This window comes from Colias eurytheme, chromosome 10, assembly GCF_061535395.1.
Source record: "Colias eurytheme isolate Ceu_HAF_F1 chromosome 10, ilColEury1 Martin Lab GWU primary, whole genome shotgun sequence".
Taxonomy (NCBI): domain Eukaryota; kingdom Metazoa; phylum Arthropoda; class Insecta; order Lepidoptera; family Pieridae; genus Colias; species Colias eurytheme.
The window spans coordinates 10,458,098-10,602,276 of record NC_142989.1 but is presented as its reverse complement, the minus strand read 5'-3'; the positions used below and the strand labels follow the sequence as shown (position 1 = coordinate 10,602,276).

At 34.1% G+C, this 144,179-nt stretch overlaps 6 protein-coding genes and 1 long non-coding RNA gene across 7 annotated transcripts in view; 5 read left to right on the top strand and 2 right to left on the bottom strand.

The window, feature by feature from the left end:
* The window catches only part of nAChRalpha4 (nicotinic acetylcholine receptor alpha4), a 63,327-nt gene extending 12,427 nt beyond the window's left edge, over positions 1 to 50,900 (top strand). Inside the window, exons 2-10 of the mRNA XM_090106705.1 lie at positions 4,247 to 4,401; positions 14,467 to 14,647; positions 19,673 to 19,788; positions 32,596 to 32,764; positions 33,760 to 33,896; positions 39,769 to 39,915; positions 48,150 to 48,344; positions 50,003 to 50,225; positions 50,664 to 50,900. Coding sequence (XP_089962831.1) covers positions 4,247 to 4,401; positions 14,467 to 14,647; positions 19,673 to 19,788; positions 32,596 to 32,764; positions 33,760 to 33,896; positions 39,769 to 39,915; positions 48,150 to 48,344; positions 50,003 to 50,225; positions 50,664 to 50,858 — 1,518 coding nt within the window. The 3' untranslated portion in view covers positions 50,859 to 50,900. The remainder of the gene's footprint in view (positions 1 to 4,246; positions 4,402 to 14,466; positions 14,648 to 19,672; positions 19,789 to 32,595; positions 32,765 to 33,759; positions 33,897 to 39,768; positions 39,916 to 48,149; positions 48,345 to 50,002; positions 50,226 to 50,663) is intronic.
* A 2,663-nt stretch (positions 50,901 to 53,563) lies between these two features.
* Positions 53,564 to 54,971, bottom strand: LOC149905440 (uncharacterized). Its single transcript, XM_090106062.1, has 2 exons — positions 54,913 to 54,971; positions 53,564 to 54,570 (listed from the first exon to the last, which is right to left on the bottom strand). Exons 1-2 carry the CDS (start codon positions 54,952 to 54,954, stop codon positions 53,575 to 53,577), a joined length of 1,038 nt encoding a protein of 345 aa, XP_089962188.1. The 5' UTR covers positions 54,955 to 54,971; the 3' UTR covers positions 53,564 to 53,574.
* Positions 54,972 to 59,997: 5,026 nt separating this feature from the next.
* drpr (multiple EGF like domains draper) lies at positions 59,998 to 104,558 on the bottom strand. Its single transcript, XM_090106754.1, has 21 exons — positions 104,258 to 104,558; positions 83,777 to 83,945; positions 75,353 to 75,518; positions 74,673 to 74,802; positions 72,816 to 73,059; positions 72,400 to 72,531; positions 71,829 to 71,946; positions 70,749 to 70,960; positions 70,233 to 70,378; positions 69,296 to 69,446; positions 68,509 to 68,615; positions 67,808 to 67,969; positions 67,584 to 67,607; positions 66,982 to 67,188; positions 66,250 to 66,405; positions 65,086 to 65,262; positions 63,951 to 64,853; positions 63,107 to 63,265; positions 62,223 to 62,393; positions 61,288 to 61,413; positions 59,998 to 60,929 (listed from the first exon to the last, which is right to left on the bottom strand). Exons 2-21 carry the CDS (start codon positions 83,866 to 83,868, stop codon positions 60,655 to 60,657), a joined length of 3,858 nt encoding a protein of 1,285 aa, XP_089962880.1. The 5' UTR covers positions 83,869 to 83,945; positions 104,258 to 104,558; the 3' UTR covers positions 59,998 to 60,654.
* Positions 104,559 to 104,897: 339 nt separating this feature from the next.
* Positions 104,898 to 106,354, top strand: LOC149905438 (complex III assembly factor LYRM7). The gene is made up of 4 exons (XM_090106685.1): positions 104,898 to 105,048; positions 105,125 to 105,268; positions 105,596 to 105,677; positions 106,114 to 106,354. The coding sequence occupies exons 1-4, from the start codon at positions 105,028 to 105,030 to the stop codon at positions 106,236 to 106,238; spliced, it is 372 nt and encodes a 123-aa protein (XP_089962811.1). The 5' UTR covers positions 104,898 to 105,027; the 3' UTR covers positions 106,239 to 106,354.
* Positions 106,355 to 107,140: 786 nt separating this feature from the next.
* LOC149905437 (NADH dehydrogenase [ubiquinone] 1 beta subcomplex subunit 2, mitochondrial-like) lies at positions 107,141 to 108,335 on the top strand. The gene is made up of 3 exons (XM_090106494.1): positions 107,141 to 107,345; positions 107,505 to 107,631; positions 108,195 to 108,335. Exons 1-3 carry the CDS (start codon positions 107,251 to 107,253, stop codon positions 108,279 to 108,281), a joined length of 309 nt encoding a protein of 102 aa, XP_089962620.1. The 5' UTR covers positions 107,141 to 107,250; the 3' UTR covers positions 108,282 to 108,335.
* A 697-nt stretch (positions 108,336 to 109,032) lies between these two features.
* Positions 109,033 to 143,275, top strand: cindr (CIN85 and CD2AP related). Its single transcript, XM_090106674.1, has 15 exons — positions 109,033 to 109,183; positions 110,257 to 110,440; positions 113,497 to 113,602; positions 114,246 to 114,477; positions 117,015 to 117,197; positions 124,882 to 125,011; positions 127,781 to 127,904; positions 128,803 to 128,909; positions 129,784 to 129,933; positions 130,503 to 130,588; positions 130,902 to 131,178; positions 136,427 to 136,544; positions 136,953 to 137,040; positions 137,382 to 137,677; positions 139,712 to 143,275. Exons 1-15 carry the CDS (start codon positions 109,159 to 109,161, stop codon positions 139,862 to 139,864), a joined length of 2,259 nt encoding a protein of 752 aa, XP_089962800.1. The 5' UTR covers positions 109,033 to 109,158; the 3' UTR covers positions 139,865 to 143,275.
* Positions 131,217 to 135,645, top strand: LOC149905436 (uncharacterized). Its single transcript, XR_016457183.1, has 2 exons — positions 131,217 to 134,686; positions 135,293 to 135,645. It is a non-coding gene; the product is annotated as an uncharacterized LOC149905436 (long non-coding RNA).
* Positions 143,276 to 144,179: the final 904 nt, after the last annotated feature.

Genomic DNA, 144,179 nt, shown 5'->3' with positions numbered 1-144,179 from the left:
CATATTATGAAAGGTAAGATTAAAATTATAAAATGACACACAGATAATAATATCCATTCCACAATAATCCAGTTTCAGAAAAGGTTCTTTGTAAGCGATAAGCCACCAGTAACGTTATTACGGTGGCTCAATGCAATAAAAATATCGTCGGGCTCCAATAAATTACGTTGTAATTTCTTTCTGAATAAATTTACAGTCGTTTATACCTCCCTGGCGTAGAGTGATGTTGTTTGAAGTGGAAATAAGAAATAGGTCGGTTTTGGTGTTTTGTTTCTATATCTCAGAAATATTACCTACTGTTTTAGGGGCCGTCTTAAGACATTTTACAGAATATTTTCGAACGCATTTAGAACAACGAAAGAATGCTCTACGCCTTACACTAAAATAATTTGACTATAGTCGAGTTAGAATGAGCATTCGCTCGTTTGATTAAATGCACCGTTATATTTAGCCAATTTCGAACAATTTAATTCAAAGAATAATTGACAAAAACAATTACCTACAAATTGTAATAGTGTGTAATATATGTGAGAAACGTAGTAGGTATTATAATACCTACAATCATGTGAATTTTTTAAAAACAAATAAAGTATCTTGATTCGCACTTATAGATATCGTTTGATTTGAGTCAATGTAAACATTAGAATATATTGAAAATTCCATTGCTTCATAATAATATAATTTAATTATAAAATAATCAGTGTGCCATAGGTAATTAATTACAAAAAGGGTCGTCCTTTTATCCCTCAATAAGTATCTAATAAAAATAATCATTTAATTTTACATCAAATTACTCGATTTCTATGTGCGAATATACCTTTCGATATTTTAAAACCTTTGGATGAAAGAATGAAGGATGAACGTTAGTGTTGTCAGAAAATAGGTCATTCGTACGCGAGCAAAATTTTAAGAGATTGCGAATAGAATACAGGGTCAAACATATTTATATTATAACAATTCACGAAAAATCGTGATAAAAATTGAAGATATATAGTTTTCACTAAAATAATTATATTAAAACATCATTTAAGTAACACAATACCTATAAGCTTTCTTCCTATTATTCTCCAATCGTCGAGATATAACTTATATAAAAATATTGTACGCATAAAGAATGTAAACACGAAGAAAAACTTTAAGAAAATAATCTCTTATTTATAATGACAAAGACTGTATTTTGACACCACCGCATAAAATCGATTGCAATTTCCTTTCAAACGTCCGACATCGCTATTAAAAAGGTAATAATAAAAAAGAGAACTGTTGAAACGTTTTAATAAATAACTCGGTGCTAAACATTAATTTCGAGTAAACAAAAACGGGTCGTTTATTTACGAACCCCTTTACTATTCTTGACAGTTTGCGTCGGTCCTTGGTCGGCCATCTTAAATATTAAATAGGATTTGTTTTCACTATATTACCTTAAAGCTGTTTCGGTATGCGGTTGAGGCTTTGATGCGAATGAAAATAGTTTTAATGCAAATGGCGATATTATGACTCTTATCTACTACTAGCTGCGCTCCGCGGATTCACTCGCGTTTCGCTTCTGTTGGTCTTAGCGTGATGATATATTAAAGCCTAATAGCCTTCCTCGATGAATGGGCTATCTAACACCGAAAGAATTTTACAAATCGGACCTGTAATTTCTGAGATTAGCGCGTTCAAACAAACAAACTCTTCAGCTTTATATAGTATCTAGATTAGTATACGTCAGACACTAAACTATATTTTTATTACATAAACACAGAATATATAATAGTAGCTAAACGCTACAGAACGGACACTCTCCGCCTCCCGCCAAAATTAAACACTTACCTCACCCCCGCACGATCAGTCTAAAAATGGTCCATATTTTTCTACAGGGACGATACGCAACGAAGATTGACAACATTAATCAAATTGACTTAAAGTAATTTTATTATTTTGGATTTGTGATTATCGTTTTTCGTAGAAAATGATTAGATATTGTGCTGTTTACGGATGTATTTCATCAGAAAAACGCGATTTTTTTACGCTAGTCAAAAATGTGCCAACCATAAAGCGTTAACACACACATTTGCAGTCTCTACAATGTGACTGTCAAAACGATAATTTTGTATGGAGTGTCCGGGGTGTGACATAAACTTAAAGTTTACAAAGTGTGTTTTTAATTACTAAGACAAACAATTGCTTTTTCTTTTTTTGCAAATATGGGAATAAAGCCCTGCAAAATGTTTTATAAAGATTATCATATAGAGATATGAGATGTTTGAAGGATTTAAATTCATACGTAACTGAGGACTAATTCGTATTATTCATAGTTATTTCAAATGCGTGATTCAGATAATATTCTACAAGGGAGTCTCTACAATTCACACCCGGATTACGTATCATGAATTATGTCTTTTATTGCGTTTAAATTCAAGATACTTATAAATTTTGTTATAAAAACTTTAAATTATCTCTATAACATTTAAAATATGTATAATATGTACCTACCTTCATAATATACCCATGTACATGTTGTAACGTCTTATTTTTCTATATATTCGAGGTATACTAGTTATAATAATGTTATTAGGTACATATTTTAAAATACAAATAAAAATACGTTGAAACATAATAAAATTTAAATATAGAAATGGAAATATTTTACTAAAATGCATTCCATGTGCCATTCGCTTCGCTCGTAGCGAGATATTTCGAGAATTCTTAATATGTAATATTTCGATAAATGTAAAAATGTTTTATTTAAATTTTATATATAAAATAGCTAACGATCTAGCGTAAAATAATATATTTTTGTCATCCAAATGAACGGTTGATGGAACAGTCCTGTGTACTTTTTTTAAATATGTTTTTTTGATTGAAAGTGCTTGTCGAGTTGATAAGGCTGTCTTTTTTTGTGTTACAAATCGATTGACTTCCGTAATTTATTCGACGAGTTCGAATAACGCCCACGCGACTAGTCCTCCGGTACCAGCGTTCTGACCATCATTTTTTTTTGTCATTGCGTACTAAGACTCCTGTTGAGACTCCTGTAGAACCGCCATCCTGTTACAAATGACCCGAAATTTTGTCAGTATCTTCCGGCCTAGCCAAGCGGCGATAAATACAACAAATCATTTAAATTCGTTGGACTTCTAACTGGTATTCATGCTGGTATAAAATAAAATTTCTTTGTGAAAAAAAGGAACGTTCAATAAACAAAAGTCGACAAAGTGCAAAGTCAGGTAAAAGGACATTTAACGTGAAGCATTGCACTCAAAGGAGTGAAATACGTCTGCTATATAACCTGCTTGGAAACAAAAACTTCTTAAAAGCCTTTGTTTCTGCGACGAGTACGGCGCCTTAAAATTGAGTTTCCTTTGCGGTGAACGTAAATTGGAAATCAATGAAAGACATCTAAAATTTGGTATTGTTGTAAACGTTTAGTGAGGTAATGTTTATAAATAGTTTTTTGTTAATGTACTTAATATAGAGATAGGCAAGGAGAAGAACTCGATAATTACAATCTTTGAATTAATTGACTGTTTAACGATGACTATATCTAATTATATAAACCTGCCTTAGAGTTCTAACAGACGAACGGCAAGTTGTGAACGGCAGAGGCTACTTCAGCCGTCGCCACATGTCGACGGCAGTCGGCGGCACGTCGACGGCAGCAGTCAGTCGCTACCGTTCACAACTTGCCGTTCGTGTGTTATAATATAACCCTAAGATATCATTTTTGGATGGGTTACAATTGAGCTTTTTCAATTTTAAGTAACTAACATAGTTTTTTCTTTATAAATTCTGTTATCCTACTTCCGAATTAAGCTCCAAAGGTCATTTTACAGTTCCAGGTAATTCTGTTTGTATTCTAGGAAATTAAGGTCCTAGAACGATAAGAGTAAACGGATGAATAGTTATTCGTTATTTCTCTTAATTTAATAAAGGCTATTTTCACGGTACTGGGTACAAGATCAGTACCTAATGAAACCAATAGTCTTGTACGGTACAACCGTACAGAGCGCAACATCATCATTTTTTGCATGTCATATCATTTTCAATTTTTATAAAGTTCACGTAAAACCGTCGCGTGCCGCGTACGTATTAACTCGTAGGCCGTAGCACTAAAGCATAGCATAGCAATATGAAAGCATAATATTATCTTAGCAGCTTAGTTTTATTCTAGCAGCAGCATCCCCTGGTGTACGAACCGTACAAGTCTAACAATAAAACTATACCAAAAGTCCACATATTTCAAATCCTTACTTATCCACAGAACCTCAAGAACCAGATAATGACCACGAACCTCTGGGTGGAGCAGTCCTGGTACGACTACAAGCTGCGCTGGGAGCCCAAGGAGTATGGCGGGGTGCACATGCTGCATGTACCATCAGACCACATCTGGCGGCCAGACATCGTGCTGTATAACAAGTGAGATTGAAGCTTTTTGTATGGCTTTTTCATCCTTTTGTTATATATGTATTTTTGTGCTTTTAATATTTATGATGATACATACTTTGCGTAGGTACAGACCAATATATGTGTTTCTTATGAATGTAATATTAATAAAAATAAAGTTAAATATTATTATTTTTATAATGTCTTTAAGTGTTTAAGTTTTATAATGTAGTTGAGGTGAAATTGAAAAAGACCACAATCTCTTAGAGATGACTCAATTTGGTCATGCGCTTTAAAAGTAAATGATCCAATATTTAAATTTTTAGTTTTATAGCGTTAAAATTTATATTAATATTAGAAAATATTATTAAAAAAATAATCGCCAAAAATTAGTCACAAGAAAATACTCAATTTCTATAATTTTCAGCTTTAAATGTGTCTTCATAACACAAGATCCTTGACACAGATAAACTAAAATAATCAAGGAAAGGGAAATTCAAAATCCTCTCCAGTCACATATTTTATACTAGCTTTCCTCCTCACTTTCATCGCACGTTATCACGACAGGCGTTCCCCTGGATACAAATTTTCGACCCTCTTCAAGATTTGTTTTTCGCGATTTTGTCTATTTCCCTTTCCAAAAGGCATGTTTGATTTCTATTTTTACTTTCATAAAAAACACGAGTGAAAAATGAATTATTTCTGTTTTTTATTATTTCCAAACAGCAAACAGGCTAAATATCTAATCATTTAGAGTACTGTTCTTCTCGTAACCCATGAATTTTTAATTTTCGTATCCACTATTAAAAATATACTATACTAATCACCTGAATTCAAGGATCATAGTTAGATCATATAATTAATTTCATTTATGCCATAAAAAATAACGTTTTAATACTAAGAGCAGTTGTCCAATTTCTTTTTTACAAACATACTTCGTATTCATAAGAATTTATACACACATTATAAACAGAGTTATATTTTTTTTATATTATATGTACTTTATTATACAATTATATATTATACTATTATAAAGGCGAAAGTTTGTATGGATGTATGGATGTTTGTTACTCTTTCACGTAAAAACTACTGAACCGATTACAATGAAATTTAGCACACATATAGAGGGTAACTTGGATTAACACATAGGATAGTTTTTATCCCGGAAATCCTACGGGAATGAGAACTATGCGGGTTTTCCCTTGGCAAACGCGGGCGAAGCCGCGGGCGGAAATCTAGTACAATATACTTTATTCTTATATTCCAAAACAATACAAAAACAGACATGAAACCTTCCCTTAATACCTTTAAAAATGAAACATGATTTGTGTTCCATTTAATCCCGACGCGTATAATCCTACGTTAATTTGATCCTTGCGCGGTAATAAATAATAATTAATATCTATTAAAAACGTTCAGGCTATTTCGCTTATCATTTATTTTTAACGCAATTGTGGATTATCATTTAGTTACTTATATGTGAAATAGAATGAACTGTACGATTTTATGTATCTTTGTTTTAATATGTAATTACTAGATTTCCGCCCGCGGCTTCGCCCGCGTTTTCAAAGGAAAACCCGCATAGTTCCCGTTCCCGTGGGATTTCCGGGATAAAACCTATCCTATGTGTTAATCCAAGTTACCCTCTATATGTGTGCTAAATTTCATTGTAATCGGTTCAGTAGTTTTTACGTGAAAGAGTAACAAACATCCATACATCCATACATCCATACATCCATACAAACTTTCGCCTTTATAATAGTATTAAGAAGATTAAGATAAGATTAAGATTTACTGTGGTTTTCTATGGTATTATAGGATAATTTAATTTTGATTACAATCATGTTATACTTAAAAATGTGTATTGAGTTTTAGGAAATAAGGTATGTGTGTTCTCATTGAAAATGTATTTCATGTTATTTCTGTAGATATTATGATGAGCTTTCATAATGTTCAAAATTCAAAATTCAAATTCAAAATTCAAAATTTCTTTATTTGCAGAATGTAGATTTACAAAGATGTTAGGTAGATACATAATATTACATAGGCTCTTAAACATTCTGGCTCTTAATTGAGCATGCAAATATATTATAAATTACAATAAACAATTTTATATTACACAACACTAGATCCCATTAACATTATATATATATTAAATTATAGCAGCTATTATAAATTTTTACAAACAAATTTTTCGGTCGAATATTCGGTTCGGAAATTAGTTTTTTTTACATAATATTATTATAATAAATAAAGATACAAAAGTCAATACAATATTTAAGCCTAAGCCAAGTCCTCGTTCATCTTACATGTCAGAAATTCATTCACCGTATAAAAGCATTTTTGTTTCAGAAATGAAGTAATCCTCCATTTAAATTTATTAAGATTACAACTCCTTATATTTGGGGGAAAGTGATTATAGATTTTTATAGCCATTCCTTGACAATGACAATGTTTGAAATATACATTAGTCATTTTATATTTATGATACATACAATATTAATGTGTGGACATTTTTGGTTTTTAACCGACTTCAAAAAAAGGAGGAGGTTATCAGTTCGGCCGGTATATTTTTTATTGATTTATGTTAAAATCGATCTTAACTCTACACATTTTTGTTAATACAAAATTATACTTTCATTATTCTTGCTCATAAAAATAACACCAAACCACAAAGCGGTAACATACAATCTTAAATCATATACGAAGTTAAATTTCCAACCTGTGTTTATTTGATAAACAATGTTATTTATTAATTTACGCGTACGGAACTTATTTATTTCTAAACAAACACCACAACACCACTCGCAAATAAAATATAATATTTTTCCTCCATAAAGCTAATGGATGACGTGTACAAACTATGTAATGGTCCCTATTCACAATGTTCAGCGATGGACCAGTAGAGGTAATCACGATAGTGTAGAGAACCTAATCGGTCGTCATTGTAGATATTTTTTCTTAATCGCCGTAATGACGGCAAACTTGCACCATCATTTGTTGGGCCAACCCTCTCAGTTGTGTAGAGCGCCCATAACGCATGATATATGCTGAGAATGACAACTTTTGCTGGATGAAAGTTAGGCGCGGGACATATACAAGCGGCGCGGCGCGCCGCGGGCGCGCTATTGGCATTTTGTATGAAATAATTTTGGAAAGGCGGCGCAACCTTGGCACAACCGTGGCGTGCCGTCTCGACGCCTGTCCAAAATTCTTTCATAAAAATGTATAAGAAGGACGTGGTGCAAAACAGATTCAAGAGGTGCGCTTATGGCACGCCCGCGCCCGCGCCGCTTGTGTTTGACCCGCGCCTTATCCAATTAGTTTTGCTTCCAATTCCATTTGTTTTTAATTAACACGTTTTTAATTGATGCAACAGTAAATAAAGTTTATGTTAGTGCAAATTGGAATATGCAATTAATTGTATAATATTCTAAGGTTATATAAAATAGATTTTTTATAGTGCAAGCAAGAATTAGTAAGTTATGTGCCTTTAAAAGATCTGCATTGTTCTTTCAATATAATAGATTAATTATATTATTTCGCAGGAAAAAGATATAATATAATAGACATGAATTTTTCAGCACTAACGGATATATCTAATATCCATAAACACAACTAAATTGAATCAGTTAGGGAAGGTAAACGTTGCCTCAATTATAGATTAGAGCGAGACACAATAATTGTGAACAATCTTTATCTAAAAGTGACATTATTTTAAGAATTTCTTGAGCACGAACTGGGTCAAGACTGAAGTTATTATGCCGTAAAAATGTCGTTATACTGAATTATATACTACTTTTGGTCAATGAGCTATTAAGTGTTTAAATGAATGTCAATTTAGTCTCTGTATGCGGTAATATTTTGATGATTTAAGTGTAAAAAACATCTCCTAATCTTATGTTGAAATTTTATACATAACTAGCTATTTTCCGCAGCATCGCCTGCATGTAAAAGATATTATTTTAATGGTAGGTACTAACTTTCATCCCCTATTTAATCCCCTTGGGGGTAGAATTTCCTTCAATTCTTTCTTATCGAATGCTTGCATTCTAACTTCTACCTGCATGCGAAATTTCAGCCCGATCCGTTCAGTGGTATCGGCTGTGCGTTGATAAATCACTATGTCAGTCAGTCAGTCAATCAATCAACTTAGTTTTATATATTTAGATACATAATGATTACTTTCGTAGGGACAATATGTAAACGAGTTATTATTTCTGAAGTAAAGTTCCATGGGAAGTCCCTTATACCTATTTCTAAAGTCCCTTCCGGGAACCAAATTTTCCATATGGGTTTAATATGCTTTGAATTGTTATAGCCGACCTTTCAGATTTCCTTTTGGGTGACACGTGTAGAAGGAACGTAGGAAGAGGCCTTTCTATGAAATACTAAATTGGAAGCTTATTATTACGCCCATTTAATTTTCATATGATATTTTTATTTAATTTCAGAAAAGATAGATTTATCCATGATAGAGTCGATGAAAATATTTAACCTTTTGTATAGCCATAACCTATTGTTAATAATAATTTTTGTAAACTGTGGTTGTTATTTATTGTTATTCTATAAAGCCTAACAAGCTCAAGTCATGAGTCCTTACAGCATTCCGAAATGACTGTATTGAGTTATTATTATGGATTATGATCCTTTATAAATGAACTAGCTGTGCCGCGCGGTTTCACCCGCTCCTGTTGGTTTTAGCGTGATGATTGGTTTTAGCCTATAACCTTCCTCGATAAATAGGCTATCTTACACTGAAAGAATTTATCAAATCGGACCAGTATTTCCCGAGATTAGCGCGTTCAAACAAACAAACAAACTCTTCAGCTTTATAATATTATTAGTATAGATAAACGGTAACCAAGTAAATGCCGTACAAATCCTCAAATCTTCATTGCACTAGAAACATCAAAAATGTAATATCAACTGAGGAGAGTGTGATATCGAATACGCAAAGATTTACGTTGAATACCGCCTGTGGGCTTTTATTGCGTTGATAGAGCGTGTATCACTTTTATTTTCTTCTATATTTCTGGAGAACAGTATTGGTGCAGTTATTACGTCATTTTTTAACGTTATTTTTTAATCAAAATTGGTTGAGGAGTCGAGACTGGACGAGCATGGAAAAATTACATAGATTTTTTTAATTTTGTGCATATTCAATTTGCACAAAAGCTCATTGAAAGCATCCATCAATATGTGTCAGCTAATAGTGGTATTATAACCTATGCTTTTTATAGGACCTTTTACAAAACTAAAATAGCACGATGACGGTCATCATGATCAAAAGATTTTGCTTAAAATAAAGTAACAAATAATGTTGGAATTTTAAACAGTAGGTTACAGTCAATTCTCTGCTCTGTAATCGATCTCAGGCTATACTCGATCATAATTATTATTACGAGTAAATGATTGATTGATGATTATGCAGCATTTACCGAAAATGTAGTGTCATAGTAAAACATATCTTATATCACAAATATTACAGACTCATGTTCCTCTTTCTGCCTGCCCTTCGATACCTATCTATTCATACATGAGTGTACTCTAACAACAAAAGATTTCATTCAAGAACTAGTGGCCATTATACTACGTCTTGTATCATCCCCGGTTTTCTAAACGCTATTAATTCTGCTAAATGTGGTAATTTACTCCCTTGTTATATAGATCCATATGATTACGTGAATGCGCTAAACGATTCCTCTTACTCTTGTTCTATTCATGACGTCACACTAGCTTACCGCCCGCGGCTTCGCCCGCGTTTTCAAAGAAAAACCCGTTCCCGTAGGATTTCCGGGTAAAACCTATCCTATGTCCTTTCTCGGGTATCAAAATATCTCTATACCAAATTTCATGCAAATTGGTTCAGTAGTTAAGGCGTGATTGAGTAACAGACAGACAGACAGAGTTACTTTCGCATTTATAATATTATTAAGTATGGATTTGTCTTTATGGACCTGCGAAATATTGGAAACTACGAAATTTTGTTCCGGTGTTGTCAATTTTTATTTTTTTGTCTATATCTGAAATTGAAAGGACCAATAAATTGACTATCATAAAATATATGAGTGCTTCGTGAGTGGTTTTATCTTTGATATTATCATATTTGTAACGTATCAGTATATTTGTTATACTATATTTATGAAGAAAGTGAGTATTTCTAAAGTAAATTATAAGGTATATATTTACTTATTTTTGCTCTCAATTATCCAGAATTAAACAAAAGTTCTTGATAGAATATTAAGCGTTATATAATCTGAGCGTAAAATCGTATCGTATTCATGACATTACATTCACCTTAAGATTATAATAAGTTAATATAATACGCAAACATTGTATTCTTATACCTAATTACGCATTTAACTGCTTATGACGACATATCAACCAATTAAATATTTGTTACTATAATATGAAAATTAATTTGGGAGCCATTGTTTCAGTCATAATTGGATTTCATTGAGAGTGCTCGTTATATTTACGTAGAAATGAAAGTGATATTTTGGGCTTTGCTTTTAATACTTTTATTGCAAATGGTAACTGTTGTGTTTTATAGTCGTTTATATTGTGTTTTATGTTAAATATATACTTATGTCATTGTATTTAAATTAATTTATCTTTAGTTCAGTTAATTATAAATTTAAACAATAAAGTAACTGAACTTCAGATTTTTTTATCGGAAAAAACATTTCTGTTTTCTGATAAGAAATCGCATTATATAAGTAGATAATATATTATATTTGTTTATTGGTATCCCAATGGTATTCTTATTTACAATTTTCGAGAATCAAGTCACTACTTAGCTGTTTTTATTTATTTGTGTTAGATATAAATAAAACCAGCTAAGACAACTTACAAGAAATATCCACGTTCGATGCATACCTAATTATTATTTTTTAAATTTTCTTTTGTTTTTTTTTTTAGGTGGCAGGATTCCCCGCCATAATTGGCTTCGGCATGGTTGTCGATAGAATGAAGTCTGGCTTTCACAGACTCATTACAGATGTTAAGAATGATTTGGAAATAGTTTTTGTATCTACAATGAAAGCGGTAAATGTTCTATTGCGCGGGAGAGAAAAAAATTCTAATATCATTGAAGGAAAGGTGCCGCAAGCATAGGAATAATAGCTATTGAATAAAGTGTTAAAAACCATTTACTTTTAGGCAGAGAGAGCGGATACTTTTATAATATTTTTAACAACTATTGTTTTAAGAAATTGTTATTAAGTGAATATCCGCCTTTTGTATTTTTTAAGATAATAATAAGTAGAGTTAAGATGTGTTCATTATTATATGTCGATTTTTTATTATAAATCATGATTGCCAATAGAAATAAATAGTACAAAATATCATTTGAGTTTAGTTTTAGTTTTATATACACAAATACTTAGGTTAACAATTATTCAGTTATTTCATTTATGTCTTGAGGAGATGAATGAAAGTCATCAAGCCTCCCAATATTATACTTTTTTATGCAAAATAATGATAAGATTTCCACTGTGTACAATTTCATTGCTAAGTAAAATAAATACATGAGTAAATTATCTTTCTTTATCGACTTATGGCAATTGAGTTGTCCTTTAAAGAAATGTTGCCATAAACCTATTTATTAATTCCGTCCCTTCCTCCATCCGTAAGACACCTTTGATTAATGTAGCCAAACAATCTTCGCTCATTTCCGACCCTACCTGACCCTTACCAATAATGTGCACTTTTCTATTCAATCTCCATAAAAGCCTCCTAAAGATCCCTGAAATTTTTTCCCATTCCGATTTATTTTTTATTACTTAGAAGAAACTTTGGCTTCGGTCATTCGAATTCTCGGATTGATTACGTTTGTATTAAAATTGACGGACGTTTTTTATTGATGAATGGATAAAAAAAAGAAGTAGACTGTAATCCTTGATTGCTAGTTGTTATGTAATTAATATAAAATGGATTTATCGGATATAAAGGGATTATTGTTGTATACTTTAGCCTTACTACTAATAGCCTTGCTAATGGGTTTAGTTAAAATAATGCTCGGCCTCGATATAAAGTAGTGCAAATACCTTTTATAAAAAAACACAAAAAACATATCTAAAGATTGAATAAATATTTCACTTAAATATAACTGTTTAATAAACTGGTAAGCATTTGATTGTATTCATTCGTAAACTACTTACCTACGTAATGAATGATCTTGGATTTCTTTTATATTCTTTCGTGATTATCATAACAATACATATTATATTGTTTAAATTACGTTATTAGTTATCGTGGTGTATAGAACCCAATCGCGATCGTCTCTGAAACAACAATCTCCACGGTAACCTGTCTGGTTAATTGTATGTATTCGATTAAATCTAGGGGAGACCGGGTACAAAAGTAACACTTTGTACTTGTACCTTGATTTCTGACTGGGTGTTACTGTTATCATTAAATTAATATAACCATATATAAATTTAGTTTATATTCTTTACACTAGCACCTCAATTTATTATATTATGTAGTGTTTTATATTAATAAAGTCAGCTTAAAAAAAAATCGTCAGTTGTTACTTTCGACCCCGTAAGCAGGTCGAAAGTAACACGTCGTGGGTCGAAAGTAACAAGACAAAGGGGTTGGTAATTAATACAATATTATGATGGTAAATCAACAAATTATTTGTTTAAAGACTTTGTATTAATAACACATATCAACTCTTGTATTTTAAATATAATACTTACAATTAATATAATACAAAACAATCGATAAAAAATATTCAAAGTTCAAGTAATGAGATTAATTAAGGGAATCTTTCTTTTATAATTAAAAATTCTGCATCCTGCATCCATCCACTAGCATTCCCAGCTCCAGCACAACCAACAGGACCCTCGGCAATACGAAAAAAGCGGAATGTGTTCTCCTAGCTAGCATTAATGGCAACAGCAACAGTTACTAATTTTCCAGGCTCTGCTATGGTTATGGCACCTACTTGTTTAATCCCTTATTAATCTAAAATTTTGCTAGATTTTTGGACAGTGGTCACCCCTGTCTCGTCCATATTCAAAATATCTTTTGGCTCAAATTGGTACCTTTCCCAATACCTCAGCAAGGTTATCAAAAAAATTATTCACATTATGCTCGTTGATGGAGATAACTGAAAATAAACTGCAGAGCACTCGATTAAATAGTCGCGTAGATTACTTTACTTGTTATTAGTAAATCTCGATCGACGCAAGGTAGCTGCACTAGTATTACCGGCTTTTATTTTTTTTACAAATCTATACATATAATGTTACATGGCAAATATTATATTTTTGCAAGGCCTCTAATTGTTGCACCATCTTTCAAAATGCTCTTCAGCCGTGTCGGTAATTCCTCGATCAGTAGCTTCTAATGCGTTGTCGCGGCATTCTTATGAAGTAAAGATGTACATAAAAATATACATAATCATAATAAGACAAAAATAACATGTTACTTTTGTACCCATAGGGCTATGTTACTTTTGTACCCGTCTATATTTTTGCCAAGACGTGCAACATAACTTTAAAACGGAACGTGCTACATAAAAATGATTATGAGCAATGTAGAATTACTCTAATCAAGAATGGATATGCAAACATTCAGATTTCTATCATCCTTTTAAGACTACGTAAACGTTTAATAAAAAAATGTCGAAAATCTTACTTTTGATTCGTGAAAACACTTAGCGTCCTGTCACACAGCCTAACAGCGCGTGGCGCACGCGGCGAATGAATACAATTAAGGGGGGCGCTCTCGGCTATCGCCTGACAGAGGCTAAGCGGTGTTCGCCCATTGGATAAATCTAGAGAGCATTTGTTACTTTCAACCCACCGTTACTTTTGTACCCGGTCTCCCACTTGTGCAAACAACGAAGCAGTCAGGCATTATCATACAAGATCAATAGACAATAACTACGCTTATGACGTCATAAACTCACAGTTCTAGAATTAAAACTACGTTCTGCCTAATCATTATGAACCTTATTCACCGTAACCTACGATACAATTTTCTTTTCGCAAATAATATTCGGGGCACGCAAAAAATTTACGCGCTATAAACACAAATTGCGCCAAAACCCAAGCGGCATATAAACTTGCCTTACCATTGCAGTGCCGACGGCAACTTCGAGGTAACGTTGGCGACGAAGGCGACCATCTACCACCAGGGGCTGGTCGAATGGAAACCCCCCGCCATTTACAAGTCCTCCTGCGAAATAGACGTCGAATATTTTCCGTTCGACGAGCAAACGTGCGTCCTAAAGTTCGGTAGCTGGACGTACGACGGATTCAAGGTAATTCCCGCTCTTCACCGCTCGCCCTGACCGCTCTCTTTGTCCGCAGCGCCGACGGAAACTACGAAGTGACGCTGATGACCAAAGCCACGGTCTACTACAACGGCATGGTGGTGTGGCAGCCGCCCGCCGTGTATAAGTCCTCCTGCTCGATCGACGTCGAGTTCTTTCCTTACGACGTGCAAACCTGTGTGCTTAAGTTAGGAAGCTGGACGTATGATGGCTTCAAGGTGACGCCCCGCTGTACGCCGCTTGCCGAGCGGGCCGTAGCCCTAGGGCCCCCCGGCCGATGTCAGTAGCTTGTCGCTCGAACGTAATCGTCGTTACCTTGTCTTTGTGATATATCATCATAACAGCTTGCTTGGCGAAAAGCGTGCGCCCCACGCTCTCCGCTCTAGCCTAGCTCTATTTGCAAGTTTGTGTTTCAAATGAGTTGATTGTTAAAGTATGTGGAGTAGCGGTTGAATCTGCGCGCGAGTCCTCGAACGGTCGGCCTCGTTGGTCTACCCGATCGGCGTTCCTCGCTCGACACGGAAAGGTATAAAATTTGACGCCAGGTGATATGGGATGCAACTTCACTATTCAATCCTTTCCGACATGTCCCGCCGGAGCGAGCCGTTTCACGCGTCATAAATTGTTAATTCGACCGCGAACGTTTCATGTGACTATATTTTGGCCATTTGGCGTGGAGCGGCTTCAACCGTGACAGACCCTTTCCCGGCTGGCTCCGCCCGCGTCACACACACACACACACCGGTCACACGAATGCTTGTTGCATGCCTCACTCTACATCAGTCACTGCATGACGGCTTCTGTCCAAACCGATTGCATTCCCGATCACAGCGGCCCCCACCTGCCGCCGATACACTACATGACACGCGAACACAGCACGTTGAACGCTGACGTCCCGGTACACACTGAACAGTCATCAAAAGCATATTTTATACCTTTCCCTTAGTTATCTTAGTAGCTGTTTGAATCGATGTCGCCCATTGCATGATATAAAAGACGAAACAATGACATCAAGACACATTTGTGTGGATAGCATAACGGTTCCTAAAATCGATCCGATTTTACGAAACGTGCGTTGCATGCCTTACACTCAAAGAGTTTGCGCCTAGTCTGAGAGAGGCGGCGTAAGAGTCGCAAAGATTAGTCGCAAAGTCGTAGTCGCGCGATGTCGCGTCCAGTCGCTGCGACTGACACTAGCGTGGCGGAGCCGGTGCTTACGACGACTTTTAAATTAAATGAAAAATATCGCCGACTCCATGATAAAGTTAAAATAATTTAGGAGTTGTATCACGTGCGTTACTTGGCATGTTGTTGTGTCATCTTTGGCGTTGTGTTCGAGATGTGTGTGTTCCTTAAACTATAGGTACATGATACTTTGCACACTTTGTGGTAAGTAAATTAACGTGACATTTTTCCACAGTTTAATTCAATGGGTTTGTATAAGCAATATTCTAGGTCCTACATCGTGTGTCAGGGTGCATGTATCCAATTTAAAACAACAAATAAATAAAGTGATTAAATAAATTGATAACAATTTACGTCGCAACAAAATTGCACAGTTATTTTATTCCGATCGAGGTTATATTTTGTTTGGCGTAAATTCTGTAGTGTGTTTTTGCTTTTAAACAAAATTTAAACTAAAGGGTTTATTAAAAACATTCTTCTTAAACAAAATGAATAAAAATAATTTGTGTATTTTAAGTGTGATTTATAGAATATTGTGTAGAGTTACGGACGGACAGAGGAATGAGAGATGATTAATTAATGAACGAACGAATGAATGATTGAAATATAATTTTTCAGAGTTATCATGCTCTCTTTGAAACAATAGCAAGTTTTGTCTCTCGAGACTTTCCAATGGCTTTAAATTTCTTAATTAAAACGAATAAAGAAGAATGAGCATTTTACGGAGAATTGTTATTTTATTCAATAGCCAACCTAGTGTTTAAATTTAGCACGAAGGGCGAATCTCAATCTGAAGAGAAATGAAAGATTTTTGGAATGTGTTAGTAATGGCCGTGGGATAAACTCCATCTGTTACTTATATTATCGAAGATTATAGCTCAAATAAGAAGATATATTAAAGCTTTATTTTATCGTTTCATTGGCCAATAATGTCACCACGATTTATATATATGTTTTCTATACATATATTATGTTGATTTATGTCCCGTTTGAAAATTTTGCAAAATATTATAACAATTTTATATATAAAAAGTATGAATTGTTGAAAGGCATTTTATACTTTCTTAAATGTATAATACTCGCGCAAATCAAACACAAAGAAATACCTACTAAAAACTATGAGATGAAACCTAGTTATTTCAAGGCGATAGAAATTTATGTAGCGAATGACGATCAAGCGATAACGCCAAGATTAGATTCAAAGTGCTTTTGAAAGAAGCTTAATTTAATGAAGAAGTTCAAATTATGTTTGAGTTGGGTTGAGTTTAGAGTTGAGAAAAGATAACTAAATTATATTAGAATTAAGGCACAATTTCCTTCGAGTCTCTGAAACCAATTTGCTTAAATTAATATGTAATTTAATTATAATAATAATATAACATAAAGTAGGCAACACTGACAAAAGTATAGATAGAACTATCTCGATTTTAGCACGGCAAAATGAAAGTATGAACGAAAGAGGGTGTGAATAGAATACATAGATGCAACATCGTTGAAACAACAAGACAATATCGCACTCAAATCATATTACAGTCGTTAGTCCATTGAATAAAAAGTTCTAGAGTGCGTGAGTTAGTAACGTAAGATGTTTCTTCGGAAACATGTCAAGAGTCCCTAGGTAATAAACATACTAAAACCCCGGGCCACTAGGAGGAGCCCCGGAGTGGGGGGAGGGGGAAAATGGGTCCATTTTTTCATTTTTCGCTTAAATCTCAAAAACGGTACATGTTAGAGAAAAACTTTCAAGGAAAAGTTGAAAGGCCATAAAATTATCTACAAGTTGTACCTGAATCATTTTTTCCTATATCCTACCGTTTCTGAGTTATACGCAGTAAAACATGATTTTGGCTCAAACAATTTCCACATCAATCGATCAAAAAATATTTCTTTCTTCCAAAACACTCAAAAGTGCAACTTGTGACCGGTACTGATAGATTGCTCTTAATTAGGTCTATAATTGGTAAAATAAACACATTCCTCCATGGAAGCCTTTAGGAGGAATCGATTGTCAAAATATTATATTATGGTAGTTTGAGTTACTGAACTTGATCTTTTTATTTTTTTCTTCCAAAAAACTCATAAGTGCAACTTGTGACCGGTACAGATAGATTGCTCATAATTGGGTCTATCATTGATAAAAATACCAGATTCCAACACGGAGGCGTTTACGGGGAATTGAATTTTATTAGGGTAGTTACGATACTTGAACTTTTTATTTTTTTTCTCCAAAAAAACTCAAAAGTGCAACTTGTGACCAATACTGATAGATTGCTCTTAATTAGGTCTATAATTAGTAAAATAAACACATTCCTCCATGGAAGCCTTTAGGAGGAATCGATTTTCAAAATACTATATTAGGGTAGTTTGAGTTACTGAACTTGATCTTTTTATTTTTTTCTTCCAAAAAACTCAACAGTGCAACTTGTGACTGGTACTGTTAGATTGCTCTTAATTAGGTCTATAATTGGTAAAATAAACACATTCCTCCATGGAAGCCTTTAGGAGGAATCGATTGTCAAAATACTATATTAGGGTAGTTTGAGTTACTAAACTTGATCTTTTTATTTTTTTCTTCCAAAAAACTCAAAAGTGCAACTTGTGACCGGTACAGATAGATTGCTCATAATTAGGTCTATCATTGATAAAAATACTAGATTCCACCATGGAGGCGTTTACGGGGAATTGAATTTTATTAGGGTAGATACGATACTTGAACTTTTTTTTTTTTTTCTTCCAAAAAAACTCAAAAGTAACTACCCTGATAAAATTCAATTCCCCGTAAACGCCTCCGTGGTGGAATCTGGTATTTTTAGCAATGATAGACCTTATTATGAGCAATCTATCTGTACCGGTCACAAGTTGCACTTTTGAGTTTTTTGGAAGAAAAAAATAAAAAGATCAAGTTCAGTAACTCAAACTGCCCTAATATAATTTTTTGACAATCGATTCCTCCTAAAGTCTTCCATGGAGGAATGTGTTTATTTTACCAATTATAGAACTAATTAAGAGCAATCTATCAGTACTGGTCACAAGTTGCACATTTGAGTTTTTTGGAAGAAAGAAATATTTTTTGATCGATTGATGTTGAAATTGTTTGAGCCAAAATCATGTTTTACTGCGTATAACTCAGAAACGGTAGGATATAGGAAAAAATGATTCAGGTACAACTTGAAGATAATTTTATGGCCTTTCAATTTTTCCTTGAAAGTTTTTCTCTAACATGTACCGATTTTGAGATTTAAGCGAAAAATGAAAAAATGGACCCATTTCCCCCCTCCCCCCACTCCGGGGCTCTTCCTAGTGGCCCGGGGTTTTAGTATGTTTATTACCTAGGGACTCTTGACATGTTTCGGAAGAAACATCTTACGTTACTAACTCACGCACTCTAGACCCCCCTTGGAGGGACTCATTCAATGGACTACGTGTACAGAAAATGGAATCATAATCTTTTAAAATATGTTCTAGAAATTCTAATTTGAAATCCTTCTAGAACACTGCGCGTGTTGCATGTGTGTGTGTGTGTGTGTGATTGAGACAATGATATTATAAAAAAAGTGTAGATAGGTTAGGACACAACGTTCGATTTTCAAAAACGGCACATTTTCGCACACATGATTAGACGTTAAAGCGAGATAGCAGGATTCAACTATAGTGAGTGCAAAAGAGACTGAAATAAAATGTCTAATAAGCTAGATTTCGGAGTACTCTAGAGCTCTAATATCCTATCTACACCTTTTTGCTTATAATATCATCGGATTGAGTTCGCCCAATGCTCATTCTTCTTTATATGTGTGTGTTAATGAGATGATACGATGAGTTGGTACACAGGTGGACTTGCGACACATGGACGAACAAGCGGGCAGTAATATTGTGTCCGTGGGCGTGGACCTGTCCGAGTTCTATATGTCCGTCGAGTGGGACATACTTGAAGTGCCTGCAGTTCGGTGAGTGTCAATTTATGATTACTTATGTTATAAATGTTGGTATGTTTCTCTTTCTGTTACTTCCAAAAAATCGATTTTTATGAAATTAGTTTATGTCTGGGGATAGGTGTCTAGAGAATGACATAGGTGATCGCTATTAGAATTTCCTTTCAATACGCGGTCTAAGCCGCGTCTTGTAGGCTAGTTAGTCGAACAACTAATTGGACACCTATTTTTATATCTAATTATTTATCATGTGATGTTCTTCATTTAGTCCTTAAATAATTAATTATAAATCATTTATTCACCATGATACACCATCATTCCACGGTTAAGACTGTAGGCAGTATTTTTCAAGCACACAAGCCTTAGAAAACGAAAACATATACAAAAAAAACAGCGCTTCAACTTATGTTAATTCATATTTATTATTTGTGTCTAAAAACCGCAATTTCCTTCACTCAGCGGACTCATCATAAATTGATTACAGGGAACATTCCGCTTCTAGTTTCACTCAAGGCTCTTAGCGACGATGCTCGTGGCTTTTGTTATTAGCGCTTACAAGTTTCTGTTGTATTTATTTTAATTATTTATTGTTTTTATGATAATCTAAACTAGTTATTAAGAAATCATTTTGTTATTCTATGTATGTGTGTAATGTTAAAACACAAAAACAATTGCACTGATTTCAAAAATTCATTAGCAGATAGCTTCATTTTTCTTGATTCACATAGGCATTTTATTTCGTTTTTCCAAATTAACATTATATCAGTAACTTTATCAGCTGTGTTTATGTGTGTCCTTATCTACACATTCACTATTAAACAGTTTGTACGAATACATTCTATCATTTTAACTGACGTATAAGTTAAACAGAACATAACCAAAAGTTTTGAAATCTTTAAAAATCTTAAACTGACTTTTGTAGATGGTTTTCTAGTTCCTTGTTAAAATACAGTCAAAGTTTTGTATAGTTTAAAACAACTATTCAACTCAATCTTAAACTAAAAATAAGTCCAGAAAATTCGATAGTTCTAAAAGGCAACAAATATCTGGTAAAACTTGAATAATTGTGAATTATTTGATATTAATGAGCTTTTGATAGTTTGGATGGAGAGGTTGGATGTTCGTTACTCAATCACGCCAAAACTTGGAAACGGAATTTGATATAATTTAGCACAGATGTAGATTAATCTGGAAAGCACAAATAGTAATTACTAACTGAAGAAATTTCCTCTTTGTCTCTTTTTGTTTATTTATAAGTCTATCTGTGTTCATGTATGTTCTTTTGTTATTTTCTTCTGTTTAATAGTAAAAAATGAATGAATCTGAAGAATTAATGTTTTGAACTTTCAGAACGCATTTGCTTGAATGAATGTCTCCCTTTTTACGTGTACGTGCAAAAAAGTACTGAACCTTCATTACTTTGTCACTCCAAGTGGAAACGGCGCATAGAATTATACTTTCAAACGACAAAGCATTCCTAAAATATCCTTGTTAAATGCGTCTCGTATAGAAGTGATTTAAATGAGATTTCGCTGCAAATGAAGAAGTTTTGCGAAATATCTCGAAGTTGTATCAAGTGAGAGCTTTCACAAAAATCTTGTTAAGCAAGTTCGCTTTAGGTATCTCAGATTAACAAGAAGATATTTTGCCTTTACCTTTCAAATACTTTTTATTTTAATATATTGAGAAGTTCTTTGATATGCAAATTCCACGAATTAAGCCCATCTCCTAACCGTTTGAGATCCAATTAATATTTTTTTCTACTGCTTTTTAGAAGACTATCTTGATATGGTAAATTAAAAAATACGTAACAGATAATTAATTTTGATCCCGTAAATAAATTCATATATCATTAATTTAACTAGAGTCCTTCAAAAAGTTTTTTGACTGTAAAAATTCATAACTTTTAAGTAAAGTTTATGTTACGATCGTATTACGAACTGCAAAATTTATATACCACTAAATTACCTTCGACCACATTCCACAAGCCGTTACATGAAAAATTAATTTTATCATCGTAAAGCCAACCATTTTATCTAGATGAAATCTAGATTCCAACGGTTTAAGACTGATAAATCGACCTAAATGGGAAACCGGCTTGAACGTTCCAAACTCTAGTCATTTTGAGAATTACATCGAGCGAACGAATTTCAAGATCTAACTTTAGCAAAATAGCGAATTTATTTGTGAAGGAAAATTAATGCTGAATGTAAATTAATGAGGGATTAGAAAAGCATTTCGAGTTTGAATATTTGAGTTCTGTTTTATCTTTTTCTGTCGAAATATTTGGTTTCTTAATGCCTTTTTTTCACATTATGCAAATTTTGAAACTTGCCAATCCATCCGAATGAATTTTTGTTAATAATTTTGTAATAACGTTTTTTATATTTTATAATATTTTGGACAGTGCTAGTCGTCCGCTAAACGGATGAATAAAATATAAATTAGTCGTCCGATTACCGGATGAATAAAATAATTTAATCGTCCGATAACATCTATTTATCTATACAGTTAGGTTATCGGGGTTTCTTTAGAGAACTGCCGCACGTATTATAGGTTTTTTGTGGGGGGAGGAGAGGGGGGAGGAGGGGGGGACCCTCCCACCAAAAGGGGAAAGTTAGGAAACCAATAGTTTGATTTTTTATTTGATTTTTTTTTTGCGCGTTGACGGAGCCCCGCTTCGCGGGGCTCCCATTTCTGTGTAGTTTTTTTTTAAGAAACCTAACCTAACCTAACCTAACGGCTAACCTAACCTAAACTTGATTTTTTTTGCGCGTCGACGGAGCCCCGCGAAGCGGGGCTCCTATTTCTGTGTAGTTTTTTTTTTAAGAAACCTAACCTAACCTAACCTAACGGCTAACCTAACCTAAATTTGATTTTTTTTTGCGTGTCGACGGAGCCCCGCTTCGCGGGGCTCCTATTTCTGTGTAGTTTTTTTTTTAAGAAACCTAACCTAACCTAACCTAACGGCTAACCTAACCTAACGGCTAACCTAACCTAAACAAGAGGCAGATTATCTTATTAAGTTGAGCAATGAGAATATGGATCGTTTTGAGTCGCTGACCAATAAATATGTATGTCAGTGTTCAAACAATGACAATGAGCAACCGTCGCCCCATAAGCCTGACTACACAGACATACATAGTGTTAAACCCACTACCACAATTACAACCAGTAATACTAAATACCTTTCAAAGCAGGAAATAATTGTGTTGTCAGATAATATTGGTCAGGGATTTGGCGCTATGCTCAACAACTTAGGGCTTAAAGTTACTAATGTTTGTACGCCTAACAGTTCATTTAAATATATAATCAAATCACTGGATAATTTCAGCTTTAATAAGAATAATATTGTAATTATATTATATGGGGACAGTTTAAATATAAATAATAAGGATATTGATGTAGGATTAAAAAAAATGTTAGATATTAGTAGTAAGACTAAATGTAAATTTATGTTGTGTACCTTGCCATACCTACCTGGTTTAACACAAGAACAAAATAGATTAATTCATTATATGAATTTAAAATTGTATAACCTAACAAATCATCATCGTGATGCATTTATTTACTTTGACATTAACTCATGTATTAAATCTTTTACTTTGACAAAGAATACAGTGTATCTGCCATATAGATATAAGCGTGAACTTGCTATGTTAATAGCATATAATATTAACCAGTCTGGTACATGTTCGGTATCAGACCATCAATCTACTATAATTTTATGTAGTAGTAATTTTATACATCAACCTAGATTAAGTGTAGACAGACAATCTAGCCCTAAGCTAGATTTAAACTAGTATATAAGACAACAGCTAAGCAGTCTTTTTCCATTGTGCATCAAAATATTCAAGGCTTGGCTAGCAAATTGTTAGAAATAGAATTGTTTCTGAATGATAACAATATTAAAATATTTTGTGTAACAGAACATTGGCTTAAACAATGTCAGTCGTTAGTAAATATTGAAAATTACAAATTAAAAAGTATATACTTTAGGACACAGGCTATTCACGGAGGTTCTGTTATTTTTGTACATGATAGTGTAAAATGTAAAGAACGAACTGACATTGTTAGTCTTTCTGTAGAACGGACCATTGAACTGTCCTGTGTGGAGCTGGAGCGTTATATTATTGTTTGCGTTTATAGACCCCCTTCCAGTGACTATAATATGTTTGAGACAGTCATGGAAGAAATATTAAAGCGTCTAAGCAGGAGTAAAAAAAAAGTTATAGTATGTGGTGATTTTAATATTGATTTACTTTTACAAACACAAACGGCTACACGAATTGTTAATTTGTTTCAGTCATTTAATCTATATAAACTTTTTAACGAACCCACACGAATTACACCTACTTCTGCAACTTGTATTGATAATATATACTGTGACTGCATCTGTTTAGAGAAAAATATTCTCAATACATTGACTTCGGATCACTGTGGCCAGAAAGTAGTTTTTGAATGGGATTGCATACCTACATTTAAAAGGATTAATGTTAGGCCTATAACTAAAAAAGGCATTAATAAATTTAGGAATAATATTAATAAAAACCTGCCCGTACTAAATGTTCAATCCTATCCTAATAGTCCTTGTGAAATGTTTAAAAATCTTTTTAATTTAGTACATAAAGAATTTGAAAAAATATTTAAAGTTAAATCTTTAAATATTACCAAGGATTTACCATTTAGTAAATGGGCGACAGCTAGTATACATAGGTGCAGGAACATTCTTTATGAATTATATGGTATGAAGCAATATAATAAAGACCCATCTTTTCTTAGTTATGTTAGAAATTACTCAAAAATTTTTAAAAAAGTTTGTTTCACTGCAAAGCGTTTGTATATCAAAGAAAAAATACGCGACTCTGATAATAAAGTTAAAACAGTTTGGTCAATTATTAATGGTGAAATGGGTAAAAGCAAATCAAGTAATACCATAAAACTTGTAAATAATGACAGGGTTATTGACAAAAGTGCTGATGTTGCGCTTGCTTTTGAAGAATTCTTCAGTAGTGTCCCTGCTACTATTACTAATAGTTTAAATTCGTCTTCAGCACTTGCAGAGACCTTTTTGAGGGACCATGTTGCGGAGTGCAGTACATTATTTGAATTACGACACGTAACTGCTAATGATATTGTTACTGCCTTTAAGACGCTTAATCTTAAAAATACTTGTGATCTTTGGGGAATGTCCGTAAATTTAGTTAATAATATAATAGAAAATATTGCGAAAAATTTAGCTTCCATATTTAATAAGTGTTGTGACTATGGTACATTTCCTAATTTACTAAAGCTTAGTAAAGTTATACCTTTATTTAAGAAGGGCGATCAAGAAGACTGTAACAATTATAGACCTATCTCTATTTTACCAACATTAAGTAAGGTATTCGAGAAGTTAATATTAAATCAATTGAGTAGTCATTTTGCATCTAATAATTTACTGCACACCAAACAGTTTGGTTTCACAAAGGGGCGCTCAACCACAGATGCTGGAGTTGCACTTCTAACACATATATATAAGGCATGGGAAAACTCAAAAAATGCTCTAGGGATATTTTGTGACCTCTCCAAGGCATTTGACTGCGTTGAACATTGTACTTTGTTACGTAAACTTAATCACTATGGAATTAAAGGAAAAGCCCAGAACCTCATAGCGTCATACCTGCATGATAGGATACAGACTGTAGTTGTTAATGGAGAACGTTCTAGCGGTGCGTCAATTAACATTGGTGTTCCACAGGGGTCAATTTTAGGTCCCTTCTTGTTCTTGGTATATATCAATGATCTTCCCTATTATTTGCAGGATAGGTGTGAAATAGTTCTGTTTGCAGATGATACCTCATTAATTTTTAATGTGGATAGGCATGACCCAAATGTTGACGAAGTGAACAGTGCTCTTTTACACATATCTGAATGGTTTACTGCCAATAATTTATTATTAAATGCCAAAAAAACCACTTGTGTTGAATTTTTACTTCCTAATGTAAAAAAGTTGAACAGAGATATTACCTTGAACGGGGAGGTATTGCATCCTACTGAGTCTACTGTATTTCTAGGGTTAACATTGGACGAGAAACTACAGTGGGGAGCCCATGTCAACACCGCTGCAGGTAAGCTCAGTTCTGCTGCATATGCAGTCCGAAAAATAAGGTATCTCACCGATGAAGATACGGCTAGATTGGTTTATTTCAGCTACTTTCATAGCATTATGTCCTATGGAATTCTACTGTGGGGCAGGGCTGCAGATATAGAAACTATATTTATCTTACAGAAAAGAGCCATTCGCTCTATATATAATTTACGTGCTCGGGACTCACTAAGAGATCATTTTAAGAATACTGGTATCCTTACTGTACCATCACAGTATATATTTAATAATATTTTGCATGTACACAAAAGCTCTGACTTACACACAAGAGTAGGAGATAGACACGATTATGGCACAAGGAACAAGAATAGAATTGAAATGCCATTTTTCCGATTAGCTAAAGTTAAAAATTCATTTATGGGTCAAGGTATACGCTTATACAATAGAATTCCTCACAATATTAAAGAGTTTAGTAGTTCTAAATTTAAAACTTACATAAAAAATGTACTAGTTCAGAGAGCGTACTACAGTATTCAGGAATATATGGACGATAAAGACCCATGGAGGGTTGTCGCGTAAAAACCACAGGACAGTTCTTTGGCATATTATGTAGTTAGGTAGATATAAGTTACATATTATGTAAATTTATTGACATTATTTAAAAGAGCAACTATGGAGTTTCTTGCCGATTCTTCTCCATAGATACTGCTTTCCGAATCGGTGGTAAATGTTAAAAATACTATGTAATGACGATTCGAAAGTGCTACTAAATAGTAGTCTAATTGAATAAATGAATGTTTGAGTTAAACTTGATTTTTTTTTGCGCGTCGACGGAGCCCCGCTTCGCGGGGCTCCTATTTCTGTGTAGTTTTTTTTTAAGAAACCTAACCTAACCTAACTTAAAGGCTAACCTAACCTAACCTAACGAATTGAGGGCGAATATCTCGGCCATTTTTTATTTTAGAGAAAAGTTGTTCCTATAAAACATGCTTATATATATTAGCGTAATTTTTACGATAAAACAATAATAAATAGGTGTTATAATGACACCAACTCCATCAAAAACTTTCTAAGTCCTGCGCCCCCTTTGCTTTAGTCCAACCCAACTAGCTTAAGTGTTAAAAGGTTATCTAGTAATCCGAATAATCGGACGATTAAATTATTTTATTCATCCGGTAATCGGACGATTAAATTATTTTATTCATCCGGTAATCGGACGACTAATTTATTTTATTCATCCGTTTAGCGGACGACTAGACACTTCGTAATATTTTTTACACAGACATATTTCTTTTTTACTTGTTGTTGTTTGTTGTTTGTATTCTGTACGCATAGTTTTATAGTAAGTAAATGTTTGGCAACCATATAACGTGTAGACTTCGAAACGTGTGTGTTTAATACAAGTTGTATGAATATTATTACTTTCATTCATTTCGTGGTCATACTGGTCATACAGTCTTGAGATATAGAATTTTTGAGCATCTTAACATCCTTAAAAGGCTGTATGTCTCGTTGTATGTAACAAAGGAGTCCATTTAGCTGTTTTGTATCGGAAGCCACAGTCGGACTGTGGCTTCCGATACCGAGATTACCAAGTCCGGAGGTAAGGTCTCAACGTAACTAACAAAACGAGCCCAAACTCGGCATACCTAGCTCTACTCGTCTATTAGTTCCAGTAGCCGTCTTCGAAGTACACCTTCAGGTCACTCCATCAAGTCCGGAGGTAAGGTCTCAACGTAACTAACAAAACGAGCCCAAACTCGGCATACCTAGCTCTACTCGTCTATTAGTTCCAGTAGCCGTCTTCGAAGTACACCTGCAGGTCACTCCATCAAGTCTGGAGGTAAGGTCTCAACATAACTAACAAAATGAGCCTAAACTCGGCATACCTAGCTCTACTCGTCTATTAGTTCCAGTAGCCGTCTTCGAAGTACACCTTCAGGTCACTCCATCAAGTCCGGAGGTAAGGTCTCAACGTAACTAACAAAACGAGCCCAAACTCGGCATACCTAGCTCTACTCGTCTATTAGTTCCAGTAGCCGTCTTCGAAGTACACCTTCAGGTCACTCCATCAAGTCCGGAGGTAAGGTCTCAACATAACTAACAAAATGAGCCCAAACTTGGTACACGTAGCTCTAATCATCTATTAGTTCCAGTAGCCGTCTTCGAAGTACACTTTGGCAAGTACTTGTTTACCAATAAATCACTGTCCAATGAAATTAGGTAAATGGTATCTACTTTTGTGACCATTCAACGTTACAAACAAATCAAAGTAAATTAAAAAAAAAACGGCAATAAAAATAAGTTCAATTATCAAGTCGTGTCAGTTTAGTCATAATTTCGTCGTTTCTCGCATTTCGCTGTGTGTGTGAGCCGTGCACGTGTAGTAGTAAGACTCAAAACGTAAAATTGATGCGCGTCAATTTGTATATTATGCGTCCTTAAGGTTTCAACACAAATTGAATAGGGTGTACACATCTTACGTATGTATCGGGAATAGGGTGACAATTTAACATGTTTTTATTTATGGTCTGCAACAAATTATTATAATAAAATATAAAAAGTATTTTAATAAAGTAGTTACTTATGTTTAGTATCATTAAATTTTAAAATAAGACGTCATTCGAGGTTTAGTTTGTAAAAATTACTGAAAACTAAAAAATTAAATGTGGAACTAAGTTTGCACATTTCATTTAAAATGATTCAGTGTTTTAGGCTAAACCTCAAAGCGTAAAAATGAAACAGATATATTTATAAAAAATAGTATGCGTGTACTAGAGTTACACACGTAAGAAGTGAAACTTCTTTATGACCTTAAAAATGTCACTAGTATGGCGTAACGCAAAAATGTCACGCGTACGGCGTAACGCAAAAATGTCACGCGTACGGCGTAACGCAAAAATGTTACACTAAATTTTTGTCCAACCCCGATAAAGAAGTTTCACTTCAAAAATGATAGATTTACTGAATTTCTCTAGGTAGAGTCAAGTTCTATAATTACGCAAAAAACTTCCAAAGCCTCACAAACCTACAATTTTATATATTACATACAGAACTCTCATTGCAAAAATTTTCAACCAACAATGCATACAACCTAAAAATTCCAAACAAAATTAATATGCAACATTGTATACCCCTCCACAGTCGGTTTATAAATTTAAACATGATATAGCTCTTACTACTACTGAAAAGCAAGTCAGCATTGAGTCAGCAGATTCAATATTTCCCAATGAAATACGAATTTGTCCATGTTTTCCTTCTATTAATGTTACGTATCTAAGAACTGTTTATATAACATAGAAAGATGAGTTTAGTTCGTTAATGGTAAAAAAGCAAGCCGAAATAGTTCGAGTATTTGTTTTATATTAGGAAAAGTCACTGGTTTCTGTTGATTCGCTTTTTGTAGTTTTTGAAGGTCTATTGTGGTATTGCTCGGGTGAAACAAATACTTATCACTACAAATTACAATTTTGCTATTTATTAACTAGGACAATGCATAAAGCATCTCTATAAAAATCCAAATCTTTCAAAAAATTCAAATCAAATCATTAAAAAAGATGCATTATAATATTTATTAATAAGAGATCACACTTAATTTCATAAAGTATCCCAGACAACAAAACGAAAGAAAAATTTAAAAGCGTCTGTATTTCTTGTTACATAGATATCTTTAACGCTTTAATTTACACGTACCTATAGATTTTCAAGAACTCATATTTCAACTTGTCAAAGATAAGCATACCTAAAATTTCAAGCTGAAATACAAAAAAGAAATAGCAACCTTGTGGCAGCCCTACATTAGCCCACTTATGAGGTCGATACATGCCTCTCTACTCACATCCGCTCAGCTAAGCCTGCCCTTACACTTATCTCGATACACAAGACGCAACTTAACACACATAAACATATCATTTACATACACGTATAATCTTTATAGGGCTGTCGACGGTCACAAAAAGCTTAAATGACCTTAAAGGATCTCATAGCAATGCTTTGGTGAGAATGTTTTACATATGAAACGTTTCGACGTTTATGGAATACACGATTAACAACTGAACGCGTTCTAATTAAATTTTGACTAAACTGACAAATCATATAAAGCATTGTATTGCGCAAGCAACTGCTGATATTTTATAAAAAGCTGATCTGATATTTAAATAAATAAAAAAAAAATAAAAAAAGACGTGTGGCACTCGGGGTCTGCCGCGGTAAAGCTATTGCATAGCATGCCTTCAAGCCACACCTCCGAGCCCGTCGGAGAAGGGAGCGTGTGGTTTTTTCGTTACGGAATTTCTCGATTCGGTCCCCGCGCTCAAGGCCGGCGATAGAAGCTATGCCATAGCTTAATAAATCTGAATAGAAAGGTATATTCACAAATCAAACTCAAACGCACACATTTATTTATTCAATTAGACTTCTTATAAAAGCACTTTTGAATCGCTCTGTAGTTTATGATAGATATTTTATGTGCAAGACGAAAATGCAAAAAACAAATAAAACAAAACGTGTCTAAATATCATTACAAATACGTTGAATTATCTCAAATAACGGTTACAATTCTATTTCACAAGCTCACTTAAACTCAAAAAGCACGATTCTAGAGACCTCTAGGTTACAATAAAAATAAATTGGGGATAACACAATAACAGAAGGTCGTGTGAAAAGGCTAATCGTTTGAGATAAAGTGAAGATTCCTATCACGGATCGGTCTTGGCCGTAAATGTTGTTAAGACAAGACGGTCGAAACCTTAAAATAAGATAACTTTTTGAAAAGGCGGCAAACTTTGTTAGTAAAAATAGAATTCTTTAAGTATTAATAAGACGTCTCAAAGTCTATTTATAAAGAATGAATGGAAAAGTCTGTTTTATACTAACAAAACTTTTTATTAAGTAGATGTATGTAAAAGTTGATATTAAGTGTACGGTGTTTTAATGCCTATGACCTTCTCTATGTAAAGCTATGTCTACCTACGTATATCTCTATAATGAATTAATTCTACAGAGATTTCTACATAAGATAAAAGGTCCATTTATACCTATGTCCTGACCGCCTCCTTGGTACAGTGGTTGACGAGTGAGCGTAGCACCGAGGGGTCCTGGGTTTGATTCCCGGTGGAGACGAAGAAAAAAAAATATCTCGATCTGGTAGGACACAGAAGGCTGATTACCTACTGGTCCCTCAAGAAAATCGATCATTGATACAGATGTACCTATAATAATGCATCTGTCCCTTACCCCACTAGGGGACATGGACTTCACATACCTATGTACATCGATACAAGAACAACTAGATGATGATGAATGATGATATATAGATACATTTTTGTAGATATATCATCTTTAAATAAATAAATAAATAATATTATAGGACATTATTACACAAATCGACCTAGTCCTACAGTAAGCTCAATTAAGGCTTGTGTTGTGGGTACTAGGCGACGATAAATATAATATTTAATAAATACATATATAGATAATAACACCCAGACCCAAGAACAAATAATTGAGTTCATCACACAAATATTTGCCCTGACCGGGGATCGAACCCGGGACCGTCGGCTCAGTAGGCAGTTACTTTACCACTGCGCCAACCGCGTCGTCAACTATTTTGAGTATTTGATGCTACATTTATTTTGAAAACCAAGACATAAATTCTGAAATAGTAGAGCAATCTTCATATTTCCGTCCCAACTCCCAACCTTGTCCCTATAAATTGCTAGACCTATTTACATCACTTCAAGTGCCACCACTTAGACTAAAGTGTTATTTTTATTTCTACTCGATTCTTTTCTTGAGGGTATGGTCATCGTTACTCGAGCGTGAGTGGGAGCTTTATATTCGATTAAAAAATTATTATACACTTTAAAATGTTTAATTTATATCAAACACTAAGTATAATTAATATTCTTAAATATATTAATACGTCAAACATTCTGAATAAACTTTTCATTTTTATTTGTTTGCAAAATAAAGCAAACATACAAAAAAAGAATGCTTTCAGAAAAGACATACACAAGAATAATGATCAAATGTGAAATGATTGAAAAACGAAAAACTTCAAACAAAAATAAGGCACACATCTGGCATATAATAAAGCTCTGCATTGAAACACAGACAGTACATTTATTTTCTCTGCATAGTTGCTTTTATATAGTGAAACTATGAGTTGTGAAATATTTTATAAACTTAGCCATTGTCATATGAACTCGAGGGTAGCGGAATAAATGCCATACATTTCTCATACGCACTCCTCAATCCTCATATTGCGGTTTCGTCGTTTATTTTATTTTTTCATTCAGTCTTGGGTGCCAGGTTTTATAAAGTTTGATGTCGGTGCATAAAAGTTACCTATACAATTTTTTTAAAGGCAGGTTACATAATTTCTATAGAGATACCTTATATTATATATTTTTTTTACTTTTTTATAGCAGTTAAGTCGTTTTGCGCACCTACATATAAATTTTAATTTTGAAATTTTTTATTGTGACATTTACACACTTATTGATTGAAAATTCTGGAGTAAAAATCTTTTAATTTCTTTATCGTGAAAAACCAACTAAATATGTCAAAAGACTTTGTATAAAAAACGGGATGAATCGATTTATATCTTACATTCTTAATATATTATTAGAAATCTATGTTATAATATTCAGCATTTAGCGTCATCAATCACCTCCCACAATATTCCCTTCCGTCGATAAATCTATCACGTCTTATACATACAAAATTCACAGGAACGAAAAGTTCTACACGTGCTGCGACGAGCCCTACCTAGATATAACGTTCAACATCACCATGAGGCGGAAGACGCTCTTCTACACGGTGAACATCATCATACCATGCATGGGGATCTCGTTCCTGACCGTCCTTACCTTCTACTTGCCTTCGGATAGCGGGGAGAAGGTATTTTTTTTTTTATAATGTGACAGATTGTTTTTTTTTTTTTCATGATAAAGAATTATAGCAACATAACAAGCTGTCAACTTTCTGAGGCAAAGGATGATTATAGCACAGTTTATTAAAATTATTTAGTGTTTCAGAAAAATGTAAATTAACTTGATATTGGTATAAAATAAATGACTGTCATAAAAATACAACGTTGCAATTGTAGATAGTCATTTATACTAAGCAAAAAATATGGAGGAAAAGAATCGTAAAATGAAATGTTCGCCAACAATCCCGTACTAAACTATTAATATATTCTCCCAATGATTGAAGGGTCTTCAGAGAATTACGGCGTCGTTTGACTTCGCCAGTAATGACATCGAAGTGAAAAAATTGCTCCAATTTATCTCCAGCTTTATTCTTTGAATCCATGATTCAAGGTAGTTTTTAGAATTTTTCTTTATATAAAAATTATATTTTTTTCAAATACAACACTTTACTACTAAAAAAAAAGAAAACAGATTTAAAAAAAGTTTTCAGTTTCGCGCGCTTTTTATAGAATGCTACATTTTACATCTGTGTGTTTTTCGTTTGGCGTTCGCAATTCAAATTCTATTGCACAACGCCATTCTGTGTACAAACGTTCCAAAAAGAGCATTGAATTGTAACTATTTACTGCAAGCTGTTAACTATTGTATTTCGTTTTGTGTAAAAGTGAACAACGGTATTTTGTGTGTTTCTTAATTTTAATATCGTTTTTGTTTGAATGAATAAATGTTAGAGATAAAATTAATTGACTTTCGTGCATTCAGAATTCATTATTTTAACAAGAAAATTTTATATTTTAAATGATTCTTATTACCTACTTAGTGAATTTTTCATTATAATGGCGTCCTACTTATTATAATTTAAATACGTTTAAATTTTTAACATATTGTTTAAACATTTCCATAAACATAACATAACAACATTTTTTATAGAAAACAAAATATTAATTATCTTTACATTTACAGGTGACATTATCAATATCGATACTAATTAGCCTCCACGTGTTCTTCCTTCTGGTGGTAGAGATTATACCACCCACGTCCTTGGTGGTACCGCTGCTGGGGAAATATCTCATTTTCGCCATGATTCTTGTATCAATAAGGTAAGTTTATAAGTTTAATGAAAATAAATTATGCATAATTATATACAGTGGTGGACGTTTAATTAGAAACAGGTAACACGATGAAGTAGTCATCAAGTTTATTTAACATTTGTGTATTAAAGTATTAGAGATTAAGCATTATTTCATATGTAATAGAACACCCGTTTATCTAGTTTTATAATAAATTACTTAATTTTAATCAAACGTTAGCTTTAATAGAATTGGAACCTTTAAATGGATCTATCTTTGCGAAAAGAATAATTTACCTATACTCGCGAGCAGTAGTTTTTCATGGTCAAGCTTTTCTAGGCACTTAATCAGAAGTACCATGCTCTTTGAAATAAACTATAGCATTGAATATCTTTTTATCGAACACTCTAAATGATTTGCAATTTTCCTGTAACTCCAGTTTTTGTCAAAATGTAAACTTAAAATTATTTTTCTTGTTGATGGGTCACGAATCTTACTTTTACCCATTTTTGCTGCAAAGTAAATTAATTTTCAGAAACTTTTAGATAGAATGTTTAAAAAACGGTGCAAATATTTATAGATGAAAAAAATATTGACGGCATTTTAATAGGTTTTGACTTTAGAACACTCGAAACATGCTGTTTCTAATTTGTTGTCCAGACTGAAAATACGCGGAAATCAGACTTCACCTAAAGTTGTTTGATTTTATTAATTTAAGCTAACGTTTGATTAAAATTAAGCAATTTATTATAAAACTAGATAAACGGGTGTTCTATTACATATGAAATAATGCTTAATCTCTAACAGCCGTACAAATAAACGAGTTATAACATTTTATGCAAAGAATTAACTAAGAATAAGGAAAAATCATACAAATAAACACGAAATAAATGTGTCCTAGTATAACTTCGTAATAAGTATTCATACTAATGCTATTCCGTCCTTATTACGGCTACCACCCTAGTATAAGTCTGACATAACCGAGTTATAACATATCTTTTAGTACATTGTGCTGTGTTTTACAAGTTTTAGAAGCAATTTTCAATCTAAATTTGAGATACTTAATAGCAATGAGAGTAATACGAGAAGTAGAAAAAGTTGAGCAAATTAATAATTTCATTACGTACCTATTGAAATGGAAAATTTTGTATGAAATGTCAAAATATACCAAATTATGAAAAACCCTTTTGATATTTATAATGATTTATTTATTTGCAACATGCGCCATACATAAAACTTATTTCTAAACTTATCACAATAATATACACTTTCGTTGAAAATATAAATCTTCTAAGCCTGGAGTTGTATGTTTTGAGTACCAGTTATTTGGCAACTCTCTATCTCAAGGTGGGTTTATCTTCTGTTCTCCAGATATTGGATAGCGTTATCTATCATTTGCTTGCATATTTAATGATATATTTAAATTATTTCCAATAAATATTTAAAAAATAAATAAACCGAACATCGTATGATGAAACTTCACAACAAATTCGACGAAGTCAAACGAGCGTCAGCAAAATGACAGCACCAAGGCTTAACCGTAGACAATTTCAATGTTTTTCATAATTTTGTGAATGAATTGCGACGTTGCCGCTTCGCGCCTATTGCATAGCGTGAGCATTGTTACATCGACGTTATTCCAAATTTATTTGTAAGAAATTATGACATCCTTATTCTTTATTTATTCTTATCATATCTATGCATTGCATAAGGTTTGAATAAGCAAGTTTTTATTTGTACGGCTGTAATACTTTAATACACAAATGTTAAATAAACTTGATGACTACTTCATCGTGTTACCTGTTTCTAATTAAACGTCCGCCACTGTATATCACTAGTATATAAATTTCTCGTGTCACAATTTTACCGAAACGGCTGGACCGATAGTCGTGAAATTTTGCCTATTGGCTAGATATGAGAATAGTCCCAACATCTATTTTTTATACCCCTAAAATGATAAGAGACAAGAGTAAGGATGAAAAATGTTTGCAGGGACAAAATATTAAGATTGTTTAAAAAAAATCGTGGGTTGCAACTAGTTTAAAAATAAATCATGCTAGCTTCTTAGGGTCCTAAAGAATCAGAGAAAGCTTTGACACTTTGTTACCTAAATCCTTTGAAAGCTGTGATTTCTCTTCTGGGAACACGTGTAGCGGTTTTCAACTCTGAGAAAAGGTTTAACTTCAAAAGTATCTTTTTCTTTTCAAATTACAATTGGAATCAAATTGAAATAATGTTAAATTATAGTTATAATTTTGTATGTTGAAAACCATAACTTATTAGTTATTTATACCTTTGCTATTTGCTCGATATAAGTATATAATTACATAAATACTACGTATAATATTAAATTTCTATAGAATAAAAATACGTCTCAACCGACTTCAAAAAGAAAAAGATTAAGAAGAAAAATAATTCAACATAACAATTACAAATAGATATTTAAATAATGAATCTCAACCAAACCGTTTAACTGCAAACATAAGTTTCAGTATTTAATCCCGGGTCACGATAACATTCCACAATTTACATATAAATTAAAATCCACTTCCAAAACAAGATATTTGATTGCGTAACTTTGAACAAAGGAAGGGATAAAGCGTTTATGCCAAAAATGAGGGTACATTCCTGTGGAAATATTTTGATTCGGGTTTATTATACGGTGTGAATTAATGAAGATAAAAATAATATTGTCACCAACGTTTAGTTCAGAAGTTAGCAAATGGAGAAAAAAAAAGTTTTCATCATCATTATAAGCAGACGAAAAATGTTTAAATTACATATTTTATATGTGTAGAAATGGAGAGCAAAAGAAACATACCTAATATTAAACTAAATAACATAGTAGTATCAGACATCAGTTTTCTCTCCATAAGAACCGTCCCTGTGGCTTTACAAGAACTTGATCAAGCATTTCTAAAGTTTTACGCTTAGCAACACATTTGGTGTTTCATTTTTATTTATGTATATAGATAATGTTTACTACAAAAAATATTCATTCATTCATTCACAAAACACTACATAAACCAGGTTATAAACTCATTGAAAATTACAATTTTACACGTTTCATTTCGCGTCTGACCTGACCTGACCGTTGCCTGCGGCGCCATTCGATAAACCAAAGTGAAAAGAAAAAAACACCTACAGAATGAAAATCCTTTTACTGAAGGGAGAGTGTTGCAGCGAGAAATGCAACGATTTTTCGTATGAATCGGTATATTTAATGAACATCAATTTACCTTTTAACTTTTTCAATTTCTTAGTAAAATGGTTTATATTGAGATTTAAAATAGAGTATCTAGAATTCGAAGTCTCGAGAATATAAAAAAGCGCCTGACATTACACACGAGGTAGATTAAACTTGAACCTTTCTCTAAAGCCTTTAAAAATATTGGAATAAAAAGGCGTAATCAAATTCAGATTCTTGTAACGCAAAAAAATAACACCTGCACCGGGAAGCTTTCTGATATACATAATAATATAATTGCTAAATTTAGTGCAAAACCTTCGCTTAACTTAGAGCAAAGCATCTTTTCCCTGATATAATATCTTTAGAGTATTGTCGAAATAACACAAATTATCTCCACACTGATACACTAAACACAATTGTACTACCTAAACACTAAAATATAGCATTTACAATTACAATTTGGGAGCAAAACAAAAGGTAAACTACAAACAGAGGCATACAATAAAAACGTTAAAGTTTACGTAGCAGCCGAGGGTCCTCCTGGCACTCGAGTCACAACGCTGTTAGTTGACAGCTCCTTATTCCGCCTTCCTCCTCTTCCTCCTTATCCGACTTGTATTTTCGTCCCTTTCACACTGCCTTACTTTTGTATCCGACGGCATTGTAGGGTTGAAAATCATTTCATGTTTCATGGTTTTATGAAGGTTTCGAAGTGTTGTTTACAAGTTTCAGAACGAGTCATAATGAGGAACTACATAAACAGATATACCTATTTAATTTTCACACTTCATTTCTCATAGTAGTAATAATAATGTCAGTATGCTTTAACAACAGCAGATGATGAGTAAAACACCTTAACAAATAACTGCTTAGTTACCTGCTGGTACTGGTAGGTATATGCGTAGAAATGGTAGAAAGTTAGAACATTTCGTCCATTTGTCCTTACTTAAAGTAAGCGACAGTAACGTAAAATTGTATATGTTACGGCTAAAGGTAGGTGAGAACATAAACTTAAGATTAGCCGGCTAAACTTAGGTTTATTTTCGACGAGGTGTTAATGTTAGTTTGTTCTATCTTTAGCCGGCTAAACTTAAGTGTAACCGCAGGCCCGTGGCTAAAAATGTCGGGGTGGGTAGATTTGGTTACTATAATACATGTAAGGAACAGGGCGAGTGTTTTCTGGCACTTCGCCGGCTGCTGCCGCAGCACGCTCGCTGCGCTCGCTCGGCTCGTGCGGGTCTTAAGAGTTCTAACCTAACCTAACCTAGCCACCAGCTTTCTGCCCTGAGTCGGGGTGGGTAGATTTGGTTACTATAATACATGTAAGGAACAGGGCGAGTGTTTTCTGGCACTGTGCGGGCCCCTCAAGCCCTCCACCGGCCCGGCGCTAACCAAATCTACCCACCCCGACATTTTTAGCCACGGGCCTGCGGTTACACTTAAGTTTAGCCGGCTAAAGATAGAACAAACTAACATTAACACCTCGTCGAAAATAAACCTAAGTTTAGCCGGCTAATCTTAAGTTTATGTTCTCACCTACCTTTAGCCGTGACATATACACTGTTATGTTATGAGGACAACTTTTGTATCGCTACGTGGTGTTAAAATACGCTATTTTATAATTTTTCATTATAAAAATTACACTATTATAATAATACCTAACAAAAATCCTAACATAAAAGTTTCTCTTACACAATATTAGCTTAATTAACAACTTATATTATCGCAGGCTAACGCAATTTACCGCTTCGCATAAAAAGTAATAGCGGCCCAAAGATCGCCTGCAACCACCCCGCTGATTAACTACATATATCTTGATTAGCTGAGACGCGCATGCGAACTCGATCCCGAAGTTATTCAATATTCTTCGAGATTTCGGTTAGGAATCCAATTGTCAAGGCCCTTTCTCCATAATGTGTGTAGGGAACATCTTTTATATCTATTGTTGTTCGAATGTTTTGATAGTACCTTTCCTACCAGTTTGGATTTCGAGATATCGTTTAAATGCAAGAAGATAAGAAATATATTGTACTATATGCATAGAAATGCATACAATTTTTTACTGTAATGCAATCTAAAAATATCATATGCTAGCTGAAACTATGCCAAAATCATCATCAGCCGATCTGCTACAGTGCACAGACCTATGTTGTACACAAGCCCATGGGGATTCAAACCATGATCCATCATGTTGGCTAATTGCGGGATGGCAGATTTCCCATGTAGTTGAACTTTCAAGGATATGCGGTTTCTTTACGATATTATCTTTCACCGAAGCAATGTATAAACTATAAAGTAAACTGCCCAGTAAAGGTTATTCTGCTATGTCTTCTTTATCAGCTAGGGGTATAAATATTAGTTGAACTATCTCCAAAGTTCTTGAGGAATTTGGTTAAGATACTATGATTTGAAAAGAATTTTATACATATACTAGCTGTCTCGGCAAACGTAGTGAAGTATGAGGTAGACAGGCTTGGAGTTCAAATGAAACAACCGTTCGGTTATAAGTTGTATTCCAGATTGTCTTACAAACAGGTACACACAGCTACATATACTTCATATTATACTTCATATAGGTACTTCACATACTTCATATAGGTACTTCAGTTGGTAACTAACATTGTGACACGAGAATTTTATATATTGTATAGAGAAGAGATTCTATTAAATTACTATATCTACATCTTGGATTATAATCTCCATTTCTTGCAGTATATGCGTGACGGTGGTGGTACTGAATGTACACTTCAGGTCACCACAGACCCATCGCATGGCGCCCTGGGTGAAGCGAGTGTTCATACACATTCTACCAAGACTGCTGTTCATGAAACGACCGCAGTATAAATTTGATACTACGAGGTATGTGATTTTGTTTTTGTGTATATGCCCTTTTATGCTGCTTCATAGAAAATAATCACCATCATGTTGCAAACGTGTTTTTTTATCTAGTAATGATTTTTGATATATGTATTTCAATAAGTGGTTTTGAAGTGGAACTTCTTTAGGCGCGTTGAGACAATGCCGTCACGTCATGAAGTAAGACAACGATTTTGATCTTTGAATCTTCCCAAAGAAGTTTCAGTTCTGACACGTGTGCTCGGCACCCACGCTCTTTTTTTTTGTTAAAGAGGATCGTTTTAAATTTTCTATCATTAATTAATATGTATTTGAAAATCATTACATACTTATTTAAGCTGTTAAATAGGCATGTCATCATTTTGTAATTGTAAAATTCATAAATTAAGGCTGTCACAAAAATCGTATTTACTAATATTGCTTTAAAGACACTATTAAAATTTTATAAAGGTATTGCAGTGAAATATTACTACGCGCAATTAGATTTCTATCAAAAATCGATCAGTGAAACTGGCAATCCCATTAGAGTCGCGAGACATCATTCATATGCATTTCAATATTTGAATGCCATTGCTGAAATACTATATAATATGGTATAATATGACTACTTAATTATCGTAATCGGAAAACAGTCTAAGTTTTATTTGACTCTACAAAACACTGCACTGATTTTTAGTGGTGTATCAATCAATTTAATTTTTCTGTTTCAACTATATAATGTTTTAGTATGTGTTATAAATTTAAATGTTCATGTACAGTTAACAAAGATTTTTATTTTGCTACATTGATATTAAGTTTACTATTTTAAGAGATATAAATATGTATCAATCGATTCAGGAATATTAAGTAATGGTTACAATAGCCTACTTGTTAATTAAGTTTGGCTAACAAGTGTAAATTAATTATAACTTTCATAATCGCCTTCTTTAAGTACTGATGACAAATAAATCTTTGTCCAGTTTTGAAACTTTACTGAAAAAAACAATGGCAATTAGGATAAGAATTGATAAAAATTTACCTTACATTACATTACATTACATTATATATTTGTATGACCTCTATAAAAGACGATTAAAAAAAACGTGGATGAAGTTAACGTTAATCGTTAAGATTATAATTTCTGGTACCTACTAGACCTAACATGGACTATGAATAAAGAAAATGGAAAATCTCTACACTTAATCTAATTTTTTATTTGATTTAACATTTAATCAATGTATATATGTTACGGCTAAAGGTAGGTGAGAACATAAACTTAAGATTAGCCGGCTAAACTTAGGTTTATTTTCGACGAGGTGTTAATGTTAGTTTGTTCTATCTTTAGCCGGCTAAACTTAAGTGTAACCGCAGGCCCGTGGCTAAAAATGTCGGGGTGGGTAGATTTGGTTACTATAATACATGTAAGGAACAGGGCGAGTGTTTTCTGGCACTTCGCCGGCTGCTGCCGCAGCACGCTCGCTGCGCTCGCTCGGCTCGTGCGGGTCTTAAGAGTTCTAACCTAACCTAACCTAGCCACCAGCTTTCTGCCCTGAGTCGGGGTGGGTAGATTTGGTTACTATAATACATGTAAGGAACAGGGCGAGTGTTTTCTGGCACTGTGCGGGCCCTTCAAGCCCTCCACCGGCCCGGCGCTAACCAAATCTACCCACCCCGACATTTTTAGCCACGGGCCTGCGGTTACACTTAAGTTTAGCCGGCTAAAGATAGAACAAACTAACATTAACACCTCGTCGAAAATAAACCTAAGTTTAGCCGGCTAATCGTTTATGTTCTCACCTACCTTTAGGGCGCGGGCACACGATACGTTGCGGCGCCGCACCGCAAAGATTTCACCGTGTCAGTGGGCACACGAGTGGTGCGGCGCCGCAACGTTGTTATGTCGCAGCGGCGTCGTAGCAGCGATGCACAGCGTGTCCTTCCTTGTGACGCAAAACAACTGAGCGGTGCCGCTCCGACGTCGCACCGCATTCACCCCTCCCCGCCTCGTCTTGGTGGTTACAAGTCCGGTGCGGCGCCGGAGCGCATCGTGTGACATGCCACAGATATTTCTATGTAAGACGACGCAGCGACACCGCTCCGGCGCCGCACCGCCGCCGCAACGCATCGTGTGCCCCCGCTCTTAGCCGTGACATATATACATAGATATTTAATATTACATTTAGTTTCTGAAAAATACGTATTGATTACATAATACATTACAACACTCAGAAAGTGTAACATTCATCACGAAATATTTTCCCCATCAAAATCACACATAATCCTTCGCACAATATTAAGGGTTATTCACTCAACCGAGGATATTAAATGTCAAATAGGCTTTAATTGCCCCACGTATGTACGATATTATTGCCTTCAACACAATATAATAAAAGGAAAAAGATTCGATCACAAGGCGGGGATTCAAACCCACGTATTAAACCTCGTGATCAATTTTTTCTGTTATTTTGTAATTTCTCATTTGACTGCTCTAAAACTAAATATTACCTTCATATTTTTCAAGTAACAGTATCATTATTTTTGAATCAGGGTCAATCTATACTAATATTATAAAGGTGAAGAGTTTGTTTATTTGAAAGCGCTAATCTCAGACACGACAGGTCCGATTTGAATAATTCTTTCTGTGTGAGATAGCCCACTCATCGAGGAAGGCTTAGAGGCTATATATCATCACACTAGGACCTGTTGATGTATGTTTTTAATAATATATACAATTTAATAATAATACCTTCAATATGATGATAGATTACCAAGCTAAACTTTTCTAAGAGTATAATATCCACACTTGCGAGGGCGCGACATAATTTGCTTCAAGGCAAGCATTACTCCCACGTAAAAAGCTATTAAAAAAGAAATGTCTAGAATCTAGAATATCGGAAAGCGTTTGAATCTATTGATGCTATGTTACAAAAAAAATGTGAGTTTAACAAAGTCTCTTATAAGTCACCTCTTATCAGTAAATCACACTATCATTGATCGCTTTTTCATTAATAGCTTAAGGACCTGCTGATAAAGTCACTGATAGTCTATTAAGCATATTTCGACATATTTTCACACATTGTTACTCATTTTATCTGACAGATAAGCTAAACCGGAACATTAAGACGTTTTCTCGGTAACATGAATAACGTATCCTGAAACCAAAGCACTGAATGAGTGTATCATAAAATTATACTTAAATGCTACGTAATTCCACGAATTACGGTTTTTGCTTACGCTACAAGTCGAAGAATTCCCACTAATATATTAACATTCCCCTCTGGCGTGTTAATCACGTTAGCTGCGAGATATACAGCTTTAAACAAATTCAATTTTCTTCCCGACGTCGGCTTTTGAAATTTTATCCATTTACGAAACGGGATGTATTAAATTTTTATTGAAGAGAGAATATCTGATATTTGAATCTATTGAATCGGCTTTCTATTGTAATTAACTGGTTGGTTAATTAAGCGTAAAGTGAGTCGCTTTAGCATCTAAATGTTGTACATCAGTCTCTGTTATTGTCATTTCTTTGTTCACTAATAAAGGCTATGTTTCCAAACCAATGTTATCTGATGCTTCTTAATATCACTACATAGTATAAAACAAAGTCGCTTTCTCTTTCCCTATTTCCCTATGTCCCTTTGTATGCTTAAATCTTTAAAACTACGCAACGGATTTTGATGTGTTTTTTTTAATAGATAGAGTGATCAAGAGGAAGGTTTTAGTATATAATTTATTAGGTTTTAGACAAAGCGGGCGAAGCCGCGGGCGGTAAGCTAGTATTATTAGTATTCATATAAGAATGATATTATATGTATTAGTATTCATATAATTAGTATTCATATAAGAATGATATTTACTCATGTATTTTGGATATTATAAATATTATTTTCACGTATACTCACATTCCTGTTTTGTGTAAACCTTGAGTAAACACGATTCAGTTTGTAAATCATAAATGTACCAACTAAATCATATTTACAACATGAATATAGTTTGCTACCAGATGAAACTGTAGATAAATAGTTAAACTTCACTTGGCTGACGTTAATGAGACCGCACATTTGCCTCCAGTCGGTTTCAGGAATCAAATAATCTATGATATTTCCCGCTTGCCACTGAAGGATTCTGATTCATTTTACTTGATTATACTCAATAGAGCGTATTCATGAAACGCTTTTCATTCAAATATTTCCTATTAAAGCTGACGTCCGCGTTTTGATGGAACCCTCTTTAATTCTTTTTCCGCAATAAGTTTCAAAGATGGTCCAATTTTAGTCCCTATAAAATCAGATATCTGCTCGTTTAATTGTATAGATATATTAACGTAAAGTTAACGCGCCACATGGTTTCCTTTCTTTATTTTCATAAAATTAAATCTTAAATCTATAGTAGTTGTAAGATTTCATTATAAGCCTAGGCCAATAGTCTAGCCTAGCTAATAGCACTACCCGCAGCATTCATTTTCTAGTCATCCACTATATTACTATCTAAAAACCTAATAACTGAACACAAAACAAAACACATAAATGATCCTAATTGCTTCACCACTTCTGTAATTAGAGATCCTGCCTACATGCCGATACGGCCGAAGTGAATTATTAAATCTATATACTAATATTATAAAGCTGAAGAGTTTGTTTGTTTGTCTCAGGAACTACTGGTCCGATTTGAAAAATTCTTTCGGTGTAAGATAGCCCATTTATCGAGGAAGACTATAGGCTATGTATCATCTCGCTAAGATCAGCAGGAGCGGAGCACTGCGGATAAAACCGCGGAGCTCAGCTAGTTTAATATGTTTGTACACACGTACCGTAATTATTTGTTACAGAACGTGAGGTTTGGTGTTCTGTGGGTATTTCTGTATCTATTTTGTTTGTTGTTGTTTTGTTATTTCGTATGAGGGAAGTTTATAAGAGGGTAGGCGTTAGAGTGGAATCTCTCGAATAACATACATTAATTTTATCTCTTAAATATATATTCGCTTCCGTTTATAGCAATTTCCCGGAGAAAAAGCTTTATTTTTTGTAATTTTCTTGACATTATTTACAAATCCCTAAATCAATTGACGTACTGTTATCGTATTTCAACATGTGCAATCAATTTTCCCACTACACATATAAAACCTAATTAATCAGATCACATCGACAAGGGGCGGTAATGGATGGCCCTCTCCCTTACAAATTATAGACAGTGTTCTATCTTAGTTTTGCCAACTACGACTTTACCTTAAAGATGTTTTCTTTTGTTTTACTACAAAACATACTAATACTAATCCATACTAATATTATAAATGCGAAAGTAACTCTGTCTGTCTGTCTGTTACTCAATCACGCCTAAACTACTGAACCAATTTGCATGAAATTTGGTATGGAGATATTTTGATACCCGAGAAAGGACATAGGCTACCTTTTATTGCGAAATATGTACCACGAGCGAATCCGGGGCGGACCTCTAGTATAATATAAAGCTGAGGAGTTTGAACGCTTTATTTTCAGGATCTACTGATCCGATTTGAACAATTATTTCGATGTTCTAACAGCCCATAGGTAGCCCATTTGGCTATAATAGGCTATAATATCCTTACGCTAAGACCAACAGGAGCGGAGCAATGCGAGTAAAACCGCAGGACACAGCTAGTCGACTATAAAACTCAATACATAGGTTAGTATTGCATGTTTACTCGTTCCTGAATACACCACAGATTGAAGATAAAATAATCTGTTAAGTTTCATAATTATGTTAGTCGTTTATTGTATCTATATTTAATAATCTAATTCCGTTTGAAAACGCGATGATTGGAGACCATTATTCAAGTAGTTACGCCGTGCTTGCGGTTTCGATGCTCTGATGCTTATCTAAATAGCTCTCAGAGTGCCCAGATTGGAGATAGATTATTGCCAACCGCAATTAATATACCATTTATCTGCACTAGTTTGGTTTGATTGAATAACTGACACTGCGTAGTTAATTAAAAGTGTATGGATGACTGGTTAGCTCGATTTTACATTATTTCATTTACCTGTATTAAATTTTCACTAATCTTTCTGAATATTTCCCACCAATTTTTTACATTTAATTATTGTTTAATTGCAGCAAATCACCAAGACATCATGTTCATTTTAGTAAGGTCGTCATTAACGTCAATCATATTACTAACTTACTAGGCATTTGATAATACCACCCGGCAACCAATGCATGACTTAATTACTAACCAACAAATGTTCTAATTAAACAAGGCGGTATTTGCATCAGCTCTATCTTGTCTTTATAAAATATAATTAAGCGTCGCTGTCAATTTAGTTAACGGACGTTTTGGGGTAGATAAATGGATGTAGATAAGTGCCATCTCGGTTCGTTCCTTCTCACTGATTAGGCTTGTCACCAGGCCCCGTGGCCAATGCTGTTGACGAATATCTTTTGCATTTGTTGTTGTTTGTAGTAACTACAAACACCACGCTAACAAAGACAACAACTAACAAACACCACGCAATAACATTTTATACAGACGCAAGGATTCTCACTCCCTGCACGTTTGGATGACCTCAAATAAAATCTAGCGCGTTGTATTGTTTTTTGTGCAAATGTTTTGCGTGTGAATGTGTTTACAAACGCAATCTGGGCATTGCAATTAAGGTCGATATTTAAAAGCTGATCGTATGAAAACTTGTGTAGCATTGTCGCGTAGCACTTCTACAATTCGTAGAACAAGCTCTACGCGGGCAAAGCTCTTGGCCTCCGACACGAGTTTGCTATTATTTGCTATCTAAAATTATAACCACAAGCACACTTTATGCTTCACTCTAGTGTGATAACATCGGGTCTTAGTGAGATATAGCTGAAGGCTATATATGATATAGGACATAACTCTGACCTTTCTCGCTGCAATCGTGTACAAATCCTTAATCTCTTAAGATGTGTATTTATGTTGGAGCTTATAGTATTAGGAGAACGTCTTATATATTAATATGTATAATAGTATAGTTCTATTTACAAGATGTTTTGTGATTCTATCGGTAAATCAGAACATAATAATATGTGGTACAAACTAAATCACTCGCCACATATATTTCTATCCTGCAGTGTGCGTTCAACAAATCTGAACTTCGTAAAATCGATATATCGGGAGTAAAATTCCCGAAAAGGGGAATACCCCTTTATCGTATAAAACGATTCATTTTAAATAGTAAGCAGTTACTACGATGTAATACGTGTTTTGCTGTTAGGTCCTATACTTTTATAATGAAATTTAATTTATTATATTTTTTAGACAAGCGTTTTGGTAAGGCTTCAGTTTATTGTGAAAAAAGTCATAAGTAGTTAAATCTAAATTTTGATAATATAATTGAAGAATATCAATGTTGTCGTTTTTGTTTTTCGAGAGAATAACTTCGAAAAAGACGAGTATCCAATATATTTATTTCATCATATTTTATATATTTTTTCCACTCCTAATTATCTCAAATTGAGTTATCCCTAAGCACGCAGCCTTATCACAAGTGTTCTTACTGTGTCAAGTGCTATGAAAGATATACCTCCTTTGGATATCATCGTAAGTCTTGCGTAAATAAGGATACCTCGATCCATAATGTATTATATTTGTGACTTGAGCCTTATAATTTATACTATATTACGAACATGTTTTGGGATGTTTTCTAAGAGGTATAGGCAATGTTATGATGTTTACCTACTTGCATGCATACAAAATTTATTAAAACCTGAAACAATAAATAATTACTTAGGCTTTTATTTGTTTGTTTATTGTATGTATAAGTATGTAATTATAATATATAGGACATGTATTTTTATCTTATTCCATAGTATAGGTTCGTTGCACTATTACGTTATGTGTGTGCAAGTTAGTGCATGATGTGTCATAAAATAATCTGTGGTATAATTATTGTTTGATACGCCTTAATCGTTACATAACAGCGAATACCTATAATTACAATAATACTAATAGTTAATACCTAAATAGAATACATATACATAGATACATAAGTACTAGGAATCAACCCCTTACAGCGTAAGAAAAGATAAGGGCCACGCGATAGAAAGAGACAAAACTTGTAGGTGAATAAAATTATTGTTACATAATTTTGTGCAAGCTAAATACCACTGTATCGCGTAGTAGTTAGGCTCGCATTTATTAAATCTTCTTGCCGAGTAATTCTTCTGTACCTGTACCACATTATTACAATATTATTTAGGAAATATTGTAATACTGTGCCTGTACTATTAACTATTCTGTGACACAGATCGCGTTTCACAACATGCGGGGTAGTGGTCCGGTGCGGGGGCACAGCCCGCCCGCTGTACCCGTACCGGCTCGCAGCGGCGGACGACGACTGCTGCGCGCCGGGCGCGTGGCCGCCGCCCGCCGCGCCGCTGCGCCCGCTCACACGCACGCCCAGCAAGGAGGACCTCACGCACACCACATATGTGCACTCGGGGTGAGATTTAGTAGATAAAATGCACAATATATACGTAAAAATGTATAATGTTGCAGAAATTGCATTTTTTAACTTTACCTACTTGCGAATAATGTACATAATAATGTACATAAAAATGTACGTAATGTTAAACAGAAATTCCTATTTTATTTTAACTTATTTATGTATTATATGTATTGCTAAAGCTATGTAAATTCGTACACTATAAATATATTTATGAAAGTTTGTTTTCAGCAGAATATACAGTACGAAACTAGAGTTATGTAATGGGAAATAAACTTCATGAAAATTGAAACTTGTAACTCTGTACTTGTAAAACTAATGTTGTTAAAAATTAAAAGTTCGTAATGTTAAATAGCCTATAAGGTTTCTAGGAGCTAAAAAAGTGTGTCATAGTTTTACAGACAATTCTACCGATTTTCAGGCAATTTTCTTGTAAAAATTAAACTTGAATTTCCAAAGTAAAACTTTTTACAGTATATCTCGTATTATTACTTTCTAAGTTTCAGCAACGCCATTCATAACATTCATAAATATCAATATAAAAATGAAATATGTACCTACATTACCCCGTTACATTCTATGTGCTAGCCATATATTTTGAAGTTTGTCGTGTCATGTATGAACTTTATGACCTGGCGTAGAGTGCTCTTGTTTATCATATCGTGCTTGCTTACTTGTCTTACATAACAAACTCTTGAATATACATGCTTTTATTTTAAGAAAGTTCTTTTTGTATAGATATAATCAATAGGATGATAATTTATCTCTAATAAAGACAAACTTAAAGTGTGAAATGCTATTTGAGAAAGGCTCTCGTTATGTGTGCAAATTTTACCTAGAATAAAACTCAAAATAAAATAATAAGAGCAGAGATTTAAGTTATTTTAAATTACCTCAAGTTGTCGTACTGATTATTATTATCTAAGTTAGCACAAACGTTTTGAACTAACGTCATAATATTTCCCATAATATTATTAGAGCAAATGTTTTACTTGTTACCAGTCAAAGTATTTCCAATTCTCTACGAATTACTGCAAATACTAGTTCGACGCCGATCGTGTCAAATGGGTTTTCAATTAAAGGCGCTTGGAACGGCTTGTCACATAAATTGGACATGCGACGGACGTTGAATTATGTATTGACTCACAATTGCAATTCTTTTAAGAAGTTTCTTGAAATATTGGCTTGGCTTTCTTAATTTGTTATGGGTTCACTTATTTGTTTCTTAAAATGCTCTTACCTAGGTTATAGACATAGGTTATAGACGATAGAGATTCAACAATTTGATGCAATGTAAGATAATTTTACATGATCAATTTTCTTAGTAATAATTTCAAATGACTTTTAAATTCTACATAATTTCGACATTGTCCATAAACATTTTAAGCAAAATATAATAGTTTAATTACAACATCATAATTACTGATATTTATTACAAACAGTTACGATATAAAGCACTTCAATAGTCATATTAATTATCTCTGCAAAACGAGATATTCTGAATCTCCCTCTGAATTATTAACTCCATATCAACCACTAAATAAACACACATTTCAATGATCAAAATGCATTTATTTCTTATATAATTCACTAAATCGTAATATAATCACACATAATTTATTCAACTCCACTAAATCGTAACATTATTACAACAGCATAAGCGACAGCAACCGTTTCGGCGGTAGCTGCGTAGTGCACGGGTCCACTGAGGGCGGAGCCCTAGGGCCGCAGATCGGCTCGCCCGACGATGAGGCGCTCAGCCCTGTGCCTGACCCACCTGGGTTCAGTCACTCTGCTTGCCCGCCTGAAGTACATAAGACGTGCTTCTGTGTGCGGTTTATAGCAGATCATACCAGGATGCTGGAGGATTCTACTAAGGTGCGTATTGTGGGGGAGTAGACATAGGTTTTTGATAAATAAGTCTTTGAAATTAACGAATGTATGTATGTAATAATGTATTTCTATGTTCAGTTTTTTGGGATAGACTTGTCAAAATATACCTTGCAGAAAGAAAGCTGGAAACTTATAAGCGCTTACCGGCGCTTGTCAGCGCTGGTAACCCGCGCAGGAAAATATATGAACATGCGCCGATAAGCGCTGACCGGCGCCGACAAGTTCCGACAAGCTTCAAAACACGCTAATTTGTCTTGGTCTGTTTCAACCTGCTTCCTTTGTGTAGAAGGAACCAGCGCTGGCAAGCGCCGGCAAGCGCTTATATGTTTCCAGCTTTCTCTTTCTAAATACGGCCTAATATTATTTTCACAGAAACTACATAACTTACATCTACCTCCATACTTTAATTACAATCCTGTACAGGTAAAAGAAGACTGGAAGTACGTAGCCATGGTGCTAGACCGTCTATTCCTATGGATATTCACACTAGCAGTACTAGTTGGTACGGCTGGTATAATTTTACAAGCGCCAACTCTATACGATGACCGCGTGCCCATAGACAAACACTTCAACCAGATCGCCACATCCACGCTTGTGAGATGCCCACCGCCGAATTAGTCACGACCATAGACAACCGACTATAGACTATAGACCAGGAACTATGGAATATAGGCTATATTCCGGACAGGACTTTTCAACGGTCTTTGACAACAGACCACAGACTATAGACCAGAGACGATTGGAGAGATGGAGAAGGATTTACGTAATATTGCGTCATGAGTGTTCCATATTCAATAAAAATAATGTCACCATTAACAGGAGAATTTTGAATGTTAAACCTTTGTATGTAATCAAACTTAATGAAACAAGATAATTTTCTCCAATTTATGTGTCTGTTTCTTTCTAATCGAAAATTTTAATGCAAAACATTGATCAACATACTAGTATGATTTGCATGATATGATGAAGTACCGTAGGTTTTGTCCACCAACGAATATTATTATTCGTTCGCATTTAAAAATATTGTGTTTTATTTATTAAAAAATAATTTTTAGCAATAAAACAAATATTACAATTTTTATTTCTTAACACTAGCTGATATTTTTTAATCTGTGTAACTATTTCATATAAAAAGTTATGGCCATGTTTAAAAAAATACAAGAGGCCACATTTGAAAAAAGAAAAAAAAGTAATTTTCGTCATTAGCGCGCGCCCGTCCCTTCACAACGTGTTCTATTCCACGACATTCTCGAACCTTCTAGAATTATCTTATTGTCTATTCTGCACTTGGCTAGATGGTAGTTAATAGGTTTTACTGTATAAAATAAATTTTCTAAATAAAATGAATGTTGGTTTATTTACTCGAGACTTTTAATAGTTTATTTAAAAGACCGTTTATGGGCTGGACTTTTAAACATTATCTGAGTAGAAGGTTCTGCTAAACGTTACAATTTTTTACGTTTTTATTTGAAAAGTCATTTCATATCTGTCATGTTTTACTCATTTAAATGTAACTTAGATTCAGGGTTTAGTTTATTTGAGTTTTCTTCATTACTTTCTAAACAAAATCTCTCTAAACTAAGATTAAACTTATGTAACAAAAAATCGAGTAATCTTCGTTATAAAATAAACTTACTATAATTAATACTTAAGTCTAGTCTTTTCTATCTTTCTAACAATATAGACAACTTATATTGAAGTATCCTAGTTAATTCTTCGTAATCCTAAACTTAATTAGCTATAACTATTTCTATTACAAATTTCAATTAGTAGATCTCTTCTATTATATCTATAAATCTGTCGCAGAATAGAACATGTGAAACGATTTTATTATGAAATAAGAGTAACTTCATTATTGTCCCCTTTCTATAATGTATAAGGAAGAGCTATCCGTAGTTGTTTTGTTTTTGGTGACAAATATCAAAATACAACAATTAGTAAAACTTTTACACTATAGAAAAGGGACGAAGCGACCATAAAGATCAAAAGATCTTGTAACAAAACGAATAATGCTTATGATTATAAGTACAATATACATAAGTGATGATTGCTCAATTTTGAACAACGAGTCTAGTTAATATCCACTAGGCTCATGTTATTGTTGTAACAGAATCGATTTTGTTAATATAAAACGCTTATAAATTTTGAAAATGTCTTCGCTGTAAAGTTTCTGAAAGTCGTTATGTAATTGGTAAATTTAGAAAATAAATATTGAAATTTGAATATCTCAAAGTAGATGTAAAGAAAAAATAAAACATTAAAAAATCTAAAGATACTTTACGTTGCCATATCGGACTGATTTAAGTGCCAAAAATAGCGAAGACATTTTCAAGATTTTTTACATTGTAAATAATTTGTATAAAATATACAAATATTTAAGTTAAATAAAACGCGAATTAAATATCTGAATAAATATAATATGTACAAAATATTAAACCGAACGAATAACAACGCATACTAAACGCTTTTTGTGTTTGAATGTGTATAATTTTAAAATGCACGCGTAGTGTATATTTAGGTATAGAATAATTATACATAGTTAGGTAATTATATTGGTGCATAGCTTAGAGTCCGATGGGTGCTTGAATATTAATGAAAGAATATTAAATACACGCAAAATTTGATATAAAAATTAAATGTTATTACAACCCATCCATGTAAAAAATTTCTCTGCAAATGTTTGAAAAATTGCAATACATTATTCAATACTTAAATATGAAATTCTTAGTAAAATGTATCAATTGTAATTTATACAGTTCGTATGTTTTGTGAAAATGTTACAATTAATTATTATTGTGTTATTGTAAGGCTGGGATCTGTCATTATTATACAAGCAACAAAGGAAGGGATATTGTATTCAGAAGCACGTTGGACTGCCGACAGTAGAATAGTAGCTCAATTGTAGACAATTTGTAATGTACCCGATTTATATTGTTAATAAAACCGTTATAACATAGATTTGTGGCTCTTATTTATTATTCCCGCTGAAACACCCATTGTTCATAAAATTATGTTTTTATCTATCACATATCAATTACTAGTCCTAGTATCAAACTATAGTAGATATTGCTTAGAATAAATACAATAGATAATAATTACATGAGTGTGACCCAAGGTGTGACCTAGAGTGTGACATTCTCATGGGAAGATCTAATATAGTGTGTATTTGTAAATTCCGATAGATGGCGCTTATTTTTCCAAAACACGCGAGCGAAGTAGGGGGCTGGAAGCTAGTAATATTATATACAATAAATACTCCAAACATTAAAAACATATATTATAATCTTTGGTTTTATTGTTTATAGTTACCCGTTCTAATTATTGTGCAACAAATTCAGAAATTGAATATTTTGGGGTTCATATCAAATATATCGGATGTTCCGTGAGATTCCTTGAAAAATGTATCCATTAATTGTTCGTTTCTTTGGCTGTCTTTTATTATACTCATTGCTTGATCTATAGTCTGTTTGTGGCTCTCTTTACCGCTGGTTCCTGGATCAAAAAATGGTGAAAATTGATCGAAATTATCGTTATCAATACTAAAAAGTGCTCCCGATGCTATCTGTTTCGGTTTAGTATCTTCATAACTTTTGTCTCGAATATTCCTTGCTATGTCTCTAAAATTCGTAGGAAAATCATTGAAAGCAGTTTGCTGGTCTCTTATATGCTCAAATTGTTCTTTAGCTTCATTATATGTGTCGTGTGTCTCATTTTCTGTTTTCTTTTCGTTATTTTCTTCGTGTTTTTCATGGCCAAGGACTGTTTGTATTGGTATTTCAATATTAGGTTCAGGATTTTTACTTTCCGCCTCTCTTTCTGTCCATAAGGTTGGTTCCAAATTATTCAATTCAGCGTTAACGTTTTTTGAAATGCTGTTCAATTCTTGCCGCAATATGTTGCTTACCTTGGTCAATTGCGCAGTTTCATCCTTTAAGACTTTCGATATGCTATCCATTTTCCGTTGACTAACTTGATTGTCAAGAACGTGTGACAATGTTTTATTTACTCTGTCTATTGACGAATGTAGCAGATTTGGTGCTTCTCCGAATGTTTGTTCCTCGAGTGCATCCCTTGTTCTCAGGAAATTTTCTAAGGGGTCATCGTCTCTAGTTTCTATCGGGGGCAGAGGCCCATCTCTACATCTGTGACCATACACGGACTTGGTTTTTATCAAGCCATTGAGCGTAAGCACATGTTCTACGGCAGATATGGTACAATGTACTGTGTCTGTGACGTCGTACACTACGTCACTGAGTAACTTTCCGAAGCCGTGTTGGACGGAACTCATCGCGCCTTGGAGCTCGTCGTAGAATGAACATGATACCTGAAACTTTTCGTAAAGCCCGATTAGGGTTAGCTCTTCAAATATAAGAGAAAAGCAACTTTTACTTCTGGACAATCTTATATGCATAAAGTATCATTATCAATAAAAGTTATTTATAGAAATTCTGGTTTCCTAACGTTAACTACTGTAACAGTAGGGTAGTAGATTGGTCTTAGTAGATTTAAATAAAATACCATATCAAACCATTAATTTCCAATGGGAATCGAACCCAGTAAGAACTAAAATAATACTTTTTTACCACTACTTTACTTCCAGGCGGTTATATGGCAGAAAATTAAATATGGAGCAGAGATAAATTAATAATAGTAATTTTTAAATAACACTCACCGGTACAAAAGTGAAAATAACTACGATACAAATAACTTTCATGTTGAAATATATTTTTAATTACGTACTCTATCTTTGGCAACTAAATAAGAATTAAACAGTAATTATTCCATGAAATTACAATACTACATCAGAGCACACGCGTTACGGGCCACCTGCACAAATATTATCACACTACGCCACTCAAAGCTAAGTAAATTAAACGCTAAAATTCATGGGTAAATAAAATAAAACCACTTAATAGCAAAATTCATTTATTCAAACCCAATATCGTATCACAAATATAAAACTATTCTAAGACGTATTAAACATGAAAATATAAACATTTGTTGTAATCACGTTAATAGACTCTTTACGGTTAATAAACTTAGTCTAAAAATAATCCGAAATTGCGACAAAATATTTCTATAGCGTAAATAATATTACACGTTTTAACCTTACATTTTGTACCTTATTGCAATTTAAATAAGAGCGCAATTTGTAGCAGCTTTCAAAATTCAATCTATTATTTTGAAACATATATCTTTTTAAAATCAATACCTAACTATAAGTTAAACACTTTTTTACAAATAGGTACCAGTACAATATACAGGGTTACTTGTAAAACACCGGCAATCTCGCAGGACAAGATAGCTAACATCATAAGTAACAACATTTGTTCTACGACTTTTGATAAATTCGCGACATAATTTGCGTTATGCCAAAAGTCGTAGAACAAATGTTGTTACTTATGATGTTAGCTATCTTGTCCTGCGAGGTTGCTGGTGTTTTACAAGTAACCCTGTATAATATTTATATCTTTTAAACGATTTTTGGAACATTTAAATTTTAAAAGCGGCCAATTCAGGGCTTAATTTGATTTAACTTACATAAGAAAAAGCATAGCAAGAAATGACATACAATTGATTCAATTTATGAAGATTAGATTTTAATCGAAGGGCAACTTATACACTGAATAATCATTTTGGAATAAATTTTTGTCACAAAGAGTTTCCACTTTAGTTTTTCAGCTAATGTTAGTAACAATTTGACACTTCAGCTAGTGCAAACGCAGCTTTACATTTCAAGGAGTATGAAGTTTAATAATTTCATTTAAAATTTGACGCAAACGAACATTCACTCATTTCTTATCATTTTCAAATACAAACTTAGTAATTATTGACCTAGAATTTTAAACATTTGTATAATTATTGTCCAATCATGATCCGTGAAGTTCTAATAATATCAAAATATATTGCTATATGTACAATTTTTTGTACACGAATAATTTACTGTTTTAGTTCACATTTTTTATTAAAATTTTGTCTTAAATTTTCATTTGGCTTTTGTTTAAAATTAAAAAGTCACTTCTACCTTCTACCGAATATTCTTAGTGGTTAGTTACATAATAGATCGATGCAAATCGTATTTAGCTGCAAATTCTTATAAATAACATTCAATAAAGTAAATAAAATATAAAAAAATCATCTTTTCAAATTAGATTTTATATCTTTACAAGAACGAATAAAATATAAGTATATTGTATACATTTAAAATAAACGAAAAATATTGACACACGGAATAAGGTGACATTTATTTCCGCTTACTCAGCTGCCGCTTCCAGAAAATTCCATAAAATTTGGCACTGTTTGAGCATCGTATATTTTCGATTACAACCTTATTATTCATTTTAATTGAGTTTATATTTAAAATCTACATACGGCTTAATATTTACACTCGTTTTCAAATATAAAAAATCGAAAGCAAGTGTAACTATAGATAATAACATAAAATTATTTATAGTAAAGTTATTTACAAATATAATATAATTTGCATCGTAATAAATCTAAAACTCGTCACTAAAAGCGTGTTTGACTTTAAAACATAAATTACAAAATATATTTTTCACATTAAAGGCAACATAGCTAAAAATTAGGGATGTAACGATACCGATACTGATACCGATATATCGGCCGATATATCGGCAAGCCGATATATCGGTATCGCCGATAATAAATCAACCGATACCGATATTTTTTTATTAAATTCTTTCTTTTCTTTTATTTTTTTGCATTGTATTCATTCATATTGTTTTATTTCTGTTTCTGTAATAGTGTTAAGGAAGAGCGGAACCTCCTGACACAAGCATTTTATTTGCTTACTAGGAGTGTTCCAATCACAAATTTGTTTATGTAAAGGAAAGAAATAAATAATTTTGAATTTTTTTAATTTTTAACGTGATAACGTTTTTAAAATCGTTTTAGTCGGGTGACATGTTCATAAACTTGTGTCACACCAAAACCTCACGAGCGCGATCGCAGGTATAACGAGAGAGAGACGGACCGATCTCCCGTTTCATCTCGAGCGCTGCCACTGCATTATGTTATCACGTAAACATCTCGATCGTAAACCTTTTTTCAACTTTACAAACAACCAATTTTTTTGATATCAAATAATTCAAAAATCCGCGCCCAATGAACGATGCGGGAGGCCGCCCGCGCGTGCGCACTTTGTTTTCTGAAAAAACTCTACCAATATAGTAAACTTTTATTAGGTACTGATTGTATGTGTATTACTTAAAGTTTAACTGACTTCGTAAAATAATAATACTAAAATAAATGGTTTTGTTGTTTTTTGATTTGGCATTTTTATTTAAAAGAATACGATTAACAGTTGTCTCTGTTAAATGTTGGTAACTTTTTATGCATAATTCACTATTTATTTTTCTACCAAGCCATCGATATCGGTATCGGTATCGGTATCGCCGATACATTACTACAAATATCGGTATCGGTATCGTATCGGCAAAATCACGTATCGTTACATCCCTACTAAAAATATAACTGTGTTACCACAAAAAACTTTAGACAGGGTTTAACTTTAAGCGCAGGTTCTCTTTAATCTGGTGTTGTCGTATTTCACATAGACAACTATTAAAGTGACTGATCCCTGGTTTAAAGTTAGACTGTGTTTAAATTGTTTTGTGGTAAGACCATAAAAATTTAAGTGGAATGTAACAAGTGCAATCCACGTCTTAAATGTGTTGTATAATAATATTTTAATAATGATTAAATAATATATTTTCAAGAGTATAAAAAATGAATACATTGAACGAATAATATTACAATTAATTCATGGTATGACAATATACCATTTTATAACAAACTTCATGTTTGTACTAACAATATCACGCTTTTTAATTTTAAAAATATTGTTTATGAAAATCAAAAAGTAGGGCCTCTTTCGAAAATATAAAAGTAATTAGCAGCAACAAATACAAAGTTCATAATCCAATAATTTTATGATTTACTTCATTAATAAAAATAAATAATTTATTACATAAAAATACACTACGAAATCATTTCAAAAATTATCCAAATCATATTTCATTCGAGGCGTAATTTTTTTTTCTCTAAATTATGTATTGCTTAAAGTTTAAATTTTAAGAACCTACGAATAATACTTCGATAAAATTTATATTAGATGTATCTATATTTCATTACAATATACATATATGATACATACAATGATATGTTGAACTTATAATATATTTAAAATTGAAAATTAATTGATTTAATAAGTGTATAATACAGTAATATAATATGGAGGTGATACTGCTATCGTAGGCTAGGATATGGCGATATACATACATGTCAAATAATTATTTATATAAATTTGCGAACATACATTCTTTATTTGTATGAAATTAATAAATTTTCATATACTTTTGTGGCAAATAGTAGTTAATTAATGGGTAAAAAGTAACTTTTAAGGGAAAATTTCTTTATAAATTGAAAATAGTATAGATTTTTAGTAAAAGCGGCGTAATATTTGTGCGTTAAAACGAGAATAGAAAGATGGAAAATTCATTTAAAATGTGAGTAGGAAATGAAAGGTTTGAAAAAATGGAGAAAAAAATATTGTACATTCTGTTTGTAAACACTAATCTCAAAAGGTACTGGTTCGAACTTCGAATCGAAAAAATATTTTCGTATTAGTCAATTTATAAAGAAGGGCAGAAGAGCGGAGCATCAATAATAATTGTTCACTAAAATACATACACAATACATTTTGGGAGCAGACAAAGTCAGAAAACTAATAATTATGTATCTATATTATATATAATAAATCTGTAGAAGGGTCAATTCTGTACATTGAATATATTGAAAAAATAAATAGCAGGGGGTGTTACTGGATCGATACCAAACCCAAATATGTGATTAAAAAAATTTTTGTCTGTCTGTCTGTCTGTCTGTATGTTCAGGCATCACGTGAAAACTAACGGTTCGATTTCGATGAAACTTGGTATAATTATACCTTAGTATCCTGGGCATAAAATGCGATACTTTTTATCCTGGAAAAATACGTAGAAAAAATAAATCTTAATTTTTCTTAATTTTATATAAAATATAAATAAAAAACATTTGACACGTATTGTAATCGCCAAAAACACATTATCCTTAATAATAATTGAGAGATCTTAAATTATTTAAAACCTACACGAAGTCTACATGACAAAACTTTTATCAAAATATCGATGATGTTAAAAATTTTCCATAAAATAAATTACTCTTCACTCCGATTAGGCACTACTTTAAATATGATACTTTTAATAATATTATTTTGATATTTTGAGTTCATATTCAGGTAACCTTTTAGGTGTAAGGTTTTGCTGTATCTTTAATAATGTTGATTCTTGAATATATTAAGAGGAGGCTCCCTAAATTTTATGTGAATTTGCATTAATATTCTGAAACAGTCACACATACAATCAAAATGGAACTTTAGTATATGATTTATTGGGTCTTTTTACATACAAGACAGTTACGTAATTGTAACATTTTCACTCGATTCATTTTTTATTCAAAAATTATGCCTTTTTTAAGAATTATTACATTTTTTTTAAGATTTACTTAGACTTTATGTCTAAAATAAATGTTAACAGTAAGAAAATATAGCTTACTATCCAATCCCAAGATATTTTTTCTCTAGATCAATTATTACTTTAGTTATAAACGAAATAAGAGAATTGAGACACGAGATTTGTTTCGAGCTCGAACGCGATCAAAGAGCGCACGCGATATTCAACTTTATTACATCTGTGTTAGCGTCTAGTACCGTAGCAGTCTAACCGGTCTCTCAGTGCCAGAAATTATGTTAGGGAGCCTCCCTTTAAAGGCCTTTTAATACTATGACTATATACGTCAGAATATTATAAATCAATTGGAGACCTTATTGTTAAAAAGGGACAGAACTATAATGTTTTCATCCCTGTCACTCTTTACTTTATGTTTTTTTTTTTTCTATAGACTATGGGTGTTATTTTTTCATAGTACTTAAATCTTAATAAACATTGAATTGTAATACCTAGCTTTTATTGCCCTTTATTTTTAAAATTAATACATACGCTTAGTTTTTTAGTGAATATCATCACTGTATATTCGCTTTTCGATGAGTTTTTTTACACTATTTTTTGTAAAATATGACTTTTTGCCATTTTACATAGTGATGATGTTCATCATCGTACATTTTCATTTCACCAATATAAGCTTCACTATTTTGATGAACTATCAACGAATTTCATCATACAATATTTTTCATCACCAAAACTATCTTATCATATACCTTTTCGATGACTTTTATATACGCTTATTTCTACAGATGATCAATACATTTCATCACCTAGCTAGCTAGTGGCATCATCATCACTGTATACTTATACACTTTTATTTTCATTTTTGCTTTTACTTTTACACGTAACTTTTACTTTACATAATTTTCATCACCTAGCCTAGTGGTATCATCATCATCACCACTGCACTCCCTTTGGGGCGGTATTGGTACATCATCCCGCGGTATGGGAGTTATGTGCACTTTGGGCAGTGGCGGTATGGGCGGTATGGTTGATGTGCTCGGTACGTCTGTATGTGTGGATGTCTGTATGTTGTGAATGGATGGTAGCGTGTCGTTCATTCGCTGGTAGTGCGCTTTCCACGTGTTCGCTGGCGGCGTGTAGTTTAAGTGGTCGTACTCCATTTCTGTAATTGTTAATAATAATTTTATCTAAAGTGAGTAAAAAAATGGATTTTTCTTTGTGGAAACCAAAAATCTAGACAAGACAAAACAGTTAATTTGTATATTTGCTTCTTATAAAGTCAGTAAACATAGAATAGAAGAATTTTCTATTTCAGTGAAAAATTATGTGTTATGAAGAATCTAAATTACAAAGCAGAGTTATTTGAGCTGAATGCTCATATATTTTATATTTTTTGTACAACTGTATATAATCAGAGTCTATAGTTTAGCATCAAACATAGGAAATTTTTACTGTGTCAATACTTAATCTTTTTACAGAAAAATAGAAGAATCTATTATAATTGGATACTAAATACATACCATATCCTTCTTTATGTTTAATTTCGTCGTAAACATGGTCCAACTTGTTATCGTCATCGATGCAATGATACAAATTGGGGTTTGTCGCGTCTGCGTCTTTATTCTTTAGAGACATCGGGTCGTATGCTGTAATAAGAAATTCAGTATAGTTTTTGGCACTTTTTGTTTATTTTTGGTAGGAAATATTTGTGGTTGTTTAACTAATGGATATAAATAAAATATATGCAGACGATCATGTTTAAGCGCGAATTATGACGTATATATTATTTGTAGGTATACCGTTTTTTTAATGAAAAACTAAGAATATCAGTTAAACTCCAAAAAGTATCATCTTTTACAACAAACACTTAGATATGTACATAAGGGCCGATTTTTCAATGCTTGGATAAAACTTATCCGTCCAATAAAGTATTACACGATAATATTAAAATGTCACGTAAACTGTCAAATACGGGCATTTATAATACGTTTTTAAAATGGTAATTTTATATATTATTCGACGAATAAGTTTTGAAAAATCAGCCCTAAGAAAGTTATAATAAATTATTAGAATAAGTCATAAGGGCCGGTGCCTACTGGCGGCTTGGTACGGCGTGTCATTGCAAAGGATTTTATTACTAACTAATCAATTTATTTTGAATCTTATTTCCATAATTTTAGAATTCATGTTACTTTGCTAAAAAATGGTTAATCTATACGATTATTATAAAGCTGAAGAGTTTGTTTGTTTGTATGGACGCGGTAATCTCGGGAAATACTTGTCCGATTTGAAAAATTCTTTCGGTGTTAGATAGCCCATTCATCGAGGAAGGCTATAGGCTATATATCATCACGCTAAGAACAACAGAAGCGGAGCAATGCGGGTGAAACCGCGGGGCGCAGCTAGTACAACATTGAACCTGTTGATTAAAAAGATAAGTACTGGATATACTAACATCCGTTAGAGCTTGTAGCTGTCATCCGTAACTTTTCCATAGCTGTATTCGACAATTTGGGCGTGGCCAAGTTATTTATAATCTGTGGCGCGTTATTAAGTAACGTTGTAGAGTCGTCACTTCGGTTCGAACTTTGGAACGAATACACCGGGTTGTCGAAGTGTTGCTGGTCTGAAAGATAAATTTGTATATAAGAGAAATTAACAAAAGTATGTATAGGAAGTTAAGTATCAAAATGTGGGCTCGTGTTTTATAGAAATTTCATTTTTCTATTTTTGTAAGATATAACTATAACTATTAATATATAGATTGGAATTAGCCGAATTGATAATTTTTTTTTAAGCTATTGCATAGCTTCTATCGCGGGCCTTGAGCGCGGGGACCGAATCCAGAAATTACGTAACGAAAAACCTCACGCTCCCCACTCCGACGGGCGCGGAGGTGTGGCTTGAAGGCATAGCATGCAATAGCTTTACCGCGGCAGTCCCCGAGTGCCACACGTCTTTTTTTTGTTTTATTTAAATCTGTTTTTAATATTGCTAAAAGGAATCATATAATGGAAATTGGAAGGCAATGTAAACTTATAAAAAACAATGAGATTTTTGAAGTGAAATTTATAAGGGGCGTTGAGAGTAAAATTTTAAGGTCCCGTCATGATGAGCGACGGTTTTTATTTATTTACACTTTATTGCTCTAAGATAACTTAAATATGAATTAATTATAAATTAAAGCAAATGGCGGTATATTTGAATCTTGATAACGAAGTTTCACTTGTGACACGTGTGCTCGGCACAAACGCTCTTTTTGTATATTTTCCTATCTTTTACCGGGTTGGTTATGATAACTATTTATTAGATGAAATTTAATAATTCTTTTTCTCTTACCGGGTTGTACAGCCGGATCCGCGGAATAGTGAACATGTGCTATCTCTCTCTTGAGCAAACGCACACGTTTGCGGTAGTGTATTAGTACTAACGCGGCGACGCATGCGCATGCTGCCGATACCACCACCATGGCTGCTATGGCTCCACGGTTCGTGCCTTCTGCGGGTAGATAGAGATATATTAAATAACTATTAATTATGTTAATATTGTAATAATGTAAATATGTATTCGCGTACATTATTGCAGGCTCTGTTCACCTCTAAAAGGTCTAGCACCTATTACTTGTGATGTATCATAGAATAACCATATCTATTTTTGTAGTGCTATGTCCAGTTTTTTGGACCTATTTATAAAAAAAAATAAAGATAGATAAATGAAACGTTATTTATTCTGTGGCAATAATAAAACTTAAATAGCGTTATCGTTGGCGGGGGATTGCTTTTAAAAATAATACAAATATTGTTTCACAAAATTATAATCGAAGTAGCTGTGTTCCAGCGTGATAACACGTACCTTTGCGCACACGCATTAACGTGTGAATGTGTTTGTGTTGGCTTGCGTTCACATGTATGTATGCAATGCGTATATATATATGTGGAAGTCAGTTTGAGTGTGTATTTACACATATTCAAGCTTACAACACAAGTTGTACAAACACATAACACACTTAACGATGTGTTTGTACAAGTTTGCGTGAATCTACAATCACGTTGGCACGTGTTTACACGTGTAGTGTGTGTGTGTGTGTGTATATGGGTGTGTACACGTTTGCTTGTATTCAGGTCTGCGCACACGCAGCCGCGCACCGGGTGCACGTGCAGTGTGTGTGTGTGTGCGCACATACCGGTCTGTGCGACGGTGATGGCGTCGCTGGCGTGCAGCTGGCAGGCGTCCCCGATGTAGCCGCGCGCGCACACGCAGCCGCGCACCGGGTGCACGTGCAGTGTGTGTGTGTGTGCGCACATACCGGTCTGTGCGACGGTGATGGCGTCGCTGGCGTGCAGCTGGCAGGCGTCCCCGATGTAGCCGCGCGCGCACACGCAGCCGCGCACCGGGTGCACGTGCAGTGTGTGTGTGTGTGCGCACATACCGGTCTGTGCGACGGTGATGGCGTCGCTGGCGTGCAGCTGGCAGGCGTCCCCGATGTAGCCGCGCGCGCACACGCAGCCGCGCACCGGGTGCACGTGCAGTGTGTGTGTGTGTGCGCACATACCGGTCTGTGCGACGGTGATGGCGTCGCTGGCGTGCAGCTGGCAGGCGTCCCCGATGTAGCCGCGCGCGCACACGCAGCCGCGCACCGGGTGCACGTGCAGTGTGTGTGTGTGTGCGCACATACCGGTCTGTGCGACGGTGATGGCGTCGCTGGCGTGCAGCTGGCAGGCGTCCCCGATGTAGCCGCGCGCGCACACGCAGCCGCGCACCGGGTGCACGTGCAGTGTGTGTGTGTGTGCGCACATACCGGTCTGTGCGACGGTGATGGCGTCGCTGGCGTGCAGCTGGCAGGCGTCCCCGATGTAGCCGCGCGCGCACACGCAGCCGCGCACCGGGTGCACGTGCAGTGTGTGTGTGTGTGCGCACATACCGGTCTGTGCGACGGTGATGGCGTCGCTGGCGTGCAGCTGGCAGGCGTCCCCGATGTAGCCGCGCGCGCACACGCAGCCGCGCACCGGGTCGCACGTCCAGTGCCCGCTGCTCGAGCAGTTGCACGCCTCCATGCAGTGGTCGCCGAAGTAGCCCTCGGGGCAGACTGCACACATACATACAACGTACGTAAGTATCCAGAATTGAACAAAAAAAATTCACTCGAGCATAAAAAAATAGGAACAAAATCGAGACACAGCTTTAACTACTACATTAATTATAAGTATGTACAATTTTACACTTTAAATTTCTTAGTGACAACTGAACACACATATGAAAATGTAAGTGCACTTACACATACACTTAGTATAATTAAAAATACACAAGTAAATACTCACACTGTGTACAATAAGTGCCAGTGAACCCCGGGGGGCACCGGCAGTACCCGTCGTTGGGCCGGCACGCGGCCCCCCTTGCGCAGCGGCACGGCTGCGAGCAGCCCGCGCCCCACTGCCCCGCGCCGCACGCCGCGGAGCAGCGCGGGCCCTGCCAGCCCGGCAGGCATTGGCACTCGCCTGGGAATCATACACAAGCTTAAAAAAATGACGGGTTGCACTCCGGGAGTGCCGGCAGAAGTGAAAACTTGATTATTAACGTTGAGCATGTCCATCCGTCTTACGCTTTTTCGATCAAGTCACGTGTCCTGACGCGAGTTTAAGATTTTATACCCAACGCCGCTAAAGAAGCTTTCACTTCAAAAAGGTAAAAAAACAGTGAGGTATTATTATAGAGAGGACACCACGAACAAAATCTGTGCGAGGCGCGCGGCGGCGCGGGGCGGCTAGTGAGTCATACACTTTGTAGATATTCTGCCTCTTATTACTTAAAAATTAAAACCAATCAATGTAACAAATAAATATTGTTTATCTTATTAAAAAAATATGAATAAACTTATCAATTAAAACCATTTTTTTCAAAAAAAATAGTTTGAGACGATTGACTCTAACTAGTGTTACAAATAGTGTAGTAGCGATGGCCTCTCTAGTACATAGTACATATTAGTAACTCAATGGTGAAAAAATATTTTTTATACACAATAAATATATATTTTTCATACATAATAAATTTTGTATAATGTGAACTTAACGCAACGTGAGAGGAAAACACACCCACACGCTTCGCGTTGTGGGCGTGCAAAATAGTTTAAATAACACTAAAACACGTTTAATAAGATAATCTCATGACAAATGCATCCGTTCAAAGTGTGTCAAAATCAAGTTTACATGAGTCGTTTACAAACATACAAAGATGAACATGAAAATAACAATATTATGTCAAAAAGACTAACAAGGATACTATTGGTTACTGATTTAACAAAAATGTAGATTTTTTTATTACAAGTAAGTCAACAGTAAATTTTATGCATTTATAGGAGGTAATTAAGCATTGAGCAATAAACTGGTTTTGAAAATTCTTTTACCAAATGTATTTTTTTAAACCTAAATAAAATTTAGCCCGTCACGGGGTCGTTACTGCCTATGACCTGTATACAGTACACATACCGGTGACGTGGTGACAATCGGCACCGTTGCGGCAGTCGCAGCGCCCGGCACAGTCGGGCCCGAACGTGCCGAGCGGGCACGGGTACTCGCAGCGCACGCCCGTGTACCCGCTGGGGCACACGGACTTGCCCGTTACGGGGTCGCACGTTGTGTTGCCTGTGAAAATTAAAAAAAAAATGGTTGTCTGTAAAGTCGGTTTACTGACGATAGTTGAACGTGACAACGTCTGATTGTGCTTCTTTGTCGCTCGTTCCGCGCTCTCGCTTGCACTTCAAGCCTTACATGGAACGCCTCAGAGCGAGGTAACGCCGCATGAGTCATGTTTTTTCGTGCGTGCAGCCGGCTCTATCGAATTATAAGACGTTGTCACGTCAAAAAAAATAACCACACACATTTTGTACTAGACAAACGAGACCACAACAACCAGGCATAAAAAATTTAATTATCATCTTCATCACCAGCTTCATTTTCATTTCACAGAAAATAAAGCTATCTATATTAACGATTAGCGATTCGCCCAGGCTTCGCCCGTGGTACCTACATGTTTAAACAATCCTATCTCTCAAGTTGGATCGAACTGCACATGGTGTGCGAATTTTATTATAATCGGTTAAGTGGTTTAGGAGTCCATTGAGGACAAACATTGTGACACGAGATTTATATATATTAAGATTTCAACAATCTCTCTTTACAAAACTCTTCAGCTTTATAATATTAGTATAGATAACTCACCATTAAGTTGCGTGGGGCACTCCTGAGCACACCCCACCCCATACCACCCGGGCGGGCAGGGCTCATCACACGCCTCCCCCCTCCAGCCGGCCGCACACACGCACTGCCCACTAGACGCCTCGCACGACGAGTTGTTTGCGCACACGCATGACGAGCCGCAACCCTCGCCGTATAGACCAGGAGGGCATTGGGTCTCGCAGCGCACGCCTGTACATACGTAATTTAAATAATTTAGTCGTAGTAGGCAAAAATCTTATTTAAATAATTTAGTCGTAATGTACTTATGATGCAAATTTCAATATTTCTTATGTTTATATTAAACAATTGACGTTAAATTTAATTGTTATTATTATGACTGCTTTTTAATAATATCTAATATTAGAATAGATTAGATAATATAATATTAAAAACTGCAATTAGGATTTTATCAGACCTATAGAAAGAATCCATTTCTACTGAGGCTAATAAATATAATAATGCTTGTATGAGTACAGTTAATATAACTGAGTACATAGTTTTATGAATAATGATATTTTGATCAGGAACAAGGAAAATTCTAACGAACATGAAACATACTTAAATTCATTAAACGTAATACATACCCATTCCCATTTTCCTAGCTAGACCTGAGTTAAGAATGAAATGTCTTTAATGATATGTCTAGTATGTTCTAGCTTTATAACTATCGAAAATTGCAAAGTTGACATGTGTTGGTGAACATGTTGATATTTTTTTACCTTATATTACAAAACGGATTTTTAGAAATTTTGGTGATGATGATGATAATGATGTTTACACTTAGACATAAAGCCGGTGCCACACTCACCCCGCCAGCTAGTGTCGCACAGGCAGCGGCCGGTGACGTGGTGGCAGCCGAGCGCACGCGCCGCACACGAGCACGCGAGCGAGCAGTTCGCGCCGTACGTGCCGGCGGGGCAGCGGGACGAGCAGCGCGGGCCCGTGTAGCCCGGCCCGCACACACACTCGCCTGGGGAATGTACACAATTTAGGGCTGATTTTTCAATCCTTGGTTAAAACTTATTCATCGAATAACGTATTAAAACTACCATTTCAAAAATGTATTGTAATTATCCGTATTTGACAGTTTACAGGTGACATTTTAATATGTTCGTGTAATACTTTATTGGACGGATAAATTTTAACCAAGGATTGAAAAATCGGCTCTTAAAGATTTATTCGTTCGTAAATACACTCGCATTAATAAACACACAATTAAAGATTTATTCGTTTGTGAACACACACCCATTCTAGTGGCAAGTGGGAAAGTGGCAAATATGATGTTATTTAACACGTTTGATGTGGGTGAACGCACACGCATTATAATGGCGGGTGAGAATGCATTTTTTTAACGCTCTGTTATGAACGCACACGCACTCGCATGATGAATGACACAAGCAACATTTTTATACACAAAACAACTGATAAAAAAAGCAATATAATGAACACAAAGCATATATATTTTAATTTTTTTTATGTTTTTGTAAAATACCACAAAAAATAACTTACCGTTAACAGGATTACATGGTGCGTCATTTTCACAGTCGCAGGGTTGCCGACAGCCTAGTCCGTATGTCTTTCCATCACAGGGACGATCGCACTTTAAACCGTCGTAACTATTAAAAAGAAAGAGAGAAAAATAATATATTATAGAAAAAAATGTATTTAATCAGTCATTAAAATTGCATTTAATTCGTTATTCGAAATTCAATAACCTATAAGTAAGGGCCGACGCAGATATGGCAAAGCGAAACGCAGCGCATTTTTTATTGTCAAACTATTATTGACATTGCCCTCATTGAAATAACATTCAAAAAAGCGATGCGCGCTACTTTGCACGTGTGACGCTTCGATGCTCCCCGAAATATACTGTTTTTTGATCTTGAATTTTATTTTAATGAAAACAATGTCGATAATAGTTTGACAATCAAAAATGCGCTTCGCCATTCGCCACCTACGCGTAGCACCTACGCAGTACTATCATCACATATCACCTACGCGAAGCAAACCACGCTATCACCTACGCGTAGCAAACCGCGCTAACACCTACGCGTAGCACCCACGCGGTACCACCATCACATGTCACCTACGCGTAGCACTCTTGCGTAGCACGCACCGTAGCACCTACACGTAGCACCAACGCGTAGCACATCGCGGTAGCATAGACTATCTATCTACGCGTAGCACCTACACATATCACCTACGCGTATCACCTACGCGTAGCACACTGCACTAGCACCTACGAGTAGCACCTACACGGTACCACCATCACATGTCACCTACACGTAGCACTCACCCGGGCGGACACCTGCACTCGCCGGTCTCGTGCGAGCACGTGGCGTTGTTGCGGCAGTCGCACGCGTCCGCGCAGTTGTCGCCGTACAGCGGCTGCGGGCACGCCTCCGAGCAGTGCACGCCGCGGTAGCCCGGCGCACACAGACATGAACCTATACGAATAAATATTTGTTTTGTTTTGAACAAAAAAAATGAGAAAAAATATGTTTTTCACGGTATTTGACCGTATATATTTATATTCAAAGTTAGCTTTTTCTAAATAGAATCACCGGTAAACATCGTCTGTTTAAACACTTTGAGAAACTATTTAAGTAGCCTTTTACCCTGTATTTAACACAAGTATCTATATATGAACACCAACAACAGCTGCATCTATAGTAATAGCTCACCAAGCGACTTACTCTGTACACAAAAACGTGTATGCAGAGCAAACGTGTCAGAAGTAAAACTTCTTTGGCAAGTTTCAAATATACCAAAATCATCGCTTTACTCCATGACGTGACAGTATTGCTATGCCTCGACCTCGACCACTCAACGTGCCTAAACAAGTTTCACTTAATTAAAAACTAGCTTACCGCCCGCGGCTTCGCCCACTTTGTCTAAAACCTAATAAATTATATACTAAAACCTTCCCCTTGAATCACTCTATCTATTAAAAAAACCGCATCAAAATCCGTTGCGTAGTTTTAAAGATTAAGGGCCGATTTTTCAACGCTTGGATAAAACTTATTCGTCGAATAATGTATAAAATAACCATTTTAAAAACGTATTCTAATTGCCCGTATTTGACAGTTTACGTGACATTTTAATATTATCGTGTAATACTTTATTGGACGGATAAGTTTTATCCAAGCATTGAAAAATCGGCCCTTAAGCATACAAAGGGACATGGGGACAGAGAAAGCGACTTTGTTTTATACTATGTGTGTAAAACTCACCGTTAACGGGCGAGCAGTGCGCGCTATTCTCACAGCGGCACACGCCGCGACAGCCCCGGCCGTACGTGAGCAGCGGGCACTGGCGGTCGCACGCCTCGCCCGCCCACCCCGCCGCGCACGCGCATGTGCCCGTCCACGGGTCGCATCTGTCGAGTGAGTGGGGAAATAAATGAAAAAGTTTGGATTGTGGTTACTTTGGCAGATAACAGGTAGTAAAGGTGTATAAAATAGTACGTAACTTTCATTATAGTATAAAGCTAAATTTTACATATTATGTTACTTGGGATGTATAAAAAGATATCTCAAGAGCCGGACAGTTTTCATGGTTTTTACATGAATTGAAAAAATAACTAACATCATCAAATTCACATTACTACCGTAAAGTGTAACAGATATGAAATAATCTACTAAAAACATTCCTTAAAAATAATGATTTTTAATAATTATAGTAAACGAATTGTCTGTGTGTGTGTGAATGAGTCAATGCATGAGTGAACGATTCTACAAAACACTCACAACTCCGTAGTATGGGGGTTACAATCGCACTCCTTGTCACACCTCGGCCCCCACAGCCCGTCGGGACAAGCGCGCCGCTCGCACGTGGGCCCCGCCCAGCCGGGCCGGCACGCGCACGCGCCGTCGCGCGGCTCGCACGCGCCGCCGTGCTGGCACGTGCACTTGCCCGCGCAGTCCGGCCCGAACGTGCCCACAGGGCAGATGTCTAGGCACTGGGGGAGACATTACATATGTAGTTATAATTAAAAATTATAAATAAACGTAGCGCAATATTAAATCACTACATAGTATAAAACAAAGTCGCTCTCTCTGTTCTTATATAGTTATGTATGCTTTAAAACTACTCAACAGATTTTGATGCAGTTTTATTTTATATATATAGAGTGATTCAAAAGGAAGGTTTTATATAATTTATCAGGTTTTAGATTAAGCGGACGAAAAACTAAATAAAATCAAAATGGGAAACTGATGGTAAAATGACGATTCAAAAGTGTTTCTAGAAGTCTAATTGAATAAATAAATGTTTGAGTTCGAGTTTTGAACGACACTACGTTTGGATTATTTGTGCGCTGTGACCAAAAACAGGTCTCGACTCTCGGCTGAGTTCTTATAAATTATGTAGTTTAATAAATAAATAAATATTATAGGACATTATTACACAAATCGACCTAGTCCCACAGTAAGCTCAATTAAGGCTTGTGTTGTGGGTACTAGGCAACGATAAATATAATATTTAATAAATACATATATAGATAATAACACCCAGACCCAAGAACAAATAATTGAGTTCATCACACAAATATTTGCCCTGACCGGGGATCGAACCCGGGACCGTCGACTCAGTAGGCAGTTACTTTACCACTGCGCCAACCACGTCGTTAATAAATAACTACTTTAATTATAAGGTACATTACAAAAGAAAAAAACACAAAATATGGATGCATTGCGACGTCGAATAAAAACAAACTTTCGCAATATCATTAGTTAATATAATAACAATATGCAAAAATAATGTTGCCTATCAAAATAATTCTACTATAGCACAGATTAATAATATACTAACAAATATAAAACAAATACCTTATCCCCAGTAAAGCCCGCTTCACACTGACAGTGTCCCGTCACGTGGTGACAGCTCGCACCGTTCGCGCACTCGCAAGTACGTGCACAATTTTGGCCCCAAAGACCGGACGGACAACTAAAATGTAAATAATAATAATTATTTAGTGTTTTATTGAAACTAGGAAATTCTAAAAAAGGTTACATTGTGCGGGCACAATAGATTGCATTTATAACTAATATACACTTTTTAGTGTATTTTTATTCGATGTGTTATTGAAACGAATTATTACAAAACATGTCACGCGAATTTATACCTAAATAGTAGTGGCTTACGGTTTCATTTGCATTTATCAATTTGAGGAAAAAGACTATACAAATGTATAATTAAATAAAAATAGTTTGTGAGTTTTTCACATTAAAAAGAGTGACCTTAAAATCTGCATGTGCTTGAAAAATAACGTGATAACTGATAATAGTTTGCATGTTTTCGAAAAACAGGATGAACAAAATTTACACCTCTTTGAAAAATAGGATGACCATAATTTACGTATTTTCGAAAAATATAAAATATTATCTTTTCTATACGCACGTGTTAGCACACACTTCGCCAGTCCAACCGGGTGTGCATTCACACTCGCCCGTCACAAAGTTACACACTCCGTTGTTTTGGCATTTACATCTTTCGGGACAAGGCTGGTCCTTTGGACATTGCTCGTCACATCTGAAAAGGAATGGGAATAAAAATATTTATTTATAAATTAAGTTAAATAAAATTATCGCGATTGTCACGCGCTCTTTATAAGAAAATCATAAAAACTGAAAAATCAATTAAAAAAGCGCTGTAGAAGTCTATTGTTACTTATATTTTTAATTTTTGTCAATTTAAGTGTACTATAAACAAGCAGACACAAGATTTTAATTAAATTTGATAGTTAGGAGACAAAGACTTTTGATTTCAAGTCTATTTAACAAAAATATTTAACTTAAATCGTAATCAATACTCACAACGCGCCAGTGAACCCCGGCTGACAGTCACACCGTCCGCTCGCCGCGTCACACGTCCCGTTCACACACTGACACTGTTGCCGGCACGCGTCCCCAAACGTCCCCTTTTCACACGGCCGCTCACACGCGTCCCCCCTCCAACCGGCTGCGCACGCACATTCGCCCGTGAGCGGCTCGCAAGTACCCCCGTTCATACAGCGGCATTCGTTGTGACAGTTCCTGCCCCATTTACCCGCGGGACACGCTGCAACGACCAAAGAAAGTCTTAACTTTTTTATCAAGGACACTTTTACGATTGGTCAATATATAAATTATAGTCAAGCGTGCTCGTCCCAGCCGTGTTCATGCACGGTGACCATTCTCGTAGCGTGCTACGGTACACGCACTTACCAGTGACCAATCTCGTAGCGTGCTACGGTACACGCACTTACCAGTGACCAATCTCGTAGCGTGCTACGGTACACGCACTTACCAGTGACCAGCGTAGCGTGCTACTATAAGGTCGTTGTCGACCTTATATTATAAATCCTACTTTTTCTGTAAATCGTTTTCTTCTAATAAGTATAGAAATAGAACTGTGATAAATATAAATTATTTATCACAGTTCTAAATATAAATTATTTTATTTTATTTTATTCATAAAAGGTACCTTACAGCTGTTGATAAGATAAATTATACTAATTAGTAATAACATATAAAAACGCCAATTAGAAGGCTCGCCGATAATAGTAAAATTGTGTGACACAAAAACGGCAAAATACAAAGGTACAATTATTATTTATTACCAATTCTATGCAAAATCTCACCTCAATAAAATATGAACATTCATTTATCGTGTTTATTGTTAGCCCATTAACGGTCAACGTGTAAAACGGTCAGTAATTAAAAGATTCCATATGCATACTACAATACAATTTCAATCGCACTGTTTGAAATAAAACTATTTAATAAATACATGATAAAATTTTAAGTAATTAATTGCTTTATAAATCAGACATTCATAAATAATATTACGATTTACGAATGAACTTAGCTAGCCGTATTCATGATAAAAAGTTGCAGAGTTGATAACGCACGTAGAAATATTCTAGCCTGAGGAGTGTCAACATTTTTTACCGTCGTGAATACGAGGTTAAAAATGTAAGGCAATTGGCACACTGCCCCACGCACGCATATGCATCACGAAATACGCATTCACGCGCTACGCAGTGAATGCTTATGCGTATTCGAACTTGCTTGTTCCATCCGTTCTTGTTTCTTGTATCTATTTGTCTAGAAAACGCGCGTTCATTCAGATGATAATTGCATACGCTTTCGCGCTTTTCGCTGCGTGGTGTATTTCAGTATGCTAGGCCTTAGGAAAGAGCAGCAAAACAGTAGTACCTAATAAAACAGTTGTATCAAAGTAGTTAGACCGCCTCCTTGGTACAGTGGTTGACGCGTGAGTGTAGAACCGAGGGGTCCTGGGTTCGATTCCCGGTGGAGACGAAGAAAAAAAAATGTCTCGGTCTGGCAGGACACAGAAGGCTGATCACCTGCTTGTTCCTAAAGAAAATCGATCAGTGAAACAGATGTATAATGCATCTGCCCCTTACCCCACTTGGGGACATGGGACTTCACTTTTTATCAAAGTAGTAGTAGAAGTATTTGTATTGTAGTCTGTTTTTGTATGTCATGAATAGATAAGGAACCGGTTTATGTAGCCACATCTTTTGTCTTCCTTGCGAATAACAAACGGTTTTTATGCGACTGTGAGCACTGCTACAAACCTCGAAAGGTTTTGCATCTCAAAATTGTGTTTTAAGTAAATAAATGTGAAATTTTCTTTTCTAAATAAATAAATAATAAGCAACTCACAGATATCACACGCGGGTCCCCCGTACCCGTGCTCGCACGCGCACGTGTCCGGCGCGACGCACTTGCCGCGCACGCACGGCTCCGTGCACACCGGCACGCACTGCTCGCCGCGAGCGTCCGGCGCGTAGCCCTGATTTATTTATTTCATTTTATTTATTTGGTCAACCAACATTTGTTTACAGTGATTCTTTCAATATAAATATTACATGCAACAAATGCTGATGTTATAATATGATAGTAGTCAATATAGACAGGCAAAATAAACAAGCGTATACAGTAAAGAAATGCAACGTTTGTGAGGATTGCATATGTAACAAGTACCAAGCAATCGTTCACGTACTTAGGCAGCTTATCGAATTTGAATGATATTACAAAAAAAAACAAAAGTAGTCTTGATAAGCATATTCTATCCGGGTTCATAATTTCAAGAGCCCGGGTAACAGTGGCTATTACTTTAATTAAACAGGTGATACTAATAAAGGAATCCATTATGGCCATGTTTTGACATAGCAACACATAACATTTAAACAACAATCCACAACCAGCGCCAGTAGATAAAGGGCTTGTGCCCTGTTTATCTACTGGCGCTGGTTGTCCATACTACACATTCTGCGATACAAAACTACGCTATCCTATCCATAGGTATTAAGTACCTACGTATCTACCACATGACCACGTACCTTACAACACTCCTCCACCGGCCGCTGCTTCACCAGGGTCTGTGTCTTGTACACTTGCCGGAATTTGACCTTGTACTTGCTACATCGGGGTGGAACACTGAGACACCACGCGTACTCCTTCACTTGGTACGGCTGCTGTTCTGACACTCGGATCGTTGTTGTGTATCTGGAATGTATGTTGATATAATAAATATTAAAAAAAAAACTTTATATTACTGAACTAGACAAAATTAAAATGGGACCAAAAAATTATCTTCAAAATTGGTTCACCCAATTGAAAGTTCTGAGGTAACAAGCTCAAAAAAAATCTATGGAATTGAGAAGAATAATTGTAGTCGTTTAAAAAAAGTATACATGCAACTTGTCTTACTAACTAGTGGGTTTCATCGTTGTATTTCTTTTTTCGTTTCAAAATTTTGGATCCTGGTCTAAACTTTCCAGGGGTCAAAGTGTTCGAAGATAAAAAAAGGTATTTTTCCCTATATCACATTAATCAAATGAAATTGAATTGAGCAATCTGATTACAGGAAGTCGATGTGTCCGCAGACATTTGGTCATCGTATTTATTTATTAGCTGTGCCCCGCGGTTTTACCCGCGTTGCTGCGTGCAGCGTGATGATATGATGATATACCTCTATAGCCTATAGGCTATTAGGCATATATCCTCGATAAATGGGCTATCGAACACCGAATTTGAAATAATTTTTCAAATCGGGCCAGTAGTTCCTGAGATTAACGCGTTCAAACAAACAAACAAACAAACTCTTCAGCTTTATAATATTAGCATAAATTTACTAGCTTCAAATAAGTGATACCACAGATTATAACAGTACAGTTACTACGGTGATAGTTATACTATAGCTTCTGACTACAGCATTGCTCGCGTGGTAGACGGACAAAAATAACACGTTAAAGAAAACGTGAATATCAAACATTTGTGATTATAATTTATAAGAATAATAATAATAGGAAATCTGTACTCGTAGTACCTACCTACTAACAATTACTCAACATACTTAGTAATCATTTGTCAGGCAGAGTAAAAAACGCATGATTCATCCTGTTATTTCTTAACAATAAGATAAGACAAAGCACTTGTCTCTCATATTAACTGCTATTTAAGTTTACAGAAGCTGTAACACAGTAACAGGAACTAAGTGATAACAACATTATAATATTCTAAGAATTCGTCGCGTGAAACATTATATGCGTATTGCGTATACTGATCCTTAATGAGGACATATAATGAACATATATGTACTGACATCGCTGTTAATATATATGAGAAGTAGTATAATAGCTTTAACTCACATGGATTATCTACAGATCATCCAGACTATAATGTAACTATTTAATTGTAGTTTATGTATAAAATAGCTAAACTATTTTTAACCGACTTCAAAAAAAGGTTCTCAATTCGGCAGGTACATCTTTTTTTAGAATTCACTTCGATCGACAAATACATAGAAAACTTTAACTTATCTGTTAATACATATTGTAAGATAGTATCGATGATTTACTACGGTAGATCATCGAATGAGTAGGCTAGAATAGGAAATGGGAAGTAGGATATAATTTATATCAAGGAGTTGGGGGGCATTGGCGGATGTCGGAACTCGAAATAATTGCAAACAAGGCTCGTTGTATTGTAATATAGTGTGATTAATAAATTATAAAATAGAAAACTAATTTTTTGAAAGTCATATTGCGAAAAGTTCTAGGTCTCTTATTTCCTTTATGTACTACCCATTTATATAATTAATGATTATTGATGATTATCATTATCGGTAAAACGAAAATATATATTCACCAAAGTGTTACCTACTAAAATTTACAAAAATTGCTGAAGAGGGAGACACTGTATTAAAAAAAGGCTTGTAAAAAAGAGAGTTAATATAGCATCATGTTTGACAATTGACAAACGTCCCACAAACAAAGCTTTCTATGCAAATTGCAAATACAGAAAGACACACGCCGCTTATCGTTATTCACAGAAATTGTTACCAGCAAGATAAATAACTGTACATGGAAATATATACTGTAACCTTGTATGTTTTTTTACAATGTCATGTCCAACTTTACGAAATAATTCATCAAAAACAGTTCAACCGTATCAATATGAAAACGGAGAATAGAAGCCAAAATCATATTTCGTGTTATGTAATGGCCAATGGGCAGCGGTAGGCGAGTAGAGGGCCTACATGTCTATGATCGGCTGTCATTGTAGATGTTTGTTCATAATCGCCGTAATGGCCCCAAACATCGACGATCGTTTATTGGGCCAACCCTGCCCATTGTGACGAGGGCCCATAAGGTATTCGCCAATAAACAACTTTATAATGTCCCACATGACAGCAATAATAAAATTTTAAATTCAGAACGTCAATTATTAAAAACAAAACACAATGACAAATGCATTTTTCGCGCTTCGCAAGGGACCCGCATGCATCTGCCCTTTATCTCACGTCGTGAGGCGCAAGTATGATGAGATAATAACGCTCGAACTGGGACCAATCGGGTCTCCCCCATCAATAATAACCTCTGAATAAATGCGAACAAAGTTTTATACAGTTTGAACAAGTGTATCTTAGCTTATTGCAGAGCCTGTTATATATACAGGATGGATATTTTTGTATGATGAGATAGTAACTCTCAAACAAGGAACAATCGGGTGTATTATTGTAGTAACTATCTTTATTTCGGAATTTTTTATCATCGTAAGCTCCGACTCCTAGAAAAATCCATACTAATATTATAAATGCGAAAGTAACTCTGTCTCTCTATCTGTTACTCAATCATGCCTTAACTACTGAACCAATTTGCATGAAATTTGGTATAGAGATATTTTGATACCCGAGAAAGGACATAGGATAGGTTTTATCCCGGTAATCCTATGGGAACGGGTTTTTCTTTGAAAACGCGGGCGAAGCCGCGGGCGGAAAGCTAGCTTTCCGCCCGCGGCTTATATAAGTTTGTTTGTTGTTTGGCGTATTTATATAAGTTTGTTTATGCTGTACCACACATATCATTCAAACCACAATTGAATACTTACATAATCAATAATCATAATATCATCACTATTCACTACCTACTATATACAACGACTTATCCTTTTGTCTGTTAAGTGGTGACGGTCATCACTCCTCATCCCACATACAAATCTCAAACAAGTAACCTATCTTCAGACAATCAAGATATTCCCACTTAATTCTGTTTATGTTTACGTATACAGGGTGTCCCACTGTTGGTATACTAAGCTCAAAGGAGGTTATAGTTTTGCATACGCTGAGTACGTAAAAAATACTTAAACAGCATAATTACGTCAAAAATTTTTTGCTAAATTTTTCCTGAAAATTCATGTTTTCTTCTCTAGCTTCACGCAACCGGCATATACCGCTTCTCTAATGTGAGCATTTTGTCTATGAAAACGTAATCTTTAACGATACCTCACGTGCGGGTGGCAAATTTGGGCGGGTTGCTTGTTAGGGGTGTACACATAGAGTTTTAAGAATTCATCTATTTGAAAAAAAGCTTCATCTGGAATTTTTTAACTATTTTTTACGTGATCAGTGTATGCAAAACTACAAGTCCCTTCGCGCTTAGTATACCGATACTGGGACACCCTGTATATTTCCGCCCACTTGAAACAGTGGTTAAAGCCTCACGACCATAAACAACCCTCAATAGATTATAGTAGACTATAATAATTCAAGATCTTACATCATTTAGAAGTTCTAGCACTTAATACATCATCATCATTATCATTGTCATCATCAGCACATATACGATTCCACTGCTGGGACACGGGTCCCCTATGAGGGTACGTATGCTATAATAATCCACCCAGCGTGGTGGCAACTGGCAAGTCCGGGGTGGCTTCACTATCACTACATAGTATAAAACAAAGTCGCTTTCTCTGTCCCTTTGTCCCTATATGTATGCTTAAATCTTTAAAATTACGCAACGGATTTTGATGCGGTTTTTTTAATAGATAGAGTGATTCAAGAGGAAGGTTTTAGTATATAATTTACTATCGGTCCGCCCCGGCTTCGCCCGTGGTACATATTTCGCAATAAAAGGTAGCCTATGTTCTTTCTCAGGGTCTAAAGATTATATGTGCCAAATTTCATCAAAATCGGTCCAGTATTTTATGCGTGAAAACCATACATACATACATACAAATCTTTCCTCTTTATAATATTAGTATAGATTATGTTTTAGACAAAGCGGGCGAAGCCGCGGGCGGAAAGCTAGTAATACATATAGCAGGCTAATTACATCTTCGTAAAAAATACACCAAATAAACAATCCTTCGCGGCTAGTCGTCAAAAAAAGCTACAATATAAAGTTATATAATATGCAAGTATTTACCACAATTACGACTGCACATTAATTATTATTGACTCATATTTATACTGAAACAAGGCAAAAAGCAATGCCATTGTTCAGGAGATAGTGATTCACTTGCGTCATATTATGTATACCTAATACCTATGTGTGTCACTGAACCGATAATTACAGTGTATAGGTCAATATAAATCGTAATATATCTGTATGAATTGACGTATGTGGTAGTTATTTCATTCATGATAAACGGATCCTAAGCGGAAAATTATTGGAGCGTAAGAATAATACCTAATAATCCTGTGCCTGCTTGTTATTAAATATTATATGAAACAGTGCAAGAATTACTTAACTGTGAATTTTAAAGAAATGAGATTAAACTATTGGTACTAAAGGAAATTAAATATTAAATCAGACAATGCTAAATAGATACATTATGTACTAATTATATGAAGAAATAAAGATTGCAGACATATCCTTAATTGCAATAATTTACAACAATATAATTACATAATATTTGTTTATGTGTATAAACATAATACCAACGTAATACAGTTAAACAATTCAAAAATATGTCTTTTGGCCTAGATCTTATGTATCTAGTGTCTCCGCAGTCCGCAGTCTACCGTTAAATATAGGAGATTATTCTTTCTCAGTCAGATATTATTATACGAGTCACTGAGATAAACTTTTCTATTTTGTTCACTTTGTTTGTGTAGTTTTAACTTTTACAACAATCATCTTCTAATCTTTAAATCTCCAAATCTTTTAATGTATACATATTGTACACATCCTAATAAAAAGTATTAACGATCTCTATTCTTTCAAAATATTGTATCGCAGTTAAATTTTCAGCTATTTAATACTCAAAACTGTATCTTCACAAATTATACAGAAATCTTTTAAAATTTGCTCCTCATTCATCCCTGTACTATCGTCATATCATGTGACGTACAGGATAGTCTATATAATATAACTATATCTTATGTGTTTATATTATACACATAGTAGACAGAGCAACAAAAATAAAACGTCATTAAAAATACGGTACCATCATCAGTCGAGAATCGAGATCTGATTACAAAAACATAGGAGTACTTATTGCATTACTATAAATTTTGTTTACATAATCAAAATCTAAGAGATTTTAAACATCGTTCATTAGTTATTTACCGTGCTACCAGTCACGTATTTATAAAAAGAAAACGATGCAAAAATAATTACGCTTTGCTTGGCTTTGGCCTTGCACTATGTACATTATGCAAAGAAAATAATTCTAGGAAATTCTTTTCTTCATTTAGATTATATTCTTGGCGCATTCAATGTGATTTATTTAAAGGTATTTCCAATTTAATTAATAATTTACATACTAATGTGTTATCTTTAAAAAAAAAAAGTGTGTGCGTGTAACCTTTACGCGCGATTGAAGTAAAACTTCTTTGGCGTTGACGACATATATCACTGAAATGATTAAATATTAACTTAAATAAATAAATATTATATTATAATTTAATTATATTTATTATTCATGTGCTTTACAAAGATTATTTAAATGTTATATATTAATATTATTCATTCGAAACAGGTAATTGAATGTCATCATAATTTCTTACGTACGAAATTATAGGTTTGTGGTAACTATAATGTGAAACATAAATTTTACTCTCTAAATTTGCTACTTTTCTTGAAAATACAGCATCTATCGTTGTACCGAAACGCGTTGTTGAATGAAGTCGAGAAGTATTCATAGATAAATCAAATTTTTCTTCTAAAAAATCAATTAACGGCTGAGATTCCTGAGAGCGAAAATTAACATTAAAATCTCCAGTTAGAATCATCGGTAATTCATGATAATTACTATTTAAAAGTCGAGAACCTTCAATTGTGAAGTGAAGTAATTGCTGATGAATAAATTTTATGATATTTGTCAGGCTAGTATTTGTAGAAATATAAATAACAACGATAATCACAGGTTGGTCATTCGTATTAACACATCGAACCAAGGCGATGTCACCAATTTGTGAAACCTCATCGGAAATTTGTGATAATATAGTTGGTGAAATATTTTGAATTGGTGTTACATTGTTCAGTGTATCTGTAGATGAATGATATACAGCTACTCCACCAGCAGTTGAGTTGGGTCGTTTGTATTGGGTAACGCAATAAAAATTTTCAATAAGAATTTGTTCGTCATTTTTCATCCAAGTTTCGGAAAATAACAGCAATGTGGACCTTTTTAATACTTTATCATTCAGATCAGAAACATGAGCACGTAAACTTTGGCAGTTGAAGGAAAATAGTGTAATGTTACTCTCATTTACAAGGTTATATAATTCTTCCTGTTGTGTTATTAGGCGAGAATTTGAAAGTCTGTCAAATTCACACTGTAAATCAACTATTCCCCCTGGACGCTTTCTTCCATGATAAAATTTGTTGTCATCGGTGTTTGAGACAATGAACAATCCATTTATATCAGTTACTCGTGATAATGCTACATATAACAGCTGCTGACTGTGACTTTTATTGTATTCATAAACGATTTGATCAAAAGTACCACCTTGAGACTTATGTATTGTAAGCGCACAAGCAGATACTAATGGAAAGTGATTTCTCTTTGTAAATATTGTCTTATTTCTATTCATTGGTACAGATGACGATCTTCGTAAAATTGGGACTGCTGTTCTACTAATGTTTAGAGTTTGAATATGATGGGCAGCTTTTTTCCTAATTTTCTCTCCTATCTTACCAGGAAACTCAAGCCAGCGTATGATGTTATCACTGTCATCACGTTCAATATACACTAACTTTCCAACACAACCGTTGGCTAAGCCATCAGATACATCAATATTGGTTGTAATAATGTAAAATTTGTTAAGAACTAATATGATTTCATAAGGCGATCCTCCTGTATCAATAACTGACATTTTATGAAATTGTTGGCGTACATATGCTTCTTGTTCAACTGAATGACAACCTATATACATATCTGTTGCTATGGATACTACTTTGTCTTCAGCAATATTTAAATAGATTGATTATAATCCGCAACATGTTTATTTTTATTTTTAATTTACTTATTTTAAAAGTAATAAATAAACAAGTATATTTAGAGATTTTCAAAAAATTTTGCAATTTAAAATAATGTTTTTAAAACTGTTGAATTTTTCATTCACTTTGCTATTCACAATTGATCCGTTTGAAAATTTGAAAATAAATAATCCTAATTGATTATGATATTTGCCACTAGCTGGCGTATAAGTCAAGAAGCGTGTAGTATATGACATATACTTACAACCAATCAGAATTATTATTTTTAAATGGCGGAAACTACGCAGACTATAGTAAGCGTTACTTCCGTCAGAAAAAAAATCTGAGTTACTCCCTAGTCGCGCCTAAAGAAGTTTTACTTCAAAAAAAATAAAGTGCAGACGTTGACGAGTTACTATCGGAAAGTTACTCTCTCTGTAATTGCATATCTTAGTGCAGTTATTACCGTAAAATTGACGTACGTTATTTCTATTGTATAATGAATCGCTGTAAAACAATGTTGAGCAATAATAAAATGCGATAAAAATAACAAACACAATGTTGAGTAAACTGCGACACTTGAGTTGGATACTGATTCGTAGAGAATTTATCATTCTGTTTATATGTACCACGTTTATATCGACTATACTTCCTAACATCCTCAATTTTTGAATATATGTATCTAGGTATATCCTTATACGATGACAATCCTAATTTTAGAAATATTAGCTAGAATAATCGAGATTTTTCTAGCCTTTATCAAACAGCCCTTTTTCTACGTCGTGGTTATGGCAATTGCCATCACATTATGATTCCATATATCTTCCCACTGGTGGTGTGGTCAATGGGTTATGCCATAACCCGCTAGCCACATACATCCTTCCACCTAAAATATGATACAATACATATATAGTAAAAAGAGAGAAGTAGGCCAACTCCCGGTGTCGTCCACGTCGACCAACTTGCACAATGCACATGTCGCTCATGGTGTTACGTTGCTAACAACCACGGCTATGTGTTCTGTTTACCTATAGAACTTCAACAGATACTCACGCCTCCTGCCTCGTACACACATTCGGTCCTTCAAGCAGCGCGTCGCACGCCACGACAAGCGCAAGTAGGACCAACTTCCTCATCGCGCTCATGGTGTCACGCGTTGCTAACCGCCATAGCTATTATGTTCGATGTTTACGTTTCACCGGAGTGGTGTTACGATTTCCCTCTGAAACAACATTTGATACGTTACATGGGAAAGTCAACAATCGAGAAATGTTATGACTTACGAGAATTTTAAAAGATGCTATCAAATTGAAGCGTTTGATTGGCTTCGTTAGTCTCAAGGCGAGGAAACTAGAAAAGCGCGATACTCTAACTAATTACACTCTAATTAGACAAATACATAAGATTTTGCAATATTTTTAATGAACTAATATAAAACTTTTAAAAACAAGTTAAAAAATTGTTTAAAATCCTGACCTTCAAACAACATTATTAACATAATATTATTTTATTTGCCATTGGTATAATTATTCGTGTGCTTAAATATAAAATGTTTTTTGCATTCAATTCATAAGAGTAATATATTTTTTTATAGGTACATCTAGTTTCTATTATCCTTCCAAATCCATTCCCATTTAAATTTACTCCATATTCGCTACTATGAACTCCACACAAAACAATGCCGTTAATTTAATTACCACGCCAATCAAAACCAATCGAACCACGTCTCACAAATTGGCTAGAAAGCTAGCAAGTACTGAATACAAATGAATACACAATGCGCACATAACCAGTACTAGACAGTAATCCGAACCTTTCATGCACTTAATTGGCGAAAACATTTACAGGTCAGTGAATCGATTGCAATTTGCACTGACCCACGTTTGATCAAAACAATGCACATACCTACACACGTTATAAAGAAGTCAATCTATACTCAATATTAAATTAAATAGCTTTATAATATTGCAATAATATCTATTCTAATATTATAAAGCTGAAGAGTTTGTTTGTTTGAACGCGCTAATCTCAGGAACTACCTACTGGTCCGATGCTTTCGGTGGATGGCCCATTTATCGAGGAAGTTTATAGGCTATATTATATCATCACCCTGAGACCAACAGGAGCGGAGCAATGAGGGTGAAACCGCGGGGCACAGCTAGTATAGAGTAAAATGGCACAATTGTATTAGTCGATAGGGCTCGCAAGCGGGGTGCGAGAGATTCCTGAAACGCATGTCACACAGCAGAGTCAGTCTTTCTATTCAAACAAGCACTCCGAAATTCGGAGTCCGAATATAAATAGAATAATGAAAAAGTATTTTTCTCTGGACCCGAGAGATGTACGACGGATTTATTCCATTGGTCGATAATTCGATATCACAATCTATCAAAAGCAAGCGGGGAATCCCCGCAGACGTTGTACCGAACACACGTACAACGACTCCCCGCATGCTGTATGTCGAACAATGAAATTGCGCACTTTATTTTATATCCATACTAATATTATAAATGCGAAAGTAACTCTGTCTGTCTGTCTGTTACTCAATCACGCCTTAACTACTGAACCAATTTGCATGAAATTTGGTATAGAGATATTTTGATACCCGAGAAAGGACATAGGATAGGTTTTATCCCGGAAATCCTACGGGAACGGGTTTTTCTTTGAAAACGCGGGCGAAGCCGCGGGCGGAAAGCTAGTAGGCTATAAAGGAAATAAATTCTTCATGGAATTTTAAATAATTGATGCAATACAAAATATCCCTAGATATTGTTGATAACTGTAGATGCAACCGATTTGGCATCAAACCGGTACACATTAATATGTACACTTTCTTTTACAATACCTACAAGTAAAAGTGTCAGAGATCAGTCTAAACTCTAACATCATAATAAACATTTATTCAAAAGCAATGAAAAACCACACTGATAAAGCGGTTGCACTATTATCAAACTAAATAGTCAAACAGTTAGAGATACAATATAGAGGCCACCGACTGATGTTTTCCCACTATCAATGTCAATGTTAATAATAATTATCTAGTTTTGTAAGTATAGAATTCATGTGTACATCAGTTACGATGGATGTGTTGAATGAATGAGGAAAACATTGTTTTAAACATGTTTGTAATGAATAGGCTCACAAAACTAATGGACCTTTCACTATTATATTAGAATCCTATATATTATCCCTGATGAAATCACTACATAGTATAAAACAAAGTCGCTTTCTCTGTCCCTATGTATCCTTAAATCTTTAAAACTATGCAAAGGATTTTGATGCGGTTTTTTTAATAGATAGAATGGTTCAAGAGGAAGGTTTTAGTATATAATTTATTATGTTTTAGACAAAGCGGGCGAAGCCGCGAGCGGAAAGCTATGTGCACTTTGGTCATATTTCGGGCGGAGCCGGGACGAGCAACTAGTAAAATATAAAAATTTGGGTACACCGTCATTGACTTCATAAAATTCACATAATATACCGTTTCTACGAGTCAATAACCGCATCTAGTTCTAGTACAAAACCAATACAGAACATCCTTCCACTGTGAATCTTAAACGGAATTTGTGTTTATATTTTTCAATTAAATTAAAAAAGATAATACTTTTTAATATTAGTAGGCTTCTTTATCTTATTAATTTCCGATAAAAATCATTTAAAACGATGACAACATGCCCACTGACCGACTAACATGAATTTTACAAACTTAAGGTGATTGCAACGATCTGTTCCCAGCCAATATCCCGCTAGATGGCGCTGAATTCTACATTTCTAGTTTATTTGAGTTTTTGCGTAATTGGAATAGTCATCAAACCTAGGAATAGTCATGGCGGTTACTGAATATTATATTTTATTGAAATATGTTATATCATTGCCTTAAAATCCACCCAATTCGGTAAAATTATGCGTTTTAACATCTGTCATTGCATACAGGGTCGTTTACACACACAGACGTATACAAAAATGATAAAGATTTAACTCTAGATGGCGTGAATGTAAAGCGCGTCACACACGGTGAAGATACTACCTATAATATTTTATCTAATCTAGTAATATTTTATATTACAGTATCTTAAGGTATCCGGTATCAGCGTTCTGACCATCATTTTTCTTTTTTCGCTGTAGAACCGCCATCCTGTTACAAATGACCCACAAAGGAGAATGACCACGGGTGGTATCGGTAAAATTTTAGTTGTGCCACGTATTCGTTATATTGTTAATTCCTATTTGTATTTATAATGATCATATGTATCAATATTAAGTCTTAATTAAACCGGATAAATTGAAATAATAGTAAAAGTAAAAGTTTTTCTTTTGAAACATGTATGAACTTTCGCATTAGTAGGAAGTAGGATTGTTATAAAAATAAAAGTTATATTTGTTGGCGTAAACTATTTTATTGTAATTTTGGGAAATAAATAATGTCAAAATTGATTACCTACAATAAAACGCAGTTTTATTTTATTACCTACATTACACTATTGTTTTTTTTTTATCAAAACATGTATTTGAAGTAGCAAATATGATATTATGCTGATCCAAGCATTTTCACTCAAAACTAATATCACTAATGATTTGTAAAAGTAAATTATTTCAAAATACATTTCATAACCAACAAGTAAGAATAATTATTCATACAACAACAAATCAAAAACACTATTTACTATGGAAAAAAAACCAGGAAGGTGAAAAACATATTTACGATTTCGATGCACTCTACTTTTAGTAAAATAATAGGTAAAAATATTATTATGGTTTTGATCACAGACATATCTGTGGTTTTGATTTTAGCTACTAGTATCAGAAAGCTGCGTGTTCAATGCACGTCGGGGTCCCACAACTGTGGAGGAAGGAAGGTAGAATACCTCCATCGAATAAGTGAAGTTTCTCGACATACTCGATTTGCCGGCCGGCCTCAATGAAGATTGTCCGAAAGTTGTATATGTGCTCTGTAACGAAAAAATTTCGCTAGCGCGATTCAGAGTGAGGTGTCGTACAATATACCTAATGAAGTTTTTCATCTTTTTATTTTACTGCAAATACAAAATAAAAATTAAACAATGGTAATGTAAATTCTAAACAAACTACTACCAAAATACAATTAGAACAAAAATCATTTGACTTGTTTATTTCACCCAGAGGCCAGAGCTGAGGCGGCTCGTGACAAAATTGTATAGGTGTTCACTTGAAATAAAACAACGAAAATACAATAGCGTTCGGGATGATTTATTACAAAAAAATGAGCACCACATTTTATAAATGTCTATAACACTAAAAATTACAAAGTACAGGCTATTTCAAAACGAATTCAATGACTAGGTATCAATAATTAGTAAATCACCGAATTTGCATTCGCGAGCGTAGGTATCCATAGTGTTTGTCACTGACGGTCACTGACCTCTATAACTTATAGTTATAGAGGTCAGTGGTGTTTGTTGTGTAAACATGTATGTATTTGAGTAGTTAGTAGCATATTATATTCTGAATTTCTGATCCATGCCTATTCACTCAAAACTAATAACACTAATGATTTGTAACAGTAAATTATTTCAATAGGTAGGTATTTGAACATTTCCCAACAAGACGTAAGAATAATTATTCGTAGGTATACAAGATACAATAACAAATCTAATACACTATTTATTATTTTATTATTTACTAGCGGTCCGCCCCGGCTTCGCCCGTGGTACATGTTTACGTTTTCTCTCCATAAGAAGTAATAGCTAGAGAGCTAGCGCAAAGCTACCTGTATGTATTTGACCAGACCTGGATTTTTGTGTGTTGATTCCCCTATACCTACTATACATGAGATGAGGAGTCACTAAGCCCAGAGTGGTGGACGGGGCGCGCGCTTAGGTAAGACAGGTGGAAATTTTTGGCGAACTTTGAAACCATTTGACCACGTCTGCCATTTTGATATTTGAAAATAGATTATTATTACTATCGGAAAATAACAATGGCAGACCATTATCACGCGGATAACATTCTGGCAGACACTTATGAAAGTGCTGAAAAAAATACAATTTTGAAAGTATTTGACCAGATCTGCCATTCATATATTTTATTTATTAGGGTCTTCAGCAGACAACAAAACTTTACAGACTTCAGCAGTCAACAAGACTTAGCTTCTACATGGTCAGATGTATATATGTATTACGTTCCCTGACCTTACATCAATGATTTACTTAATTAATGTTTTTATGGTCATTTACATTTAATTTTGAAAACTATGGAATAAAATTTATAAATTTGATGATACAAAACTAAATATACATTTGTAAAGAATCTCAAATATAAAGTTGTGTTGCAAATAACAAATCATCATTTAAATATTTAGTTTATTTCTTTATTTAAGAAACAATTAACAATTACAAAACAACATAAAAAAACACGCATGCATTTATTGAAATGTTCATTCATCATCACTATCGTATGGCGTTGTGTGACTCGTCTTCATAATCCATTGAATCGGATTCTGTAAAAGTAAAACGTAAATTATATAATAAAAGAAATGAGTCATTATAAACTTACCTAGTAAGGCAATGCCTTTGATGTCGCACGATGCCGCCGCGCCGCCAGTGTAGGTACTTCTGCTGCTACATGAAAATATGCTAGGGTTGCAACAAATGGGAAATAAAACAATTGTGATTATTACTATTATGATGTAATCATTTATTCATATTATGTACATTCAAAACAATTGCTATTATTAAATCTGATGTAATTATTTTTTCATAAATATATAATTATTATTAATTACATAATATATTGCACTGTGAAATATTTACGTATCACTTTATTTTTGATGTTCTTAATTGTCTTTTATAAAATTTAAGTGACGCATTCGCATTGGGATCAACAATCCGATAAGAAAAGAATGGAGACAACATATACATAGCTTTGATTTCAATTCTACAGATACAAAATATACAATCTATCTAAAATGATACAACGGATGTTTCCTGCGTTTTCTCGTCAAAATACCGAAACAACGTAATTATTGTATGTTGGGCGTGAAAGTAAAAAAACAAATGAAAAGTGTTTTCCATATGATTATTTATTAAATTTACGCGATTAAGAATAATTTCAACGATACAATTTAGTAACCGAGAATTCAGAGGATTAAAGAAAATACCTGCCTGATCATTTTATCAAACTCTAAAAGAATTATGGTTATTTCGCATCACTCGGTTTATTAGTTTGGTAATAATTATTAAAGGTAGTTACAACCCTAGCCATTGAGTCGAACGGTAGGCAACACAATATCGACTTTGTGCGGGTACATATGGTACATTTCTTCTTGCTGTGAAGCGTAATTATTATTATTAAGATTTTTTAGGCTATTTTGAATCAGCTGTTCTAATTTAATTCTAGAAATTTATTAAAACGTGATTTTTTTTAAAGTATATTATGAGTTTATAAATACCTCAACCAATAGTTATTGTGTCCTATCCTCATTTCTTTATATCTTGGTAGTTAACTAAAGTGTTAAATTTACATAACCTCAACAACAACATTTACACTGCCACTGCACTAAAACTAAACTAACTAGCTCTCTAGCTATAAGAACCATCCTCGTACTTCAAGGGATATAATAAAAAAAGAATTATCGAAATCGGTTCAGCCGTTCTCGAGTTATGCGCTTACCAACACATTTTGCGATTCATTTTTAGGGTTCCGTAGCCAAAATGGCAAAAACGGAACCCTTATAGTTTCGTCATGTCCGTCTGTCCGTCTGTCCGTCTGTCCGTCTGTCACAGCCGATTTACTCGGAAACTATAAGTACTACAGTGATGAAATTTGATGGGAATATGTGTTGTATGAACCGCTACAAAAATATGACACTAAATAGTAAAAAAAAGAATTGGGGGTGGGGCCCCCCATACATGTAACTGAGGGATGAAATTTTTTTTTTCGATGTACATACCCGTGTGGGGTATCAATGGAAAGGTCTTTTAAAATGATATAAAGTTTTCTAAAAAACATTTTTCTTAAAGTGAACGGTTTTTGAGATATCAGCTCTCAAAGTCGTAAAAAGTATGTCCCCCCCCCTCTATTTTTATAACTACGGGGTATAAAATTCTAAAAAAAATAGAGGTGATGCATGCTAATTAACTCTTTCAACGATTTTTGGTTTGATCAAAGTATCTCTTATAGTTTTTGAGATAGGTTGATTTAACTGTAATTTATTATATTTGCTGCTACGGAACCCTTTGTGCGCGAGCCCGACTCGCACTTGGCCGGTTTTTATATATAAGACTAGCGGTCCGCCCCGGCTTCGCCCGTGGTACATGTTTACGTTTTCTCTACATAAGAACCATCCTCGTACTTCAAGGAATATAATAAAAAAAGAATTATCGAAATCGGTTCAGCCGTTCTCGAGTTATGCGCTTACCAACACATTTTGCGATTCATTTATATATATATACTAGCGGTCCGCCCCGGCTTCGCCCGTGGTACATGTTTACGTTTTCTCTACATAATAACCATCCTCGTACTTCAAGGAATATAATAAAAAAAGAAATATCGAAATCGGTTCAGCCGTTCTCGAGTTATGCGCTTACCAACACATTTTGCGATTCATTTTTATATATAAGACTAGCGGTCCGCCCCGGCTTCGCCCGTGGTACATAATATTTACGTTTTCTCTACATAAAAACCATCCTCGTACTTCAAGGAATATAATAAAAAAAGAATGATCGAAATCGGTTCAGCCGTTCTCGAGTTATGCGCTTACCAACACATTTTGCGATTCATTTTTATATATAAGATAAGATTATGTGAAAATAACCAGGAAGGTGAAAAACATATTTACGAAAACATAGTAACATAATATGGCTGTCGCTACAATAATTATATTTCAATTTTATCTTTTTATACCTAGTAGAACTGGCCGACGAATAAAAAAAATCGTATTAGAATAAATACAATAAATTACGGAACAAAAAAAGGATTGTAACTGAATTAGGTATGTTTGTTTCTGGGCACACCGTTTTCGACGACGCGACGCGCGACGTAAGCGTATAGGTATAGGTACCTACTTTGCTAAAACAAACTAATAAAATTGTGTGTCTGTCTGAAAATTCGGAAAAGCATATTTTGCAAGTTTGTAATTACTTTGATAGTTTACCGATTTATAATAATTGTAATTGTAATTGTATAATATATAATTTGCAATGTGGTGAAATTTCATAAAAATCACGGGCCAATTTTTTGTTTTGAATCCCACCGAAAATATAATTGCGTTATTAGAATAATTAATTACTATACCTACCCACGATCAATTATTACAATATAGTCTCAAATGCATACTAGAGAAATATTGCAATTTGATTCAATTAAAATGCATAGCATACAAAAATAAATTCACAACACAAGAAATTCCGCGCGCAAATCATAGCGCGTGTCAATGAAATCAAGAATGTTTTATATCAAGCCGACGCGGACGACGACGCGACGCCGAACAAAAGTACCTACGACGGACGACCACGCTTCGAGTTGCCAAACAACATGAGTAATAAATTGTTTACAAAAAAAACAAGTTTTCCATTTTTCTGTATGAGTAGACAGAACTTCAAAACGCCACCTGCTACGGTTTATATTATGAACGATTGTTATAAAAATAAAAGTTATATTTGTTGGTGTAAACTATTTTATTGATCAATAATTTTGGAATTTAAAATTGTCAACATTGATTACAATAAAACGCAGTTTTATTTTATTACACTATTGTTTTTTTTATCAAAACATGTATTTGAAGTACCATATAATATTATGCTGATCCAAGCATTTTCACTCAAAACTTATATCACTAATGATTTGTAAAAGTAAATTATTTCAATATACATTTCATAACCAACATGTAAGAATAATTATTATTATTCCTACCTACAACAACAAACCTAAAACACTATTTACTATGGGAAAATAACCAGGAAGGTGAAAAACATATTATTATTTACGATTTCGACGCACTCGACTTTTAGTAAAATATAGTAGGGAAACATAATATTATGGTTTTGATTTTTGCTACTAGTATAAGAAAACTGCGTGTTCAAACTACTTGTTTGTCTGTCTGAAAATTCGGAAGTACTTTGGTAGTTTACCGATTTATAATAATATTGTATATATCGTTGTTTAAAAAATATTCAAACACAATAAAATATGATATATGTACTGATTTATCACTGGTTTCAGTGATGAACTGATGAGTCAATTATAGCCACTATACTTTCGTCATACGTGTGTATGATTGATGTGATTTGCAACGTGGTGATATTTCAGAAAAATCACGGGTCAAATTGTCCCACCGAAAATATAACTGCGTTATAAGAATAACTATACCTACGATAAATTATACATAATACAATATAGTCTCAAATGCATACTAGTGAAATATTTTATTTGAATCAATAAAATAAAAAAATAAATAAAAAATAATAATAATACAAAAATAAATTCACAACACAAGAAAATCCGCGCGCAAATCATAGCGCGTGACAATGCAATGAAATCAAGAACTTTCGAGCCGACGCGGACGACGAAGGAGCCTAACAAAAGTACCTACAATCATAGGCGGCTCGTGACAAAATTGTATGGCCGTGTTCACTTGAAATAAAACAACGAAAATAGGTACCTACAATAGCGTTAGCAGTACAAAAAAAATGAGCACCACATTATAAATGTCTATTTATACACTAAAAATTATAGAGTATTTCAAAAAGAATTCAATTATTATTTAGCAATAATTAGAAAATCCCCGAATTTGCATTCGTGATCGTATTCATAGTGTTTGTCTACACTAATATTATAAAGAGGAAAACTTTGTTTGTTTGTTTGATTGTAATGAATAGGCTCATAAACTACTGGACATTTTACCAATGTTTGCAAGTTTGTGATTACTTTGATAGTTTACCGATTTATAATAATTGTATACTTATATCATTGTTTAAAAATATTCAAACACAATATGATATAGGTACTGATTTATCACTGGTTTCAGTGATGAACTGATGAGTCAATGTTAGCCACAATACTAATCACTTTCGTCATACATGTGTATGAACTATGATTGATGTGATTTGCAATGTGGTGAAATTTCATAAAAATCACGGGCCAATTTTTTGTTTTGAATCCCACCGAAAATACATATATTACTAATTGCGTTATTAGAATAATTAATTACTATACCCACGATCAATTATTACAATTTACAATATAGTCTCAAATGCATACTAGAGAAACATTGCAATTTGAATCAATTAAAATGCATAGCATACAAAAATAAATTCACAACACAAGAAATTCCGCGCGCAAATCATAGCGCGTGTCAATGAAATCAAGAATGTAATTTTATATCAAGCCGACGAGCGACGACGCCGAACTAAAGTACCTACAGTACCATTTACCTTCAGTGTACAATACAGTTTACAGACCTACGACGGACGAACAATAATGAGTAATAAATAAAAAAAAACATAGTTTCTAAGGTCATTAGTTTTATTTTATTTTATTGTTATTTTCTTTGAACGATTGGAAATGAAATTACTCAATTTTTACACAGAACTTTGATTTATTAGAATTATGCTCATTATGCATAAGATAACGAACGCGAATGCACGACATCTAGCGCGTCAATGTCTAAACATCGCCTTTCGTTTAGACATTGACGCGCTAGATCTGTAATAAGTATATAGTCTATGCGCTAGATGTCGTGCTTTATGTCGTGTTTCGCTTGGCAAAAGTCACGCACACTACTGTAGAAGTGTCAAATTTTTCCGGTATTTTACTGTTGTTTTTCTAAGTAAATATTGTAAATTATTGATTAAAAAGGTCGAACGCGCACACATTTCATTATAGAGAAGTGATAAAATGATTAGTTTTAAAGAAATAGTGTCTGTGTTAAGTGTTTAGAGGTAATCAAAAATGTATGGAGGGACGGTCGGAACATCAACCTTAACGGTACAAACGGTAAATCGGCACACTAACTAATAATCGTAATTCCAACGAATTAATCAGAGAGAAATCAAATTTACCAAAACATCTCTTTAGTTAAAAAAAAATGTTTCTTTAATATAGTTTTTTAATCCATACTAATATTATAAATGCGAAAGTAACTCTATCTGTCTGTCTGTTACTCAATCACGCCTAAACTACTGAACCAATTTGAATGAAATTTGGTATTGAGATATTTTGATACCCGAGAAAGGACATAGGCTACCTTTTATTGCGAAATATGTACCACGGGCGAAGCCGGGGCGGGCCACTAGTATAGTATAAATTATAATTTACCCGTATAGTGAACAACAACATAACACAAACCAAGAGCAAAGTCCATCGAAAACTATTTTCATATCTTGCAATAACTGTTCTCACTTACATCTTTCCAAAGCAAAATTAGGTAAACAATAATAATACTGTTTGTAGTTTGTAGTTTGTAGTATTAATACAAATGAAAATAAATTTTTAACTCAATAGGGATTTATGAAGATCATGATTGATTGTGATCTAATATGCCTTTTAAAAATTGTAATCATACGAATATTATAATCGCGGACGGCGGAAGTTTAGAAGTATGGATGGATGAATGTTTGTCACTCTTTCACGCGAAAAACACTAAAAGGATTTTGATGGTACATACTTGGCAGTGATGTAGTTTATGTATATGAATAACACATAAGCTATAGAAATACTTTCTCGCTTTTGCCCGCGGGTGCTTCCGCGAATGAAATCGAAGGCAAAAGCAGGCACAGATAGTATAAAATCAAAAATCTATTTAAAATTCGTACCTATAGGGGAAAGTGAGTGACAAAATAAAATTGCGACGAGGTCATGTTTGTGCATCAATGCATTAATTATGTTTATGATTAACAATTGAAATCAAATCAAGGAATTTGCACCGTATGCATGTATAAATAATAATATTTGTTTTGATTCATTCCAAGCCGTTTATGTTATGCCTATTTGTCATACTAGTTTACTAGCTGTACCCTGCGGTTTTACCTGCAAGGCTATATTATATCATCACAGTCGCGCTAAGACCAACAGGAGCGAACCACCCGGGTGAAACCGCGGAACGCAGCTAGTCTTAGATAATACTGTTTATTTAGCTTTGACTTCTTATTAAAATTAATCGATACTTAATTAGTACCGAGCAAATATTGATAATTATAATTAAGTCCGTTCATTGACACCAATAACTCGATAAGTTCAAGAAATAAGACACCTTTATTTACGCAGATAAAACATCATCGATTGCAATTTTTCTATCTAACTACCTATGCAAATATTTAAAAATACTTATTAGTACAAAACGCGAAGTCTCTATATGATAATTGTTTTGAAATACACTTTTTTATGTAGGTACGTGAAAATATTTAAATAATAACGATATGTATGATGTATCACAAAATCGCAGAATTACGAACGTGACTTCCTCAAGTTTTAGTCTGAAAACGTATTACCGAACTAGTTAATGAATGAAGATATACTCTTCCGCAAAAACATTACAATAAATAGGTTAATTATATTATATTGTAAGTGGATTGACTAAAAAAATTGGTCCGAATTCTAGAACCTTACCTACAAACCCTAACTTCACACAACTAATTTACAACTGAATCAAATTAGAAGAAGGGTAATTTGTTTTTTTTTTTCTTCAAAGAATCATCGATTCATTGATGAACATTTATAATACTTTACAATATTACTATTAGTTATATTACGTGAAGTATACCATAAACGGAACAAGGACATGTCGGTCATACAAATTCTTAGAATAGCCTTAGAAGACTAACATATTTTAAGAGATTACTAACATACACATTATACATAATATTATGTGCATAAAATAATGTACCCATGAACATAATATATTCCACTAGGAGCGAGTTACGTCCGCTTATTAAAGTAATTGTAGCAATTGCTAATCGTCAGAACTAAATGTCTCTATTACTTTTGCAAATAAAACATATGCGTCTATTGATAGCCAGTTGAATGGAAAAAACCTTTTTGAAGATGATAAATGATAATTGATAAGTAATGAAGAGAACTTTATTTACAAGTAAGTATGTTTAAACTTTTCTAAAATATATGAGAGTAGTGGATACTCGACAGTAATAAAACGAAATTATAGTAAATCGTATTGTTTTAATTTATATTTAAACACTTAGGAGCAACAGCCCTGATGCATTCCATAAAAATACCATACGGAAGTTTAGCACTAAAGCGAACCAGTTTCCAAAGATAAAACAACCTAATAACAGATTGCATTTTACGCCACAGGATAATAGTACTATTACTAACCAACAGGCTGGTAATTAAATCTCAAATCAATGTGTTTGAAAGGACTTCAGCTCTTATTTCTTTGCAAATAAAGACCATGATGCATTCTATTGATTACTCACTTGAAAACTGCCGAGTGGATTGTACTAAAAATATGTTTCTATTTGCAAGATGTGCATTGATTGCTGGATTGTGATTGAGCCACATTCCTTGCCATTTATTTGTGGTTTTATGTGATCTTCAGCTTTTATTACAATTACCTATAAGTAGTACTTATATAAAAAACTTTGTAAAATAAATGTACTCACACCACGTCATTTCTGAACGCAAATTAGAAGTACTATATTATACAACATGAAGAAATAAAGCCAATGTCTCTTTTTATAAGGCTCCAATCCATCCTGCGCACACGCATTTCAAAGCGTTTGCTATACTCTAGACTCTAGAGTCTAGAGATCAAGTCATGTCATCGAACTTTATGTACGTCAGTTTCTTCTGAGTATTGATCGATTGTATTAGTGGCAAATACGAGTACAATATTATGTGCGAGAAAAAAAACTTCTTGATTTTTTTATAATGAAAATCGCAGGCTGAAACTTTTCGGATAACGACTAGACAATAGAATAATTATTTACAGCTATTTTTAGATCTCAACGCAAATATAGCGAGTTTATTATAGTACGAAACACAAATATGTTTATAACTAATCAAGCCCACTTAGGTTTAATAGGCAAGTGTGACGGTATAGCGCTCTGTGAATTAGAACTTCGGCTATAAGTAGTTGCCAAAACATGCAATAACAATTAATCTTTTCTGGGTTAAGTAATTTAAACTAGTGCCTAATGCATTGAATAATATTTTGTAATCATTACTATTCCAGTACAAAACAATCTATTTAAATAAGGATAAGAGGTGTGTTTTTTATGTCTACCAGAATTTAGATTTTACAATTTACTTATTTTTGTATGAGTAATCATTAGTAATTATGGATAAAACATGTTACAAAAAATAAAAATGAAAGCAAAACCCTCTATGACATTAAAGAGATACTTTGCTCGATATTATTTTACAAAAAAGTGGTGACAATGCGCATCCTTTTGCGAGTCAAGCGAGTCAAGGGGGGGCTTAACACCGGTCAAGTGCGATTTTTACACATGACCGACCTTGTTCTGGCCGTAGGTATTAACTGTTTGTGTTTCACCTCAGTGAACCGCAGTTTGTTACAGTCAAATAATATTGGATTATGTATTTATAAGAGAGGTTTCAAATTTCAATCCTATTGTATCTTAATTTTATTCCAGCCTCGGGCTCGCAAATACCTAATCCATACTAATATTATAAATGCGAAAGTAACTCTATCTGTCTGTCTGTTACTCAATCACGCCTAAACTACTGAACCAATTTGCATGAAATTTGGTATGGAGATATTTTGATACCCGAGAAAGGACAAAGGCTACCTTTTATTGCGAAATATGTACCACGGGCGAAGCCGGGGCGGACCTCTAGTGGTACCTACATAAATTAACTTTTCTAATGTGACATACAAAAATAATTAATGGTTCTATAGAATTGGGATACTCCGCGACTTGATAGTATTTAAATCAACCTCCATAATATCTTAGATTTAGTAAGTCAGTTATGGGCCAAGTAGTTAGGTCCGTTCTAAATAAATTTCTAATAACTCTTTCCATTCATTCAAATGCCCCTAACAAACATACACAATCTCCCTAACAAAACAACTCGATAAGCGGTAAGCCGAACTACTGTGGAACTACCGTGAAATCACAATGCAAAATATTATCAAAACACCGACCGTAGCGCGGCAATGAAACAATTGAACCGGGGTTCAGTTAAACCGCTAAAACGGGTCACCGCGCGGATATGTCGACGAACAAACATTTACAAAGAGATTCATAAAGAGACAAACATTCAACGCTTACTCCGTTCCTTGTTTTATAAACCAATACCTTGCGACAATGAGTAACTGACTTCAAATCTAGGGTTCTTATACGCAATTTCTAATGACATACTGCTGCTGTACCGCGCGGTTTTCAGAGCTTATAAATTGTGTGTTATCCCGGTACATAAAGCTACAACACTGCCAAGTACCATCTCAATCCGTTGAGTGGGTTTCGCGGGAGAGAGTAACAAACATACATCTATACATTACAAATTATTGCGTTTACAATATTACGTATAGGTAGTAGGATTCGTAGGAAGTAGGATGGCCCTTCTTATCAATCCATGTACATAGTTTGTACGTCACTTTTTATTACCATCAAATAATTTGTTTCTTTCTTTATTACCTCATCTCCAAATGAAACAAGATCCTATTTCTATCGCAGTTATAAACTTATAACATATGTTTGTAATCGCAAATTGGCGAAGCTATTTTCATGCGTGGGATGATTGATGAATGCCAGCTATTTGGTCATTGTTTTTATACGTTTTTGCTTATTTACTTTAACAATGGTAGTACATATTTGATTAGCATATTTTTTAAAGATTTATATCTAATATGAGTTGTTTGGATGTGTATGTGTGATTTGTGAGCAGAAAAAAGTTTGTTATTATTTTAAAACACCAGATAGTCATCTCCCATAGTATCCATACTAATATTATAATAAAGTCTTGTTTGTTTGGTGTAAAAACAATGTTACTTCCAACAAGCCGAGTAGCAATGAAATTGATAACAACCGGAATGGTAGAGGATAGTTTTTATGCGATCATCACGTTAACGAAAGCTATACTGAAACTAGACACTATTTTATATCGCAAATTTGTATCGGACAGTATTTAAATATCTGAACATTGAAGATTTATTAAATAGTCATTGTCGAAACCTGTATTGGTAGAGCCATAAAAAGAAAGATGTTCATTACTTGAGGAAGTAATGAAGGAGGCTCCTTAAGTCGAAATCCTCACTGCTGAGGGTCGTGATCATTTTGGAGTTGTGATTTCATAGTTATTTTACGCCATTTGTCTCGATCTTCTGCGATGTGGATAGCTTCAGGCACGCTAGTTTCTACGGTCGTTTTAATTTGGTCCGACCAGCGCATTGGACTGCGGCCTCGGGGCTTTTTTCCTTCTACCTTGCCAGTGAGAAGAACTTTCTCCAGGTTGTCTCCCCTCTTTCTTGCAACATGACCGAAGAATTCTAAAATTCGTCGCAAGCAGGTGGAGGACAGTCTTTTGGTAATACCAAGCTCCTTAAGAATTGATTCATTTCATTACTTAATAACCATAAATAAAATTTCGCATCTTCACTTCAATTGACACTAAAAAAGATCTGCTCTGGACTTAATCTCAATACTTTCTCACATCAATGTGAACAGCTAAATCAGTAAATTGGTGAAATAAAAATGGCGCAGACAATGCGCGTGAAACCGACAGGCGGCCATCCCGGATGTTATGACGATAAACGTTCAATTACCGGGAAAAAAAGAAATTTACATTGACCACATTGTTGATATCAATGAGATGATTTTATACAGAATTTTATATGAAATTTGATACACAAATGATAATAAGCTTGGAAATTTAATACTCTCGTATCTCGTATCTCATTAATTAGGTATAGGTACAGTACACTGTACAATGTATAACTATACCTACATAGCCACTTATTTTTATGTCAAATATCATCATCCTAAGTCAGTAACTATCAGATGCTAAGATTTTAGTACCCTTCGAAAAAATTGAATTGAAGATTTTAGTAATTTTACATACTGCTACTGTCCAAATGATTTTATATCCATTTTATATTTTAAAAGAAATCTAGAAAACAAGCAAATTCAGCAAACATAGCTTCTGCAAGCTCGTAAAGCACCACTCGCACTTTTTCTCGAACCACAAACAAAAAAATCTACAAATTCCATCCAACCATTGGGGTCTTCTCAAAAGATACAAGTTACGTTTCACAAAGATTACATTAGTTATTATCCTACTACTATTATAAAGGCGAAAGTTTGTATGTATAGATGTTTGTTACTCTTTCACGTAAAAACTACTGAATGGATTTGAATGAAACTTTACCACAATATAGCTTATACATCAGAATAACACATAGGATAGGTTTTATCCCGGAAATCCCACGGGAACGGGAACTATGCGGGTTTTTCTTTGAAAACGCGGGTGAAGCCGCGGGTGGAAAGCTAGTCTTATCCATAGTATTTTAGCTCATTCAAACACGTCATGAGCCTGTGGACGCGTGGACGTGGGCGTAACAACGGCAGTATATCATATTATGGAACTTGCACTTGAAATGAAGATTAAATTAAATGCCCAAGCAATGGAAAGCCCAACTCATGCTGTTAGATTTATAATTTGAATTAAGAGTTGTAAGTAAGGCCGGTAAAAAACTTATATAATTTTTTAAAGATGCAGTTCCTGATATGATTCTGTTCAACAAAACAAACAAACAAATTCTTATACTTTATAATCTTATGCATAAAACTTGGTACCACAGTGTCATAATTTCACAAATGGCTTTAACATTTTTTTACAAGATAGATTAATGTTGGGCGAGTCAGCCCGCGGCTTCGCCTGTGTTTTCAAAGAAAAACCCGTATAGTGCCTGTTGCCATGGGATTTCCGGGATAAAATCTATCCTAAGTGTTAATCCAAGTTATCCTCTATATGTGTGCTAAATTTCATTGTAATCGGTTCAGTAGTATTTGCGTGAAAGAGTAACAAACATACACATCAATCCTCACAAACTTTCGCATTTATAATATTAGTAGGAGTGGGATAGATATAAATGTGTACTACTTCCTTTTCTATCACTCTTGTCCAATAGGAAAAGACAAATAATCAGCATGAGATCAAGCATTGTAACCATAATCTAATTATCTATATGTTCCAATGTTTTCAACAGACTCATCCAAAATATTTACAAACATTACATCATCATTTCATGTACGCCTTATCAGAAAACAATAGAGCATAACTTTTAAACAAGCTCACTTTTAGGTTTCACTAGTAACTAACTACTTAACTGCTTAATATGAAAATTTTTGTTTACTTGTTATCTTATCTTGAATAAATGTAATTAAAAAAAGAGCGCAGTGTGACATGTCAGAAGTGAAACTTCTTGGCAAGATTTAAAGATCCAGAAGACCAAAATCCTCACCTTTATCCATGACATAACGGTATTGCCATGATACGACCTTGAAGTTTTACTCTCAATGAGCCTAAAGAAGTTTCACTTCAAAAAAAAAACAAAAAAGTCATGCTTTAAAAACCAATGAAATTATTGTATTGTCACCATCGAGATAATATGTACTACGTACTAGAGAGGCGATCGCTACTACACTCTCTTTAACACGAGCTAGAGGCAAAAGTCACAAGTCTCATTTAGTCTGTGCCGGACTGTGCACCCCGCTTGCCGCGTCAACACGTGTTATTGCTCTGTTCAAAATGCCTTCGTGCGTGCTAAGATATTGTTTTAACAGTTCCTATAATACAAACAAAGCCCGAAGAGTGACTTTTCACCAGTAAGTTTCCTTATTATGAGTAAGTCATGCATTTTACTAATATTGTTATCATTTTGCGAAAAATCACCACGCGTTCTGCGTTTCGCGCCATTTTTCATAGACTAACAGCACAGACGTGTAGTACATACTATCTCTATGATTGTCACCTATCCTTGATAAGTGTATACAAAGTTTGAATTATGTATTTCTATTTAAAGTGGGTCAAAAGAAAAGTAATTATGTTAAAGATAAGATATTCATTAGATTAATATATGTACATAACAATAAAAAAACTTTTTGTTTAAACTCCAAAACTTACAAACAATTAAGAATGTAAAAGTTTTGTATTACCTAATTGATTAAAAGAAATTTAGTGAATTAACTTTCACATTGGCACATTGCTACTATGTATTAATAGAATAAAATTCAGTTTATAATAAATATCTTAGCGGGGGCCTCATTTCTAGCAAAATTTTAAATCACCTTAAACACCATAAGGAAACAATTCTGGCCACCACATGTGGTCATATATTACTCATATTCCATAGAAGTGTTTCAAATTAGAAATACAATAACACATGTTCTAGTGATTTTAGCAACTTATGTCTTTGTATGACTCATTTGCAGTGACCTATTAATCTAATTGTTTCTATGATAATTGTTTTCACATATTTTCATAAAGTAAGATAATGAAGATTCAAGCAGCTATAATTTACTCTCATTTTATTTTAATTTTTTATTCAGCATATACTTAATTATCAAATGTTTATTTTTTTTTGCAACATATGTTGTAGAATGACTCATTTATGTATTATCTGTACTGTACTGTGTATGATATAATTGTCTTTTTTTTTCATATTTCAGGACAAGAAATGATGATGAGAGAGGTATAACACATTTCATTAAAGATCAACTTAATCCTCATAATACTTGTAATGAGCCCATAAAACTGAACAACTTTTCCCAAAGAACATATTTTGTCAAATTCCAATAAAACATTATTTACCATTGCAAATACATAAACGATTAATATGGTTATAGCTTTATTCAGCCTCTATAATTTTAATGTTTTTATTCAAGTACGGTAATGTCTATTTTGCATGCATTTTTATGTATGTATATAAGTATGCTATTTAGATTTTGTATTGGTTGTCACTAACGTAAACTTATATCACATGTAAAACTAAATCAGTTCCCCTTTGTAATATTATATGATTGTTACAATATGAGTATCTTGTTAAAAAATGCAATGTGCAATACATTTACTAATTATGAATATTTAAACAAACTTTTACATATCATCCAGAAGATAACCATGCCCATACAACATCTATATTAGTTTCACTAAATATTATAAACAATAGTTATCGTCTTATATCTTCATATTAGTTTTTTTATGTTTTATTTGACGACTTATAAAATTGTGTTTTGCATGCATGTTTTAACAGATTTGAAGTGTTTAAAATCTCTTAAAAACAATGTAGACACGAATAAGTAATGGATAACTAGTATTTATATTTGCTTCATTGATTAGCCTTACTTAGAATATGTATATTGGCCTAGATACATACTTATTTACATAGTTAATTATATTTTGCTCCATTAATTAATGTTTAAAGGACATTTTGCCCCGTTTAAACGAGAACATTTGAAAATTTGAAGTAAACAAGTAATATTATGTATAATAATCACTCAAACATTTCAATTATTAATCTTTTTAATTTTCTACTTTGCCATGACTGTGACAACTTTTTTTTATGTAAAAATAATGACTTACCCGGAAATAATCAATCAGTTGTATGTTTTTAAGATCCACAGTGATTCACTAGTCGCATAGGAATCATACAGAACTTGTAGGTCAACAAATAACATTCACAAAAAGTAGCACACTTCTTTTACAGACACTACAATACAAATTACACCGCACTCAAGTATATTCAATCGGAACAAAGTTTTTTATTACCAATTTAGTAAATTTATTATTTCACAATGACCGAAATTAATAATTATTATTTACACAGCTTTATAGCAACGCTACTCGCGACTTGACGCAAGCTACAAAACAAACTTCAGAAGTCAGAACCATAAACCATTCAACTACGCATTCAACCTTCATTCAACATTCCGAATTCCGTCATCCGTCATTTCTATCCGTCATTTGGCATCAAAGATAATGAAACTGCACACAAATGAGTAATACTCTGTATGCTCCGATGGTACTGTATATTACTCGTTATCATTTGAAGGCATTAAAGTAATTAGCAATTAATTAATGAATTGGGATTTTGAGAATGAGCATGTTCCAAGTTACAACAATAAAAAATAAATTATCTTTGGTATTTTTATTGCAATTTGCAACTTATCAAATGTCAAACTTCAAAGTCAATTTCCATAGATGTCTCAACTGACAACTCTCATGTCATGTCAAAATCGGTTTTGAAAATATTATTTATAAATTTATGTAAATAATTTTATATTTAGAAAATACATGCGTATTATAAAATCAGCTTTGTTTTAAGATAATTGTTATTAATACCGTTTTACGTGATGGACAACCTGAGGAGAGCTGTATGTGTAATATTGTAACTCAGCCATAAAGTGGTTAAGATTTCCCTATTATTATCTAAATTTATTTTATTTTAAGGTGTTGCAAAACTTTAAAAAGCTGCATCGCACACGTTTGAAGGTGTTCGAGGGAGATATTCGTGCTCTTAATGCCGCAAGACTTAAAATAAATGAAGAGTACAAAAAGAATAAGGCTGTGCAGGATAGTGATGCTATACAAGCGGTAAGATTAATGTAGTGTAGCGACGACAAGGCTTATTACTACAGCTAATATACAGCTTGCAAATCTTGGAAGATAGGCCACTCAACTGGAGTAAAATCGCAGCGGACTTACTCTGTTGTATAAGTCCAGTGTAATTTTACTTTACTTAACAATTTATTTTATAACTATGCATTTATTTCATATTTAATGAATAAACAGATTATATCTTAATATAGGTCCTGTTTAGAAACATTAGGGAACACTAAGTTCATTAGATTTCTATAAAAACCTGTAATGACATATTCTAGTATATTTCACTCTTACATAATAATATTATGTTTGTTACAGATGATCAAATACGCAGAAGATGTAGAAACAGAGCTCAGAACACAAGTAATACAAGCTCGAGAAGTAAAACCGGGAGTTTTCGGTGAGACTATTGTTACTTTTTATTTCCTATTTACTTAAGATACAATATAATAAACTTGTGGGTCATTTATTATTATTCCTTTAGAAATCTTTATATAAGTACTTAAAAATGGAAAGCTGGTTAAGCGGAACTACATAATGTTTTATTCAATATAAAATATGTACTATATAATCATTGAAATAAATATTTCTTCATTGAGTGAATGAATGAATGAATGAAAATCTTTGCTATAGAAACATAAACATGAAAAAGTATATAATACATTTAAAATAACTATAAGCAAAGGGCAACCTTTACAGTTTGGAAAGAAATAAAACAATTATTTATTAGTTTCTGTATATTACATTGTTTACATACAATAAGGTCACTTTAATAATTATGTTTTTACAATTGAATGGTACACTAATTAATACTAATATAACTTTAAATTTTACAGAGGCAAGAATCACTGAAGAAACGGTCAAGTTAGATAATGTTCCTTTTGATGAAAATGCAGATATACCAAAGAGACCTAGAAGAAATCAACCTTGTTGTCAAGATCAAGCTTCTAAGAAGCAATGAAAATAATTTTATATGATTTTTTTATTTTTATGTAGATTAGATCATAGATAGATATTTATGGATTATTTATTAATTAAAAATAAATTATAAATTTTAATACTAGCTTAGGATTACAATTTGGGCATTTTTATTTACCGATTTACTTGGTCAATAAAAAAAACTTGCCAAATGCGAGTCGGATTCGCGCACGAAGGGTTCCTTACTACCATAATTTATGAGAGTTTATTGTATGGGGTCCCCCCTTAATATTTCATTTTTAGTATTTGTTGTTATAGCAGCAACGGAAATACATCATTTGTGAAAATTTCAGCATTCTAGCCAACAATATATAATTTCTAGCTATCACTGATTGTGAGATAAAGCCTGGAGACGTTTTACATTTTGGGTATGGAACCCTAATACTGATCTCAGTCATGTAGACTGTCGACTGACATAAGCTAGAACCAAGGCTAGGCTAGGCTAACTCATAATATGTGCATAATACAATAGCATACTGCATACTATGGGAAACATAAAATAATTATTTTGAATTAAGTAAATGTTAGATCTATACTATCGATCGATGATCGTCGATCCCTACCTATTTTAATTTTTAAAATGTTTTTCGGGTCTTTCACGAAACTTCAATATTCATAAACTATATACTAGCGGTCCGCCCCGGCTTCACCCGTGGTATATGTTTATGTTTTCTTTCCATAAGAACCATCGTCGTACTTCAAGGAATATTATAAAAAGAAGAATTATCGAAATCGGTCCACCCGTTTACGTGTCATGCCGTGACCAAGGGAAATATTGATTCATTTTTATTTAAAGAAGAAAAGATATTCCGCTCTGTAATAAAATAAAAAAAATATCTATGGTCGCTGTCAACATTGACATCAAAATTCGAGGTTGTCAAAGTTGTCAAATAAAAATTGTCAAAAATACTATTTTTTTCAATAAAATTGTCATTTTCAACATTTTTCATTGGATTTAACGTAATAAAGTTAAATCTAAATAGCCTCACCACAAAATGTTGAGCCGACCTCTATTAAAACGAGCTCTATTATTGCGCACATTAAAAAATGCTGCTGAGAAAGCTCAGCAAGTAAGGAACGGACATGGAGGGTATGTATGGGTGTTATGTCATTGGTTATTGATACATGTTTATTAAAATCAATTGGAATGCATATTTAAACTGGGAATGATGTATACTTCGACGAAGTAGTGTTTGATATAGCTTTGTTAACCTGATTATTTGTTAAGATAATAATCACATTTATTTAGAACATGGGCGTACCGAGTGCCCCCGCCAATGCCATCCAAAAGGGAAGTAATGCTCGCTCAAGGCGTGGGAGGACTCTGCTGGTATTGGATCTTGTATCACATTGCAACCGAGCCTGAACACATCTATGTATGTATATTGCCTGCCAGCCTATACTCTAACAAAATAAATAATAAATTCAATTCAATTATATAAATTTCTCTCTTGAGAACAGTTAAGTATTAGCTATTATTGCCTTGCCTATTCATAATTAAGTTTTAAACATATTAAAAAAGTAACTTGTATACATATATTAAAAAATTAAAGTCACACTAATTATAACTTCAGCCCAAGCTGAACTGATTTGTATGATTTTTGGTTGAAGAGTGTGTTTAGTTTCTTGTGCATTGCAATGGAGTGGTTTTATTGTTTATTTTTGTGATATTTAGGAGGTACAGTTTGATTCAAACTTAATGGCGGTTTGATTCAAACTTAAGTTAGGTACAGGTGCGAGAGCGGGTGTGCACACAGGTTTCTTAATATCCCGCTAATACCTATAATTGTTTCATATGATTGTATTATTTTCGAAGCCGCCAATAGGTTTGAATCATACTGTATAATTACTTATACCTCCTTTCATATCTCTTATGAAAATAAACTTAAAAAGTTAAAATGACTTATATATTTTTAAATATTTTAACTTCCCGTTGCAGGGTGAATGGCCATATGTAGACCCAAGCACATGGACCAATGAGGAATTGGGTATTCCTGACGACTCTGCTGGACCTCTGAAGAAATAAATTTAGAACAATTAATAATGTGAATGTATATTTAATAAAATTTGTTAGTTGAAATGTTGGTTTTTGTTACTATCGTGTCATTTTTAAAGTATTGTATAATAAGTAGATCAAACTTTTTAATACCAAGCAATTATTACTGAACCTGTTTTTTACCCATAGAACTAAACCAATTTATGTCTACTTTAATAATATGTATAATATACTTTCCTAGCAAGAAATGCAATAGAAAAGAAAATGTATATTATGGGTGGTGGTTATCGTGAATTAAAATTCGAAGACCTGATTAAATTTAAATAGGTTCATATGAATAAGTTTTTCTTCCATTCCTGAAATTTACAAAAGGCATATTTTGCACATGATGATGAAATGATTGCAGATTGCTCAAACAAAGGCAGCTGGCAGATCAATTTATATAAATAATGTAATATTTTGCCTTGCCGCGAGCATAGCTGTGTGGTGACCCTCGCGTTTATCGAACCTTCCATGTTCTACATGTGCCTTAGTTAAAAATTGTATTAATTTTAATTAGATTAAATATTTTTAATGTGTCCTTTTTCCAAAATGAGAAGAATTTTTTATTCCCAACTTTGGTCCTTCTTGTTATGCAGTAAATATTTATTAATCTGTGCTTCTGGCTTTATCTGTGTTGCAACTTGCAACACTGATATTAATTTTCAAACTCTGTTGAATTTCTCTAAAATAGCAACACTATTTCCCCATTTTCAACTTCATTCTGACGTGAAATGTGAATCGTGATAGAGATTTTTTTCGTACGACACAGTATTATGAATTGTTGTTTTATTCTCAAATTGTACATAAACGTCGTGTAAGTGAAAATGTTGTGATAATGTGAGGTTGTACCTGTTAAATAAGTGAAATGGAGACGAATGCAAATCAAAAAGGTTAGTTAACAATGGACCTACTAAGCCTATGTTGTTTGTGTATGAATAACTGTACCTTATGACATTATTTAGGCCGACGTAGGACACCTGTAAAATATACTAAGACCTACAATTCTTTACATGGTTTAACGTATGTTTTTCTGAAATAAATTTTACTCGCATATTAGGAATTCTGTAAGAATATAGCGTTGTCATATTGTAAAGTACTTTTATGGCGATAGTATTTCGTATATACCTAGTAAACATGTTATAATATTTGCCTTGAATATTGCCAAGTGTATGAGTCACTTTCTGGGACTGTGATGTCATGTGCATGTTAATAAACAAAACACATGAGTTTGTGGTACTTACATCACATATTCAATGAATTAGCTTCATTGCTTTTATTCTTCCTTTCAGTCAATGCAATTGACACTAATTCATAATGAATTTGTTGTTTTGACTGTAAATTATAGTGTGAAAAATTCAATCAATAAAGAATATTAAGGTTTAATTGTAAAAGTGTAATGTAAGTAAATAATTATTGGTGTAAATGAGATAAAAATATCCATAAATGTAAATTGATATTTGCAAGAATGTAGATAAAAAAAATCTTATCTATATCTTATAAAGTTATAACATTTACTTTTAAAGTCAAGATTATTGAATGCATACCATACATTTAGTAATAGTTATATGTTTAAAGGCAAACAGCTTATGTTAGTTGTATAAAATAGATTCTTACTATTTCCTATTTATCAGAGAAGAACTAAATAAATAGAGCTTATAATAACTATAGTTTTAAAGATTTAAGCGTACAAAGGGACATAGTGACAGAGAAAGCGATTGTTTTATACTATGTAGTGATAAGCAATTTGAATTGAAATTCACTAGCTGTTATTTTGTGAAAGTAATTTGATAAAAAATGTTTATCTTTATATAGATATTTTCATTTCTTACCAACATACACATATACTTAACACATTAGTTGATTTTTGAATAATTATCTATAATTGTTGTTTGTAACATTATTAATTAAATGAGCAATATTAGCAAATACAATACAACTAAAAACAAATATATTCCCACAACAGTGTCCTGTGTGGTAAACTATGCTTACGATGCATCGGAGCCCGACGAGCTGACGATCAGACCTGGTGAAATATTGAAGGACATAGAGCGTCTGCCGGGAGGCTGGTGGCGAGGCGAGCTCAGGGGACGCAGGGGCATGTTCCCGGACAACTTTGTTACTGTGTTGCAAGACAGCGCTAATACAAGGTGTGTATTATAACTATTATTATAGAGGAAAGACTGGATTTTTTGTTTGTTTGTTTAGTTTAAGATACTTAAAAATTACTTAAGTCATTTAAAAGTATTTTATTTTAGTATAATACAGTAGTAGTATAATACACTTTATCATTTAAGTACTGAATCTATACTTAAGTTAAATTCAATTGTGTTTTTCATTCTACACATATAAATAAATATGTAATACATGTAATAATAATATAAAACATACACATACAAGTCATATTCACTTATTCTATGTAATAAATGTGTTATGCGTCAAAATTACAACTAAATCTAAAGAATGATTAAATTTATAATCTAACTTCCAATTTAAATAACAACATTTGAATCATATACTTACTCTTGACTAATTAATCTATACTATATACTATAATATTATAAAGAGGAAAGGTTTGTATGTATGTATGGTTTTCACGCATAAACTACTGGACCGATTTTGATGAAATTTCGCACAGGTAATCTTTAGACCCTGAGAAAGAACATAGGGTGGACCGCTAGTTATCAATATTTAGCAATAGTAGATATCTCATAAGCTAGGCTCAAAGCAGTATCTATTAATAGTTTTATAGTTCTTATAATTAACATAATTTTATAAAAACAAGCCAAAATAAATGATGAGATATTACTACAATTTTTTTTATTAATAACTTCTCTGTAGCAACTGTTAATTTTTGTTTATCTTATCATGTTCCATGTTTTAATTAGAATAAGGAAGTAAAGTATTAATCAATTGAACATTCCTTCCTCTATACAGTATAAGGGCACTTATAATTTTTGTTCAATGTTGAGTAAATAATTTTTCAATTATAAGCATACTGATTACAGCTCATACAATCATATGCAGTTTCTCTATTACCATTTGAAAATTAGGAAATCAACCTGACAATGGATATTGTTCTTTCAACATGAACCCAGTGCAGTCGGTCTCAACTTTTTATAAAAAATACCACATAATAGCCATTGTTAATGACTTAACAGATATGACGAATAATTTCTTGATTAATCCATCAGTCCTCGGAATCACAGACACAATAGAAAATCTATTGTGTCGCGCCCCGATCGGGCCTTACGGTGGTCAATGGGTTAATAGATATTAATCATTACACTGTTTATCTAATCAGGGCAGATAAGATAAGACACACATAGGTAGACGTTTTTATATTGTACTCGGTTGTGGTTAATTTTTAACAAGCTGATAGATTTAAACAAAATTGGTTATACAATTAATAGAAATTGGTAAGCAATTAATGGATATAGTTTGTGATAGTGACTTATTTTGCTGGGCAATCTAGTTGTATTTTCAGTGGAGTGTTTTGATTTGTTTATTTTGAGATATCTATTGTTTTTTGGTTTTTAATTATGAATGAGTGTAAATTTTAAAACAGTTTTATTAAAAATGGGTGTACGACAATAGTGAGTATTATTGTCTTTATTAAAATAAGTTACAAAAGAAAAGTGGAACGTATTATACTTTCAATATATTAAAATTTATGAATTATATGTTGGAATGCACATTAGACATAAATAAACTTGTTGAAAAGTCGGCATTATATATTTAAAAATAAAAGTATGTAAGTTTTACAAAGTTATCCCTTTTCATCCCATCCAGATAATAATAAAGTCCACTTAAATTTTTCAAGTAAACAAACCTTGAAGAGAACCTTTTCAATAAAATTTTCGTCATAATTTCATTTGAATTCATTTATTTCCTGAATAGAACTAAGTTATTAAACTTAAATGACGTAATTCTTACTAGATTTCCGCCCGCGGCTTCGCCCGCGTTTGCAAAGGAAAACCCGCATAGTTCCCGTTCCCGTGGGATTTCCGGGATAAAAACTATCCTATGTGGTAATCCAAGTTACCCTCTATATGTGTGCTAAATTTCATTGTAATCGGTTCAGTAGTTTTTACGTGAAAGAGTAACAAACATCCATACATCCATACATCCATACAAACTTTCGCCTTTATAATAGTATGAAGAAGATTTTTCTCTGTTGCAGAGTTAAGATTGAATTCCTAGGTAATTTTAAGTAGTAAGTAGTTATTTGTTTCATATGATATTGTATGAAAAGATCTTGTATAACTTTATACTCTGCACTAAAAAGGTGACTCCTAGGTACAGTCATTTTCGCGTGTCCGTTTTACAATCGAATTTAATGAGAAAATGACGCAAAGATAATGTCAGAACACGTGTAAACAAACACTACACTCCACTAGGGAATACTTTAATTATATTTAACTACTCATTTCGTGTACTGAAGGTACACGAAATGAGTAGTTAAAACACACAAGTTAAAACACCCATGTTTAAGCCAAGCCTTGCTTTTTTGGTATGTCTATAAATTCGATCGTGCCTCGACACGTATAAAAGGTACGTGTGAATTATCCTAAAGCATGAACTATCGCGAAAGAGTACGAGGCCAGGTAGTCAAAACAGTATTTTCAGTACGAAAAGAAAGTCTAGTCTCATGGGACAGCATGTCCAATGTCCATGTTCCAGTTTCAGGTTTACGCATAGCCTGCTAGAAACGAATGAAAATGCTAAGGCAATTTGAAAATTTAAAATCTTAATCCTAAATTCTAATCTTGTTAACAACGTTATTGACCTGTGTTATGAACCTATGTTATCTAATGATTGAAATGGTAATATGTATTTAAATCGCTACTATTAATTTTAAGGTCCATTACCAAACTAACGATCCACTAAAAATAACAGAAAATAGATTTGTGTTGTGCTGATTGAAATATTAATTTTTATCATAAAAAATTGGTTGTCTGTAAATTCGGTTAACTGACGATAGTTGAACGTGACAACGTGCGATTGTGCTTCTTTGTCGCTCGTTCCGCGCTCTCGCTTGCACTTCAAGCCTTACATGGAACGCCTCAGAGCGAGGTAACGCCGCATGAGTCATGTTTTTTCGTGCGTGCAGCCGGCTCTATCGAATTATAAGACGTTGTCACGTCAAAAAGCTCCACTTCCAAAATAAAGGATCAATAATTAAAATAAAGGTTATGTTGTTCAGGTCGGGCGGCGTGCAGGGCAGGTGCCGCGCGGTGTTCAGCTACCAGCCGGCCAACCCGGACGAGCTGCCGCTGTGCGTCGGCGACGTGCTGGAAGTGCTTGGCGAGGTATAGTGCCTGGTGGTTAGGGAATGTGAGCTCTGTCGCAAGGGAATAAGGTTGATAATGAAATGTCAGATTTGGCGACGTTGCCAAACCGCCAAGTGTGCAAAACAGTTCAAAATGTCCAAGCTTAGATATGTAACGGGTGACTTCGCCAATGTAGCTGTAATGATAGAATAGCAGGATGAGATTTGTAAAAGGTCGAGTTCAAATGATTTGTAACATTTAAGTTTTGTTTGAGATGTACACAGAATTTGTAGAGTAATAATTTCCAGGATTAACTGTGGAATAAAATCACAGATTTTTGTATCATTTATTCATGTATTAATTTATTTATATACTAGCGGCCCGCCCCGGCTTCGCCCGTGGTACATATGAAAAATAGATGTTGGCCGATTCTCAGACTTACCCGATATGCACAGAAAATTTCATGAGAATCAGTCCACCCGTTTCGGAGGAGTATGCAGACTAACATTGTGACACGAGAATTTTATATATAAGAAGAAGATATACTTTTTATTTCATTTTTAAAACTGGTGACATTAATATTTAAAGTTCAAATAATAAGTTTGAAATAACTTCTCTGATAAACTATTTCATTACAATTTACAACGTTTGCACGTTATTAAATTAACATTTTCCTTACCAGGTGGAAGAGGGCTGGTGGCAGGGCCGTCGGTTCGGCCGCGTGGGGGTGTTCCCCTCGAACTTCGTAGTGATGCTGGAGCCTGCGCCCCCCTCACACGCCGCTCCCCCCTCACACCCCGCACACCCCTCACACCCTGCTCCCCCCTCACACCCCGCTCCCCCCTCACACCCGGCGCCCCCCGCACACCCCGCCCCACCTGTGGAACCCGCGCCCGCGCTGCCGCCTAAACCTGGTAAGCTATTATGAACTTTATTGTAAGGGAATAGTGTTCATTTTGCATTGACAAATTTCCTCGTTTTGTTTTAGTATAAGGAACTTTATTGTTAGGTGATAGAGCTGTTTTTGTATTTGTTGGTAATTGATTCTGTGGTCTTCTTTGTTACTTTGTTATAATTTTGGTGGTAAAGGTACTATGATCGAATAGCAGTAACAAGAAAAAATAAATTAATAAAAACCATCCATATATAGTTACAACCATAAATCCGTATTTTGAACTGCTCATTTGTTTTTGAAGTTAGCAAAAAATATGACGACGAGCTCGTGGGTACTACTAATTCCATTCAATTAGAATAAATGTGATTTAGATGCCATAAAACATCTCAGAATGGCCATTAATAAAAATAACTATTAATACAATAATATGTCTTCATTATTCGCTCCTATCAACGTTTTCATTTGCTCCTGACCTTATAAACTGGGATAATTAATTATTTGCTGATAAGGAAATATACCGCAAAATACATAGTAAAGATTAGGACGTTGTATATCCAGTCGGCGTAGTTACACGTTTAAAAGTTGAAGGGTTATCGATCACGAGTAACCTAATTTAGTTAACACTAAATATAAGTCTTTGTACTGCGATTTTTTCATTTGTTGATAAAAAATGAAAATGGAATTTAAATCTCACATTTTATGTAAACTAGCATGTTGTAACATTTGATTAAATTGCTCTTTTAATGTAGGTATTCTATATAAAATAATTACCTTACAACCAATGGTATTATAAGTTGAAAGGTGTAGATAGGCAAAAGCTCATTCGTTTGGGAGCGGCACGTAGTTGACATGTGGCCGAGATGCGATTATTGTCCAAAATAAGCATCACAGGACAGTTCTCTGGCATGATTATTATTTTAAAATATCTTAAATGCTACATTGTTATGATTTTAAACGAGCAATTACGGGGTTTCTTGCCGGTTCTCAATTTTTCTACAGTATCTTGGACGATTCTAAAGCGCTTCTAATCTACTTGTATAAAATATCTTTGAAGGTTTTGAGGTTATGTTCACTCACAGAACAGTAAAGTAGATAGAAGTGTGATGTGGGCGTGGCCCACGTGTCAATGATAAGTTTAGATCACCTAACTTGCTCTCAGTTGTGCGCAGAAAAATATTCGAGTCGGTTGTCAGCTGTCAAACCTTTTTTCCATATTTATTCAATATTTAGGACGTGTTGTTCGGTATGAAGAGTGCAAAAATGATAGCAGACGAAATAATATCAGCAATGAAGGCATTTCATACCGTCGGTAAGTCTTATTTTAATTTATTTTAATTATATTTTATGTTATAACTTCGCTTGTCGTAATTTGTCAAAATTGTATACAAATATCTAGTCAAAATGAACCTTAATCCATAAGAAATTAGTACTATTATAGATTGAACAGCAAACAAGACTTTCTGGAATATTATTGCAATAAACAAACGAATGTCGCTTTAGTGATGCTTGTGGTGCATATCGACTACTTACGTATCGATACTTTAGAAAAGACAAACATTATAAATATTAAATTTTATTTTATTTTTCCTTAGCTTTCATTTGTCTAATTTATTTATAGATTTCCCAAAGAGGCTAATTTAAAAGAGAAATGGATAAATGCAACGTGACGAGTTAACTGGATGCCGAACAGTACTAAGCGGTCTAACAAAGGCCACCGATACATCAAACCTACAGCAGTTCCAAGATTTAAAATAATGCATATTTTCTGTTTGTATTATGTAAATATAGATTTATACTATTCTATTCCGTTTTTTATTTAATAATAATAATATAAAAAGACGTACTTAGTAGTAATAAACATACTCCAAAATGTGACGCATTATACTATACTCATATAAAAGAAAGAAAAAAAAATACACAAAAAATATTTATTTGTGAATTATCGATAACAAGGCTGACATCCCTCAGAGCATAGCATCAGATAAATATCAAGTTAATGTCATTAATGTTGAGTGACACAAATTTCAACCTTATCTCTATGTGTTGCGTTTCAAATTTATATCTATCGAAAACTAACGCCCTCTGTTGTGGAGTAGCTGAATGTTTTCGAATTTGGAATTTCTGTGCAATGAGAAACAAAACAGCTAATATATGTTATACTAAAATAAACCGTAACATGGTGCGTTAGGGTACATATTGAAATGCTGAATTTATAACCTAAGTCAGTTTTTAGTTTTTACTCAAATTAAGCTGTCCAATCAAAGGCATAGTTTACTTGTAGTGTACTGTATAACTATCGGTTTAAATGTGTGGGTTTGGCGACACTGGTTTTCATACTAATTAGACATTACAGCACTTCTATATGTTTTTACTGTTCTGTGTGTTCACTATATCTACTCATTCAAAGTTATATACCATGTAACCTAATTTTGTATCTATTTAATGTGTGTGCTATTGGAAATAGTCAGTATTTACTACTTACTCTAAGCTCTCATTCCTCTCACCGCCTTACAAGCTAATAATATATATTTTACTCATAATATCCTTTCACAACAGTGAAGGAACAGTGCCGGGTACTATTCCCTTACACGGCGGTAAACGAGGACGAACTGACACTTGCCGAAGGGGACATAGTGACGTTAGTGTCAAAGGACGCACCAGATCGCGGTTGGTGGCGCGGGGAACTGAATGGACGTGTTGGACTGTTCCCGGATAACTTCGTGCAACTGCTGCCGGCTGGTGAGTGACAAACATACACACACATAATACCTACTCAATAACACAAGGCACTCAATTACACTTGGCACTTAATAACACATAACACTAAATAACACATGGCACTAAATATCACATGTCAGTAACACAGAACACAAACAACACACACACAATCTTATAATATAGCATTTGACACACATGATACACAATAACACATACACAATAACAAAATTTTAACGTGTTTTTTAAGTACGTTTTAAAGGCGCTTTCAAATAGTCAGCCAGTACAAATTATACTACCAATAGAAGCTATAATTTGTAAATCTTGGTCACCAACACCGTTGAATTGTCATTGCTTATAAATTTAAATTTATAAAGAATAAAAAAAATTCGATCACGAGACGGGACTCGAACCCGCATCCTTTCGCGCCATTCCGGGGCGGATGCCTGACTATTCAGCCACTCGTTGTCATTGCTTATATTTTTCTGCTTTGTTTTAAATTCAATTATCGATTAAATAGGTATGCAGAAATTTTGTATAATAATAAAATCACTGTGTAAATCACACAATATTTTCCGACAGAGGAATCGAACACAAACCATAAGCTTTAAAAGACTACGTTACTTACCAATGCATCACGAATATATTTAAAAAATATGTAATGTAAACACTTTTGTTAGTATTCCACATTTATAATTTCGACAAAAAAGGACATTTTTATAATCCTGGCTCGGAAAAAGGACTAAAGGACGAATGTTACTACAATAGCTATGAATACGTCTGTATTTTTGTTTATCTATTTTAATAGTACAATGTACAATATAAATGACTCCCTTGTGCTAGAGAACTCGGGAGTTCGTTATTGATGTTGTGGGTAATACAACCGGACATTGTTTTTTGAAAACACGGTCAAAAAGCTTTCAAGTTTATTTATATAGAAGAAATATTTCAAAATCGAACGTTTAGGTACTATGAAAACCTTCGTTAAATTTTATTATTTTGGTTATAAGACTTATAAGCAAAAGTCATTTTCCAACGTCTGACCGACGCGGCGTACTGCCAGTTTTGTATTATTTATTAGTTTATACATATTGTACCTATATATGTATTCACATTTAATGTAACGAAAAATTTTTGGTTCGGCGCCATAAAGTGAACTTCGTATTCGAATAATTTAATTCTATTCTTTCGTCTAGGTAAAGTATTTTCTAAATAAACGTGTTTAGTCTTTACTACTTCGATCATAAATAACATCTATCATTGGTCCGAGCTTTACTATAATTAAAAAAAGACGTGTGGCACTCGGGGACTGCCGCGGTAAAGCTATTGCATGCTATGCCTTCAAGCCACACCTCCGTGCCCGTCGGAGTGGGGAGCGTGAGGTTTTTCGTTACGGAATTTCTGGATTTGGTCCCCGCGCTCAAGGCCCGCGATAGAAGCTATGCAATAGCTTAAAAAAAAACGTACCGGCCGAATTGATAACCTCCTCCTTTTTTTGAAGTCGGTTAATGATTATTATACAGTGTGTACATAGAGTCGCGAATAGTCAAATTCACAAGGTCACGTAGTAAGCTGGAACCGTAGATGGCCTAATTTCTTTGTTCCTTTCTTCTTTGTTACCATTCATATCTCTTAATGCACATTGTGTATTCTTGCTTAAATAATAATTATTTTGCTTTTTAAAGTAACAATTTTTTAACATGCTGAATCTCACTGTCGCAATTTTATTATATTACTTGCCGGATTGAAAGAAGCATGTGATAGTCCTGAAAATGCTCCAGCTAACTAAAAAGTATTAAAATCCGTTCAGCCGATCTTGATTTATAAATGTAGTAACTAACACAAGTTTATGTTGTACGTATAGATTTGGTTGCAGTTTCAAAAAGGCATTTTCTTTCAATTTACATTCAAATTCAAATCTTTTATTACATTGTTTTTACTTTCGTTAAGGAAAAACTTTTACTGAAAATCAATTTCGATTACAACGGTAATATGTACAATGCAGTTTCGGATGCAAAATTCGCAACACTATCGATTTCCAAACGAACAAAAAACTGTCAGTTTTACTTTGCCTCTAATTACGTCATTTGAACGCACGACTGGTGACGGTGTTCGGAGTGATGAAATTGCTCAGACATTCACGGATATTATACTGTTATTACGATTTGATAATTTAATTTAGAAGATTGTTTAAGCAGACTTGTCAGTTTCACGGTTGAATTCATCATCATCATCAGCCCATTTACGTTCCCACTGCTGGGACACGTGCCTCCTATAAGGGTACAGGTTATAACTTATAATCCACCACGCTGGCTAAGTGCGGGTTGGCGGATGACACATCGAACCCGGGTCTTATCGATTCAAAGTCCACTGAGCCACCACTGCTCTAGAATTCACTGATAGTTTGATCACAATAAGTAACAAATAAGCTGTCTAGAACAAGTCCAGGGGTGGCACTGGGTATCCCAATAGTGTGGAGGCATAACTTTCTCGAAACTTGTTTTCTGTCCGAGTCGTCCTTAAAGACTCCAGTTCAGTTTTGTTTAAATTGTATAAAGTAGCCTACGTCTTTCTCCTTGATACGTGCAAAATCATGAAAAAAGTAGTTTTATATTCCAGTCATTTTAGGCCAAATTAGGTGCTCCGTTAAAATTACACCTTGTAGATATAGAGATTTTCTCTCATTTGAAATATTAAGTTTGTAAGAGCGATCAAGGTCGATGCAATAAAAGTACACAGTGAAATTGCGAGTTTCGTTTTCGATTACGATTTCCAGAGGGGAAGTTTATAGGTTATGAAATTCGTATTATTCATCAGCCGATAATGGCTGTTCCCTGTGTAAATTATTATGTGTTATCATATCTCGAGATAGATCTTAATGTAAATATTATTGAATTTATATAGCGAGTGCGTAAACGTTTACGCTTTATGACAAAACATTGGTAACCTGATACGTCTATTTTTATTAATAGCTTAACGCCTGCGGTTTCTCTCGTAATTTATCGTGGCTCTTCCTCCTTACATCGTAAGAAACACAGTAAAATTCTAATTATATTATAAGTAAAAAGGTGTAGACAGGTTGTCAGCACAACGTTCGATCCTCAAAAAAGGCACTCTACGCACACACGATTAGACTTCAAAGTATAACATGATTCAATGATCTTGAAAGAAACAGAAACAACTGAAGTAAATTCTGACTAATTTGCCACTTTTATGTGCCACTCCCGGAGCGCTAATAACCTATTGCACGCCTCATAAGCGAAGCGTTGAGGTGGGTACTACTGTCACTTCGCGCAAAACATCTGATTTTTCAAACTTAAAATGTCTTTTATGTATCATACATTGCACTTGTAAGATAATACATACACACACATATTAAGAAAAAACACTATTTTTAACGTTCATGATATTTTTGATGTCATTTTTGTTATTTAAACTAGTTAAAAAACAGTTTAAAAAAGTTCTGTCTTGGACGTCCGTGTGTCTGTATGTGCGGATCCTTTTTCTTGTTAACACGATAGCGACCGAAATACTTTACTAATCGAGTCTTTTTTTTTCTCTTACGCTTGAGTATGCTCAGGAATAGAACCCTTTCATTTTTCAGGGTCTGATTCGATGTGGTTTAATTGTTATTAAATAAACAAAAATAATAATTAATAAATAATTATTTAAAAAAAATTATGAGGCGTGCACTTTTGGATTTTCCAAACTATTTACACCTTTTTACTTGATGATGGTAATTCTGGAATGATGGCATTTACATTCTTGTATTTTCCGCCGATCTCCGTGAGGATGTGCTGTGGTGTGGTAGAATAGGCTAATTCTTAAGAAAGCGTGTCCAGATCCCACATAACAATTTGTAATATGTTTGACAAATGGCATTGTGCACAGTGATTGAAATGTAAACAGTTTTTGCGTTTATATTTTTTGTTTTAATTACGCATAAGCGATCATGCTCGTTATAAAATTAAATAACTAAATATGAAAATGATAAATTAATAAATCGCGTGTTTAAACCTTTTTTAACAAATCACAACATTTGTAAATATTTATTATGACCACTACATATTAAAAATTTTGGACGAATGTATAAAACCTTACTTTAAAGTTAGATTTAACATAAAAAACGTATTTACATGTTTAAGTCGTCTTCACGTTTATATCCTTCAAATTTTACCGGTTGCCTCAATTTTGGATTTAATCTCGTGACATTTTTTCTCAACAAAAATTTAAAAGGAAATTCTAAAAGTACAGTTATAGTAGTATACTAACTGTGCCCCGTGGTTTTACCCGCACTTCTTCGCTCCTATTGATGTTAGCGTGATGATATTACAGCCTGTAGCCTTTCTCGATAAAGAAGCTACTTTTCTAATCGAACCATTAGTTTCAGAGATTAGTGCGGCAAACAAACAAACTCTTCAGCTTTATAGTATTAGTATAGATTAGAGAAATTAAATAAATAAAGTGCAATGTTTAGAATAAAAGTTAATGTAAATGTATGGTCCCTAATTTTGCGTAATAAACTTGGAATGGATCGTGAAATGATAAGACGATTATGACCAAAGTCACCCTACATAAAATTTCACAATTCCATCGGGAAAGCACCCGTAAAATTCCCCACTCAAGTAATGTTATTATTCTATTGTTTCTGATTGATTGTGATTGATTCACTGTATCCTGTATCATGTATATTCAGGCAATTTCAAAGACAATTGCCTTGTCTTTTAGAGATGAGAAAATATTTCAGTTTTCTTTATAATTTGCATTTATTACCAGTCTCATAAATCATCTGCGTAATGCCTTCTTTATTTAATACTATCTGTGCTCCGCGGTTTTACCCGTATTGCTTCGCTCCTATAGGTCTTAGTGTGATGATATATCTATAGCTCTCTTCGATAAATGGGCTATCTAACACTGAAATAATTTTACAAATCGGAGCCGTAGTTCCTGAGATCAGCTCGTTTAACCAACCAAACTAACAAACAAACTCATTATAATAATAAATATGCATTTTGTTCTTTTCTTTCTTTCTATTGCCAATGCCTGTTGTTTACTTCATCCAAGAACACAGTCTTGAGACTTATTTTCAGCGACCTTCGACTGTTGCTTTATGGCTTATGCATTACTGTGCATTCATAATTATTTTTCCTTTAGTTAATGTAGCGAATCGAGCCCACACTATTTATATTTGTATATCGCCCACACAGCGTTGATATTCGTTGCTATTGACATTAAAGCGAAGGTTACGAGAGTCGTGATTGTATTACCTCATCGTGGGTTTAGTGGCTTAGTGGCCAGTCGGTGCGTTCCACCACATTATGTTAGTTGTGGATATAGCGTACTTACAGTATGGGCATACAACGTAAGTTTTTGTTTGACGTGAGATTTTGACCGTGTATTTTCGGTGATTTTTAGTTTGACGTGAGATATTTTTTTAATTGTGTGTGTTTACGTGTTAGGTGTTTTTGTGAATTAGAATGTGTTTGGAACGGTGATTTAGATTAGCTGGTTGGTTTAATTTTATCGTGTTTTCATGGTAGTGATAATGTGGCTTTTATGGATTACGCTGTTGTTGAGTATACTTTTCACGCTTTTATTGTTCACGTTGGAATTGTTTTTTACTGTTTACTAATAGAATAAAACTACATATTTAGTTTGACATATCCTTAAGGACTTATTTGGAAATTATTATTTTCTAAAATATTCTATAAGGGTTCGAAATAAATATTTTTAATTAGTAGGTAAGTAACCAGTAGAAATATTCTACATTATCTGTTTCAATTTGTAAGTATGTATATATTTACGAAATCGTGATAGGCGAATGACGACCTTTTATATTTATTATAATTTTTTATTCAGTTTTGATGCAATATATTTTTTCGATGATATGTGCGAAAAAGACAGAAGATTGTTGACCAACAATATAGCTGTCTCGCTCCGCGATCACGACTAAATGTGAATGGTACCTATGTTTACGATATTAATATTTATGTGTGAGTCGGACATTTCCTAATATGGATATAATTAATATATAAATTATTCATAGTCCAGTTATCACGCTTTTTGATGAAATAATGATTTACGAAATTGTCGGTTTAGTTCAGTTAAGTTACATATATTTTGTTTGTAACTGGTTTTTAATTTGTTTAAGTTGTTTATTATTATTTATTTATTTAACACTTTATTGTACAATAAACAAAATATACATAAAGGTTACAATATTACATTAAATAAAAGCACAAAGGGCGGCCTTATCACTATGCTGTGATCTCTGCCAGGCAACTTATGTTGTTATCGATTGATAATTATGTTAAAATCAATATTTACATTGATAACATGTTTTGGTTTCCTGTAGTGGCCGCTGACCTTGAATTAAAATTAAATTAAACAATAAACATGTAAATGTAATCTGTTAATTTTCGCTTTTGTCTGTTATAATAAACTCGGACGTGAGATATTCGTTCATCTTTTTTTATAGGTATATGACGTAATTTATGTTATACCAATTATATATTTGCAATCCGGTTACTTAGATTATTATCCGATTACGAAATGCTAACAAGAGATAATATGTAATATGTAGTTTTAAAACAAAATATTTGTAGGTAATACTGTTATAGTCAATAGTGGTATACAATTTAATAGATGTTACATTTTTATTTGAGATAATGTTTTTTAAACAATGAATAAGGTTATCTTGAACATAGAATTTAATAGGTCCGGATAAACTTTTTATCAACCAACCATATAGGTTAATTAAATGAACTCTACACAAAAAGAAGTTCACAAACTTAAGGCTTTTACATGCGCTAATAACCTTGACCATACTTGACGGATCTCAAACCTCTCCCGCTGCACCTTCTTTTTTCCTCGCATTTTGTATTTAAAAAGATACCAATCAGTGAAACAAAAAATCCTCGTCAGGGACTGTTGTGTAACTGATAATTTATTAAACATAAAATTTTCAGAGCTCTAAGTCAGCAGGTTACGAAGTTTATAGAGTATTTGCGGAAAAATCGATGACCACGGCACATTTTTTTTCTAGAAATCTATTAACTTTGGAAAAAAGTCCTCGCGAGCAATTAAAGATCAAAGACCATCCTATTTTATATATTTTTTTCGGTATTGTGCTTTATGTTGTACCAGACTTTATAGAGGTTGAACATAGTCGAAATTGCCGGGTAACGCCTTAACGGATAATGTACGCGATTTAATACTCGTGTAAAATCAAATACAAGCAAGTACTAAATATAATTAAACAATTTCTTTCAAGAACAAAAGTAAGTGATTTACCTAGATACCTTCGTCGAAGACGTGACTTTAGCGTTGTTTACTTTCGATACAGCTTATCAATCACGCGCGTTGATTGAAGTATATATTTCTATAGCTTATATGTTATTCTGATATAATCTATGTTATGTAAAGTTTTCTCCAAACAAACTCTTCAGCTTTATAATAATAGTATAGACTAGCTGTGCTCCGCGGTTTCACCCGCATTGCTCTGCTCTTGTTGGTCTCAGCGAGATGATATATAGCCTATGTCAACATAAAGAACGATACCTATACTAATTTTAACACTAATTGTTCAAAATGAGACCTATAACGTAAAGTGCTAACGTAATATCAAGAGATCTAACACCTGTGAAATAGTGTTGACGTGTTTGCCGTTAATTAAATAAGATTTTAATTTAACAATGATATTCAACAGTGGCACAAGACCTGGAGGAGAAGAAACCGGACCGGCCGCCGGCGAAAACGACGAAATGTATCTATCCCATATTAAATAAGTACTCGGAGAAAACTGCAGCGGTCACGGAACTCACAACTACTAAATTAAGGTATGATATCTATTACTTAGTTATTTAATTTGTGGATTTATTTACAAAAAAATTTGTAAATGTGTATAGCATAACCTCTAACTACTGTCATCAAGCTCACTAACGTTTTAATTCATTAAATACATAATAAAGGTCCATTAATTAGTTTAAACTGTCACAATTTTAAGAATGTTGATCAAAATTCCAATATTATTGCAACACATTTAATAATTATGTATTGGGTAACTTTCTCTAATCATCCCGTAACAAATACCACTAATAACACCTTCCTCTTAACCACTTCATCTTAACAAGAAAATCTCTCAATCATATTACAGACATATATAAGATCTTCTTTCAATACTGATACCAATTTACAATAAAACACACACACCCAAAAACCTCGTACCTGATGTCAAATGTCAAAAAAAAAACAAAAACCATCAAAAAATTTGAATACATTTCCAGTGTTCCAAAAAAATGGGAAGGGAAGGGAAAATGGGAGCGTATCGAACTACCTCCAGATGCAAGAGAATTGATAAGTAACAAAAATTGCGCAGCTCGTGCGTATGATAAAGCGCCAACTGAAAGCAATCGTAGGATATTACGATATTGTCAGAGAGCACTTAGGAGCAGATTACAAGAACTACGCGCAGGGTAATCGATCCAATGGTGTTATAAGTTAAAAGAGTAGATGGTTTAACATTCGATCTTCAAAAATGGCACACTAACATTTAGATAAAGTATGATGACATGATTTCAAATATTAAGGTGCTTTCCACCAGAGCTGTGCGAGGGTACGTAGCGAGGGATGTGTTTGTAAAGAACCAAACTCGATTCAAACTTCTTTATTTTCTTTCTATTATTGGTTCTTTATAATGTGAAAAAGAGGCCAATGTTAATTGTGGCTAAATTAGCCACATTTCGAGCGCTAATCCTATATAAAAAACTTACCTACACCTTTTTACTTATAATATTATTGTCGGCATGATGTTTGTCTGCATGAAGGGACTGGAGATGGACATTTTGAAGCTATGCTGTATTCAGATAGTGTTAAATAATTTTTGCAAAACGGCTGTTTAAATATGGACTGTAGATATGTTATAAAGAAAGAAATAGATATTTTTATAGTAGCGTCTACTAGATATTAAAACAACGCAAGTTCGCATAGTGTTTTAAAATTATTTATGAAAAATGAGTCGTGTAACAGAATATTACATTTTTGGGAACGGGGAATGGTTTGCATGAGATTTGCATTTGATGTTGGTGAAATGGATGAATAAGGAGAAGGCAAATTTAGTTATGATTAAGGACATTCGATATAAAACCGTTATGTCGTTTTTATTGTCTGTTAAGCTAATCTCACATTAACTATTAAAGTGAAACTTTTATTACATCGTCTCAAACTTTTTGGTCTGTGTAGCGCATGTCGCGTGTATCGCCGAGTAGGTATACCTACTCGGCAGCCGACCGTCACGCGACATGCGCTACACAAAGCAGTGTTCGGAACCGTGCGAACAGTTTCACTTTTACCGTGGTTTCATAAAACCACACAACATTTTTTTATTTTAGTAATTCGTTAATGATTATTATTTTTTAATTAATTAATCGTATAAATGTGACGCGAATGATTATCCGCCAACATTATGAAGGGGGGTTCCCCTTCATAATGATGACTTATTTCTGTTTTCGGTTGAGGTTGATATTTTTGAGTGTATGGCGTATAATTTTTTCGTTTTTGTATATTAAATATACCAAATAATTCGGTGAATATAATAGCATTCGTCGAAACTTTAGATAAGGTTTGTAGATTACTCGGATGTAATACAGTATTTATTAAGTACTTATTTCTTGGCTTATTTATGTAATATAAATAATAAAATAAACATCATTATTATTTTACTTGACTTAGCTGAGATAAAAACCATAATCTATTCATAAATTATTCTCCTTTCTATACATCGCTTTAACCGGGTGTCCATCAGGGTTCTACACTTGATCCGCTATTTTGTATTCATTAGTATTAAAATATGACATTTCTAACGGCATACTTGAATAAAATTCCTAAGAAATATTACAAATGAATCAATGATTTGTCATAGTATTTATATAAATTCTTAAAAAAATAAAATTTGCTTTATTAGAGCGAATTGTTTGAAAAGTCGAATCAGTTAACGACACTGCTTAATATTTATGATCGTCATTCACCTACCTGTCAATTTATTAACGACTTAATGATCGCTTAAAAAAGCCTCTCACAACTCATTAGAAAACGCTCGGTTTTAACTTATGACTTATGCGATTTAAATGATTATTATATATTACTTTGTGCGTAAATGTCGTTGAGGAAATATATCTATTAGTGTTATAGGTTCTATTCTATATAGAAGGGACACTCTACCCCAGTTCAAATCAAGTAAATAACATGTTGTTTTATCATTACTTCATATAAGTTTCACGCACACAGCTTTGTGTACGACAGTTACACGTGTGTAGTGTCTGTAAATCACAAAAATTGATAGCTTACATACGCTTCACTCGCAACTTCATTCCGCGTGCGGTGAAGCTTTAGAAAGATTTGCCACTCACGATTAGAACATCTACGACATTGGGGCCTTCAAGAAAAGAGCTTATTTTTCCATAAAAAGCCGGCAAAGTGAAACACTACCAGTGTCCATAGGTTTATGGGCGGTGGTGACCACTTAACATCAGGTGGGCCACCTAGTGTTGATGTTGCTAATAAATCAATTTTGGATCATTTCTTATTAGACATTTTCGTATTATTTTCAGTATGCACAAAGAAAACACGGTTAACAAAGAGAGCAGCGCGCAGAGTACAGTCACGCACACGAGTAAAAGTGAAGCCGAGAAGATTGTACACAACGAGACAGTCGTAGATGGCGTTGATGGACAGGTAAATATATTTCTATTATAAATTTTTAAAGAATAGAAAAAATTCGATTATGAGGCGGGTTTCGAACGTCTTCTGCTTATATTTATTCTTGCTGTGCCGCTAGCAAAAAGTGTTTCTATAGCTTATGTGATAAACTATATTACTGTAAAGTGGCATTCAAATTCGGCATGTAGTTTTTTTCGTGAAAGAGTTACAATCATACATACATTCATCCTCACATGATGTTTACAATCGAAACTTCTTTAAAACTTGTATTAATGATAGTACCGCAAATACTATGGATTTTTCCTTTCATCTGAAAAACTAACCGACTTCAAAAAAAGGAGGATTTTGACTGTTTTTTTTTTTCGTTTATTACCTCAGAACTTTCGACTGTTTTGAAAGCTGGTGCCTCACCTATGGTCCTATTAAAATGTTATCTGGTTCTCTCTGATGTTCTGGCGATTTAATATTTCTTTAAGGGCCGATTTTTCAATCCTTGGTTAAAATTTATCCGTCCAAGAAAGTATAAGAGCGTATACGCACTATGCGGGTAGCCGCATTGCGGGTAGCCGTCCGGCTGACCGCAAGCACAATTATTACGTAATATTCATTTCTATGCGCACTGTGCGGTCTGCGGTAGCCGCATCGCAGTGCGCATAGAAATGAATATTACGTACATAATTGTGCTTGCGGTCAGCCGGACGGCTACCCGCCATGCGGCTACCCGCATAGTGCGTATACGCTCTTACACGAACATTTTAAAATGTCACCTGTAAACTGTCATATACGGACAATTAGAATATATTTTTGAAATGGTAGTTTAATACGTTATTCGATGAATAAGTTTTAACCAAGGAAGGAAAAATCAGTCCTAAAACGTAATAATATATTATTATGTAATTGTTGATAATTTCAGATCAAAAAGCCTCCCGTTCCTCTAAAAAAGAGTCCGACCCCGACGTCGACGGTCAGCGGAATGTTCAGCGGGCTCAAGAGTAAGATACTCTGGTCGGCGGATAAGACGTGAGTCACATAATTATAATATTCCGCATAAACGGCCTTAGTAAGATTAAAAAAAATGTCGGGTTGCACTCCGGGAGTGCCGGCAGAAGTGAAAACTTGATTATTAACGTTGAGCATGTTTGATATTTTGGAATGGTATCCGTCTTACGCTTTTTCGATCAGGTCACGTGTCCTGACGCGAGTTTAAGATTTTATACCCATTACAGAAAAAGTGCTCAACGCCGCTAAAGAAGTTTTCACTTCAAAAAGGACGTGTGTCACTCGGGGACTGCCGCGGTAAAGCTATTGCATGCTATGCCTTCAAGCCACACCTCCGCGCCCGTCCCCGTGGGGAGCGTGAGGTTTTTTCGTTACGGAATTTCTGGATTCGGTCCCCGCGCTCAAGGCCTGCGATAGAAGCTATATGCAATAGCTTAAAAATTATGTTCAAGATTTGGCCTAGGTAAAAAATTGCATGTGCATAGTCGACCATGCAAAGCAACTTTCAAAGCAATTTTAGGGCATTATAATCAAAACAGATTTTTGGTGCCGATTGGCCATTTGGCCCTTGTCTCCTTAGGCCGGTGAGGTTCTTGCAGCCAAACTTGATTTTTACTATATTTATAGATTAATGATACTTGCTTTTATTAATTTCACCTGTATGTTTGTCTGTAACCTGCTCCTGTACAAAATTAGAAATAATTTGTGTGTTTAACACACAAATTATTTCTAATTTTGTACACTTATCAAGTATCAATAGAAATTTCATAAATTTATCTTATCATTCGGAATCATACAACAGAAAATAAAGTTCAATGAAAGAATGTTTCTGATTCTACAACCAATCTTGGCAACAAACACTGCCATTAATTAATCATAATATCGATATTTCCAGTGAGAAAACATCGATATCGGTATCGAGTGGCAGCAACAGTAGTGTCGAAGGTGATAAAACTGACGGCATCACAAGTAGTAAGGTCGCCAACACAAATACCTTCGATCATATCGAGAGGAACTCCATATTGAACGACCCTAGGGCTGGCAGGTGGGTTTATTAATTATTTTTTTATATATACAAAGAAAACGTGACTGACTGAATGAATGAATGAATGAATGACTGACGCTGACGGTCTAACGTTTTGACTGACTGATCGACTGACTGACTGACTTACTAACTATCTATACTAATATAAAGCTGAAGAGTTTGTTTGTTTGTTTGAACGCGCTAATGTCGGGAACTACTGGTCTGATTTTAAAAATTCTTTCGGTGTTAGATAGCATTTATCGAGGAAGGCTTTAGGCTATCATCACGCTACGACTAACAGGAGTGGAGCCACGGGGGTGAAACCGCGCGGAACAGCTAGTATTTTATATTGTAATGAAAGGAATGTTTTTTGTTGATAGTACCTTTTACAAGAATATTATAAGAAATTAAGATTAGATTTTTTGATGGATATTCTGTAATGGATAAGCTGAAAAACTATTGAAATATTTAGGCATTTTTTGTCTATTGACTGATATTTAGTCTCTTTATATTAGATACCGAATTATGTTTTATAAATTACATATATTGCTTTTGTCTTATTATAATATAAATCATATGTAATATTTCAGAGTAAAAGCTCCTCGCCGCCGACCGCCAAGTCAAATAATAAGGGACGATTCACCAGTCGCCATTGGACTTAGTAATGGACATGAGGGTAATTATTATCTTTTATTAAAGAACTAGCTTACCGCCCGCGGCATCGCCCGCTTTGTCTAAAACCTAATAAATTATATACTAAAACCTTCCTCTTGAATCACTCTATCTATGAAAAAAAACCGCATCAAAATCCGTTGCGTAGTTTTAAAGATAAAAAGGGACATAGGGACAGAGAAAGCGACTTTGTTTTATACTATGTAGTGATAACTAAAATTATCGAAAAAAACCTCTGTAAATGTTTTTATGTTCTCATAAAAACACAGTATTGACAAATTAAAAACATTATTAATCTCTAAAATTACGAATTTCAGTGCCACCAGAGAAATCGGACAAACCTGCGGACAAATCCAGCGACAAATCCAGCGACAAATCGACGGATAAATCGTTAGACAGGTCGGCGGATAAATCACACGACAGATCTTCAGATCGATCGCTAGATAGATCTTCGGATAAATCGTTGGATAAATCGGAGATTAAGCCACGTGCGCGCGAGTGGGAGAAACATAAAGCGCCGTGGATGGAGGAGCTTAAACTCAATCAAGCTAAAAAGGGTGGCTTGGAAAGGCATCGACACACAAGTACTGATAGGTATGTTATCTTCTTCTTATAATATATATGACGGCGCCACCGTCGAAGCTTTAAAAAATAACGAACGACGAACCGATATAAAGCAGCGCGCGCGCACGACTCGGGTCATTCGTTCGCCGACCGTTGCCGAGTGCACATCTATTACGAGCTTACTATAGCTTATTTGTGATATTTATTTTATTAGTGGTCATAATTGTAATACCAAGTGATTGTATTAAGAAACGACTGTATTGTAAAACTGACATGATTTAAAAGAGCAACTATGGAGTTTCTTGCCGGTTCTTCTCTGTAGATACTGCTTTCCGAATCGGTGGTAAATAAAGAAATGTTTGAGTTAGAGGTGTTTCTTTGCTCGATTACCCAACGCAACGCCCACATTCTACACCTTTCGCCGATATCAGAATTGGGATCAAATCGAGCAAATGAGAAAGCATGTGGCGATAACCTGGATATAATTAATACGTGCGCTGATTAAAAGACAAAATGCCGCAACCACGTGGCACTTCGATCCAGTTTCAACGGGAAGAGGCATCCTACAGATCTACGAGCATACGTGTCACTGAGCAGCCGGTGACAAAGGGAGAGCTCGTTATGTGCGGGCAGGGTGGCAACTTCGCCTCGCGCTGCGCGGATGCCACTGCCGCTCGCACCACCGCGTCGGACCCCGTATGATCGAGAGCAGCGCTTCATCATGACTTCACAAGTCTGGCATCGCAGCGTTATCGCAGTAGCAGTGGCGCGGGCGGTGCGCCTACAAGCCGTGTGGTTCATGGCAGAGGAGGGTTATTGTGTAACGAAACGACGCGTTGGCAGCTGCCACTCGGCACATGTATGAGGCTAAGTGCTGGTGAATCTGGTCAGTCGTACTATTTTTATTACTATGTTTCTGATGTTCTCTTGTAAGAAATCGGTCAGTAGATAGCATTTCACTTTGAGTGTGCAATTAGATAAAGAAAGTAAGGTTTTTAAAATGTAGTAACTTATTTAAAAGAAAAAGAAATTTATTGCCAAAAACAAAATTTATCTTAAAATTAATTGAGGAAAATCGTCACAGCCTCAGCTAAATGCTGCATAAAAACAGCGCTGATTTACAGGCCGTACAGATTTTGTTAAAAGTTGTAACCTACAAGACCAGTGTATAGTTAAATCTTTTTGCATTTAACTCGACTTATTCACGCAGTGATGTTATTATTAGGTCGTGCGATATTGCTTTACGGTTTTGTAGTTAGTTAAATCTTATTCCATTACATTTAGCCCATCTTAGTTACGCAGTGATAAATTATTATCAGTACCTAGGTCGTGTGACTTGTATTTCACTTATTCAGGGACACGTTTACATGAGTAGGTAATTCACGTTATTTAAAAAAAAAAAAAAAAAACACTTCGCGGCGTAAGCACTGACTTCAAGATGAATTAAGTAACGACTTGCTTTAATGTTGGTTAGTTTGTGAGCTAACACTAAAGAAAGAAAGCGCAATAATTTGTACACTGCATCCAGATACTTCAATCGAACGTAAACAATAAACATTCACTTGTCCGTGTATCGGAACAAAAAACAGTATGCGAATTACTTTTAAATTAGTTTCTTAGCTACCCGCGTTAGTTTCTTGACTACCCGCATTCATTTCTTGAACTACCTGCGTTAGTTTTTATTTAGACTATACCCTTGACAAATAGCAATTAATTGCTACACAAAGACAGCCTTATTGCCATTCGATTAAAAAACGAAAAGCAATGCGTTAACTAGTGCTTAGAGGTTTAATAAACTTTTCGTAGGTTTTATTTAGGGTGATATTATTGAGGTCATTTCTTTATAAAAAAAAAATATTAAGTCGTGAACAATTCACAGTATACAGTTTTTACAATATGCAGTTTTATGAAATGTGGCAGATTTAGTTTGAACGGTAAATCGAGGCATTTAGTTTTGAATTTTTACTTAGATAATTTATTAAGTCCCTATTTAGGCAGTTCATAATACAATGTCACAGATAATTAGCGTGTGTTCAAATAAACATCTGGCGTAAGATTTTATGATTGGAGTACGGGTCTAGATTTGGTTTTAGTATGTAATTTGATTGCTTTAAAATAAAAAAAAGAGAAAAAAAAAAACTCTTAACTATCCCATCAACGTAAGGGTCCGTTAAATATTACGATAGTTTAAAAAAAAGATAATAACCGAAAATAATCTCAAGGTTAATAGCGCATTTACAGTTTACATACTGTCGTCAGAATATAATGTCTGTTTAATTGAATAGAGAAAAGAAAAAAATCCATCCAGGTTTTCTGAAGGTTATTTTGTAGCTTCAAAATATAAGAACGCAAATCCTAAACGTGGAGTATTCGATAGTATAATCGATTTACATTGTGTGCATTTAATGTAATTCATTGATAATAGTTTTTGTGACTAGCTGCAGTTTGACATCAACTGAATACATCAATTAGGTAGTTGTACAGTAGTTGTTGAGCAGTACATTCTTATTTACGTTGAAACTAAAATTTAGCTCAGCCCTTTTACTGTTCGATATGAGATTCACAGATGAGTTTAAGCCTACACTTATCAATTGTTTTAAGTTGAGTTTTCAAAAGTTAACATACCGTTAAGGAATTTTAACCACATTTGAGAACAAGCTTTTGCCACTTTTTGAGTTAGTCGAAATTTTGTGTTTTTTTGCGGTTAAGTTACGAATTATTCGTTTTAAACTTTTTAGATATTGTAATTTTTGCGCTATAGTCAATGATCATAATTAACGACAGGTAATGTCAGATTGATTTTAATTAGCTAAATTACAGAGAGCGTTTTACGACACAGCGTTTAGAAGCGAGGCAGTTAACAGTACGGCGCAGCGGTTGCGTAGCATATGGAACAACGTAGCATCATCAGCGGCCAATGGTACGGCTCGATGACGCGATGCCACGATGACGCAGCGCAAACGTTGAGGATACGGTCGCGTACCGTTTTACTGATTTGCTGCGGCAACACTCTGTTTTCAGTTTTCATAGTTGACCAGTAGCATACTGACATCTGTTTACTCGTACGCTGTACGAAGTAAATGTGTGTTGTGTCCACACAACACACATTTACGTAATATTCCAATATTACTACGGTAATGTCGTTTATTAGAAGAAAGTGATATGCTATCTGGCATGAGGTCCAGGATAGTACATGTGTGTTCTGACCGGTCAGTAGGATCGGGACAGTGTGGAAACCCTGTAAGGTCAGTGTAGGCTGAGGCAGGATGGATGTTATTTTGACAAAAAAAAAAAAATGAAAATGAATTATCGTAGTAATGTAGTGTGAGATATTATGGCGTACGAGGACGCAAGTATGACTGTATCGGAGATAACTTGTGTAAAGTAAAAGTTTGTAACGTGGATTATTGTAACGGTAATGATTTCATTGCAGGAATTGTGCGTGCTATCTGGTTTGCAGTCCACGGTAGTTGAGCCTTCATTTGTGGTGAGCGAGCGTCGTGTCTATGTTATGTGGATGTTGTTGGTGTTCTGTAAGGTCAGTATGGCCGAGCGGTATAGTAGTCTAATCCCGGGATGAAATACCGTAGTGCTGTAAAACAAGAAGGGACGTACGAGGACGTACGATTGTCAGTATGGCCGAGGAGTGGAGAGAGTGGAGAGAGTCGTGAGTTTGGATTTAATATTGTTGTGTAAAAAAAAAAGAAAAGAAGGAAAAAAAATAATCCTTAAAAAAAAATTATGCAAAAAAAATTTATGCAAAAAAAAATTATGATGCAAAAAGAATGATGCAAAAAGAATGATGCAAAAAAAATTATGCAAAAAAAAATGATGCAAAAAGAATGATGCAAAAAAAAAGGAGAGCAAAAAGAATGGTGCAAAAAAAAGAGAGAGCGAGTTATTGAAGGGAGTCCAGTCCAATAACTCGGCTATAGGGATTGCAGATCCGGTCTAGCACGCTATAGGGAAATCTGGTCTAGCGCAGTAAGCTAAAGAGATTTCCGGACTGGCACGCTAGAGGGAAATCTGGAGAGATTTCCGGACTGGCACGCTAGAGGGAAATCTGGAGAGATTTCCGGACTAGCACGGTTGCTGAAGAAGGGCTTGCCGGACCAGCACATTGTTTTAATTGTCTTGTTCCCAGGTGTTCAGAAGTCGCTCGAGGACGAGCGTATGTCAGAATGGCCGTGACGGCGCCACCGTCGAAGCTTTAAAAAATAACGAACGACGAACCGATATAAAGCAGCGCGCGCGCACGACTCGGGTCATTCGTTCGCCGACCGTTGCCGAGTGCACATCTATTACGAGCTTACTATAGCTTATTTGTGATATTTATTTTATTAGTGGTCATAATTGTAATACCAAGTGATTGTATTAAGAAACGACTGTATTGTAAAACTGACATGATTTAAAAGAGCAACTATGGAGTTTCTTGCCGGTTCTTCTCTGTAGATACTGCTTTCCGAATCGGTGGTAAATAAAGAAATGTTTGAGTTAGAGGTGTTTCTTTGCTCGATTACCCAACGCAACGCCCACATTCTACACCTTTCGCCGATATATATATATAAATCTCGTGTCACAATGTTTGTCCTCAATGGACTCCTAAACCACTTAACCGATTATTATAATAAAATTCGCACACCATGTGCAGTTCGATCCAACTTGAGAGATAGGATAGTTTAAACATGTAGGTACTACGGGCGAAGCCGGTGTGGACCGCTAGTATTTATTTAAGTTAAATATTAATGTGCCGACACGTGTCAGAAGTGAAACTTCTTTGGCAAGATTCAAAGATGCGAAAATCGTCGCCTTACGTAACGGTATTGCCATGACGAGACCTTCAAATTTACTTTTATCCTCCTACAGAAGTTATATTTTAAATAACTTTATTGTCACGCTACTAAAACATTTTTTTTTCTCTTTTCTTGTACCTATAAGAATTATGAATGAATAAAACTTATATTATTTAGTATATTGTAATTATATTAATAACTGATTATACAAGTCAATAGCAAACCTTCTTCTTTCTGTACAATATCAAGTGTATAATATTTAATGCAGTATTATCAATAAAAAAAGACGTGTGTCACTCGGGGACTGCCGCGGTAAAGCTATTGCATGCTATGCCTTCAAGCCACACCTCCGCGCCCGTCCCCGTGGGGAGCGTGAGGTTATTTCGTTACGGAATTTCTTGATTCGGTCCCCGCGCTCCAGGCCCGTGATAGAAGCTATGCAATAGCTTAAAAATAAATATAAAAAAATATATTTTCTCTTCTAGAATCGTGGATTGCGGCGTAGAAGAGAAACGATCGACGCACTCAATGGAAATGTCCAAAAGCACATCGTCAATTAGCAGCAGGATATCGGTCTTGGAGAGCCTTGAAACTAGCTTAGATGTGAGATATTTATTTATACCTTATTCTCATGAGTTTATCGCATTATAAAGCTTTTTTTTTAGTTTTTAGGGTTTTGTACATAAAAGGTGAAACGGGACCTGGCTGTCTGTCTGTCCAATTGAAGTCTGTATTTCATGAACTGTGATAGTGAAATGGTAGAAATTTTCAGAAGTCGTGTACCTATTTCTGTTATCCCTATAACAATAAATAATAAAAAATCGAGGTTTTTCTCTTGTTACTTATATATTTTTCTATAGTTTATAATTTATATGTACAGAACTCGTAGTGTCCCGAGTCCAACACACAAGTGACTGATTTTTTTCGATCGACTTCAAAAAGGGGACGTTCTCAGCCCGATTGATTTTTTTTTGTATAAAATGATTATTTTGACTGTATTTTTGTTTGCAGAAGTCCCGAAACTCACTAGAGAAGAAGGAAAGTCCGCCGGAGCTCCCCACAAGCAAACCACCACCACTCAACTCACCCACCGCAGCTGGTAGCTATTTGTTATATTTTCTAATATTTACTGATTAAAGAAGAACTGATTATTAATTCTATAATATTCGTTTTTTTTACATTTTCTTTGGAATATCGATAATCCACTATTTATTCATAACGGTAGTCTTCAAAAAAGGAAAAGTTTTTTAATTCGACTTTATTTTGTGGATTTTTTACCTCAAAACTTTTGTCTGGTTGCATCGATATTGATGATTCTTTTTTTAACAAGCCTTCCAGTTGGTCCCATTAAATTTTGTATAGTTCTAACAATTCGACCGTGGTTATATTTTTTTGATAAAAATAATAATTATTATAATAAAATATCTTATTTAATTTCAGGCCGAACATTAACAACAATGCTTGATGACATAAAGAAGATAGCGCCCCTCGCGTCCGCGAGATTAGACCTCGAGAAATCTCCAGAAAAACTCGACAGGACAGAGAAACTCGAGAGAACGGAGAAATTAGAGAGAGTGGAGAAACTAGAGAGAGTAGAGAAGTTAGAGAGAGTGGAGAAGTTGGAGAGAGAGAGAACAGAGAAGATAGAGTCGATGAGTGCGTTCTCGTGTGAGGAGATTAGTGACAGTTCGCTGGACAGGAGTAGAGAGGCGTTGATTGCGCAGCTTAATAATAGAGTGAGTTTTATCTTTTTTTTAATATGTATTAATTTAATTATTGCATGGAAATAGAAAAAAATACCTTCAATATAAATTACACAAAAGTAAAAAAAAATGCTTACATCTAAACTTCAAACTAATACTTACATAATATATAAATTCATAATTTTTTTTTCTATTGTTTATAAATTTATATTTATAAAGCATTTGAAAAATATCAAATTAATAATTACATAATCATACGACACGCAAAAAACATATTATAGACTGAATGATATATTTTATTTAACTCCAAGGTGAAAGAAAGGAAAATAAAGAAAATATTTCACACTTCTTAGTGAAAACCATTTTCATAAGTCATCATCATCGTAACAATGTTATTGTAATAAAAATGAAAAAGAAAGCAATGAAAGGAAGTACACAATAGCGCAATAATACACAAATTAACTAAAGTCTCTAAACCTAGAAACAATTTAGTACTAAGTATACACTGGGTTTCTCAAACGACCAACTCTATGATCCTTTGGCCTCATGATCGTATAAATATTCTTATATTCCCGACTTTCTTCATTCTCCTTGTTATACTGGTCGAGGCTATATAAACCCATTCCAATTCCTATAAAACCCATTATTGTGGAACACATAACTGCCGGAATTTCCCAAAAGCCTTGCTTGATGAGGCCTACCAAAGATTTGCCGAAGTTCACTTGATGTCCGATAGTGGGAGGCACTGGCATTTTTATCAAGTTGCGCTATTTAAATTCAGCAATGATAAAGTCTATAAGTAAAATATTAGAAAGCTGTTTGATAACTTCAATCAATGGTTGTCTGCGTCAAAAAATTTTACTGTCGTTGGTTGGTCGTTGGATATGATTGCAATTGCAAAGTTATTAAAACCCTTTTTTTGTAGGTAATTACTTAGGTACCTATTCAAATGCAGTTGTCGGGTAAATGAGATAAGAAGAAAGAAACTTGTCTATCGCATTGCAGCTCAAAAGCTGAAAGTTGAAACTAAATACCTTTTTTCAATGCTGACTTTATATTTTATGATATAATCAATTCACAATAAACCACCTATGTATTAACTTTCAAAGCTAAGTAGGGCAGTGTAGGTATTTTTTTGGTTACCTAATCGTGTTGAAAATGTTAGATGATTTATGAATTTATTACTGATATATTATAACATCCAAAAATTTTAAGTATAATCCAGCCTAAGCAGTAAGCATGCAGCATAATAATATTCATACATTTTCAATATTTTGTGTGAAAAATTACTTCATAATTATTTTGATAATATTAAGTCAACTGACAGCTAACCTTTACGGTTAACTTTTTTTTTCATGAATAACATTGACGAGGTTATAAAATGTTAGAAATTTAAGTTTCATTTCCAAATTCAAACATTTTCATTTTTCATCACACAGGACATTTCATAATAATAATATGTTGTTCCACAACTTCCAAACATTGCCAATAGATGTCGTTACAGTGGAGTTATACAATTCAGACTCGTGCTATCGTTATTCTTTCCCAATATCATATAATATTTCGCTAACCTAGCTGCCGTTGACAAACAGACAAATTAATTATACTAGCTTTGCCCGCGACTTCGCTTCGCGTATTTTTGAAGCCTATACCCCGGGTCATCCGGCTAAGTTAGGCATAATAATTTACTACACAAGAAAAAAGACCTGTGTCACTCGGGCACTGCCGCGGTAAAGCTATTGCATGCTATGCCTTCAAGCCACACCTCCGTGCCCGTCGGAGTGGGGAGCGTGAGGTTTTTCGTTACGGAATTTCTGGATTCGCTCCCCGCGCTCAAGGCCCGCGATAGAAGCTATGCAATACCTTAAAAAAAAGTGAGTGTGCGGAGCACACGTGTCAGAAGTGAAACTTCTTTGGCAAGGTACAAACATCGCCGCCTTATTCCATGACGTTACGGTATTGCCTTGACGCGACCTTAAATTTTACACTCAACTCGCCTTAAGAAGTTTCATCTCAAAACAAACTAAAAGTTACAAAGATATAATAAAAATATCCATATCGTTACAGATAACGAACCTAGAGAAGCTATTAGAAGTACAAAACGCGAAGTTCACGGCGGCTATCGAAGATTTGAACGTTAGATTAAAAGCCGAAGAGGGAAAGAGACAAACGCTGCAGAGCGAGATGGAGAAACTGGCGCATTGCGTCACACAAGTATAGCTTTTTTATTTAAATATATTAGTTTTAATATAAGGGTTTGGGTTTTTGTATGGGCTAGTGGCGTGGGGCTTTCGCGGCCAGTGATGAAACTTGGATATTTTAACCAATATATTGCGTATATAAGCGTTCATATACATCGTTTTGATTAGAATTCTTAAATAAATAAAGGAGAAACCTAAAAAAATCAGAAAAATCGTATAAAAAATCATCTAAATACTAGGTAAATGGATACAAAACCAAATATCTCTGTTCCTAAGACGTTTCGAGATTTGTGTCCATAATAACTTTTGCTCACAATATATTGTTCATTTAAGGGCCGATTTTTCAATGGTTGGATAAAACTTATTCGTCGAATAATGTACAAAACTACCATTTTAAAAACGTATTCTAATTGCCCGTATTTGACAGTTTACGTGACATTTTAATATTATCGTGTAATACTTTATTGGACGGATAAGTTTTATCTAAGCATTGAAAAATCGGCCCTAAAATATCCAAGTTTCGTCCACTGGCCGCGAATGTTTATCACGACGCCATCTTTACCCAAACCCCTTTCATGTATAAAGATATAGGGCGTATTATGCCGAAGTTCACAATTTTTATGAATACATTCCAATTTTTTTTATTGTAAATGAAAATCGCATTTTATGTTTGTACCGCTATGTGCATTTCTTGGTTATGTCTAGTCTGTTTAAGGAACGAAATTTTTTCTTTTTTTTTTATATGTTTGGTGAAGGAAATGGATTGAGTATATGCGTCTTAGTTGGATAGGATTTTTTGAACAAAGCAAGGATATTTATAATGGTTTTATTTTAAGTTAATCTAAACTTGACTTATTCGTCAGTCAATCAATAATACATATTTGTCGGATAAAAGATAATTTCAATCTAAATTATGGCATACGAAAAATAAAAAAATACGTGTGGCACCCGGGGACTGCCGCGGTAAAGCTATTGCATGCTATGCCTTCAAGCCACACCTCCGCGCCCGTCCCCGTGGGGAGCGTGAGGTTTTTTCGTTACGGAATTTCTCGATTCGGTCCCCGCGCTCAAGGCCCGCGATAGAAGCTATGCAATAGCTTAAAAAGAGTTTTCCTCACATCTTAAACTCACATCAGAAAATTAATACAATTATTTCAGTAAAAAAATTAAGTGTGACATAAGCACCGTTCATTTATAATATTTATTGATATCTATATGTACTTATATTATTATTGAAATTGGCAAATGCGCAATCCATTTTCTATAATCTGTATTCATAAATTTACTTAAAGTGTATCGTTTCAGCAACAATACAAGTTGAAAGCATAATATTATAACTATCTCTTTCTCTCCCAAAGAAACTAAATTGGTTAGAGTGAGAAGGGTGTTTGTCTATCTTATTGAAATACGTAGCTTTTTGATAGAAAGAAAGGGAAAGTTATTGAAAATTCAACCTTACGATCTTGTTTAAAAGGATATAATTTGCTTGTTGCCTTTCGTATACGCATTTCACAACTATTTTGTGAAAAAAAAAATATGAATTTTAAATCTTACTTCTTGATTGTCAAAAGAGACACCAACACTTTTTATATTTGGCGTTTTAAGTAATTTCTGAATGAATGTAAATTCTAAATAACTAATGGAGTTTTTTAATTGGAAAACGTTAAAAAGTCAATTAGTATTACGTTTTCTATTTTTACAATATTCGCATTTATTTTTATAGATAGTACAAAACCTAAAAAGGTGTCTCAGTTTTTGGTAACATTTTCTAGTGTTCAAATTACGGTACTGAAACATTATGTAATATAAAAAGTACATTAAGAGTGCCATTGGTGACTTCGAAAAGAGAAAATAAACATTTTTCAATATTTATTAAGGTTTTTTTATAAGTCGGACGGCTTTTAAGTTATTTTTTGACGCTTTTTTTTTATTTAACTGGGCGCTAATGTAATGTACTTAATGCTAATAATATATGTGTATATAGAAAATATCTTTTTAAAAAGATACACTATGTTTTATCTTTCTTTTAATCGAGTTGTTGCAACTATAATTTTTGAAATAGTGAACGGTCTCTGAGAAATTTTATTCTGGTTGTGCATGAACTGCATTATAGATGGGATTATTACTAAAAAAACAACATAAAATATATTTTATATATTATACGTCCTATAGTTTAGTTCCAATAGACGACTGTCAATTGTAATTTCTTGGTAGATATTGGCCTATAACAATCCACTTAAATAAAATATATGAAATGATAGTTTATTTGGCCTAATTCGTGTAATAGTTTGAAATTTTTTAGATCGAGTAAAGAGTAATGTTAGTGGAGCTGAAAGTAGCTGGTTTGTGCTCGGAATAATATAATATGAGTAAGAAATTAGAAGCAAACGAATAAACATGCTAAGAAATGTTTATTTTTATAGTTGGCTTTGATTTTCTTAATTCTGTAGATTTTAATGTGTTAGTATTAAATTGATTTGTATATTTGAATTCATTTATTAAAATTATGTATCAAATATTTAAAACAATCATAAATAATTTGCAAGTGTAATCATTATCGTGTATATTTTGACAATTAAAACATTGAGTTACCATGTACTACGTACTAGAGAGGGCATCGCTACTAATCTATTTGTAACACGAGTTAGAGTCAATCGTCTCAAACCATTTTTTTTGTTACATTGGTTTTAATTTATAAGTAATAAGAGGCAGAATATCTACAAAGTGTATGACTCACTAGCAGCCCCGCGCCGACATCAGATTTTGTTCGTGATGTCCTCTCTATAATAATACCTCAATGAATTAAAATAATTTTTTCTATCTAGATTTCCCATTAGTACTTCATGTATTATCGTATTAATTCGGGATTCTATATAAGACAAAAGAAGAAAAATAATTTCCTTAGTATTGAAAAAGTAGTTGTAAAATGCATGTAATTAATGAATTATTTTTACTTTTTTCTCATATTGATGTTAAAATTAATGTTATTATACTAGTTACTCATATTATACTATTTTGAGCACAGTAAATGTAACGATGGCTTCTAGCGGTTAAACATAATAATTGTTGTAATAGATTCGATTGTAAAGTGAATATTAGTTAAATATATTCTATAATATACGCTATAACACATTTATATAATATTTTAATAATCTTCACGGTTTTTTTTATTAAGTAAAATGTAATTTTGTGATAATACGCTGTATGTAAGCCTTACATTTTGTACATATATTGTTCGATTGATATTTAATGTGCCATTCCAATGGAGACGGCTTGAACCTACGTTTTAGGCTAACACTGGCTTTTTCTAACTTCTAGGTTTAGAGTTAGATAAATTATTATTATAGCCTTAGTACATTGGAGGTTGGATCTAGCTTTTCTATAAAAACTAACAAAGTCATTAACTGTTCTATATATTTATAATTTTTTAAGATATCATCGAAGGTAACAATGAAATATTCTTTATAGTCAAGTAGTTGCATTGTTTATGAATATGCATCTTTAAGAAGTGAAGTTAAAACCTCGTATCCCTTTTATATTACGCAAGGGAAATTCTGTAATATCAACACTTTAATTAGAGATTTTTCTTAAAATTGTATCATTTGATAAAAATTAAAGTAATAAAACATTTTTTTTCTATGAGATACACAAAAAACAACAGAAAAAGAAAGAAAAATATTCCATGTAATGGTGTGTCCCACAGTACCGCCAAAAAGGATTATGTACTTAGATTTTGATTATTTCTTTTCTCACATATTTTTAAAGCAAAGTTAGATCCAATCTCCGTAAACACTGGAGCCTATCTAGCTTTAACCGGTTATAACCAGTACGTGTGACGTCACGTGCTGGGCGTATGAATTTGTGATGATTTCCTTTTGTGATTCGCACATTCCGTGTTATACAAAATGTTTGTACAAATAATATATTTATTGGTACAAGACCAAAGCTGTATTTGAATTTTACGCCATATTAAATTCATAGTTGAATTGTGTATGCGTTGAACGGTGTACCTTCGTACTACATATCCATAATAATTGTTTTATATTTAAATTTATTTACCCATTTCTATTATGTCGTACCGATATCCTGCTGGGCGTGACGGACAACGCTTTTGCGTGTTTTTACTATTTAAATATTTCTAGATTACCTAGACGCGATAAATATGTCGTTACGATATAGTAGAAACCATCTTATGTGGTTGTAAGTTATGAGAAATAAAAATATATTGATTGTATCGTCAAATAAGTTCAATAGTTATTTATATTTCTAACTATATCGCTCAAATCGTTTTGTGAAATTATTCATTTGATACGTATAGAAACTATGTTTATTTT

Coding starts and splice junctions, on each gene's coding strand:
- LOC149905437 (XM_090106494.1), top strand. CDS start 107,251: ATGTTGAGCCGACCTCTATTAAAACGAGCTCTATTATTGCGCACATTA. Junction 107,346..107,504: donor GTAAGGAACGGACATGGAGG/GTATGTATGGGT, acceptor ACATTTATTTAG/AACATGGGCGTACCGAGTGC. Junction 107,632..108,194: donor CCGAGCCTGAACACATCTAT/GTATGTATATTG, acceptor TTCCCGTTGCAG/GGTGAATGGCCATATGTAGA.
- LOC149905440 (XM_090106062.1), bottom strand. CDS start 54,954: ATGAAAGTTATTTGTATCGTAGTTATTTTCACTTTTGTACCG. Junction 54,571..54,912: donor TTATTTTCACTTTTGTACCG/GTGAGTGTTATT, acceptor CTTTACGAAAAG/TTTCAGGTATCATGTTCATT.
- LOC149905438 (XM_090106685.1), top strand. CDS start 105,028: ATGGACAACCTGAGGAGAGCT. Junction 105,049..105,124: donor TGGACAACCTGAGGAGAGCT/GTATGTGTAATA, acceptor TTTTATTTTAAG/GTGTTGCAAAACTTTAAAAA. Junction 105,269..105,595: donor ATAGTGATGCTATACAAGCG/GTAAGATTAATG, acceptor TGTTTGTTACAG/ATGATCAAATACGCAGAAGA.
- cindr (XM_090106674.1), top strand. CDS start 109,159: ATGGAGACGAATGCAAATCAAAAAG. Junction 114,478..117,014: donor CGCGCTGCCGCCTAAACCTG/GTAAGCTATTAT, acceptor CTTTCACAACAG/TGAAGGAACAGTGCCGGGTA. Junction 137,678..139,711: donor TTGCGCAGCTTAATAATAGA/GTGAGTTTTATC, acceptor ATATCGTTACAG/ATAACGAACCTAGAGAAGCT.
- drpr (XM_090106754.1), bottom strand. CDS start 83,868: ATGAGCGCGATGAGGAAGTTGGTCCTACTTGCGCTTGTCGTGGCGTGC. Junction 74,803..75,352: donor CGGTGGAGGAGTGTTGTAAG/GTACGTGGTCAT, acceptor TAAATAAATCAG/GGCTACGCGCCGGACGCTCG. Junction 63,266..63,950: donor CATCACCGTCGCACAGACCG/GTATGTGCGCAC, acceptor ATCTACCCGCAG/AAGGCACGAACCGTGGAGCC.